The sequence below is a fragment of the Oryzias latipes genome, chromosome 23, assembly GCF_002234675.1.
Source record: "Oryzias latipes chromosome 23, ASM223467v1".
Lineage (NCBI taxonomy): Eukaryota > Metazoa > Chordata > Actinopteri > Beloniformes > Adrianichthyidae > Oryzias > Oryzias latipes.
Genome location: NC_019881.2, coordinates 1,817,667 through 1,920,224, shown reverse-complemented (window position 1 = coordinate 1,920,224; position 102,558 = coordinate 1,817,667). Strand labels below are relative to the sequence as shown.

The 102,558-nt window shown below is 43.1% G+C and overlaps 1 protein-coding gene and 1 long non-coding RNA gene across 3 annotated transcripts; both read left to right on the top strand.

Annotated features, from left to right (window-relative positions):
- The first annotated feature begins 37,777 nt into the window (after positions 1-37,777).
- lrig3 (leucine rich repeats and immunoglobulin like domains 3) lies at positions 37,778-69,213 on the top strand. Its single transcript, XM_004082849.4, has 19 exons — positions 37,778-38,146; positions 43,328-43,399; positions 43,487-43,561; positions 55,301-55,435; positions 55,517-55,660; positions 56,768-56,911; positions 56,985-57,128; positions 59,992-60,135; positions 62,429-62,509; positions 62,597-62,668; positions 63,124-63,195; positions 65,508-65,671; positions 65,903-66,238; positions 66,335-66,616; positions 66,707-67,183; positions 67,419-67,577; positions 68,130-68,270; positions 68,362-68,610; positions 68,679-69,213. The coding sequence occupies exons 1-19, from the start codon at positions 37,950-37,952 to the stop codon at positions 68,879-68,881; spliced, it is 3,291 nt and encodes a 1,096-aa protein (XP_004082897.1). The 5' UTR covers positions 37,778-37,949; the 3' UTR covers positions 68,882-69,213.
- Positions 69,214-73,035: 3,822 nt separating this feature from the next.
- Positions 73,036-82,636, top strand: LOC110017647. 2 transcript variants are annotated; one of them, XR_002872732.1, is made up of 5 exons: positions 73,036-73,196; positions 73,502-73,611; positions 73,695-73,850; positions 76,584-76,818; positions 82,401-82,636. It is a non-coding gene; the product is annotated as an uncharacterized LOC110017647 (long non-coding RNA). The 2 variants fall into 2 exon arrangements; XR_002872731.1 differs by lacking the exon at positions 73,502-73,611 and having other exon boundaries at positions 73,052-73,196.
- Positions 82,637-102,558: the final 19,922 nt, after the last annotated feature.

The window sequence follows — 102,558 nt, the reverse complement described above, 5'->3', positions numbered from 1 at the left end:
GAACTGATTGTGATTTATGAAGGGAAAGATGCGTAGGATGTGCGTGCGCACGGTTTTATAAATCCGAATATTTCTGTGCGTACGCACGTCCTATGTTTCATCCGTACGCCACTTCTGACGCAAATCCTACGCAAAGTTTTATAAATGAGGCCCCTGGTCTCTGACTCGCTGGTGTGCCCGACCCCTGGCCCGGCCTCCATGGACTCTGTTACCCCCTTAATTTGGCCTCCCGGTTCCCCCCTCTGTCGTTGGTTGACTTTTTTGGCGTCCGCATGTTTCACAGCAGAGACAGTCTTGAACAGATTCTATACTATGTCATAGATGTGAACAGACAGGTGCTCGTCTATCTGACTTGTGAACAATAGTTTCTAGTAACTAAAATAACAAACCAGTTACTCTTTCAACCCCCTTGTCTTTTTTAGATCAAAGATGAACAACTGCGGTGTGGGAAGATAAAAGAACAACGCAATAGTCACAGCAAGGAGGCCAGGGGGGGGGGGGGGGGGGGATTACATGAGGAAGGAGAAGAGAAAGTTCTGGGGCAAAAATAAAAAAACACAAATCTTTTTCAAACGGCTTTCTTTTGTCTGGTCAAGATTCACCATGATTTAAATAAATACGCGGAAATTCAATTTTGAGCTTAATTTTCTTTATAAAGGTCCTACATCATCTGAACAAAGACTAGAACATGGTCTTCTTCCTCTTTCGGCTTCTCCCATCAGGGGTCGCCACAGCGTAACGAGTCGCATGGTAAACTTGGCAATGTTTTACGCCGGATGCCCTTCCTGACGCAACCTTCTCAAACCGGGCTTGGAACCGGCACAGGGGTAGACTAAAACATGGTAAACACCAAAAATACATCAAAAACTGTTCCAGATGTCTGAACGCTGCAACACGCTGTACACGGCACAAAATAACGAATAAACAGAAAACCTAGAACACTCAGTAAAAGTACTTCAACTTTACTAAAGTTATAATTCATTAGAAAAAACATTAAAAGAAACGTTTTCAAAGTCTTGTTTCGACTACATTTTTTTTAGGTAGCTCATTGATTAACCCTTAAATATCAGACAGACCGTGACAAAGGTGGTAAGATTTCACAAATCGTTGAAGAAAAAAGGTTCAGCGCACTGTCTAGTGGGTCTAGATGACCCAACTCCCAATGTTAACGTACCTCTAAGGCATATTAGCCTTGGGAGTGGGGTCATCTGGACCCCACTAGACAGTGCGCTGAACCTTTTTTCTATTTTGTTGGAGGAAATTCTCTGCTGTTTTGTCATTTCAGGCCTTAAGAATATCAGTTTCTGGTTGGTTAACCCTTTAGGTGCCACGATTTAACTGTGGCTTTTATTTTGAATGAATATGTTTTTTTGAGTGTTTTGGTTGTAGTATTATTTTCGGCCATTTGTCAGTAACCAGCTGGTGGGTCACATGTTTGTGGGCGGAGACATTAAGGATTTTGACTCACCTGTGGTTTTTTCCCCGTCTAAGATGGAAGGGGGAGGGGAGCTGGGTCACCGCATTTTATGTTGACCGCTTTTGGATTTTTCTAGATTTTTTGCTTTTTCTCTTCTTGATCACGACATCATAAGTGGATTTAATTACTTCAATAAAGTTCATGGTGTCTGTATTAACCATACAGTTACTGTAGTTTATAGATTGTTTTGTTGTCGGCAGGATCTCAAGTATTAAAAGGTTTATGTAATTGTTTATTATCAAGGTACTAAATCATTGGATATATAAAGTTTTTCTATATTTATTAATATTATGTGATAAGAAACTGTCATCACCATAAATCCCTTGTGCTGTCTAGTGGGGTCCAGATGACCCCACTCCCAATGTTAAAGTACTTTGGATAACAAGGGTTAAAATCAGGTTGGGAATGTGTTCCATGAAAAAAAAACATGACAAAACCAGACCACCTCATTTCCAAGGAGGTTGGCGAAAACAACCGTGGATAGTCATTCAAAAAGGTGTTGACTCTAAAAAGATGTCTTTACATTCACCAGAGCCACATGGAAATTCACATCTTTTTGATTATTTTCATAAAACATATGAATACATTCTTTTGTTCACAGCCATAAACACAAACCAGGGATCTCACATTTTGACAGCATGGTTCTCAGAACGTCTAAACAGACAGCGGAGCTGGACTCGTACTGTTAAGGCAGCATGAGTTCAGCGCAGTTCACATGAGAAGTCAGGAGGAATAATAATTTAAAAAAATATTATGACCTTTTCCCACACAATCTGTTGAAACGCAAAATGTTGATCTCAGTGATATAAAAAAAACTACAACTTTTAGGGTAGAAACATTATCTGCTTTGTTACCCAGATACAAATATTAAATGTGGCATTATATTAATTTGTAGTCTCCACACAAATCAATGCACCGTTTTTTAAACTAAAGATCCAAAAAATGTAGGCAAAATGTTAAAAAGTATTACCTGAATTTGTAGCAGCTTTTAGTGATGATAATAGAGTGATGATAATATTAATGTACATGTCTTCACATGTATGTCAGTTTTCCCACTTATACCATGGTCTGGATAAATACTTGATTCTGATTGGCTGCTGGGTGTGCATTACAAAGTGATATACCACAGTGACAACGCCCGCCTAAAAGAGTAGTTAAAACATATGAACTCCAAAACACATTAAAATTTTGGAAATTGTTTCTGTCTAGCAATCACAAGAAAAAAAAACATTAAAATCAAACAAACATTTTATATTATTATATTTTAAAAAAATGCCCCTTTCACCCTTCCAAGGGTGGTTTCTCCTCCAAGCTGGGTCCTCTACCAGAGGCCTGGGAGCTTGAGGGTCCTGCAGTATCTTAGCTGTTCCTTGCACTGCGCTCTTCTGGACTGAGAGGTCTGAGGCCTTTACGGGTATCTCTTGTAGCCACTCCTCCAGCTTGGGGGTCACTGCCCCGAGTGCTCCAATTACCACAGGTAACACTGTCACCTCGCACTGCCACATCCACCACAACGGCTTTCCTCTGTTCTTTTTCCACCACTACAATGTCTGGTTGGTTCTCCATCACCATCCTACCAGTCTGGATCTGGAAGTCCCACAGGATCTTTGCCCTCTCATTTTCTACCACCTTCGGAGGTGTTTCCCATTTTGATTTTGGGGTTTCAAGTCCATATTCTGCACACATGTTCCTGTATATTATATCAGCCACTTGATTGTGGCGCTCCATGTATGCTTTACCTGCCAGCATCTTACACCCTGCAGTTATGTGCTGGATTGTTTCAGACGCCTCTTTGCACAACCTACACCTTGGGTCTTGTCTGGTGTGGTAGATCTACACCTTGGGTCTTGTCTGGTGTGGTAGATCTGAGCCTCTATCGCTCTGGTGCTCAGTGCTGTCCTGTAGGCCAGCCCTTTCTAGCCATTGGTAGGACTTCTTGATATCAGCCACTTCAGTTATAGTCCGGTGGTACATCCCATGCAGGGGTTTGTCCTCCCATGAGGATCTGTCCTCCAGCACTGTATCCTCTGCTCTCCATTGCCTGAGACATTCACTGAGCACACTGTCAGTTGGGGCCTTGAGCTTGATGTACTCATGCATCTTGGATGTTTCATCCTGGACAGTGGCTTCCACGCTCACTAGTCCTCGGCCTCCTTCCTTGCGGCTAGCATACAGTCTCAGGGTGCTGGATTTGGGATGGAACCCTCCATGCATGGTGAGAATCTTTCGTGTTTTAACATCCGTGGTCTGTATCTCTTCCTTTGGCCATCTTATTATTCCTGCAGAGTATCTGATAAATGGCAGTGCATAGCTGTTTATTGCCCGGGTCTTGTTGCCATTGAGCTGGCTTCTCAGGACTTGCCTTACTCGTTGGAGGTATTTAGCTGTTGCAGCTTTCCTTGTTGCCTGCTCCAGGTTGCCATTTGCCTGTGGAATTCCAAGGTACTTGTAACTGTCCTCGATGTCTGTTATTGTTCCTTCTGGGAGTGAGACCCCTCCTGTGTGGACTACCTTGCCTCTCTTTGTCACCATCCGGCTGCATTTCTCGAGCCCGAATGACATCCCAATGTCAGTACTGTAGATCCTGGTGGTGTGGATCAGGGAGTCAATGTCAGGCTCCTGTTCTGTCGTCCAAGAGTTGGTGCTTGACTCTTCTTGAACCTCGCTTCTGGGTTATTTTTATGGAGAGACCAGCCACTGGGCTATTTGCTATTATGTGCTGTCTCTTTCTCCCATATACTTTTCCAGTACTGTCCAGTTTCTAGCCTTGGTGGGTCTGCTTGGCTGTTTTGACCCTGCCACTGAGTGTACACTTTTGCAGGCAGAGTTGCCATCAGCCTGTTCATCTGTCTGGCTTCATTATCTCTTGTGTACCTCTTTAGGCGGCTGCTCAAGGCTAGGGGCCTTTTATTTGGCAGTTTCCAGTGCTTCAGGTATGGGCGTCTGGCTGTGTCTCTTAGGTACTTGCTTTTTCATTGTACATCTTTGAGCTTCTGTCAGCTTACTCACATCCAACCGTTGCTAATGTGTAGTTGTACGGCGTAATTTAGGTGGCTTGAGCGTGGTGGTGAGAGTAAAGCTGCAATTTAACTGACTGTAATAGAAAGCTGTTTGTGTCCCGCACATGTCACAACTCCTAATAGGTTCAGTAAGGCGGGGGGGGGGGGGGGGTCTGCTCACACTTGATTGTTGCATTGCTGTCCACTTGGTTTGAACACACTCAAAAACTGTGACAACATGAGGGCCACTTCTTTTCACAGCTCCATAACTCATGGTGTGGGAATCAACACTTCCCATGATTCTTAGTGGCCATGGGTGGGGCTAAGGCCCGGGTCCCCACAATATTGTTTACAAAATGGCTGAAGCCCTGTTTAACCCTTGTGCTATCTTAGATGACCCCCCCCCCCCTTCCATTTATGTGTTCTCCCTACCATGACAAAGGTGGATAAAGGTGGAAAGATTTCATGTAACCCATGGACACCAGTGAAGATCACAAATCATTGAAGAAAAAAGGTTCAGAGCACTGTCTAGTGGGTCTAGATGACCCAACTTCCAATGGTAAAGTCCCTAGGATAGCCCAAGGGTGAAACTGCAGATATCAGCTTCGTGGATTGATGGATTTTTAGATGCTGTTTTGTGACTGAAAAAATAAAAAAAAAACTTACTCAGATTTGCTCCTGCTGCATTTATGAAACACACACTGAGTGTTTGTGTGTGTGCTTAAGCCGTCTCTTCGCTAGCGTAGGAAGGAGACGCTCCGGCGCGTGAGGAACAAAGAGGGGGGTCAGGCGCTGAGCGCAGGTGAGTCTGTGAGCAAGCTTTCAGTTTATGCTGCCCATTTAGAGAGAACAGTAAAAAAAAAAAAGGTTTCCTCTAAAACACATGTGTCAAACTCAAGGCCCGAGGGCCAAATGTGGCCCTCCATGACATTTCATGGGGCCCGCGAGAGCAAAGTTTTTAATTTCTTAAGATAAAAATTGTTGTGTATTTATTCATATCTAGGGGGAATCGGACTTGAGATATCGAATTGGGCAACTATACATTATGACTTAAACACTGTCCATATTACCTAACCTGACAGAATCAAATTTAAAAGGATTCATGCTAGAGTAACAAGCAAACGTGTGTTCTATGCAACTGTAATTTTCACTTTAAAAAGTTAGAATAAATAATGATTTATTTAACATTAAGGAGTAGTTAGATTTATTTTTCATTACATTTAGTTACATGTATGAGTTATATCTGGCCCTTTGAGGACAGACACTATGCTGATGTGGCCCTCAGTGAAAATGTTTGACACCCCTGATCTAAAAGAACAGAGATTGTTTTTTTTATTAACCCACTCTGGAGGCTCTGAGGGTCCGAACGGTGCATTAACATGCCCGCGCCTTAACACCCGGTGCGCCTTTAGTATGTGTCAAAGACTGAAAAATCCCCCGTAACTGAGACCGCGCCCTATAACCCGGTGCGCCCTATGTTCGTGAAAATGCGGCAGTCTGTTTAGTTTAGTCATTACCTATTGATTTCTATGACTTCATGTTCTTAATGATGTAATGTTTATTATACAATTACTGATATGAAGCCCATTGAGACGACTATGCAGATAACAGCTTCCGACTCATCAGCATGACTTGCAATTTGAATTCACTGAAGCAGCCTGAGATGTTTAGTCACTAAGAAAATGAGAAGTGCTAGCTCTCTGGGACTCTGAGACGGAAAATATCCTCCAGCATATAAAGATTTTATCATCTGTACTCCAGGAAATCTCCTCAGATAAACATCTGCACAAGAGCAGAAACTACACTGCTGTGATCCTCAACCCAAAGGAACACATTCTGAATATGTGGTGGAAATCTATCTGATTGGAAAACAAAAATCATTTTCAGAGGGCAAAAACTTTTATTATTTTATCATTTATGGAAAGAAAAGATCCAAGACAGGTAAAAAATAGCCAACAATCCCAAATATGAATAAAGAAAACAGAAGACCTTTAAATTGCAATCGTAATTCACATACATTTTATACTGAGACAGCATTTATTTGTTCATATTTCTCTAAATTTATTACTGTGTCAATGTCAGGGCAATATGATTTGATAAAATGATTACAAAAATAATGAAATACCTTTTATCCCACCTTAGGACAACAGAGGAAATTTAGCTGCTGTACCAATAACTCGGGCATATTTATGTTGAAGCAGCTTCCATCCATCCATCCATCCATCTATCTATCCATCTATCTATAACGAACATAGGTTCTTTAATCAAAAGAATTGACAATATGCCACATACGTGTAGGCTTTCACATTTGAAACTATCGTGTTCACATGTGTTTTTAAGGCTGTTTTTGGGGCTCTACATACAAAACGCACGGCCAATGAACGCCCGTGGAAAGTGACACCACTTGACCTTTGACCAATCAGATTTGGTAGTGACTTATTGGTGGCGTCCTTTTCAAAACACAAAAGTAAATATTGATCATGAAGTAAAAATGATATTGCAGTTTGTGCTCTGCTTAAATGATATGACACCAAGTCTTTTATTTTTCTAAATGGAGCTGGAAAAGCAAAAGACTGGTGGAAGATTCATCAAAGTTGCACCGCTCCGACAAGCCTCTTCCAGCATGGGCTAGTATCGGCTAGCGTCAGTCCAGTGTGAACACCGTATGCTAAAAGCTCCTTCAAGAACGCCAATTAAACACATTCTTGGACAGCCACACATCCTCTGTGTGTAGCTTTACACGCATGTCGGCTGGAGTCATGGAACTGCAAAACAATTGAAATCAGAAATCTGTTGAGCCGTTTGTTATTTCTAGGTTTTAAATATAGTTGATAAAAGATCCCCAAATTTCCTCAAATAGATATTGATTAATTAAATTATTGTTTCCCAAAGAAGGAAGGATTACATTTCCTTCAATCACGGGGTCGCATTAAGCCTGTTAATATTTTTCCAAATCTCTGCCATACATGTTTTAGCTGCTAATAAGCTAATACTAGTAAATGCACATTCAGTTTTCCATTTTTACAGATTCAAGACTTTTTTTCCCCCCATTTTTACTAAAACCCTTGGAGTTGACTCTGAATCTCAGAAGGATGTTTTTCTCCCAGCCTCTATACATTCCACCAGCAGAGGGAGCTGTTGTAACTTATTTAAAGATTCCTTTGAAGACTGAGGCTGGTTTTGTCAGGTGACATCAATGTTGCATAGAAAAAGAGAAAAACTATAATTTAGTGCTATAATATATACATATAGTATTGTCAAATCTAACATACAAAAATATTTAAAATTTTAAACAAGCGTAAATATTTGAAATTTAAAACTAAAACCAACTTTTATTTTAACGTTTTTATAAATGTGCTGTACTTTTTTTAGAATACTTTTTCTAATAGAAGGAATGCAAAGATATGAATTCTCTCATGGAAAATTTGCTCATAAAAGGAATATTTCTGTTAAAGCTCCACTAATTAGTAAATATGTCCGAAACATTATTGGTTAAACCTGGCTAATAAAACTATTTGGAAGGGTTGTTTATTTGTGATGATTTTATCACAAATATCACACACATTCTTTTTCTATTTTCCTTTAACGTGTGCTTGTTGGTTGGTTTGTTTTAGTTGTTAGTGTTGTTTTATTTGGTCAGTTTGAACCACTTTTTAGTCTCTGGCTATGTCTGTATTCCCGCCCTACGCAATGCATTGTGGTCTATATTCGCCGATCTGGGGAGCATCGATGTACACTGGTTTTTCTGGTAAATTTCTAAGTCACTGGGTCTTGGATTTGTACATTTGGACAGCACTAGAAAATGGCGAACGCACTAAATAGTGAGTAGGGAAGGAATTTGGCCACAACCATTGTGTTTTTTTCCATTCAAGGTGAGGCTAACTTAAGTATCGTTCTGGATTAAATGTTACGTTGTGAATTAGTGACAAATGGCATGAAGCCGTTAAATGATAGTTTGTTTTTGTTTTTTCTTAAAGTAAAAAAGAGGACAAAGTCTTTAGCAGACCCGGTTCAGTTCAGGCTTTTCGGAACTGGTTTGAGACTGGTTTAAAAATGCATGGTCAGTTCACCAGTTAACCACTAGAGGGCTGGTTACTCAAGCAAGTCAGTTCCATTAAACCCAATGAGATGAAATCCAACAGATAAAAACCATGAACTATATGTGCGACTTCTTAAAAGCCTAAAGTCATTTAGTCATACTAAATGTACCATGTATGCTCTATTAAAACCTGTGACTTTCAGTGAAATGAATATAACTCTATTCATTCTGATTGATTTATCTGGTGCACCAAATACTGATTTGTAGTATTTGTATTAGTGGTTGTATGTAGTAAAGTCCTGGAGGAGAAATAATGTTGTCTCCCTTCATCTCTAGAGGTCACCATTCAGCAGAGAGCAGCTCCTGGATGCAGCAGAAGAGGCTCCCGGTCCCTCACATCACCTCTCACATAATCGTTTCTCGTCTTCACCGCGTGCCGTTCGAGCTTGTGGCCTCCTGATTTAAAGCTGCATTTAAGCCACGCCAGCCTGTGGACACGTAGAGACCACCAAGGGAAGAGTGAGCTTCTTTTCTTTCTTCACCTTGATGTTTACTTCTCCTGTCAGCTTCTTTCCACAAAGGCAGTGAGGGCTGTGTGGGTCAGAGGAGCTGCAGCTGCAGGAGGTTTGGATCTCTGGAGTGGAGTTGAAGGAGCCAGGAGACGTCGACCAGCTGTGGACACGCTCCAGCCCCACCTGGATAGCCTCCCCCACCTACGAAACAAAGGTGCCCACGACATTGACACAAAAGAAACTCCGTGAACAGTAATGATATAGATATATATATCTATCAATATATATATAAATAAATAGATAGATAGATAGATAGATAGATAGATAGATAGATAGATAGATAGATAGATAGATAGATAGATAGATAGATAGATAGATAGATAGATAGATAGATAGATAGATAGATAGATAGATAGATAGATAGATAGATAGATAGATAGATAGATAGATAGATAGATAGATAGATAGATAGATAGATAGATAGATAGATAGATAGATAGATAGATAGATAGATAGATAGATAGATAGATAGATAGATAGAATGAACACTAGGCAACCCCGACACCAGCTACAACAGTTAAGTGATGTACCACCTAAAAGTCTCCTGGAAGCTGTGAATGAAGCATTGAGGGCAATTCCTACCACAACAACCTCAGAAACCAATGAACTGGTTTACACCTCAGCCACAGTGATACTTGAGATGCTTGGCTATAAGGGAAACCATGGGAGAAAACAGTACCCACCATAAAGCAACAAGGCCAAAATCAAGGCAACTCGGAAGGATGTAAGTCAGCTGACAGAAGCTCAAAGATGTACAATGAGAAAGCAAGTACCTACAAGATACATCCAGACGCCCATACCTGAAGCACTGGAAATTGCCAAATAAAAGGCCCCTAGCATTGAGCAGCCGACTAAAGAGGGACACAAGAGATAATGAAGCCAGACAGATGAACAGGCTGATGGCAACTCTGCCTGCGAAAGTGGACGCTCAGTGGCAGGGTCAAAACAGCCGAGCAGACCCACCAAGGCTAGAAACTGAACAGTGCTGGAAAAGTATATGGGAGAAAGAGACAGCACATAACAGCAATGCCCAGTGGCTGGTCTCTCTGAGAAAAGAACTTAGCAACCTCACCCTTGAAGCCAATGGCAAGCAACTTGCACAAGTGTCCATCAAATGTGGGATATACTCTGTCCCCACTGCTGTTCTGCATAGGTCTGAACCCCCTCAGCCAAATAATCACCAAGACTGGCTATGGATACCGACTCAGAAAATGGGGCCAACATCAGTCACCTCCTCTACATGGATGACATCAAGCTATATGCTAAGAGCGAGCGTGACATTGACTCCCTGATCCACACCACCAGGATCTACAGTACTGACATTGGGATGTCATTCGGGCTCGAGAAATGCAGCCGATGGTAACAAAGAGAGGCAAGGTAGTCCACACAGGAGGGGTCTCACTCCCAGAAGGAACAATAGCAGACATTGAGGACAGTTACAAGTACCTTGGAATTCCACAGGCAAATGGCAACCTGGAGCAGGCAACAAGGAAAGCTGGAACAGCTAAATACCTCCAACGAGTACGGCAAGTCCTGAGAGCCAGCTCAATGGCAACAAGACCCGGGCAATAAACAGCTACGCACTGCCAGTTATCAGATACCCTGCAGGAATAATAAGATGGCCAAAGGAAGAGATACAGACCACGGATGTTAAAACACGAAAGATTCTCACCATGCATGGAGGGTTCCATCCCAAATCCAGCACCCTGAGACTGTATGCTAGCCGCAAGGAAGGAGGCCGAGGACTAGTGAGCGTAGAAGCCACTATCCAGGATGAGCACCAGAGCGATAGAGGCTCAGATCTACCACACCAGACAAGACCCAAGGTGTAGATCTACCACACCAGACAAGACCCAAGGTGTAGGCTGTGCAAAGAGGCGCCTGAAACAATCCAGCACATAACTACAGGGTGGAAGATGCTGGCGTAAAACACAGGAACATGTGTGCAGAATATGAACTGGAAGCCCCAAGGTCAAAATGGGAAACACCTCCGAAGGTGGTAGAGAATGAGAGGGCAAAGATCCTGTGGGACTTCCAGATCCAGACTGATAGGATGGTAATGGAGAACCAACCAGACATTGTAGTGGTGGATAAAGAACAGAGGAAAGCCGTTGTGGTGGATGTGGCAGTGCCAAGCGATGGGAACATCAGGAAGAAGGAACATGAGAAACTGGAGAAATACCAGGGACTCAGAGAAGAACTGGAGAAAGCCTGGAAAGTGAAGGTGACAGTGGTGCCTGTGGTAATTGGAGCACTCGGGGCAGTATCCCCCAAGCTGGAGGAGTGGCTACAACAGATACCTGGAAAGACCTCAGACCTCTCAGTCCAGAAAAGAACAGGAACAGCTAAGATACTGCAGGACCCTCAAGCTCCCAGGCCTCTGGTAGAGGACCCCAGCTTGGAGGAGAAACCACCTGTGGAAGGGTGAGAGGGGCGTTTGTGTGTGTGTGTGTGTGTGTGTGTGTGTGTGTGTGTGGGTATGTGTATATACAATATACAGTATATATATTATATATATACATTATGTGGTTAATGTGTACTTAACCACAGTCAAACACAGAAGTTGGTAAACAGGGTTCGTACGGTCATGAGAAACCTGGTAACGTTTTTGGATACTGAAAATCCAATTTCTAGGTCCTTGAAAAGTTTGTAAAAAAATCTGCTGTAAAGTTTTGGTAAAGTTATGAAATTTTAATATTTTGCCTGCAAAAGACAAAAAAGTTTAACATGAGATTTGAATCTCAATGGTGGCAGAAGTTCAACGTTGCGCTATGGATTATGGGAGATTATGTTGCTGTGAAGCAGTTTGAGTTGTCGTCAGTTCAGCGGATGGCGCTTTAGCTTGTCATCGTGAAATGCCACAAAATGCCGGGAAATGTAGCTTTAACAACGAGCTGCTTGTCAAGGGGAGGAATCAAATGTGGCTACTGAAAGACCCTGAAACTCATTTTGAAGTAGAAACCTGCAAAATGCAGACTTTGCTCCAGGTCCTTCGATATCAGCAGAATGAGAGCCAAATGAAAAGGAAGAGACAGCGACGGCGCAAAAACGATGGAGACGCCAGTCGGTCAGAGAACTTTTTAAAACACCTAATGATCGCGTGACTATGGATGTGTACTGCATTCAATTCAAGGGAAAAAAAGTAACAGCAGATCTTCATTCTAAATTTTTCGTGTATTTAAAAAAAACACCCATTTGTTCAAATCTTGTCCGATATTTTTAAGAACTACAGAAGTGGAGGAAGCTGGAAAACAAACTACGAAAAGTCCAGAAGACGCAACTGAGTTTCCGTGGAAACAAGGCGAGTTGGAGGACCGGCTGGAGCGATGGATGAACGATCAGAGAACAGCTGGGAGAAGCGTCACTACAGTCACCATTCCACTGAAGGCAGCAACGCCTGCAGAGGAAAGGAAAATTGAACATTTTGTAGGAGGGCCGTCTCGGTGCTTTCATTTTATGAAACTGTGTCATCTTTCCATCCGGGGAACGACTACGGTGGCGCAGCAACTTTCAGCGGATTACAATGAAAAAGCTGTCCATCTTCCGCTCCTACTGCAGAGCAAAGATCACAGACGAACACCTCCAGCCACATCAGCAACACGGACGAGGTGCCGCTCACATCCCAGTTACATCCCAGATTATACAAAACAATTTAATAACATTCAAATATAAAAGGATATAACATAATGGGGGATTTTCAGCTCTTTTAAGACATGTGAACGGGCTAAAACTGACTTGGAGCTAGCGAGAAAGTTAACCGACCAAAAGTCAAGTTACATTTTTGTTTCAGATCATTTCAAAGCCTCCAATTGTCACGTTTATCTCATTACCACATCTTTCTGATTCACAGTCTAAATAGCAATCATGTGTAGTTTAACGTGTTCAAAACTGTAGCAGCAATTTATTTGACTCTTTAAAATAGTCGATTTTCCAATTCCAAAGTTTTGACTTCAAAGTTAAAAATGTGTGATATTTTAGGGACAATGATTTAATGAAGTATCATTCTTCCCTCAAAAGTTCTTTTTTTTCTTTTTTTTCTTTAGGAAGTATTGAATAATTCAATTCAATTCAATTTTATTTGTATAGCCCAAAATCACAACAACAGTCGTCTCGATGGGCTTCGAAGTAAAACATGAAATTAAAAGGATCACGAATACAAAGAGTTCAATAGAAAAATACTAAAATGAACTAACAAACTGACTAAGCTATACTGGCATCCCTGCCCTTAGACCCCCCCTTCGCGGTGAGAACTCCCAAAAAAACGGATTCCGGAAAAAACGAAGAAACCTCAGGGATGCCCACATGAAGGAGGGATCCTCCCCCAGGACGGACAGGCGATTTACCAGAAATCTTAGAGAAGAATTAACTTATCTAAATCTACAACTACATATATAAAGTCCAGCAGACGAGCTTCATCCAGCCGTGGTTGTGGGGACAGTCAAAGGCGCGAGTCGAGCCGGAGACAGGAACCACAGCCAGGTGTAGGAGCAGGAGCAAAGGCGAGGTACTCGGTCAGGAACTGGAGCACGGATGAGCCAACTGGAGTCTGGAAGCACTCCCACTCCCCAGGAGGGGAGAGGAAAAGAGGGACAATACATGAATCACTGCACCAAACAGAGGCATGGAGAACTAAATGATAAATTATGATCAAGAATAGAGAAGAGAGGAAGGGTAGAAGTAAAAACAGGAAAGAGGACAGAACCCCAGTGCACCATAGTTACCCCAGCTTCAACTTCTAGCAGCCTTTTAAAAGAAATAGTTATTATTAAGTTTAATTTAAACAAATTAACATTAAGTTAAATAATCTCTGAATACTAACTAGTCTGACAATAAGCCTGTCCAAAGAGGAATGTTTTCAGTCTAGCTTTGAATGTAGAAACTGAGTCGGCCTCTCTTACATGAGCTGGGAGTTTATTCCATAAGACAGGGGCTTGGTGGCTAAACGCTCTACCTCCAACCGTACTTTTACTAATTCTAGGAACCACAAGCAGTCCTGCATTTAGTGAGTGAAGTGTTCTGATTGGATGGTAAGGGACTATGAGGTCCTTAATATAGGACGGGGCCATTCCATGTAAGGCCTTATAGGTTAACAGGAGGATCTTGAACTTGATTCTGGAATCAACTGGGAGCCAATGGAGCGAAACTAACACAGGAGTGATGTGATCTCTTCTGCTAGTTCCTGCTAACAATCTAGCAGCTGCGTTCTGAACAAGCTGGAGACTTCTTAAGGAACTCTTAGGACACGCTGCTAACAAGGAGTTACAGTAATCCAGCCTCGACGTAACAAATGCATGGATGAGTTTTTCAGCATCACTCTTAGAAAGTAGATTTCTGATCTTAGCAATATTCCGCAGGTGAAAAAAGGCAGTTCTACACGCCTGAGATATGTGAGCCTTAAATGATAAATCCTGGTCAAATAAAACCCCAAAGTTTCTAACTGTGGAATTGGGGGCTATACTTATACCATCCAGGGAGACTATCTGAGCAGACAGAGCATCTCTGAGGTTTTTAGGACCTAGTATAATGACCTCAGTTTTTTCTGGGTTCAAGAGGAGGTAATTAATTGTCATCCAGGTCTTGATGTCACTGATGCAGGCGTTCAGTTTCTCTATCTGGTCATTCTGGTCAGGCTTCATGGATAAATACAACTGCGTATCGCCGGCATAACAATGAAAATTAATGCTGTGTTTCCTGATTATGTTTCCTAGGGGTAGCATATAAAGCGTAAACAGGATCGGTCCCAAGACTGAGCCCTGTGGGACTCCATAGTTGACTCGAGTGCACTGAGAGGAATGTCCATTTACATTAACGAACTGATACCTATCAGACAGATAGGATTTAAACCACTGGAGAGCAGATCCTCTGATCCCTATGTCCTGCTCTAGTCTATGGAGTAAAATACCGTGGTCGATAGTGTCAAAGGCTGCACTGAGGTCCAACAGGACCAGAATAGAAAGTAGTCCCTTTTCTGAGGCCAATAACAAGTCATTAGAGACTCTAACTAGTGCAGTTTCCGTACTGTGGTGAGGTCTAAACCCCGACTGAAAGTCTTCAAAGTGGCTGTTGTCCTGTAGGTGGCAGTAAAGCTGCTTAACTACAACTCTTTCTAGGATTTTAGAAATAAAGGGCAGGTTTGATATCGGTCTATAGTTGGCCAAGATGCTAGGATCCAAACTGGGCTTTTTTAGAAGAGGTTTAACAACTGCATATTTAAAAGACTGTGGCACGTAACCCGTTTCCAGAGAGGCATTTATCATTGTTAATATGGGATCATTAATTAGGGGAAAAGTTTCTTTAAAAAGTCTAGTGGGAATTGGGTCTAACAGACACGTTGAGGATTTGGAGGACGTAATAATTGATGTTATTTCCGCTTGATCCACAGCAGCGAAGCAGTCTAATGTTACAGAGGTTTCTATGGATGCCTCCACTTCTACCGCTTCAGCCTGTTCTGGGCTGATAGTAGGAATAACTTGATTTAACTTATGTCTAATATTTGAGATTTTACTATCGAAAAATGTAAAAAAATCATCAGAGCTTAGAGAAACAGGAACATGTGGTTCTACTGAGCTCTGACTGCGAGTTAATCTAGCAATAGTGCTAAAAAGAAATCTTGGATTGTTTCCATTCTCTGATATTAAGGTTGAATAGTACTGGCTTCTAGCTCTACGTAGAGCTTTTTTATAATTTAATAGGCTATGTTTCCAGATATTCAGAGACTGCTCTGAACCGGAGCGGCGCCATTCTCTTTCCAACTTACGGGTTTCTTGTTTAAGAGAACGAGTTTCAGCGTTAAACCACGGTGCTACTCGGTTTTGTCTGACGAACTTAGGTTTCAAGGGGGCAACAACATGGAGTGTACTCCTGAGGGCTTGTAAGGCATCATTAACAAAGTGGTCATTTATACTAGGACTGATACTATGGGAGCTGGTCTCAGAGTATTTTCTCAGAATATCACTAAGTACTGGCTGAACTGTGTGTTTAAACTCAGACACAGAACGGTCAGTTAAGGTTCTTCTAAGCTGTTTCTTATTCACTGGGGCAGAAGGATGTTCCAGTGTAAACTGGAAGGTAATCATAAAGTGATCAGAAATGATGGGGTTAAGAGGAAGGACACTCAGCTGGCTGATCTCTATCCCATGGGTTAGAACAAGGTCCAGGGTGTGCTTATGACAGTGAGTGGGTTCATTCACACTTTGGGTGAAACCAACATCATCTAATAAAGCTGCAAAAGCCGTTCCTAGGCAGTCACTGGGGTCATCAACATGAATACTAACTCAGTTAAAAATTCTGAATATGGGCCGGGGGGGGCGATAAATAATTATGAGTAAAACAGGTTTTGGAGTTTTCCTGTTTGGGTGACTTATAGACAATATGATGTTTTCAAATGAATTATAAGCATTTTTAACTTTAGGGCTGAGAAGTAAGCTAGACTGTGATATTACTGCCAAACCACCTCCTTTCCCTGAAATCCTGGATTTCTGATAGTTAGCATAAGTGGGGGGGGTTGCTTCATTCAATCTAACATAGTCATCCTGATGGAGCCAAGTTTCTGTTAAGGCTAAAAGACTAAGGTTGTTATCAGTAATTAACTCGTTGACTAAGAGGGACTTGGAGGAAATGGATCGAATGTTTAATAAACCGCATTTAATGACATAATTCTGCTTGTGAGTACTGCTGTCTGTCACTTTAAGGTTTCTAAGACCCGCTCCTTTTATTTGTCTTTCAGCACATAAGCTAAAGCTCGGACCTGCTTGACTTTCCCTGCATGGCTGTTTCATTAAATGCAGATCTGGCATTGTTTAATGGTAAAAAAAAACTTTCTATTTGTTTTCTGTTGATTGATTGGATTGTCCCAACAGCTCAAAAAGCAAAAAAAAAAAACAAAAAGGGCAAGCTGGGCTTGAATGGTTGGATTTCAAGTCAGCAAACAAAAGGTGAGGCTGGAAAAACAGAGGAGGTGACAGGAGGAGGGCATCCATTCAGGAGGTGAGCAGCAGGGGGTTTGCTAGGGAACAAAAGTTGGTTGGGGAGGGTGGGTCGAGATTTTAGAGTCCCCGGGGAGAAGCTGCAATGTCCCCTTCAGTCATTCAACGCAGCTCAGAGTAATAATGCTGGTTTGATAATTATCTATCACAGAAAATGCCTTTAACCGACATGGACGTTCCAGAAGAGACTGACATTCTTTGGGAACGTCCATAAAAGTAAAGCGGTGGGTCGTTCTGAATGGAGGCTTTAATCATCGTCAGACGGTGAAGTCCAAACAATCCCATTGAAACTGAAAACAAGAGTCCCCCTGCAGGCCTTCGCTCATTTATCCCCCATCAGATATGCTGACTTCCTCCACTCTATTCAAAAAAGCTTCACTTATTAACAGAGCGTTGTTTCCCATCCAGGCCATTTAACCCATCAGCGACCCAACAGCCCAAAGGTTTCATTTGACAAATGGTCTTTTAACTGCAAATCCGAAGGCCCTGGCATCAAAAGGAGGCTTTTTGTCCTCCCCAACCAATGATTGTGTGAACTGTTTAGAAAGCTTGCTGACTTTCACTAACAAGTTTTAATTATCTGTTTGACCCTGCGGCTGTTTTTGAACTTTTTTGGTTTGTCTGTCCGGACGCGTGATCACAGCTGAAGCTACAGACCAAAACGCCCTGCTGTTGAATGCAAATGTTTAAACACAAACTAAAAACCCGCCTCATGGGTGTGTGGCAAACATTTCTGCTGGCAACGTGTTTTAGTCTGTTAGTCAAGCTAAAGTCACTTTTCCCCATTTCCGGATCTCCTGCAACAACAACAGTGTCAACGTCAAAGCATCACCTCAACAACTGGCCATACACTGTAAAAAGTCTTCATGTTACACTATTTATTTAAGTACATTCATTACAAAAAGAATTAAAGTCATTCTTGATTAATTAGGATCTTTAAAAGTCATTTTAACTCCAAATTTAGTAACATAAAAAACGATTTCACTGAAATACAGCACAACTTTAATTTTCTAAAACTCATTTCAAAAAAATTCATTCAAACTAAAATGTCAGAACCGCCCACCATGTAACCGACCCGGACTAGTTTGGACCTGTTCTGCAGGTGCTCACAAAGAACCGCTTCTGTGGACTTTGTTGGACATCTTGCCGGAATAAAAGGTATGTAGCTTCATGTTGACTTCACTAACCTATGCCATAAGCCGCCTCATACAAAAAGCATATTTCTTTAGTTCACATTCAGTTTATGGTTTTAAATATTAGCTTCTCCAAACTCGCTCAGTTGACTTTAGCATTACATTATTACTGTGCTTAATCATAGAAACAGTTTTTGTGATGCTTTTAGTCTTCATCATCACTACGGTAGATTTAGCCGTGGGTTAAAATAGCATCTGCTCACAAAAAAGACTATTTTTTTCCTTGTAGGTAGTTTGTTCAAAGCTAATCCAGACACATGACAGTGAAAGAAGAAGAAAATGTAGGTAAAACATTTTATTAGAAACTTCAAACCTAATTGGTGAACTATTGTTGATATAATCATGAGACGCTTGGTCTTTTGGGGAGGATTGTCTCCAACCTGCAGTTTGTTCAGTACTGGAGCAAAGTCAGCAGTTTTTTCACTGAAATTATCTCAGTTAAGTTTCTACTTTTGTAACTTTGCGGTTCTGTAGTTCTGAAAGTGGAGATCGTGTATCTCCGTGGGATGGAGGACGATGTCCAGCTCTAATAAAAACATCATTCTGATTCTGTATTTACATTGGTAAGTTCCAGGATGGTTGATGTCATCACATTTAAATGTTAACTTTCCAAACTAATACCCAAATACTTTGATGTCTTCTAAATAAAAGAAGAGTTTCAAAGATGTACTGCTGCTGACTGAAACCATGATCGAGTTGTTCATCTGGTTTCCTCTTTGGGAGCAGTGACAGAATGTTTCCTGCAGATTCTGTTCACCATCCGTCTGTTTTGACGCGTCACCTGACTTTGAGCAGCTGCTCCGACCGCTAAGTTCATGGTGCAAAGCTAAAAGCTACAAAAAAACCACAATTAAATGTATTTGGAAAGTTTCTTTGGGGAGAAAAGAGTCAGTAAGGAAATAGAATAAAGGTCTGCGACTTCAAAGAAACATAAAGCTGCTGTTTACAGACAAAAGCAGGAGTTTTCCTCCAAATATGGATTTATTGAGACAGTTGTTCTGAAGCTGCTCTGCATAAATATGCAACAGACGACTTTTGAATGTTTCACACACAGATAATGAAGTTACAGACACAGGTGGTTATTACTATATCTATAAAATGCCAGTTTTACGACGGTTGTGACATTTTATTTTGCTTTATTTATCTGTCACACCTTAAAAGTTGGACCCGGCTAAAGTTAGCATCCGGTTGTTAGCATCCACTTTGACGTTAAAGGGAAAATCTTCTTCACAAAGTTTAAGTGTAAACCAGCTGCAAACATTTTACAGAGAATGAAGATTCAATCCAATATAGTAGCTGATTTGTGGAAACTTGAAAAAAATTGCATTTATGAATTTTCCTACAGTAAGGGAGAATTATGCAGGCATCTGTTAAGAAACATGAGAACATGTGAAAATGTTCCTCTGTGTTGAAAAAAATACACAATGAATGAAGATTTATGTAAAAACAAAAGATGTCAAATCTTTTTGCCCTGAAAGATGATCTGAGACTGGGCTGAGTTCTCACTGTTATAATGGTGCTCTATGAGAAAAACTGTAATCTTACTTTTATTGAATTATTTACAAATCAGAAACAACTTCTACAAATCTACAACGTTGTCTCGTTGAATCTCTGTCATCTGTAAAAAAATTTTTTTTTACTGTTTTTAGATATTTTTTAAACAAAATTTCTTATAGTAGCATTTTAATTTGAAAAATTGTTTATTTCGATACCGGGAGCTTAAAAATATTCAACGCAAACTTCTGCCCCGTTTGGACCTGTTGAACATCTTGTCTGACGTTAAACCGGTCTGCAGCCTGAGGTAGCGTGGGTAGAGTCTTCGTGGTGTTCTGGTTGTGCTTCAGGTGAATTATGCTGTTGCTTCGGTTGACCCGCTGTACAATAGCTATGACCAAGTCCAATTGGATGCTTAAAAACAATACATGAACCCCCGTTAGGACATGTGAAGGCAGAAACCATGAAGACTGACATCAAGTTAGGGTGAGTTCAGACTGGAGAAGTCCGTTGGTCCGGACCCGTCCGCTTAATTTGGTCTGAATCAAGTCCTGAGCCTTGTGTTTGGTCTGCATTCAGACTTACGTCAAGGGAAGGTCCCTGTTCTGAACTAAAGCTTGTAAACAAAACCATGTGACTGAAGATATCTTCAGTCATTGGTCAGGAATTACGGGGGCGGGGCAAACCAAGTAGAGACAGAAATTGTGGAGGTCCTGCACTTTTACTTCAGTCAGACTTTATATTTGGCTCAAAAGTTTTGAACGACTGTATCAATGGTGGTCACTGACTAGAAGACAGCAAAGAAAGTTCACTGATAAGTGTCTATGGCATATAGATTGTGGGGAAAACAGTGAGAAGCTATCTGTATCACGTTAAAAGTTGCTTTGATCAGCCTGAATTCATCCGATCACATCCCAGTGAGTTGCTGGGTCTCATCGTTGTGGTTTTATGGCTTTGGTTTAAGAGAATTCTGTTCAGGAACTACATGGTAGCTTTCAGGATGACGTCACAGCAGCGCATGCCGCGTAACCAGACACAGAAAAGCATGTCAGAAGTGTTTTAGTGGTGTTAAAATAAACGTTCTAACAAATAAACAGTTGGACCCTTTTTTCTGTTTGATAACACGACAACCGTTGCTTTATGTTTGTCCGCTGCTCATCTGCTGCTTCATTCCTACTTTGTTTAGGTCTCGTGATCACTGGCTACGGTGGCCATTTTGGTCCAGTTGTAGAACGGATTGTATTCAGACTGAGAACGCTCAGTGAACTGATATTGGACTCAAACTGAGACCACCTCCAAAAGACGGGTCAGAGAGCTGTTTCTGGTCCCGGACCAGGGTCCATTTGGAAATGTGTCCAGTCTAAATACACCATAGATTTATTTTTGAATGTAAAGAAACCCACAATAGGTCCTGACCCCCCAACCCCTACAATTTCCCAAACGGCTGTCAAGTGTTTTAACAGCTGGCCCACTTTGTATCCTAACTCTGGATCCACCGGGTTTTCTCCTGGGGGGACTTTGTGAAGTGGGGGGTCTTGGCAGGAAGGAGATGTAGGATTCCTGGCTTGTCTGACAGCAGATTCCCACTCAGAGTCTTCAGAATTGAAAAGCTAGATAATGGAAACGAAATAGAAACCTCATGTGAGACGGCGTTGAGTTTTCAGTCCTTTTTTCAGACCAACAGAGCCTTCATCAGGGATCATTCTGAGAGGAGCGTTGTCAGTCAGACAAGCAGCATTGGGGCCTCTTTGGTGTGTTTATCTAAGCCACTCACACTTACTGGTTGAGGTGAGCTTTGTGGAGTAGAAGGCAGTGAGGGGAACGTGCAGAGAGGTTGATTTGGGAGTTAAATTGGATATTGAACGGACTTTTCAGCCCCGTGTGTCTGCGTACAGATGGATCCGCTCTAATAAGACTTCACAGATTCAGGACCACCAGCGATTGCATTAGCAACAATTCCAGCTCAGGGATGAAAGATAATTACAATCAATAGCAACCTCGGGCTAACGTCCTATATCCTGTGTCCTTCACTCTAAACTGATGACTTCTGCTCTGGGTGTTTACACATTTTAATAACTAAGATCGCTGCCAGAGCCGATTACCCCGTCAGAGCTGATGCTCCCTTCACACCAGAGTCAAGAGCAAAACAATTACATTACAAACTTGATCGGTGCAGAAGTTGCTTGGTGTTTCCAAGAATGGGGGGCTTGGGTCCGTCTTAAGGCCGTTTCCCTTTCCCCACATTCTCCACCACCCTCCATCATATCATCAATTATAAGAGGCAGGCACACTGCACGCTTGTACACCCGCCGGCACACTCGCACAGCAACCATCTTGTTTGGCGCTGTGAGACAGCGGCCACACAACGCAGACCTTTACTGGCCCACTTTGGAGGCTCTCAGCGAGCCGTCAGCGTCAGCCTCACACAGTGACAACACGCGCTCTGTTCGGACCAGTAAATGCGCCTGTGTCTGGTGGGGGGAACACGGCGCGGCACCTGCAATGAGGCCTTATGCTCCCGGGTCCTGGGGAGGTGAGACGGTGCACGTGTACTTGGGGTAAACATGCCTGTGGGGTTCGTGTTTCGCTGTGAATCCCAGGAATTCCAAGGATACTTGTTTCTCCAGTTTGTGTTGGGAATTGATGGACATGAGCTGAGTGACATCTGGGGAAAAATCACAGTGAGAGTCTCACAGAAAAACCTACAGAAGACTGCCAGTGAAGTTATGTCATGAAACCTGACTTTCTCTGAGATTTACAGTCATCTGGGCACGTTAGCACACTGACATGTTTAATCTGTGCCAAGCATGGGGGCTGCCCCCTGAGCAAAAAGCTTTGCTCCCCTTAAATATGGAACTAATACTGATGTTATTGACAAAGATTTAAAAAAAAAGTCATCAATACAAGCTTATTTAAGCATTATTAATAGCACTTCAGCTAAAAGAACTGCTGCTAAAACCATAACAGAACTGTTTAAATGCATATATTTGGGGGGACTGACTGTGGGGGGGTCGATCCATTTGGGGCTGTGTGTTTTTGGATTGTCCGAGTCCGTGGAGGGTCGTAGAAAGGATCCGCTGCACCTCAAAAGGTAGGGCCGGTGTGTCTGGCAGTTCCTTTGAGACTTCTACAGCCTACCGCCTTAAGGCGCGTCATGAAAATCATGTGACCTGCCGTGCGTGGGGGAAGGGGACTGTTTAAGGATGAGTAAGTTGGACACGTATGATGTACGGGGGCTGCTGTCGTACGGTGTCCTTACGCCTCACTAAAGTCACGCACGTGCACGTGACCCATAGTTTGTGTTTACCAACAAACAGTCCGTATCCGTCCGTGAGGACAGTCGTGTGCTGTGCTTCATGTTTGCTATGTGGAGTTTTTAGTCATTAATGGAAGCAGGTGGTATAAAATATTTGTTTGAGGAAGAAATCTATTTTTTAGATTATTTTCCAAGTTTCCCGAGTGCTGTGTTTAATACCGTGATAAAACAGTAGAGGGCGCAATGCAGTCTGAGTAGCTGTAATCGGCAGAGTTGAGGGCGAACTGAGGGTAGAAGAAGTCGGGTGCAGACTGACGGAGATGAATGCTGAGATTATCGAGAGGAAAAAATAACAATCCTTAGCATTTTAGGGTGTGCAGTTCATAGATAATGGTTTTTTACATTTTGTTAATAAATGTTCGCTATATTCTGTGTTGTTATACTAGGACCATGGATGTGCGTGTAATAGTTACGACGCTCAGGAGTGCTGGAGTGTGTTACACGTGGTGTTGGTAGGAAACATAGTGGTTTGTCCCCTTAGCTATGTAACATGTGTGTACCTGCCAGTTTGTCTTAGTGAGAGCAGCGTGACGTTTTGTGGGAATTGATCGTTTCCTCGACCACCGAATAGAAATGTCCAAAGGCAGGTGATGATTGTGTTTTTATCTGTCCATTCAGGTGCCGTATGATTGTTTTTTGTACTGTTGCATTTCTATTTTTAAAAAAACACATTTCATAAAAAAATAGGACAGTTTTTGAAGTGTTGTGCGTTATTCTATCCCGGCTTCATTAATGTTTATGTTTTCCTATTTTTCTTTTAACTTGTTTATTCTTTTTATTCATGAAGTGATGTTTGAATGTACGCTTGCTGGACATTTGTCCGTTTCTTTGACTTGCAGTTTAATTGAAAATGGCATTAAAAGCTTTGAAAGTCCTAAATGGGATGTCTTTGCACGTCTACACACCTGTTAAGATCTCCATCTGAGATTTGAATTAAATCTTTAAAGATTAATACAAACAGTAAGTCTCTTATAATCAAGTGTGTCGGATTCGCAGGTAGGAGAACTTTCTGGAAACCCGTGAAGAAGCCATACCGTTCTGACCCCTCCCCCTCTACTGTGGATTCTTACTGGCAGAGGTACCTGGAGCTGAGCATGCTGGGTAGCTTTTTCTTCTGAGGACGATGTCTGGCTGTGCGCCAGCGTCTGAGCAGAGTCTGAAAGCTCCGGCACAGATTCTGGCCCAGCAGGTCCAGACCGACCTGAGGCGGCAGAGAAAAGAGGCGGTCCACAGAAACATCTATCGTCCCGGCGCCGCTGCGACCGCTAGAAAATAGGATTTCACCGCGAGAAGAATCTGAAAGCTGATGCAAGGCATGATGGGATAGGTAGATACCGACTGATGAAGAAGATGCTGAAGTAAAGCTTTACATGGAGTGGTTCTGATTTCTTTTCACTGATGAAAATGGGAATAAAGGGGCGGAGAAAGCAAACTTACAGCCACCTGTTCCATCAAACATGTCAGCACGGGGGAGGGAGGGTGGTGGTTGGGGGGGGGGGGTCACAGCAGAAAAGCCCACGAGGAAGCAATCAGTCTGTCGATGAGTGGGCCTGCTGGGACAGTCTGACCCCCCCCCCCTTTGGAGTTCACAGGGGTCCAATCAATCATGACATTCCTGACCCTTCATTCCTGCTAAGTTTGTGCCCCCCACACCCCAGGAGGAGGGAAACAAAAAAAGGCCTTGAAGATGGTGACTAAAGTAAGATATTTTCCTCCAGACTTATTTCTTCAGGCCTGTGGGGTGGTGGAGTGGTTAGCACGCGCAAACGTCCTGGTTTGAGTCCCTGCTGGGTCCTTTCTGTGTGAGGTTTGCATGTTCTCCTCGAACATGTGGGGGTTTTCTTCTCCCACAATCCAACACCATGCTTCATGGGTTCATTGTGATTCTAAATTTTCTTTAGGTTGGAATCTGTGCGGCCTTGAGACAGACGGGTGATAATTTCGGGGTGAACCCCACCTTCACCCAACAGTGGCTGGAACAGGCTGAAGCATCGCTGTGACCCCGAACGGGATTCAGAGAAGGATTTCAGTCATTTAATGTGCAAAGAGACCCACTCTGATCCTCTGATGATCTATTCCCAAAGCGTTCTCCGTGCTCTTCTTAAAATCATTATGTTGTTTTTTGGCCGAAATCCAAAACCCTGTGTCGTTTTCTAGGACATAGTTTCTGCAGAGCGGCAGGAGTTCATTAAAAATTCGTCTCTGAGTTGGAAAGGAGCAAACCCGCCCCCTTTTCTTCTTGCCGTTGCTGAGAGCTCTCTGTCTACACTCTGTTCTGCTGGTTTACAGCCCTCCAACCTAATATTGGCGGTGAAACTTCGTAGCTCTCCATCCGAACAGTTCTGATCCAGATTCCAGCTGGGACCAGGAAAACAGAGGCGTTCATGGATCTGCTGGTCTGCAGGTTGATGATCAGAATGGAGCAGAGCAGGAAGCTTTTGGTCCACAGCGTATTTTCTACTAATTGCATTTTTTCATCTGCTCCTGATTCACAACAATTTGAATAAAGAAATTCTCAGAAATGCAATTTTAAGCTTAATTTTCATCATATATGTGCTCCATCATCAGCAAAATGCCACAAAAAGACGTGAAAAACACCAAAAACACTCATTTCACTGGAGTAAGTAGATCTTTAAGTTAGCAAACCTTGAAGGATACATTTTTCAAACAACAGAAGAGTACAGAAACACGTGTTTGTGAAAATACCAGAGCAGCTTTGTCTTCCAAGGCTTTGAGGACACTTTAACTCAGAACCGTCTTTTGACTCAGATTCTTTAGGTGGGAGGGGCTAAAAAAACTTCACTCCTTCACCTAGTTTGGTTTCTTTTGGGTACAAAAACAAAACCTCCCTCGGCCACGCCTCCTCTTTCATGATTAGTGCTTCGAATGTGAAACACGCTGAATGATGAGCCCATTAATAAGGAGATGGGTAACTTCAAAAACAATAAGAAAATCTGAATAAAGGATAAATCAAAATATATTATAATTATTTACGCCTGGGTGGCGGTCTTGGTCGCCCGGGGGGCGGTTGTTCCCTGCCTGCTGCCGTGTGGCGTTGGGGGATTCCGGCTGCCGCTGCTGCTGCGGCGGGGGTCTGGGTGTGGGGATGGCTGGGCACTCTCCCTCCTTCTTTTCACGTTCCACCATCCATTTTAGAAGAACATAAACACTCACCTGAGCACAGGTGTTAGCTCACCTTTGCACTTATAGTTTGCATGATTGAATGAATGAAAGATTTCACACTAGTTGGTTTAAAGGCATAGGTATGCGTTCGTGAACACTATCTGTTTTGTGTACATGTTGACATGTGAACATTTTTTGCAGCTAGCAGGTGTGTTGATAACATTTGAGTGTGTGTGAACAGGCCCCGCCCTTTTGTACTACATTTGAACCGTAGCGTAATGATTAACAACCAGTAAACTTGTTGCTTTATGCTGCTTCATGGTCTTATCCCCCCCCCTCCTATTATCACCCTCCTACCCCCCCCCCCCCTCTCTCTAACATCCCTCTCTCTTCTTCCCTTCTTTCCTTTTCCGTCCGGTCCAACACCAAAGATTTTCAAACATGATTGAAATTAATAAAGTTTGGCCTCGATTACAAAAGGGGTTTATTCAGACATACCTCTGGTTTGTCTAAAGATTAATAACCCCTCTTGTTAAAATAAAATATGTCCAACACAAGAGGCCCTCAGCTCTCATCTGCCTGCCCAGCTGTTGGACAGGACAAGTTAAAAAAAATAAAAATAAATAGAAAATAAATAAATAATTATTTACACTCTGAAAAAGGAGGTGAGCAGAAATTAAGACATTTTAAATCTATGCAATAATCAGTTCAAAAATCCTTATTATGTTAGAATTTACATGTAAATCTTTTTTATAAACCATAAACACTCAAAAATAAACACATTCAAACTGATCACTTGATTTAGGAACTTTTGAAGACTTTCCAACTATGTTCTAAAACATCAACCAGCGTCAAGTCGATGGACTTTTCAGTGATTTTTATTTTTATTTGGAGGTTTTTTGTTGCAGACTTGAAAGGCCATCACACCTCCAACACCTGCTCCACCTTCATGAAGTATCTGAGGACGTAAACTCGCGTGTGGACCGAACTTCCAGTGTGAACTCGCCTGGAAGCTCGGAGCTGCTGCTTCCAGGATTCTTCTGGAAACTCTTCACAGCGTTGAGGTTCTTGTTTCTGCTCGACAGCGAAAGGAACAGAAAGTTCCATCCTGATGGAGACAGAGGATTCACCTGCTTTCCCCCAAACCAGAACTTTTGTTCTAAAACACAACCGTTTTTAAATCTTTGTGTTAAACAGTAAATTATAAAGTTAAGCTTCATTCCAACTTCAAGAATGTCTTTATGCCAGCTCTCCCCAACTCTGTTTAGGCCACAAACTGACTTTGGGTCAGACAAGATTTTCACAAAGTTAGCGTCTGGATTTCTTACCATATGGTTTTCCCTCAACTGTTCCCTCAAACGTTAAGGGAAAATCTTTTTTTTTTTACATCAATGCTCCTACATGAAATTTAATTCAAAATTAATTAAAATTACAAAAAAATTTAAAAATTAATTGTTTCAATAAAACAAAGTCGTTGATTTTTAAGATTTAATTCAATTCTTTTTTTAATAGAATGCCACTGAGAGCTTAATTCTGATTAAGATTATTTTTCAGGGGAAAAAAATTAATCAGTTTTTTAAGTAATGATGCCATATTGTGCATTTCTCTTAAACACTGTGGAATATGTGTCTTAATTTAGCTTTGATGTAGGACAATTCTTAAATGTCTCCTTTACAAGTTTGTACCAATCAGAAACCAACTTCCACAAATCAGTAACTTTCTTTTATGGAATTATTATCGTTTGTAGAATATCTGCAGTTGGTTTAGACTTTTTTTGTTGCAGGTTGTCAGAAGTCAGAACTATTTCTCCCCCTCTGGTCACCGGCAGGAACCGTCTCCAGAGGACTGAATGCACTACATCTCCCAGCAACCCCAGCGCACAGTTCCTGGATGCCGCACACCTTTGTGTCACTCTCTGAGCTGATCGGCTGATTTCCTGACCCTCTTCTGTTTTTGACTCCGTTTGCCTGCCCCGAACTCTCCCCTGGATCCTGACTACCCCTGTTTCTCTTTTGATGCTCCCGTGCTTGTTGTTGACCTCTGCATGCCTGACCCAGATTTAGCTTTGTGGACTTTTAGCTTAGCTAATAAACCTGCTGCCTTTTTTGTGACAGAGGCCAGGCAATGGCCTTTGCAGGTTCGGATGGTTCAGGGGGGTATTCCAGGAAGCATGTTTAAACTACTCTGACTTTAACCCTGAACTCTGGCTGAAGTCCGCCTGAACTTGCTTACTCGGGGTATGTCGGTTCCAAAAGGCCGGATATGAGTTAATGTAATTACGCTCGACTTGGTAACCCTGGGTTAATGCTCGTGCACGGCAGGTACATAAAGACATTCTCAATGGATGGCCGATTTCCGGAGTCACCATGGAAACGCGTGGAGAAAAAAAGAGAGCGCTATACTTCAGTGAGACGGAGTCTGAGATTTTAATGATGGTGTATGAAGACTACACATCCATCAAAAAGTAACACGGCTGCATCATCAGCAAAAGAAAGAGTTTCTGCTTGGAGAAAAAGAACAAAGTAAACGCACGAGTTTCTGATCTTATTTCCATTTTCCTTGTGACGCATATATATATAACTTATCCAACTTAAATTACTTCAATTGGTAACAAGTAATTGAGTTAAATTTATTCAACCAAATTTCTTACGTCTATCCAACTCAATATTTGTTTTTACAACTCAAATTTAACTAACTAAATCTCATATTACTACAATTTAATTAAAGTTTTTCCATCTTAATATACTTCTTGAACTCTCATATGTATAAATTTGAGCCTGCAGATATACTCATTTTTATAACAATAAAATAAATGAAACAAAGCAGATGTGAATGATATAACCATATACTATATCTTCAAATACTAGGTGTGCTAAATATCCTCATCATCCTCTTCCTCCCTCTCACTCATGGTGCAGAAAGAATGAAATATAACAGGATAAAATAACTCTGCAAAATACAGTAAAACAGCTAAACGACTAAACATATTTGGTCAAAAACCCACACTTGAACCCAAATCTATCCAAACAGAAAAAGGGAATGGTATCCCACAATTCCTTGCGGTGCCGATCTAACAGCAGCACCAAAGTTACACCTACTTAATTGAATTAATTTGAATCAAAGTAAAATAAATGTCTGATAACTATGTGTTATTTTTAAGCTGACTTAACTAAAAAGAATTGATTTATCGTAACTGAAGCAAATAATGAAGTTAGATTAATGTAAAAAAGTTTCTCTTTCCAACATCCATATGTGGTCTTATCACCCCCCTCACGATGGAAAAAGTATCATCTGAGCTTCTTCATCCACTAAATCAGGGGTCGGGAACCTATGGCTCGCGAGCCATATATGGCTCTTTTGATGGTCACATGTGGCTCGCAGACAAATCTTTAATTATAGTTTTTTTTTTTCATTAGACCAGTCCTTCTCGGGCGCGATGCGATGCCAGAGGCGCGCAGTAGTAGCGGTGCTTAGAGAGAGAAATCTGCGCCAGCGCTATCAGTTACTATTATCTATTATTTCACAGAGTTTGTACCAGCTGGAAACCTGTGAATTGACGTGCCTAAAACTACGCGCTCCCGTCTCTGAGAAAGAGCGCGCAGATGCGGGGACGGGATGTGTGAGGGAGAAAGCAGAGGGTGGGGGTGGGGGGGGTATGGGGACCGGCAGCAGGTGAATCGCGCAGGGATTGTAAAAACGTAAAACCCACTGCCCGTCACTCACTGCAGCGTGAGTGTGTGTTTGGCTCCCCATCTACATGTGAGCAGTCTTTGTCACATCTACAGAACATTCAGACAGACGATGACGTTTAAAGTCTCAACGCCTGTATGAAGCAGAAACTCACCACGTATCAACCAGACTAGACCATCAGCAGAACTACCACGAGAAATACTCATCATTTATTAGCAACAGAATAACAATGTTATTAAAAAGAATCCACAGACTTATTGTACTTTAAAAATGTTGAAATTAAATCAAATGCACACATTCATTTGTATATTTAGTTTTAAACAAATTGTCGCGGACTGAGTTGGATGGCTGTTGGACCGCGTTGAAAGTTCTGGAGTTCATTGAACGCATCAAGCAGAGATCTGATTGGCCCTCAGTTCTGTCGCTCAGCCTGTTGTTAGGTAGTTTGGACCAATGGGGTTCAGCTATGGGCCGAATAAGGGAAATGGGAGGGCTGCAGCGGGAGCAGGGGAATATAAAGTTGGGAGAAGCGCTCTCGTGTTGGCGGGAGAGATTCAGGAGTTGCTGAATTAATTGAACGGCGTTTGTTGCGGTCTGCAGTAATCAGAATAAAGAACTTTAAAAGAGGTTAAGTCTCCGTGCCTCAGTGTGGGAAAAGGACACTACATTATTGTATGGCTCTTTCGAAATTACATTTCAAAATATGTGGCATTTATGGCTCTCTTGGCCAAAAAGGTTCCCGACCCCTGCACTAAATCCTCTTCAAATGGACACGCCATGCTGCTTCACCTCTCTGAAAACAAACTAATCTTCAACTAAACCTGCTCCAGACCAGGTTATGTTCAAAGCATGAGTTACTACGGCAACTAAGCATACCCTGAAACATACCTCTGTTTTTGGAACCGAAAGCAGTGGTTGTACACTTCTTTAGCCTCAAACTTACCGTGGGAGCTAGCATCACCTGCTTTCTGGAATACCCCCCTGGACACCAAGGATCTACTGTGCAGTGGGAAAATAAATACATCACAAAAGGTTCTTCATGAGAGTTTAAACCTTTTTCAGACACCACCAGGCCAGAAAGCTCCACTGTCATCCGCTGTCAGCTTTATTTTCCAACAAAGCACCATGTAAACATGTAAAATACGTCATTAGACATATTCTGTGCATGCAAGCAAGCAGTGGCCAGTCAAGGGCGGTCATGTCCACAATCCACAGATGCCTCCACTCCATAAAGAACTGGACTAGAAAAGACAGACAACCTTGTGTGGAGATCAGCACTGGTTCAGTTTACAGCAAGTGAGCACCTGTGTTAGTACCACACACACCATGTTCACGTGAATATGGAACCAGGTAAATGCATTATTAAAAGTATAATCAAAACCTGATCATCTCCACAGATTTCAGTGTTGAACCCATTAAACCTTCCCTTAATTTTGGAAACCAATACAGACGGCAACTTCAGCCTCGCAGGGTGGATAAATTCAACAAAATAAAATGATAAAACCCTCACAGAACTTTATTGGTGTGACAGTAGAGGAGCAGCCGCTTTAAGAAAGTAGCAAATAAACGACTTGAAATGTGTCAAGAGAGTTATAGACGAATGCAGAGAAGAGAATCCAGTACTTTTACAAAATAAAACTTCCTTCAGAATAAGACAATTAATCAAACCAAAATAATGTATGTTATGTAATGACCCATGGATCACAATTGGTCTGCAATACCCCTCCTCTATGCACGCTTTCACTACTTTCCACCCAGACTGTTTGGTCTGGTCTGTTGACCCTTCGTTGGTTTGCTTCATGACTACAGAGAAACAAAGTTTTGGTTCACTTGCAAGTGAACTCTGGTGTGATTCATCTGTACTGTAAAGCAGATGGACTGTTCAGCGAAGCAAAAAAAAATAAAAGGTTTACGGTGTGAAAGGAAAGAATTCCTATATACTAAATTAGAAAATCCTGGTCTGAAAGTGTCTTCTGTCCCGAAGGTCTTTTCAAACCTTTATTGTGAAATCTTTCAGAGCTTCAGTGACGTGACTTAGGGGGTGTTCAGACTCGACATGTTTACTTTTCCCTTAATAACCTGGAACACATTTTATGCTTGAATACACCCAAATGGACCCTGGTCCGGGACCAGAAACAGCTCTCTGACCCGTCTTTTGGAGGTGGTCTCAGTTTGAGTCCAATATCAGTTCACTGAGCGTTCTTAGTCTGAATACAATCCGTTCTACAATTGGACCAAAATGGCCACCGTAGCCAGTGATCACGAGACCTAAACAAAGTAGGAATGAAGCAGCAGATGAGCCGCGGACAAATATAAAGCAACGGTTGTCGTGTTATCAAACAGAAAAAGGGTCCAACTGTTTATTTGTTAGAACGTTTATTTTAACACCACTAAAACATTTCCTACATGCTTTTCTGTGTCTGGTTACGCGGCATGCGCTGCTGTGACGTCATCCTGAAAGCTACCATGTAGTTCCTGAACAGAATTCTCTTAAACCAATGCCATAAAACCACAACGATGAGACCCAGCAACTCACTGGAATGTGATCGGATGAATTCAGGCTCATTACAACAACTTTTAATGTGACGCACATTGCTTCTCACTGTTTTCCCAACAATCTATGGCCATGTCTGAATTCCCACCTTAACCCCTAACTACTACAAAACTAGATAGTGCACCACTATGTAGTGCCCTGGATTTTAAAAGCAATTCAGACACCATGCTCACTACTTTTTTTTTACCGGTGGATATGATGTTATTGATTTCACAAAGTTAAAATCTAATTAATATGAGCATTTTGCAACGATATTTATGATCTTCTGAAGATGTAAACGTTGATGGTTTATTAAAAAAATACATTTAAATACATTTTTTTTTACATTTGTCAAAACTGACAAACTGACAGTTGTCCAACTATCGAGATTCATTAGTTACGGACAAATTAGCGTGTAATGTTTCAAAATCCCATTGATCTCATTCTTAATGTCTAACTATGGTCATGTTCCGTCTTGCATCGCTCTCGTGTCCCTGTGGGTGTCCGTCGCTGCTGTGACATCATCAATGAGTTCAAAACAATGTCACAATGTAAGGGATGCAGCTCGAAACGGCGTCCGTTATCATGAATTAACGCGTCCCCCGTTAAAAAGGGCTGATCCATTCAGCCACTAAACTGAGGGGTATGATACGTCAACATGAAATGAGGTGTTAACAAGAAGTTCCATCCATCCATCTCCATCCATCTTCCTCCGCTTATCCGGGACCGGGTCGCGGGGGCAGGAGTCTAAGTAGAGATGCCCAGACTTCCCTCGCCCCAGCCACTTCCTCCAGCTCCTCTGGGGGAACCCCGAGGCTCTCCCAGGCCAGCCGAGAGACGTAGTCTCTCCAGCGTGTCCTGGGTCTTCCCCGGGGCCTCCGCCCAGTGGGACATGCCTGGAACACCTCTCCAGGGAGGCGTCCAGGAGGCATCCGGACTAGATGCCCGAGCCACCTCAACTGGCTCCTTTCGATGTGGAGGAGAAACGGTTCTACTCCGAGCCCTCCGCGGGTGGCCGAGCTTCTCACCCTATCTCTAAGGGAGCGCCCCGCCACCCTAAGGAGGAAGCTCATTTCAGCCGCTTGTATTTGGGACCTCGTTCTTTCGGTCATAACACATAGCTCATGACCATAGGTGAGTATTGGAATGAAGATCGACCGGTAAATTGAGAGCTTTGCTTTTCGGCTCAGCTCTCTCCTCACCACAACAGACCGATATAGCGACCGCAAAACTACGGACGCCGCTCCGATCCGCCTGTCAATCTCACGCTCCGGTCTTCCCTCACTCGTGAACAAGACCCCCAGATATTTAAACTCCTCCACCTGGGGTAAGGATACTCCACCCACCGAGAGATGGCAAGCTACCTTTCTCCGGTCAAGAACCATGGCCTCGGATTTAGCGGTGCTGGCCCTCATCCCACCCGCTTCACACTCTGCCGCAAACCGCCCCAACGCACGCTGGAGGTCCTGGCTCGATGAAGCCAACAGGACAACATCATCTGAAAAAAGCAGAGAGGAAATCCTGTGGTCCCCAAACCAGATCCCCTCCGGCCCCTGGCTGCGCCTAGAAATTCTGTCCATAAAAACTATGAACAGAACCGGTGATAAAGGGCAGCCCTGCCGGAGTCCAACGTGGACCGGGAACAGGTCTGACTTACTGCCGGCTATGCGAACCAAGCTCCTACTCTGGTCATACCGAGACCGGACAGCCCTTAGTAAGGCTCCCCGGACCCCATACTCCCAGAGCACCCCCCACAGGATACAACGGGGGACGAGGTCGAATGCCTTCTCCAAATCCACAAAACACATATGGACTGGATGAGCAAACTCCCACAATCCCTCCAGCACCCTAGATAGGGTGTAGAGCTGGTCCACTGTTCCACGACCAGGACGGAAACCGCACTGTTGTTCCTGAATCCGAGGTTCGACTATCGGACGGACTCTCCTCTCCAGTACCCTGGCATAGACTTTCCCAGGGAGGCTGAGGAGTGTAATTCCCCTGTAGTTGGAACACACCCTCCGGTCCCCCTTCTTAAAGAGGTGAACTGCCACCCCTGTCTGCCAGTCCAGTGGTACAGTTCCCGACTGCCACGCGATGCTGCAGAGACGTGTCAGCCAAGACACTCCCACAGCATCCACAGACTTGAGGTACTCAGGGTGGACCTCATCCACTCCCGGGGCCCTGCCACCGAGGAGCTCGTTGACTACCTCGGTGACTTCAGCCCGGGTAATAGACAGGCTCACCCCAAAGTCCTCATTCTCTGCTTCTTCAAAAGAAGGCGTGTCAGAGGGATTGACCCTGCCTAGGGTGTCCTGATGCCAGGTGTATTGATGGACACCCTTGTGCTCGAACATGGTGTTCGTTATGGACAAACTGTGACGAGCACAGAAGTCCAAAAACAAAACACCACTCGGGTTCAGATCAGGGGGGGCACTCCTACCAATCACGCCCCTCCAGGTGGCACTGTCATTGCCCATGTGGGCATTGAAGTCCCCCAGGAGGACAATGGAGTCCCCCGTCGGGGCATTTTCCAGTACCCCTTCGAGAGACACCAAGAAGGCCTGGTACTCCAAGCTGCTGTTCGGCCCGTAAGCCGAAACCACAGTTAGAGACCTGTCCCCCACCCGAAGGCGGAGGTACATGACCCTCTCGTCCACCGGGGTGAACTCCAACACTTGGCGGCTAAGCTGGGGGCTCACGAGTAAGCCCACACCAGCCCGCCGCTTCTCTCACCTTGGGCAACTCCAGAGTGGTAGAGAGTCCAACCCCTCTCTAAGGACTGAGTTTCAGAGCCCAGGCTATGTGTGGAGGTTAGCCCGACTATATCTAGACGGTATCTCTCAACCTCTCGCACCAGCTCAGGCTCCTTCCCTCCCAGAGAGGTGACATTCCATGTCCCAAAAGCCAAGTTCCATGACCGGGGTTTGGGCCGCCGAGGCACATGCCCTCGACTGCAGTTTTTTTGTTTTCAGTAATTGTTTGAAATTGACAAAAATATCCCTTGGTGGTGGTGAGAAGTAGAGCTGCGTCCAGATGCCATTCGTGCGACAAATTTGCGTCGACCGCCCCTCTTCAAACAAGCAGCGAATTCTCTGCTCGCCGCCTGTCCATAAATGTGTAAATGGTAAATGGCGTATACTTATATAGCGCCTTTCTTCCTACAAGGACAAAGCGCTTTAGAGTCACAGACCCATTCACCCAGTCACACACACATTCACACACTGGTGGCGGCTCCGCTGCCAAACCCAGGCGCCCGCCTACCACCAGAGGCAAGGTGGGGTTCAGTGTCTTGCCCAAGGACACTTCGACTCATGGGCGGGAATTGCCTTACTAAGGCGGGAATTGAACCTGCAATCTTACGATCATGGATCGACCGCCCTACCGCTGCACCACGGCCGCCCCCATACATAAGCTTGACGCCCCGGCTGCGTGTGGGAGGAGCTTCTGGCGAATGTTTTTATCCTGATGGCTACATGGAGCGGTGTCTGTGTGTATCTCACTTACATGGAAGACGCAGATGATGTCGAGAGATCAGGTTTATTTATTTAAAAAAGCTCTGCAAAAGCATCGGTCATCACGTCTCCACGTCTGGGTTCATGACATCATCATGTTTGGGTTCATGACATCATCAGAGACTCTCCCCGAACGCCGAGCTTCACTCCCGTGTCTGAAAGGCGTAACATTCAGGTATTTCACTGATGAGGAGAGAATAATACCACCGTGAAGGCCCGTACACACCGGGACGAATATTCGCCAGGCGTTATTCGCCAGCGTTTTTCGCCACGTTTTTTGTGTTCACACCCAGGCGATTTTCGCTGACGATGAGTGGAGCGAACATGCAATTTCATTCCCTGACATTAGATGGCGCTTAATGTAAAACAGAAATACTCCTGTACACAAGGTGGCGCTGCGCAACTTTACGCTTCTTAAAGTCGCTTTTCACTCAGAAGAAGAGAGCAAGTATTTACACGCTTGTCAGAATCAAACAACGAAAACATGAATATTTCAAGCACCAGTAGGTCCAACTGGTGCTTGGTTCGGGGATATTTTAGAATGTCCGTCATTATTGCTTCGCGGCTGTGTAGACGCTACTTGGCGTCTATCTTCTTCGCTGGTATGTGTGCTCAGCAAGGCAGTTTTGTGTTTGAGCGCCCCCAAGTTGTGTTTTACTGTAACTTCAGAAGCTCCAGACACGTGAGCAAAAGCGCCATTCTCATTGGTCGAGTAGATTTCGACGCGACGCGTCGAAAAAAAAAAACGAACCCGAGGCGTTTTTTTTTTTTGACGCTTTAACGCGTCGCGTTTTTTCGCGTCGGTGTGCACACTCTCGTTGGTGCCCTTTGTTTAGTCACGAGGCGTTAAACGTCGGCGAAAATCGCCGGCGAAATTCGTCCCGATGTGAACAGGCCTTGATACTGAGATTTTTCCGTTATATGTGTCAGAAACTGGTGGCGTTGGACTCATTATTGCAGACAACCGGGCTTAGAAACAAACTAGAACCAACTGAGACAAAAAGAGTAAGGCAGAGGACCTGATGCTGACACCAAAATGTACCGAGGATCACAAACACAAGACATGATGGATGATTGACAGCCTGAACCTGGTGTGACTGGAAAATGAGAAAATTTAAATCTTAACTCAGATGTTCTATTTTATATAACTTGAAGGACTAGATTTGATATTTAAAAAAAAATGTATATATTTTTTCATGTTAACATTTTTTGAGAGACTTTTCTTTTTTTACTTTAAAGGAAAAGAAAATTCAAAATAAAAACACATGATCTTGTTTCTTGTCATTTAAAAATATAGTTTATGGGATATAACTGAAGAAAACGTATTTCTATTTTTCAATATTACTTTATTATTTTGAAAAACCTTTGATAAAAATGTAAATGTATGTTTTTCTAATATCAACTAAATCAATCAACTGTTCATTACCATGGATTCTTTCTAGATCAATCCAATATTTGCACTCGACATCTGAATTAAAATCAATAGCCTGGGGTGCATTAGGCTGGCTGACACAGGGTTCGATTCCTCCTTTGCTCAGTTTCAGTTGGCCGCTCTGAACGCTCAGACTCTAAATAATATTGTGAATCAGGAGCAGACGAAAACGTGCAGGAAGGGAGCGTACGTTGGTCTGATCGTACGCTACCCTCAGTTGGGGGCGGTTTGAAGCTCTTCCCTCGAGCTTGTCCTTTTCTTTTTTTTTTTTGAGACTCCATTTCCCATGCTCCCCCGCGGCCCCGCCCCCGCATACCTCTGCTGTGTGCTCATGCGCTGCGGGAATCCTGCTCTCCACAAGTTGCCTCCAACTGCAGCCGCGAGGAGCTCCGCGCAACTTTCTCCACAGGAATGGGAGCGTCGGAGAGGAGCCGCCTGCGTTTGATCCCTACGTCTGCGAGGCACGCGGCCGCGAGCACGCGGATGTAGGAGCGGGAGGAGGAAGCTGCTTCTCGGTTCGGTTCTTTTTGGGCTGTCGCACTTCGTTCGGACTGATTGCCAAAGAACGACGACGTTCCGGAACAATGCGGTCCTCCTCGCATCCCCGGACGGTTTCGGGGTTCGCCTCGCTGTTCTTGTTGGTTCTGGTTCTGGAGCGTGGCTCCGGGTCCAGCTCGAGGACGTGCCCGCCTCCCTGCCAGTGTTTTGGGGAACTGGTGGACTGCAGTCGGCTGGAGAAGGGTCGGTTTCCGAAGTGGATCCCGGATTGGACGGTTCGACTGTAAGTAACCAAAACAACATTCACGTTTTTATTAATATCGACTATTTCTATTTATGTTTGAAACTTTTTTTAAAACTTTAAAGTGCCTTTATTTGACTTAAATGACTCAAAACTGATTCGCTCCTGTTTTATTCCTCTAATTTCGTTCGTCCTCTAAAGGCATGATGGGAAAAAATCTATTCCAGTCTCAAAACTCTTTCCAAAAAGCGTTTGAGGCTAAATTTGACAAGAATTTACCAACATGTTGTCATTTTCCCCATCATCATTCCTGTTAAAATGTCTATGTTTTAGTGTAAACAATTGAATTTAAATGTATTATAGTTCCACTACTTATTTACTACAATACTATAATAGCTAATGTATTAATATTTGACAGTGTTGGACCTTTCCACCATGTTCTGGTTTAGTTTTGTTTAGACTTTGAGGCAGTTTAAGCATAAATCAAGATTCATCACTCCAGAACCAGAACATCCATAGCTACAGTGACAGGTTTTAATTTGACCATTAAAGCTGGAGCTCTTCATTTGGACCGCTGGCCCGGTTCTGCTTTGGTTCCTGCTCCAGTTTTTCTCCACCTAGACTGTGCTGCTGTGGAAAGTTGAAGCTGCCAGAGAAAACAGCCCGAGCTTCATAACTGAGGCCTGTTCTTCCAAAGAAAATGAAGGGGGGGGGTGGGGGGCTTAAGAAAATACTAAAAAGATCTCCACACCGGGGAAAATTCTTTTCACTGTGCAAGTGGCTCGCCAGCACTTCTGAAACCCCTCAAAGCGCCCAGCCCTTTCTTTCCAGCACCCCTTAAGTTATTTCTGCTGAATTAGCGATGGCAGCGAGGAGAACGGTTTAGTTTGGGACAGATTCATGGAGGGGGGGGGAACCACAACTGGATGAAATCCTGAGCACTGGAGATTTGAGGAGGCGGGTCAAAAATGGAGGTCTGCCCCAATTAGGTCTCCGCATATTAAAAAAGTAGTCGAGAATGCAAAGTACAACAGTTTTATAGATATTTTTAGATTCATTTAATCTTTTTGCTGTCTGCAATAGTTCCTCAGAAATACTTGAAGTTAGTGCTTTATTGTAAAAAATAAATAAAATAAAAGGTTTATGAACTAACGTCACTTAGCTAACAACTCTGTAGGCCAAATCTATTTTTGCTTGAAAAGCCCAAACGTGGCAAAGAAATTAAGTTAAAACCAGGAATATCAGCCTTTAGCTGTTTAGAATTTAGGGCTGCACGATATGAGGAAAACTCGCAATGTGCGATAATAGTGATCATTATTGTGATGACGATATAGCTTACGATGCATGAACAGATAGCAAAAACATCATTTCCACTTTACTGCAACAGCAGTTTAATTTAAATAAGTCTCAGCATACCTTCAATTACACTCCAAATGACCTTCGTCTATATATGAGGTGAGCAACTAACATCAAACGGCTCCATCCGATTGGTCAACAACGTGAAGGCGTCCATCCGATTGGTCAAATGCATACATGGATTTATTTGTTTGATTAAACACTTCAAGCTGCCATAAGGTTGTTTCAGCACATTTAAGGTAACTGTTTATTGCACTTTTTGCCGACTTTTGCGATACGCGTATTGCACAGCTTGATGTCGCGATGACTATAAATTGGGGGTTTATTGTGCGGGCCTCATAAAAATCAAGCTAATGTTAATTAGCCAGAAAAAAGGGGGATGGAGGAAGAAAAATTGGGAACAACGGGATAAAATCCTGGTTATCAGCTATTTAAAAGGAGAAAATGGCTAAAAAGTTACATTTGGGTGAAAAGGATTCATTAATGAAGAAAACAAAAAATTGTTTTAAATTATCATTACTTATCATTACCTAATCAGTCCATTTTCTCACACAGGCTGTTCTACAATTAAATACCTTTTAAGACATTAGTTTTAAGTGTTTTTAATTTGGCTTTAATTCACTTAATTCCTGTTGATGTAATTCTGTAGAAAACTTGTGTTTAGTGCTTTATTTGGACAAAAAAAGATTAACTAGCTAGCACCACTTTAAATTTTTTTTTAGCTAAAGGTTGTCCTTGCTAGTGCTGTAAGCGAACCAATGTTTGCTTTAAAAGCCCAAATGTGGCAAAGAAATTTTGAATTTGATTCAACTCTTTTTTACACTAGAGATGTCGCCAGCGGCACCTAAAAAAACACACTCTTTGACGCACTGAACCTCTTCACGCGTTACTTCATCAACGTGAATTTGCTGACGTGGAGAAAAGCGGCTTTGCATCGATATGCAACACGTGACCTTTTCCGGATAAAAGTCAAGCTAATGTCAGTTAGCCAAAGGGGAAAAGTCAGGTGTAGAAAGAAGGATACTGGAAAAACAAAACATCCTAGTTATCAGAGATGTTTTGGTAGTGAAATGTAGATTTGTCTTAAAATAATCCCTTGATATCCCTGATATCGCTGTTTTTCCTATTAAGTATTTTTAGCTATGAGTTGTGTGCGACAGTATTTCAATTTTAATTTAACAGAAAAGCAAGATGTTAAGCCATTATTTAAGAAAAATGAACCTTTTCTAGCGTTTTCATTAGCTAACTGTTATGCTCTTGCTAGCGCTATAAGATAATCCATTTTTGCCTGAAAGTCATAAATGTAGGAGAGCAAGGTTGTTTCTGGAAGAGTATTTTGAAGTTGAGACAAAATCAGGAATATTAGCCATTTCCCTTTAAAATAATTAGGCTAATGTCAGTTAGCCACTTGACTGTTTTATTAGCTAGCAGCTGAGGCTAACATTGGTAAGCTAGCATCAAATAGGGAAAAAACTGCCTAACTTCTAAAAATTGATCTTTTATTTAGTTATTGGAAATAAAAAATATGTATAATAGTTTCCGTATTTTTCTGCACCATAGGATCCGCCCACTAAGAAATGTCAATTATATACCATAAATACGCCGTATTGAACTATAAGGCGCGTTTAGCGAAACAAAACAGTCAGAGATAAATCCGTCAGTCAGACTCTAACCGTGTTCAGAGTAACCGTTTGAAACACGCTTCATGTTAGCCATGTTAGCTTATTCACAATACATGTAATACGCTAAATACGCAATAAGCTAACCCCCGACCTTCATAGTAACACATAAAAACACACAGTCCAACACGGCTACACGTTAGCCGCTTTGTGGTATTCGCTAAAACACCCAACCGAACGTTTTGCCAAAGCCTCTCAAAATCACTTCAACATCAGTAAACACAATCAGAATTCATCCGTATATAAGGTGCGTCAGATCATGAGGCTCACTGTTGTTTTTAGAACAAAATGAAGCCTTTTAAGCCTTAAAGTGTCTAAAATATTGTGTTCTTTAGGTTTTTAAAAGCTTTCTGTTTACTAAGTTGGGGTTTTTCTTTTTTGCTGCCTCGGTGTGAACAACAGGCTGTCGGTTCCTTCACTTTCTAGGATCTGATAGGAGAATCTTTGTGCAGGTTTTTAGCAGAGCTGCACCAACAGGCTGCAGCTTGCATGTGGCTCTTTGTGTTATCTCGCTCCTCTGTGAGGGAAATGGATGTGTACGGCTTTATCTATGCAGCTTGGTGCGACACCTTTTCCGTCTGCCTCCCAGGGCCGGAGCTGCAACAACAAACAGCTGCTTGGAGGGAAAAAAGCTGTCATGCTTTAAAAAAAAAGAGGCAAATAAATCTTTGGTTGATTGAAGCACCACCTGAAAGCCAAAACGGGCCCTACAAAATCCTGGAGGGGTGTTTCAGGCGTCCTTTCCATTCTCCCCCAGCACTGTGAATACATTACCGGTTGTTGGTTTCTCCCCCTCCTCCCTGCGGTCCTTAATGGATTCCAGATGAGGGAGGTAAAGACAGAGGAGGGGAGGTGTTAAAAAAAAGTGTCTGGCACCACGGCGTTGATCAGGCGCAGCAGCGCCAATAACTCCACTGCTTTTTATGGAGCGCCGCGCTGTGCACGCCAGACTTCTCCAGCCGACTTTCAGCTGCCCCCCCCCCCTTTTTTTTTAAATGAGCTGCAACCAAAACTGCAAAGACCAAGCTGACTGGTCCGGGGGGGGGGCAGACACAGTCTAAACACAGAAATTGAGTCTGAAGCAGACAATGAACGGCGCACAGGGTTTTAGTTTACAGCCCAAATATACGTCTGAGAAACGGGCAGTGGAGCTCTGGTTCCAACATGCTTAGAAGGGTTTGTAGACTAATAATGGACATCAAACCAGCTGCATTTGGCTTCTAGTATTTGTGATTTAAGCTAGAAAATGAATCAAACTCAGATCTGGACGGAGACCTTGTCCCACTTTGTCAGCTGAAGAAAAACCCCACCAGCCTGTCTCTGTTTTGGCACACAGGAAGAAGGATTTTGGGTATGATTGAGCACGTTTGGCACAGACCTTCTCTGTTGCTGTATAGGAGCTCGGAAAAGCCAAAAGCAGCCTTTTAAGTCATTTGAACAAGACGCTGCATTTGGAAACTTTAGTTGCTCTCAGATGTCTGGCAGCTCCTACCATCAGCTCGCTCTGATATTTGGGCGACGGGGCTTCATGGAGACTCCTACGAACAACGTATCGGTCATTCAGGTCCGTCTCCAATCATCTGTTGATCCATTTCAAAGTGTTCCCAGTTGTCTTTTAATTATAATTATGTTGTTTTTAAACACTTTCATGTGGGAGGAGCTACTGTCACCGTCTGGTCCCATATTAGTCCAAAGAAGCAAAAAGTCAAAATAAGAGTCAAATTATGACTACATTTGTTTGATATAAATACAAAAATCTAAAATTTGTGAAGAGCAAAAACGACAAACAGTCAGCTTCTCCTCCGTGTTGGTTGTGGACTCCAGCTGCCGTCCCCACAATGAACATGTCGCCACCAAAGCTGATATCCTGATTGGTCGACGCGATGCAAAGTTTCACCAAAGTTCAGATATTTCACACCAAGCAGCAAAACTTCTGACGTGTCGCCAAGGCGTGTTGCCATGGCGCCTGAAACCTCTGACGCTAGAACGTCAAGCTGTGCAGACGGTGTTCTGTGTCACGTAGCTTCAGTGAACGTTACAGACCCCTAGTGTTCACTCAGTGAATTACACCTGTCCTACATTACCTTTTCATTTCAGAGTTGCTTCAGTCAGGAAGTCAAATATTTTATATTTTCATGACTCTGCATCAAAATATTGACTAAAAATACTTTTCCTTTTTCTTTGACAGGGATCTAAGTCATAACAAACTGCAGACGATTAACAGAGATTTGTTCTCTAACCTGCAGAATCTGAGTGAAATGTAAGTACGATTGTCCTTCTAGCTTTCATTCCTTCTTTCTCTACGTTTAATCAACGTTTTCTTTCTTTTCTGTCTCAACATATAAAGAAAACTGAACCATAATGACCTGAAGGAAATGCCGGATTTGGGACCCTTTGCGTCAAGAATCACAACCCTTATTTTGTAAGTACACTTCCTGTTTGTTCCCTCGCCGGGTCCAGCCGTGGGCTGAAAGGTGACCCGCCGCCTTCCCTTTTTTCCCCTCTATAAAGTCGATCCAGTTTGATTGAAGCGGCTCCCAGATGAAGCAGTTTGGGACTTTAGCCCCAGTCTGGGTCAAATCCTTGAGGGTTAATTGCTGCAAGGATGGAGTTACGATGCTTAGCGCCTGTTGTTGGTGTATTTTTAACCGCAGCCAGGGACAGGATGATAAAAAAAAACAGGAAATTAGAGTTATTGCTGCTGTAACGTTGCCTTCCCGCCTCAAAGCTCGGCGAACGTTTTTGTGGGGATTCCGATCTGGTTTCAGCAGCAGCTCTTTTCTCAGTGCCTCAGAGTGTCTGCGTTCACTTTCAGATGCATCTTTCCCAAAACTGCCAAAGGGAAAAATTTGCAGCGAAAGAATTTGTCTGATTCTCGGGTTCATGAGGCATTTTCCCCATCAAGCCCTGACATGACCCGACTGGCGGCTGCGGGGAGCTCCGCCCACAGTCAGTCGACGGTTTGTTTGAAGGTTTCCAGCTCTGGATGTGTCTGCTGCAGACGAAAGCTTCAGTCGTTTTTTCTTACTTTGGTTTAGTCTTTTTTCCCCCATTAGTTTATTAAAATACAGTTTTGAATGACCCCTTTCCTTTGATAATTACAAAAAGATTAAACTCATTCTTGTAGGTTAGCAATAAAATAACCGGTTTTTGTGATCACATGTAATAGTTAGCTGACCGTTGGCTTATTGCATTTTTCGGGCCATAAGGCGCCACATCACTAAACAAAGAACAAACGTTCTGTTTTGAAATTTCACACCATGCAGCAAAACTTGAAGCACCAGGCGAAACAAATCAGTCATATAATGTAGTATAACTGCACTACCCAGAATGCTTAGAGGAGCCAAAAGCCAGGCGATTGGTCAGAGGGGTTGATGGGTAGTTCTTCTAGTGAACTGTGCCATTCTCTGTTTGTGTCTGTAATAAGACTAAGAACTCCTGACTACATTACCCATAATCCTCCAACAATCCATCAAGCTGTGCTGGTTCAAGGTTTACCAAAGTTGTACTAAAACAATTGGACAGATTTTTTATCGTCATGTAGCACAGAAGATCGGTTCCAGGTTCCCTACATAACAGTTTTAAAAACAGCCACAACTTTAACTTTATATAAAATTTCTCACATTTTCAGCAAGCTGACTATCAAAATCCAAACTTGATCAGTGTGGTGAAATCACTGTCCTGACATTAACGCTTCAAAAGAAATCTAAAAAACACTTCAAAGCCTTTTCTGGTCTTTTTGGACACCAGTACACGGAAGCCAAAAACGGCCCGCTCTCTCTTTCTTCTGGTGATAACGAGGTCCGCTATCTCGTCACCGTCGTTAGCGCCGCTCTGACACGCCGAGACTTCACCCGTTTAAGTTTCTTTACTCTGTGGCCAACAACAAAGACAGCAGACGAAAACACTCCCTAAAGTTGTTTGTAAGTCTATTCTTTTTACCTATTAGCGGATCTAAGCTCCTCAAAGGCCTGAATTCCCTCTCATGCCCCAGCCCCCTCCCTTGATTTCCCTAAAACCCCCAACAACAGGTTGGATGACTGAACCCGGGACAGATGAGAAGAACTAATTCATTTCTAATTGAGTCATTCCACCGTGTTCAACATTTCCTCCGACAAACTGCTCTGTTTTGCTGCGGATTGTAGAAAAATGACAAAAGTAGATTGTATGGGACAGAGACGAGCTGTTTGGGTATGCCAATGTCCAAAGCTCAGTGAACGCACCGCGGCTTTCAGGAAGACGTTCTGTCTCAAACCACAAAACCTCACTAAGAATCCCTTTCAGAACTCCTTTCTTTCCCTCTGCATCAGACTCCTTAACAGGAGTCCGTACGAAAGCAGCACCTTTGCACAAACTCATTGTTTATTGGTTGAATGTTATAAATCCTTCAACAGACCAGTGTTTTCCTGTTTCTCTTTCTTTATTCTAGTATCGTCCTCCAGGTTTTGCAGCTTAACTCCTCCTACAATGTTTCAGCTATTTTAATCATTCAACTATTCAAATGTTCAGCTCTTTCATCTTTTTACAGCTCTGACTTTTGCTCCTTCAAATCCATGAACTTTTCAAGATATTCCAGGATTTTTGCCACCATTGAAATACACGGGGAAACCTTGAAAACCTTTGCTTCTTTCAAAAATTATAACTTCAATATGCTTTCAGCTAGAGACACGATTAAAACGTTAAAATGCCCACAAGGCTTTGGACTACAACATATTTTAGTCTTGTGACAATACAATGTACAATTCTTTCACAAATTGACTTCAGACTTTGATTACTTTTCAACAATCTATCCCGCTCGCTGTGCCGGTCGACGGAGGAAGAAAACCTTCAACTTTTACAAACAAAGCTTCCTCACATCTAGAATGTCAAATCAATCCCAATAAAAACTATAGAAGCATTTTTGTTGGCTTTTCAAAAATGTATTTTGCGTCGAGATGTTGGTTTTACTTTTCTTTTAAATCGTCCCGGATGCCAGAGAGTCTCTGCAACACTAAATGACCCTTTAAGTTTCATTTCCATTCAGCAGTTTAGCGTTCATACCTGCATTTTCTTCTGGAAATGCAGCTGCTTCTGGTTATTAATTCTCATCCATGTGCATCACAGTGTTTAGCTCACAAAAAACTCTTCTGCAGCTTTTCTCAGCTGAATTTGCACAACAGCTGGTTTGTTTATAGGTTTAGTCATTTACTGGCGCATAGTTATGTTTTATATTTGGTGTGAATGTTTCAGATATCCTCTAAATATCAGCCTCTATATTTTTATTTAACCTTTAACGTTATGGCATTCAGAGCAAACAGCAAAGGTAGCGTCTTGTTGTGCAGGGAAACCCGTTTGCTTACTGCACAGATGAAAACAAACCCTTTCAACCTGAATCTTGAATCAGAGTTGAAGTCTGCTGTCAACTTGTGAAAAAATGGGTGGAAATTGCTTTCCTCCACTATCTTCCCTCAGATCAAGCTGTGCTGCCTTTTCTGGTGTTTTTTTTCCTCCAGTGGAACATTTTTCCAGAATTTCTCTCCCTCCTTCAGTTTCATGAAGCTGGGATGGTTGTAAAAGGGGAAAAAAGGAGCCTCTGGGTATCAAATACCACTTATTCAAACAGACAGTCAGACAGAGCGGCAGCTCTCGCCGACTTCTGTGACCCCATTCGCTCAGAGCAAAAACAAACCTTAAAGCCCTGCAGCTGGTAGCAATTGAGTTGTGATCATCTTAATTAATTGAACAATTTCCTTGGAATTTATGGAGGGGGGTCTGTGGGGAGCAGGGACCACCTCCAAATCCCTCTGCCCGTGTTCAAGGAGGATTCAACAAATGACCGCACAGATTCCAGGTCTGATTACGCCGCGGGGAATCTGTGAGGAGGAGGAGGAGGACTCTCTCTGCTGAAGATGGGAATCACAAACCCAAACAGGAGTGATTCCTGCCGTCCACCCGTGACCTTTGCAGAATAAATCTCTGTGCTGCTAATGAGGGTTTGCATCGTTTGTTTGGTTCCTGATTTACCAGCTGCTCCGAAACGGTTGGACTTCGGCGCGGGAAACGCACAAGTCGTTGGATTTACTGCGGCGTCTGAACGGCAAACGCAGCGCCGGTTTCTGTCAGGCGCCGCAGCAGAGAGAGTAAAGCGCCTGATTCCAGATGAAAACGTTTTCTGAAAGGAAATAGCACAGTGACACACGAAAGCTCACTAGCTCCACGGTCGAGACGTGTCTGGGATGAGTTTCAATTGAAGAATCATCCCTGAAGCAGTGGGGTTGGTGGGCCTTTGCCTACGCTGGAACTGGGCCACCAGGGGTCCCTCCAGGGGTTGGTTCCAGTTCAGTTTCAGTGCTGGTCTCGGGGCGGCTGGTATCTGGTTTTCTGAGGGTTGTTGAGTTGTACGTGAGCTCTTGGTGTGTGGGCAGGAAGCACAGACGCACCTACACACATCTGCCTGTTCACCTCTGCACAAACACAGATGTTTGTATCCGCTCTGAGGTATGACACACGTATGAGTGAGTTAGCTTGTATAATAATAACAACAAAAATAAATTTTATATATATGGCGCCTTTCTGGACACTCAAGGTCACCTCACAGTACAAAAGTATGTAAAAAACATAAATATACAACAATAAAACTCCAAAACACAAAATAAGTTAACAGTTAAAAACATCAATTTAAACATTATGAGCTGAATGCGTGACGAAAAAGGTGAATTTTGAGGTGTTTGGAAAAGTGAGAGAGTGAGTCCATATTTTGTAGATCAGAGGGGAGGGGGTTCCAGAGCTGCTGAATGCTCTACCCCCCCCATTGGAATGAGACGTGGTCATGGAACAGCCAGTCGAAGGGAGGAAGAGGATCTGAGGGAGCGAGTGGGAGGAGCAACAGTCAGGAGCTCAGAGACACGGAGGGGCGAGGGCGAGGTTGTGGAGGGCTTTGAAGGTTAAGATGAGGATTTTGTAGGTGATCCGGTGAGGTACTGGTAACCAATGATGCTGCTGGAAGACTGCTGTGATATGGTGAATGGGAGGGGGGGTTGGTTTAATATTTGAGCAGCTGAGTTTTGAACCAGTTGAAGCTTACGGAGGGGTTTTTGTGGAAGTCCAGAAAGAAGGGATTCACAGTAGTCGATACAGGATGACGAGACTGTGGAGTAGGACCGCTGTGGAGTGGGGAGTGAGTGCGGGACGGAGACGACGAATGTTACAAAGGTGGAAGTAGACAGAGCGGGTGATGTTATTGATGTGGGCAGTGAATGAAAGAGTGCTGTCAAGGACGACACCCAGACTATTAACCTGAGGGGAGGGAAATATGGAGGAATTGTCGAAGGAGAGAGAGAAATTACCAAGTTTGCCAAGAGTGGATTTAGTGCCAACAATTAGAAGTTCAGTCTTATTGCAATTTAATTTGCGGTGTACCAGGATTTGACTTCAAAAAGACAATTGGAGAGGGAAGAAGGGTGGAAAAGTACAGCCAGGTTTGGAGGAGGTGTAGAGCTGGGTGTCGTCGGCATAGTAGTGAAAATGAAAATGAAGGAGATGATGAAGAGAAGGGGCCCCGGGATAGAGCCCTGAGGCACACCTGTGGTGATTGGAGTCACGGGAGAGGTGAATGATTTTAACCGGATGAACTGGGTGCGACCCAGTATAGGTGGCCTGTACAGTTGTCTGTGGATCTGTGCAAATGTGTGATTGTGCAGACGATGGTTGTATGTGTGTTTATCTGTGCTGTGTATATATTTTGTTATTTATTTTTTTTTAATTTTGAGTGTAGTTGCACACCAAGACGCAGTCCTTCTGTAAATGGTTATTTATAACAATGATAACATTAAACCTGAAGCAACTTTAGTATTTTTGTAGGTTCTCTCTCTTTATGGCCAAGGTTTTTCTGTTTCCCCTCTTCAGCCTCTGACTTTGTTTTCTGAACACTTGTGTCCACTTCTCTCTAATGCTACAAATACACCAGGGATGTGATGCACATTTAGCCGGGACACTAAGTGCAAAGAACAGCGAATATGTGACAAAAAGTGCAATAATGGAAAGTTTGGGACACTCCAATATTTTAACACTCTTCTCTGTCGTAAACTTTGTTCCTCATCTTATTTATGAACCTGGTTAGTTTTTGTTGTCCTTCTGTAAATCACCCCGACTGTTTTATATGTACTAACGGCAATAAACTCTTATTCTTAATTTTAATTTATTCCGACATGTGACTGGCTTAGTGACGTCTAATTCCGGCCAGACACAAACTACGATTAATCATTTCTGCTTCATGGTCACATTTCAAACAGCTGGCACTTCAGTGACAAAAAGGACACTACCCAAACGTCACTACCAAATCTCATTCCCTGATTGTTTAAAGTTCAAGCTGGTTTCATTTTCAACGCGCATTTGTACACAAAGTTCAGAAAATTGAACTTTAAAACTTTCAATCAAAAAACACATGAACGTGCGTTTACATGGACTTTTTATTGGAAGAGGTCACTTGAACGGTGTGAATTTGGCAAAACCGTTTTCCTCCCCAATCACTTACAAAATAGTAAAAGTACTCATAGAAGTAAAGTTTGTTTTCAAATGCAGAAGGAGTTTATACAAATATACCCCTGGTTCGCTTAATCAACTGATTTGTTGATGAAGTTGTTTCTCTAAAAGTTGATTAGCAAAATCAACTTTTAGGGTTTTTAAGTGTTTTGTAATGTTAATTCCTCACAGAAATAGGATATGGGCCCTTTAAAGAGTAAAGAACAGAGCATGCTGTAGGGGTGCAACGGGCTTTAGCCACAATCCGAACTCACGGTTCAGATTGTGTTGTGGTTTTAGTCACAGTACAAATCGGATCAGTAACAGGGGAAAAAAACAACGGAAAAAAGCTACAAAATAAGGTCTACAATTATTTTTTTTAAAGCTTCAAAACATTATTTAATGATATATAAAGTACTTCATAACATATTCGCACAGACACAAATGTATGATAACATTAAAATATTTTCTCATTGATGCCTATTTATAAAAACAAAACATTGAGACTTTTGAACTTAAGATACTCCTTTACATAAAAGATACCCATAGAAATCAGCGGGGGGAAAAGTAAGTAAGAGAATCAGGGGGTGTCAGAATCTACCACTTATCCTTCTTTCACAGTGGCCTGCTGCTACAAAGCCCCCCCCCCCCCCCCCCCCCCCGCCCACTGGTACCAGCAGTTTTCTCAGACTGAGAGAGTCTGACTGATTTCTGAAGGATTTCGTAGAAACGTGCACCGCACTGACGCTTTAGTGCACTTCTTCAACGCCGTCCGCGTGCTCCGTGATCAGGTTGAGAAAAGTTTTTGATGGAGGCTCCTCCCAAACGCGGCAGGAGCTGCTGGTAAACCGGCTTTGACGCAGGTTAAAGCAAAAACACTGGTTTTACGCACAAACAGCATTCGGTGTGGACGGAGCTTTGATTTAAATGATGTGCGCACGAATGCTGTTTGTATTGTACCCATCCCAGTGATTGGCTGGAGTCATCCCAGTGCACAGATCCTCTTTGGAAGCCCCTCCGTCTCCCCTGAGCAAAACCAGACAGACCGGTTCCGTCCCACCAGGCGGACCTGGTTCTGTCGGCAGGCGAACATGAAAACTGAGATACAGGTGGTGCGCTGCACTTTTGTCGGGCACCCAAGGGCAGTGGGGCATGGAGAGCCCCCTGCAAATCCTCCAACAAAAGGCCTCCTTGTGCCGTTTTTGTTATTGGGATTCAAGCGAATGCTTTTCACAATGCCCCCCTTGTAGCAGAGTTACGGCCCACTTGAGGATTTTGTTACATTCCTGTCTTTTTGGGGTTTTTTGAGCATTCAGGCCATTTTTTCATATCTAGTAGACTATCTTCTACATCAGCGATGAAGAATAAAAGAAGTGCTACACCATCAAGTATCTAAGGATGCACTTTGGTGAGCAAAGATTCTGTTTGAAGGAATAATTAAATTTGGACCTGATGCATCTGAAAAGCAGCTGTTTTTGACTCTGAAGATGGATCTGATTCTACAGACTCACTGAATGTTCTTCAAAGTAATGTTTCAGTAAAAACATTGAATTAAATTTAAATATGGTAAATGCCAAACCAGGAGTGAATTCCCTGTAAAGTAGTCGTTGATAATCCTTTGGGTCAATAACCTTAAAATGATACTCTAAGTCTTTATGGTTGTGTATTGCTACCAGATGACTGATTGTTTTATATTTTGATTTGATTTCTGGTTAAAAAAAGACATTTATGAAAAAAATTCAATTAACCCTTGTTCTATCCTAGGCACGTTAACGTTGGGAGTTGGGTCATCTAGACCCACTAGACAGTGCTCTGAACCTTTTTTCTTCAATGATTTGTGATCTTCACTGGTGTCCATGGATTACATGAAATCTTTCCACCTTTATCCACCTTTGTCATGGTAGGGAGAACACCTCAATGGAAGGGGGGGGGGGGGGGTCATCTAAGATAGCACAAGGGTTAAAACATTTTACCTTTTAAAGTCTAATTGATAAAATCAGAAATTTGTGCATTAAATTCTAACCAAAAACCAGATTTTACTCTAAAGAAAACTTACAGGAAATAGATTTAAAAAGGAAATTCAAGTTATTGATTATTTAATTTGATCAGGTGATATTGTATTTAGCAGATTTTGATATTGACGATATTTTATTTTTCTAAGTCAAGATCTGTTTAGTTTAGCTTAATCTGCTTTTAAACCCAATGGTGGGTAAAGCCACAAAAAACAAAGAAAACTGGACAATTTGGTCAGACTGTAAAAGGTTCAAGAAGAGAAACTCCACTAAAAGAGCCAACAGCAAAATTCAAAAACGTTGCAACAAAATGTACATTTTAAGTAACAATATTGTCTAGAGTCTGAATCCTTAGTATGTTTTTAAGTCCAAAAACATGCTTCATAGGTTCATTGGTTCCTCTATATCAGGGGGGTGGGGGGAACTGCGGCCCACAGGCTGGATCCGGTCCGCCTCCATGTTTGGTCCGGCCCGCTGAACAATATCAGAGACCCATGTTTGTATTTGTTTTTAACACTGGCCACACGATCAAGACGGGAGATTTTCTTCCCCCTTCTGCAGTCTGAGCTCCAACCTGAAACCCTCTGAAGTCTCTGTCAAACAGAACAGAAGACAGTCTTTCCTTTTACGTCACAGTTCATCTTTCCCGGTTTAGTTCATTCTTTTAGAGCGATCATGCTGTTTTTTTTAAACAGCGCACCCTGTTCTGTGTCCTGATTGGCTGGAGACCCTGTCAATCAATCTCCTCCGTGTGTTCTGTACAGAAACGCGGAGCTCTTTAGATCAGAAATCTATGATCAGATCTTTGTTTTCATTCTAAGATCCTGGAGCTAATGAAGGTTTGAGAATTTAAACAAGAGAAAAGTCTGAAAATGTTCATGCCTGTGTGAGAAAAGAGTATTTAGGCCGTGAGGAGTTTTACTGCCATAAACTTCTGTGATCAGACTCCGTGGATTTCACAGATCACAGGTTATTTTTAGAACGTAACTCCTGCAATAAACGAGGAAGTCTGTTCTGGTGAAAAGATCAGTATAAGCTGAGCTGCAGCAGAAGACACAGAAATTAGCTTTTCATTATTACTGGATGAGAAACAGACGTGCAGAACACAGCAGCTACGCAAAACGTGAGACGTGTGACGAGCTGCAGCCCTCAAAGTCTTTATTAGGATTATCATGACGGGAGAGGATCCACGATTTATCGTTTTTTTAAATGTATCAGTATATTTTTCCTGAATTTTTGTCTTTGAAAATCATAGTGTTATTTGTTTTATTTCATAAATAATGTGATTTATTTTATTAAAAGGATCATGAATGAATGAAACTTTATTCATAAAGCCCTTTACAGCTCCTTGAAGGAACCAAAGGGCTTCACAATAAAAAATGGATCTAAAATGGGAACAAAAGTTTTAAACCAGAAACTCTAGAATATTCGGTTTTAGAATATAATTTTTAGTATAAATGTTTTCATCTACATTCCATGTTATATCATCTCACTCCACGCATCTGCTCCTGGTCCGGTCCTTCTATCGAATTTTAGAACCCAATGTGGCCCCCCAGTTAAAATAATTGCCCACCCCTGCTCTAAATTGTCTCCAGGTGTGAATGTGAGTGTGCATGGGTGTGTGATTGTGGCCCTGCGACAGACTGGCGACCCGTCCAGGGTGGCCCCAGATGTCCCGGGATAGGCTCCAGCAGCCCCGTGACCCCGAAAGGGACAAACTGGTTTAGAAGACGAAAAGCAAAGGAAGGAGCTTGTAGAAAACATTTGGCTCAGGTTTTTTGTTTTTGTCTTTTCTGGTTAACAACCTACATAGAGTTGTATTTGTCCCAGTTCAGACACTTTTGAGACACTTATTATGAGAACAAATGTGTTGGACTACGTTTGTAAAAATGTTTAAACATTTTGAACCTAATAATTGACATAAAAATGAAGACTTCTGCTACTTTGGCCGGCGTAGCGATTGTCTCTGATGTGCTCAACATACTATGTCTGATCCACGATAGAGAGGCGGCCGTGTCTGATAACGGATCAAAGTAATCCCCCGTACCAAACAAGGATTTGGGTTTTAATCATCTAGAATGTTCACTCCAACTTCAATTCATTTAAACCAACTATTTTTGTGAAATGCATTAAGACAAAGTCCATTCCAGCAGAAAACTCGTAAACGTCTTAAATATCTTATGTTATATGTTTGCTATTGTTATTGAAGGAAGCGTCATGACAGCTTTAGTCAACTTTGCAAAAGCAAGTAATTGATTTTCAAGGTCATTCCTAAAACGGATCTATGGGTTCTTCACGATAAAATGAGCCAAGCTAACAGAATAGTTTAGTTTGGGACATTTTCTTTGAGTTTTCCTTTACACGGCACTATCAAGAGCAGACCAGACCTCCTGGAAACTTGGTGGGCAAAGTTGCACAAAACCAACACTTAGCAACCATTACTAAATCAGTTCTTTGACTAACAGAAATATCCTTGATGACGTTGGGTTGAATCCAGCTTATTAAATCGATTTGAGCCAATGGATGTTCAGTTTTGCATGGAGGGAAAACGAGTTGTTTAGTTCGTTTTAATGACAAAGAATCATCTGTTGGTAAGATAGAAAATGGGAGAAACCAGCGAAACCATGGCAACCACTTCAGCCATGAACTCTACTGACGGTCAATTGAGCCTGTGTGAACGCGTCTTAGAGCGTCGATGGCTCAAAATTCTACGCTACGTGAACGGATGTGATTTCCCATATTTGAACACATTAAATGTCTTAGTAAAAATATGATCTCTTTGTTCTTTGGTTATCTCATACTAAATACTAAAATTTACCATTTTCTAAATGTTCAGGCATCTGCCATGAATGTCCAGACGAGTTCATAAAAAGTATTTTTCTATTTACACGACTTTGTTATCAGCTCCCATTGATGGTTCTTGGAAAGTGGAATCAGTTCACAGATTGACGGGTTTTTAAGAATTTTTTTTCTTTACAAAACTTTTCCTTTTGCTGATTCAATCGCTTTGATGAAATGGGACGCAGAGAAAAAAAACCCTATTCAGTTCAATAGTTTCCCGGTTGATGAGCGCCTTCAGCTCGTGCGTTCAGCGCTCTGTGCTCCACCTCCTTCCCCGGCGTGGAGGTGCAGCAGCAGGAGTGTTGGCGGCTGCAGCCTCCTCCCTCCACCCGTGCATCCACTCTCCCTGCCGCCGAAACGTCAAACACAAAGAGCGCCCTGTACCGACTCTGTTTATAACCAAGCAGTCCCCGCACTGCAATTTAGGAGGCGTGTAGCTCAGGAAATTGCTGGCCTCTGCCGAGGCATGCTTTCACTGAGCCAATGGTATTCATCAGCTGAGTAATTGGTGGGTAAGGTTTTTAAATACCTTGTTGGTAATTACCTTATAAACAAAATAACACATCGCCAGGGCTGAAGGTTGTTTGCAGAGACGAGCAGTGACATTAATCGCACACAACAATTTGCTGGCTTCTGGGAAAAATGCAAACGGGGTCAGGGAGTGTGTCAGTTTGTCGTTTTCTTCATTCCACAGCCTAATTTAAGGACTTGGCTGTTTGTCTGTCCGGGAACCTGAAACTCTGGCGCGCCGCTCGTCAAATCCTCGGTATTTTTCCAATTTATTGAAGCAACGGTGTCTGTGTTTTCAGAGCAAACAACAAGATCGCCAGGATCTCCCAGGAGCAGCTCGGGCCCTTCCTCTCCCTGGAAACACTGGACCTCAGCTACAACAACATTGTGGAAATGAAGGCGGGCTCCTTCCCCGCTCTGCCCCTCAGAAACATGTGAGGACTCTGCTTTTTGCCACGCCGTGCGGCGCCCTCCGGGCGTCGAACCCTCACCGTCTTGTCCTCGGCGCGTTTCAGGTTCCTCAACAACAACCGCATCTCCTCGATGGAGACGGGCTGCTTCGCCAACCTGTCCAGCACGCTGCAGGTCCTACGGCTCAACCGCAACCGCCTGTCCGCCATCACGCCCAAGATCTTCCAGCTGCCCAGCCTCCAGCACCTGTAAGCTCAGCTTTCCACGCTTCACCTTTACAATGCAGACGTTTGGGCCACACACAGAGTGCTAAGGAGCCTTCAGGCTTTCCATTGGTCAGCTGTTAGAATTTATTTTAGTGTGGAAACTCCTCCTGGCTGCCCAGAAAGCAACAAAGAGATTTATCTCAGGAGATCAGAAGGAAAACTGAGTTGAGTTATAAGGCCTTTTTAACTAGTGACGTTTAGACCCGCCATGCTGGAAGCAGCCTCCATGGAAGAAGAGCCCAACACTATGGAAGGCTACCGTTTGGATTTTGATCGGTGTAGTGGTACCCTTGACGCGGCTCAGGCGCCTAAATGTGGCGGTCAGGAAAGCAGGTAAGGACCTACCACAGGCTCAGGTGTGACAGAGCCTCGAGGACTAGTTAACAAAAGTCACCACACGTGGTGGGAAAGAGCCATGAAACCAAAACGGCAAGGAAATGAGGCATGAGATGCATTTTTGTGGAGAGTCTGCATCTCTGTTTTCACACACGCTGACATCACGGTGACGTGTTTCACACGTCACTCCCATCCATCGGGTCACTCCTTCCCCCGCTGCATTTTGACGGACGCTCACAACCACCCCCTCCTAAATGAGCCCGCCCACAATCGCTGGATAGATGAGATGATTGGCTAGAATAGAATGCCAGTGATTGACGTGTCTGAAAGGAAGCAGCAAATTTGAATGCGATACCAGTAATACGTCGGTATCGATACCCACATCTGATTGTTTTATCCGAATGTTTGTTTGTTTTAGTCTGTGCAAATTTAGTCATTTGTGTTTGTTTTTTACGTCATTGAAACTTCCACCTAATTTTCAAAAACGTTTCAATCGTTAAAATCGTTTTCATGCCCTTGAAATATTCAGATTTCTCATTTTAACTCCAGTTTGACAAGATTTAGTCACAAATGTTTCCAATCCCTCATAAAGTGCGTAAAACGTCAGCTAACGCTAAAGCTAAGGCTGTGGTTTCAATGATTAACGCGTCGCATCGACACTTTGGAAGACTTTGAGGTTGAAGTATCCACAAAGCAGAAAAATCATGAGCTAGCCTTACGGTTTTTGAATTGGTGTTATTTTTTATGTCTCAGGGATTTGAGCCGCAATCGGATTCGCCACGTGGAGGGCCTGACTTTCTTGGGTCTTCAGTCTCTCCGTTTTCTAAAGATGCAGAGAAACGGCGTCGTCCGCCTGATGGACGGCGCTTTCTGGGGTCTGGAGAACGTTGAAGTCCTGTAAGCAAACCTTAACAAGCTAACGCCACGGTTTTGGCGTGCAGCCCTAAAAACGTGGTTTTGTGGCGCGCAGACAACTGGACAACAACAACCTGACGGTGGTGACGAAGCGCTGGCTGTACGGGCTGCTGACGCTGCAGCAGCTCCACCTCGGACACAACGCCATCGGCGCCATCGAACCCGAGGCCTGGGACTTCTGCCAAAAACTCAGCCAGCTGTGAGTCTCTTGTTTTTCCCTCCTTACTTTCCATTCGCTCTCTGAACTCCCAACACTTCTCCTCCCGGTCCTCTTCCCCCTGTTGCCACAAACGCACACACACACACACACAATGCCATCATATCAACACCCCATCTCTTCACCCTCAGAACTTCCACCTGTCTGCCGTCTTTAATGCTGAATCCCGTTCATAGTTTTCCTCGTTTTGCTTTGAACTTCACACACGAACCTTCACGACTTATCGGGTTCCTGGAAACGCCGCCGCATTCCTTTGTTGTGGTTGCTGTTTACGACTGTGGCCGGCCTGATGTTTGCCCCGTCTAAGCCTTTTCACAAATACTCCCCCCTTTTTCTTTATTTGTTGTTGGCATTTTCCCCAACGTCCTTCCTTCTTTTCCTTGGAAGTTGAAAGCACACGTGTCCGGCCTTCTTATCTTCCTTTCTTGGGTAATGTCGGAACAGTCGCTAAAACGCTTGTTAGGAGGCTTAAGCCGTTTGAATGGAGTAATTGATGAGTTTGAATCTGGGCCTGATGATGTACATTCTTGCAAGAAGAATTTCAAATTGTTATTTTAGTGCTCAGTCAGCTGAGAGGATTTTCAGATCGCATATGGACTCGCTACTCGCACGTTTATTGCAACGCTTTAGCACTCAGGCCTTCATCAGGCATGACGATCGTCTGTGGCTGACTGAAGAACAGCCGTAAAATGATCTAATGTCGCAAAAACATGTAGCCAGACGGCAGTGTGACAAAGACGTCAATAGGAATGAAAACATGTGTTCTGTTGCTTCGTTCAGTAACTGTCAAAGTATTGACTTTAGGGAGGCACGCTATTAGACGAAATGATTTCTCTTTTTTGTCTTTTTTTTGCACTTTGATCGACGCTGATGTCAAATATTTCAACTTACCCTATTTTTGGGAAGGCGCTCTTAAAAGCTTTAACTGTTTTCAAATTAGTGTGTGTTTACTGATGTGAAAGCAATTTTGATAATAAATCACAAATGTATTGTTATCGCGATATCAAGCTGTGCAATACGCATATCGTATTTAACCATTCAAATAAATCAATTTAAGCATTTGACCAATCGGATGGATTCCTTTTATGTTGATGTTGGCCTCCTATGTAGACGAGGGTCATTTGGAGCATAACTTAAGTTATGTTGAGTCTTATTTAACTTAATCTGTTGCAGTAAAAGGGAAATGTTTTTGGTTGCTTTGCTATTTTTTCCCCTGTATCGCAAGTTATATCGTCAATCGCAATATTGATCACTAATATCGCGAGTTTTCGCTTATATCGTGCAGCCCTACTTGAAGCGTACTCGGTTCTCTGTCAGAATGGTATTTGGTGTTATGGTAAATACGCTAATGCGGCTAACGTGTAGCGGTGTCAGACTGCGTGTTTTTACGTGGACTTATCTCTGACTCTTTCGTCCGCCGCATAGCACCTTTTGTGTGACGTATACGTTTGAAAACGTTGACGATGAGCCCTGTAGTGCAGAAAATACGGTTAGTTGGAATTTATTAAAGCTGCTGCGTCACGTCAAACAAATCAAATGTTCCACTAGAAGTTTTGACTAATGAAAACAAAATGCAAACTCTAGTTTCATTTTGACTCATTTTGGGGGGGGGGAAACAAACCGGGAAATTTGGTTCAACGTAGTCCAGTAGAAGTTGTACGGTTCAGGTCCCAAATGATCAGAATATTGTCTTTCTTCACTCTAGTCAGACATGAACGGACCTCACATGGTTTAGGTTTGAGGGTTTTGCTGTTTTTGGTTGGTTTTGTGTTCTTTAAAGCGTCTGTTTTAGCAGGTTTGCTGAGGCATTTGTGATGATCTCAACATGGAATCAAAGCAGAACTATTGCTTTGACTTCATACTTAATTTAACAGGTACAATCTTTCTGGCACGAGAGAGCAGCACTTAAAGACAAAACATTTAAAACCTCACATTTTTCTAGAAATGATAGAAATGTTTGGGAAAGCTAAACTTAGCTAAGAAACAACCTGGAGGAATAAATGATCTTACTGCTGGTATCGATGTGTGATGAAAATCCGGTTTTTGGTGATTTTGTAGCATTTTTCTCATGATGGAAGACATTTTTAAAAACGTAACGGTAACCCTTGTACTATCCTAGCCACTTTAACATTGGGAGTGGGGTCATCTAGACCCACTAGTCAGTGGTCTGAACCTTTTTTCTTCAATGATTTGTGATCTTCACTGGTGTCCATGGATTACATGAAATCTTTCCACCTTTATCCACCTTTGTCATGGTAGGGAGAACACCTCAATGTAGGGGTGGGGTCATTTTGACCCCACAAGATAGAACAAGGGTATTTCCTTGTTCAAATTGTTGTGAATCAGGAGCAGACGAACAAAAGGCCATTTGAAAGACATGGTAATTGTGATGTAGAAAATACTCTGGGCGGGGCCACAAGCTTCCTGCTCCGCCCCTTTCTGATCCTCCACCTGCAGACAAACGGATCCATGAACATCTCTGTTTTCCTGGTCTGAGCTGGAATCTGGATCAGAACTGGACGGATGGACGGATCTGATGTTGCTGCTGTTTTTGTTGCATTTTTGGTTGGGGGTTTGAGGGGCTGTAAGCTAGCGGGAGGGGCATGTAAACACAGGGATAATGGGAAGTTGGGCTGGGCTAACTCTGTTGCTCTGCAGAAACTATGTCCACCAAACGACACGTTTTTATTTTTAGGCCAAAAACGGTTCAATTGGAATTAAAAAACCCTTTTTGAGTGGGACTTTACAGGTTTTGAGTGGATTTGTTAGAAAGTTCCAGGGGTTTCTGGGTAACCTGTTCTTCCCAGCTCATCTGAACTGGACGCTTTTCTGTTTTCGTCTTCAGCGACCTGTCCTCCAATCACCTCACCCGACTGGAGGAGTCCAGCTTTGTGGGCCTCAGCCTGCTGGATGAGCTGCACATCGGAAACAACAGCATCAGCTTCATCGCTGACGGGGCTTTCCGGGGTCTCCCCAGCCTGAAGACGCTGTGAGTGGCGCCCGCTAACGACCGTCTCCTCGTTTTTAGTCTTGTGTGTCAAACACCCAAAGTGGTCCAAGTTCTAACCAAAGCTGGTGTCCCATTTCATAAAAATGGATGCAGGAAAACATCTAAACCTTTTGATTATTGCGACTCTACGCCCCCCCCCCCCCCCCCCCCCCCCCCCCCCCCCCCCAAGCAGTTCCTAGCATGAGTGGACATTTTCTGCCTGATTTGTCTCTGGGATGCCAGATAAATGGCCGTGTTGAGGTGCCTCCATACACATCGGGAAAGAAGAAAAAAACAATGCCCCCCACCCGCCCACAGTTCACCATCCCTTCATGTGTGTGACCCCCCCACCCCGACAGCCAAGCATCTCCTCTTTCCCACATTGTGCTCAGAAACATTTCCCATGGTTGAGAAGTTAACTGGAACCAAATGTGAGCTGCGTCGCTGGGGTCACCGCAGGGCAGGTGTGCATCTAGGTGGACATGGATTGCTTGAGGGCTTCACTCCCTCCCCCCCCCCCCCCCCCCCCCACACACACACACACACATTCCCAATTTCATCAGCCATTTCCAGGCAAGTAGAGGAGGAAAATACCAGTTTGACAGCATTATAATAGCTGAGGGATCAAAGGAAACCTTTTCTTTGAGCCGTTCTTGCTTTCTGTGTTGTTGCCTAATGTTTTACTTCCCTGATGGTCGCAGGATAAATGTCTGCACTCGGTTTTCAGGAGTCAACTCTCTCCTTTCCCATTTCCTTCAGCTGTCATAAATAAAGAGGAACAAATAAATGCTTGGTTTGCTGTGGAAACGTCAAACTTTGCAAATGCTGACAAGTTATTATACAGATTAATCAGAATAAATGTCATCAGGCTGTAAAAACATACATTTGCAACAACATAAACCCGTTTATATTTAGTACTTTAAATCATGTTAAAGTAGTATTTCTGTAATGTCTCATAGACATTTGCTCTAATTGAGACTAATTGGGGCTTCGTTGCTTTTTCAAAGTTCATGCACCATAAAATGTTAAAATGATCATTTCTTTCTTTCTCGTCTGCAGTATTTTAGTTTCACTGATGGTCTTTAGAAGAAGCTGCCTTAACTCTGCACTTCTGCCCATTGAAATGCAACCAAGATATTCACTTTTCGGACTGTTATCTTGATGACCTGCTTAATAATAATGTTAATATAGATAATATTGGTAACATTGTTTAGAACATTACAACGGACTCGATCAGGACAAAAATCTAATGAAAATTCAAACAACTCAGCAAGTTGGAGTCATTGTCTAACCTAGAAAGTGTTGTTTGTCACTGACAGTTGGAGTTCAGTGAAGCTCAAAGAAGATTTTGCAAATCCAAGTCAAGTCTCGAGTCTTTGTTTAAGGTTAAGTCAAGTATGTAAGGTTGAGTCACAAATCCAAGTCAAGTCTCCAGTCTTTGGTCACAAAGCCAAGTACGCAAGTTCAAGTCAAATCTCATGGCCGCCAATGAAATGTCAGGGGAAAAAAAGAAACTTTGTCACCAGACTTGACAGTGATCAGGAGGTAAACGCACAAATAAACAAATGACTATGGTTCACGAGTCCCAAACTAAGTCTTTACGGGTAGATCGATTCAAACTTCTGTCTGAGAGACTTTTGTGTCTCAAGTCCAAGTCTGAAGCCCCAACATTCATCTTTTGTATTAGGCTACCTTAAGATTTAACACATTTTTTTCTCTAAGAAAAAATGCATTTTAGCTAGCATAGCTACCAAGCTATGCTAGCTAAAATGCATTTTAGTAGAGAACACACGTAAATAAAAAAAATGTTTGTCATGAAGGCTACTTGTCAATATTTCTGTAAGCTAGGATGTGTGAAATAATGCTAACTAGCCTGAAAAGAAGAAAACTTGAACAATTACTGTTTCTACCATGAGGGTTTTAATGTGAAGATTCATGGAGAATTCATGGAGAATTTATCAAAAGCTATATAATTTGAGAGGTATGTTGAAAAAAAACAGATGAACTAAAAGGTAAAAGTATTTTAACAAGTATTTGACCTAAAAACGTAGGATATTCATAGATATGTGCTTTCTTGTAGACCTTTTTTGTCCTGGTGCTACACAGGAAGTCCGTCTCACGCCCAGCACTTTATAAAGTGCGGCAAAAGCCATGAAATGACTTCCTGTTAAGAGTCACTTTGAACCTAATCTAAAAGTTTGGTAGATTTTCCACTTTTCACAGGACACAGAGTAAAGTTTTACTGACATTAGAAGCTTTTCTCACAGCGTGGCCGTCTTTCTTTCCTCTGCAGGGATTTAAAAAACAACGAAATATCTTGGACCATCGAGGACATGAACGGACCTTTCTCTGCTCTGCATAACCTGAAAAGACTGTGAGTTTGACCCCATGAAGCAAGTTAAACAAACAAAAGGAGGATGAATAGAAGCCAAATTCCTTCAACGTGATCCGTTTTCCCCAGGTTTCTGCATGGGAACAGGATCCGCTCGGTGACCGCCAAGTCTTTCTCAGGCCTGGACGCGCTGCAGCACCTGTGAGTCGGCGTCGTGTTTCCGTGATCGTGTCCAAACGACGCGGCGAGTGTTTGTTAGAACCAAACACCCAAACGCCACTGCGGTTCCTCCGCTTTGATGTGGAGGGGGTGGGGCTTCAAAACCGGCTGCTCTGAAACTTTGTGCCAGACTAGATCGATCAGCAGGACCAGAGGAGGCGAGCTGGTGTGTGTACGGGTCGAACAGCTGCTTTCGATTGGAATTAGACTTTTTCCCAGCCGTGGTGGAATCTCAGCCTGGAGTTGGGCCCCTCTTGATTAAGGCAGAACACGGCTGCCCAGAGTTTTATTGTTCTGGAGCCCAGACTTTCCTTTGTGACGTTCTTTTTTCTCTTCGGTTTTACAAACCTACTGCTCACAGCTGATGCTGACCAAAAACAAGCTCTTTGTGTAGAACATCACCGCTTGCTAATCCTTCTTTGTCATATTTTCTGCAGAGATCTAAGCCGGAACGCCATCATGGCCATCCAAGTCGACGCCTTCGCTCCACTGAAGAACCTGCAGGAGCTGTGAGTCTGGTCGCCTCTGAGCTTCAGTGTTTCTGTGTTCACACCGAACGGATTCAGGCCTCAGGTTGAGGCAGTGCACGGACTAGGGGTGTTGGGAAAAATGTATTTGGATATATATTGCGATATTTCGTTTTGTGATATTTTATCGATTACAAATGCTGTCGGGACGATATTTATTGACCTAAAAGGAGCTGCATTTCCAGAAGAAAATGTCCTGAGGAGGGAAATGGAAATGAAATTTCAAGGGTCATAATTGGCAAAAATAAAGAAATGATCAAAGTTGACCATAAATAAAGTGAAAACAGCACTATAACAAAAAATGTGTTTGTGAAAAATATCAGAGCCGGGTATCGAACCAGCGAGCTTCTACACCAAGGATTCCCCATTTATTTCAATGGAGGCAAAATTATTGGAATTTCTGGAAAAGTTCAAGGATTTGAAGGAGCAAAAGTCAGAGCTGTAAAAAGATGAAAGAGATGAAGATTTGAATAGTTGAATGGTTGAAAAAGCTGAAACATTGTAGGAGGAGTTAAGCGGCAAAAAATGGAGGAAGAAACTAGAATAAAGAAAGAGAAACAGGAAAACATTGATTGGTTGAAGGATTTATAGCAGTCTGACTCTTGTTTTCCACTTCAACCTCCAACCACTAGTTGGCAGCAGAGAACACTGAGCCTCTTAGAGCAGCTCTATACCACAAAACAACAAGATCTCAGAGAAGCAGCTGGTTCTGTTGTTCTGAGACATGAACTTCTTGGTTTTTACTGGGATGGTACCGAACAGAAACTCTGTTCCATGTTGCTGTCAGTACCATAAAAACCCGGATTGTGGTTCTTTGTAGTTCAGATCAGAACCAGTGAAGCTCTGCAGCTGCACAGCGGCTGATGCACGGAGACAAAATGCTGTCGGCAAAGCGGGTCAAAGTTCTGCAGAACCTCCCAGCAATATATTCTAGTCCTGATGGATCAGAGTGATGTGTCCAACGCTCTGAAGAAAGGCCATCGTCATGGCGATGAGCGGTGAAATCCGTCTTTACTTCCACGTGTGAGAAAGTGGAGCTGCATCTGCAGAGCAGACGGTCATGGAAACAAATTAAAGCCACATTAAAGCTCTTCATCCTGGCATGCTGCCTCATCATCATCACTTTATTGATTAGTTTAGAAGCTCCATTCAGGCTCCTGAAGCATCTAAAAGTTCTAGAGAAGCTACATTCATGTTGAAAAGAAACAGAACTTTACTTACTTGATTAGACCTTTAGAACCTTATTGGTTAAGGAACATTCATTCTGTTTTTTATTCTTATACTGAAACATATTTTGTTGTGGAAATCAGACAATGTTGACTGTTTCTTTTCTATATTTCAAGTTACCAAAATAAAAGCTCTATGACGTTTCCTGGACAAAAGCAACTTGTCTTTGAGATACACTTGCAGTGCTTAACATTGTGATCATTGAATACAATTAATTTGACCATTTTATTACAATTATATTCAAGTACAGTTTTTTCTAAGTCATACTGTTTATAAAAAGTGAAAATGTGTTCCAGTAGCTCATTGCGATTTGTATCGTGGGACGTGTGTCAGAATACCTAAAGTATCGGCAGACTCTTGCCAATACAAGCCACCAGTACAGACGTGATCTGAGTTCCTGCGGCGCGACTCCAACGGCTGGCGCCGCGCATCAGTCTGCCAGCACCGCGGTTTGGGCGTCACTTCATGGTTTGGGCATCGACAGTTCAAAAATCTGAACTTTGCCGAAGAATTCGTGTCACATCAACCAGTCAGGTAGTCAGCTTTAGCTTGTGTTGATGCAATCAACGGGTTAGATGTCCAAAACCACTGTGGAGAAAAAACATTGGAATATTTTTCTTTTCCCATTACTACCAAAAACGAACCAAAGACGTTCGGCGGTAGCTCCTCCCACAAGCAGCTGGAGCGCCATCTTTGGGAAAGTATCGAACAGTGAATTTGACGCTTGTCGAAAGAGTGAAGTCCGCCGTAAATTTAAGGTCACAACAAGAAACGCCTTCAAAGTCAATAGTGTATCGTTATCGCGATATCATGCCTTAAATGCTACTACACACGTGATAAAACAATAGCAGCTGGAAGTATTTCACAAATCAAATGGAATCTTTTACGCTTTTGACCAATCAGATGGAACCTGTCACATCGCTGACAATCACATGGTCCCCTTTGATGTTAGACACCCTCCTCCTATGTTGGGTCATCATTAGATGGCGTATCAGAAGCCATCGTTCCCTCAGTTTGACCCTCATGAGCGAGTGCGCTGGCGTTCCTGATGTCTCCTCCTCCTGCAGGCGTCTGAACACGTCCAGCCTCCTTTGCGACTGCCATCTGAAGTGGCTTCCTGTTTGGGTGACCGAGCAAACCTTCCTGCTTCGCCTGAACGCCAGCTGCGCCCACCCCCAGACGCTCAAGGGCAGGAGTGTGTTCGCCGTGGGCCAGGAGGAGCTGGTGTGTGGTGAGTGACGCCGTCGCCTCAACATCTGTACAGACACATGTAGCGTAGACTCCCTGGAACCGCTAAGTCCAAACTGACCCGGATGGTGGAGTGTTACCCTCGTGTGCTGCTGGACCTGCTTATGGTGGTAAATGGAGACGGGAAAAGCTCCTGTGGAGCCAGCGAACTCCAAAGCTCGCTCCTGAGACGGACTATGACGATGTTAACGCAGCGGTTTCATTTGCTCCTCAGTCGACTTCCCCAAGCCTCAGATCACGGTGCAGCCCGAGACCCAGTCCGCCCTCAAAGGCAACAACGTGACCTTTCTGTGCACGGCGGCGAGCTCCAGCGACTCTCCCATGACCTTCGCGTGGAAGAAAGACAACGAGGTCCTGAACGACGCCGAGATCCACAACCAGGCCCACCTGCGGGTGCAGGGCCGTGTGGGCGGCGAGACCGAGGTGACGGAGTACACCAGCACTCTGCAGCTGCGCACTGTGGACTTTTCCAGCGAGGGGAAGTACCAGTGCGTCATCTCCAACCACTTTGGGTCGTCCTACTCCACCAAGGCCAAGCTCACCGTTCACAGTAAGTTTGAAATGGGAGGAGCCGAACTGCTACCCGCCCGATTAAAAAAACAAAACGTTTTTAATCCAATAAATGTGTGCTTTGCTACGCTTCCAGTGCTCCCTTCCTTCACCAAGATGCCCATGGATCTGAGCGTCCGTGCTGGCGCCACGGCTCGGCTGGAATGCGCTGCTGGTGGTCACCCCTCCCCTCAGATCGCCTGGCAAAAAGACGGAGGGACGGACTTCCCAGCCGCTCGTGAACGCCGCATGCACGTCATGCCGGAGGACGACGTCTTCTTCATCGTGGATGTCAAGACAGAAGACATTGGCGTCTACAGTTGTACGGCGCAGAACACGGCCGGGGCTATTTCTGCGAACGCTACACTAACGGTTCTTGGTGAGAGTCAGAGAAAACTGTTTGGTTGCCTTTGCTTTTGTTGGGTTGCAAGCGCTCACGTCTGTTCTTCCCGCCTTTGTTTTGGTACAGAAACGCCCTCCTTTCTGCGTCCGCTCATTGATCGCACCGTTGCCAAGGGAGAAACTGCGGTTCTTCAGTGCATCGCCGGGGGCAGCCCTGCCCCCAGGCTGAACTGGACCAAAGAGGAAAGCCCTCTGGTGGTGACCGAGCGCCACTTTTTTGCCGCAGCCAACCAGCTCCTGATCATCGTAGACGTCACAGAAGCCGACGCGGGAAAGTACACCTGTGAGATGTCCAACACACTCGGGACAGAGAGAGGCAGCGTGCGCTTGGTGGTCATACCAAACCCCAACTGCGACTCGGGAGGGCAGGGCGGCGTGGGGATCGGCCTTGTGACGGGAGCAGGGTCTGACGAAGACGGGTGGACCACCGTGGGGATTGTTATCATCGCGGTGGTGTGCTGCGTGGTCGGGACGTCCCTGGTGTGGGTGGTCATCATTTACCACACTCGACGACGAAATGAAGACTGCAGCATCACAAACACAGGTAGCATCACCCGTTCTGACAATAATATGTCATGAAGCGTCTGTTTTGGAGCCTTCTGATCTTTGTTCTCCAAAGTTACCGCCCTACTTTCCTAATTATCAGCAATAAGTGTGGCTGAAACAGCTGATTACTAGCAGGATGGTAGTTCTTAAAGAGTGTGGGGGCGGGGGCTATTTGATAGTTGTCCTCTTTGTTTTGGGAAATATTTATGAAATCCATCATCTCTGTGTTCCAGATGAGACCAACTTGCCCGCAGATATCCCCAGCTACCTGTCCTCCCAGGGTACTTTGGCTGACCGGCAGGATGGGTACATCCCATCCGAGAGTGGAAGCAGTCATCCGTGCATGACGTCCTCCATCAGCGGCTACTACCTCCAACCTAAAGACGCCAACGGTAAAACACACCGTCTGCCCTAAAAGTAGCTATCGTATTTCTTTTGGACCATAAGGCGCCACAGATTATACTGGACGAAGTGAAGCAGTCATAAAATGTCGTAGGACTACACTACCCAGAATGCTTAGAGGGGGCAAAAGGGCAGAGCATTGGGGAAAGCTTTCAATAGGAAGTTTTTCTGGTGAACTGTGTTCTTTATGTTTGCCTCACAGAGAGTGGAACACCAACAGATAAGTCCAACTTTATTGACAACAACTCAACATTGTTCAGTTGTAACATAAATTACAAAACGATACGCTCACTATTTCACTTGATTGTGGTTAAGCAGAGTACGTAAGACTGCCAGTCTCAGTAACGCTCCGACAGTCCATCAAGCAGTGCAGCTCAGTAGTTTACCAAATCGTACCAAAACCCTTGGACAGATTTTTGAGGATCAATAGACACAACCCATCGTCATACATAAGAAGCACTGTCAACGTAAAACAGCATTTCATTAAGTGGTCCACATAATGTGCTGTGTCATCTGTCTCACACGCTACCATGACTCTACAGGTCTCTACCAGCTTGATACGGGAAGCGAGACGGACATGGAGGCAGCTATAGATCCTTTGCTCTGCAACTATCAAGGTCCAGTTGCTTCTCTGCTTCGTCGAGATAACATTTACTACAACGAGCCGTCAGACGTTTTCACAGGTTAGTTGGTCTTTATTCAACATGACTAGATTGGAACTCTGGAGTGAAGCATTCTGGTCCACTTTGGTGCTTACGCTCTTCACATCTTCAGGGTGTTCTGTGGACCAGAGACCGGTCTGCGTGGACGCCGGCAGCCTGACCGACTCCAGAGGGAGGGACTATTTCACGGCGGAGCATTTTGACGTGCGCCCTTCTGCTTTCCTGATGTCACTTCCTGTTACCAGTCTGCATCATGGTCCTTTCCCGCAGCAAAGGGACCGGCGGCCGTCCATCGAGGAGGTGGAAGTCGTGGACTGTGGGGGACGTCCCGATCGTCCGCCTCCCTACAACACATTCATGGGTACGTTTTTGCTAACGGCTACTTTTTTTTAGACGTTCTCTACCTTCAAGCTGACGTTTCCCTTCCAGGAACGTTTGGGAAAGCTCCTTGGAGACCTCAACAGGATCCAGGGTTCAGTCACCAACCAGTGACGTCCAACGGGATCACTCTGCACCAAGACCCGTACGCCGCTCCAGATGTGGACCTCAGAGGGAGCGGCGACAGCGAGGAACCGTCCTACGAGCAGCTCTACAGGACTGAAAGCAGCTCTCAGCGCAGAATGAGCACCTAGCGTCTCCTCATGAAGAGGTCAACCAGGAACCAGGAAACCTTTCTACCTCACTGAATGGACGCGTTTGCAATAAGAGACTTCTACGATACGCACGTGAATGTAAAGGACGATTATGTGTCGATAAAATGAAAAGCGGCATTTCAGCTGTTGGATCAAAGTAAACCTTTGGTTTTTTTATAAAGTTTTATTCTATTTTGTAAATTGTATATGAACAGAATTCCTTATTTTGGCTTACATTATGTGTAGGATTGTTTTGCAGCTCATTTATTTCAGCTTTGAATGAAGCAAATTTGCACATATATGTAAACAATAAAACAAAAAATCCACCTTTATGTGCTGCTGCGTTCATCTCGACTCATTTGGTCTCAATGATGTCATCGCTTAAAGTTTTTCTAACTAAAAGCACAAAAACCTGTATGGGGATGGATCTCTGAAGTCTGAAAAAAGACACGGAAATGCAGTTAATCATTTCTTTTCTATATTATAGTTTAATTGAACTTGGAGCTTAAAAAGGTTTTCTTCTTTTTTTATATGAGCACCTTTAGGTTCTCAAGCGATATTATCAACATTAATCTATAATCTAAAATGAACAGGAATGGGTTTGAGGTTTTTTAGGCCAAACAAACATCCAAAAACTTCGTAACCCTTGTTCTATCTTAGGCACTTTAACATTGGGAATTAGTGGGTCATCTAGACCCACTAGACAGTGCTCTGAACCTTTTCTCTTCAATGATTTGTGATCTTCACTGGTGTCCATGGATTACATGAAATCTTTCCACCTTTATCCACCGTTGTCATGGTAGGGAGAACACCTCAATGGAAGGGGGGGGGGGTCATCTAAGATAGCACAAGGGTTACAGTCTGTATGTGAGAACTGGACTGAGCAAGTGTTAGCTTTAGCTTCACAGAGGAAGTGGGCGTGTCTGTGAGCCTGGGGGCGGAGTTGGCATCACAGATTCATTGTGGCTGTTCCTCACTTTGTGATGTCACAATGTGAGGACCCGCTCGTTTTTGAGGATCGGGAGGGGCTGGTCCTCAGAGAGCAGGTTTTTAGAGAAATATTCAGAAATCTGTGAATGGATCAAAATACAGCTTTAGGTTGATTTATATATACATACATTTAAACATAAGACACTAAAAAGCTCAAAAATGTGGATTCTGTGTGGTATATGCCCGTATATATGGATAAGATTCTTCTGTCCACATGCATTTTAGGTCCCATTTAAGCTCCGCTACATCAAATATTCCTGCTATAGTGTTGAAAATAACAAAAAGGGAAAACCTTTAGAGGTAAAGCACTTCTGTCCAGTGCCTGTAACCCTTGTGCTACTTTAGATGACCCCCCCTTCCATTGAGGTGTTCTCCCTACCATGACAAAGGTGGATAAAGGTGGAAAGATTTCATGTAATCCATGGACACCAGTGAAGATCACAAATCATTGAAGAAAAAAGGTTCAGAGCACTGTCTATTGGGTCTAGATGACCCAACTCCCAATGTTATAGTACCTAGGATAGCACAAGGGTTACTCAAAGTGTTTTTCCCAAACCTGTCAATAGTAGTCTATTATAGTTACTACAAGGATACATACTTAAAGGGAGGCTGTTTACATTTCATGCACTATATTCAAAACTTGAAATGTTCTAATTTAGTTGGTATAAGTTTTATGTATTATAAGTATTATGGTATAATAATAAGTATTCACCACACACTACACATGCATGGTCTACTGTGTACTATATACTCAAGTATACATAAGTTCAGGTGTGCTACTTTTTGTTGAGCAGAGTGACAGCAACCACGTTAGTCCTGAGATCAGCATCAGTAATATGCCTATAATAAAGCGATTTGATGTAAATAATGCTAAATCCACTCGGTTTTTGTTGAAACGGTTTAGCTCGATGTGTGTGAGCCTCAAACTAAGCTCTCTGTTTGCAGTGTGACTCAGCCCCCCACCCCACCCCAGCCCTCACTGCCTGGTGGTTTGTTGCTTCAAGCCTCATCACAAAGAGAAAGAGGGGTTCTTGTGCTCGCCGCTGACTGTCCAAACTTGCACTTGGAACCTGTCCTGCAGCTCTGCAGCAGAGACGCCGTTCATGAAACATCAGATTAGTGATGGCGGCTTGCAGGAGCACATACTTTAGAGAAAACAGAAAGACAGAATGCTTGTTGGAATGAGTTATCCCTCGCCCGTCTCTCTGCAGAATAAACGTAGAAGCACACCTGGACCTGGGCTGCACGCTTTGTGAGTCTGCACTCTGGCTTTTGTTGGAAGTCCTGCCAGTTCTTAGAGGGGGCTGCGATTAAAACAAGATGGTGGAGCCACACACATGCAGACACCTGGGAAACAGCTGGCGTTCAAGGTCCCGCTCCATTTTTGTCTCCTAACGCCACAGATTGGGCAAAAGTGACCTCCAACGACGGACGTGTGAGGTTTAGAGGAGATAAATGGTAAACGGAGGGGATTCTGATTACACGGCCTGTCGACAGCTGTGTGCTTTTATTTACAAGACTGGCAAAAGACGCTGTCTGGGAATAAATGTGAAGATCTTTGTGTGCGGTCAGACGTGTATGATGAATCGGTGATGTATGTCAGATGAGCGTAAACAAATGTCAGGCCAGACGTGGGTTGGGAATTGCGGTTGGAGAGTACGAGGAAAATGAAAAAAAAATGAAAAAGAATGTTTGCAGAGCATCAAAGATCACTTTGGTCACTGAGCTGCACAGATAATTGGCAAAACATCTGAGACATGATGTGAGATCTAAACACTGCGAGAGGCAGGGAGACATGAAATGGAATCCAGGAGGTTTTGTTTGAGCTGGAAGCTTCAACAAATGATCAGATTGAGCAAAATCCCTCTAAATATTCCAGCAGAGGCTCTTTTTTTTTGGAAACCTGTGAAGTTTTTCTAAAAACAGAAACTTCTTTTCTTGTAAAGTACAGCACTTTTAGATACCAGTCCTCTGTTTGGGGGCTTTGGAGGGACGCCTTTTTTAAACTATGAAGGTGTTTTTAGCCAGCAGTAGGTTTAGTCTTTTTTAAGTTAATGATACTTGGTTATTTTATTGTTTTTATACTTGAATGTATGAATATTTTCTCTTTTTCCTTAAGTCTTTTATTTGTTTTGTGTTAATTGTGGCAAATGGACATGGAGTCTGCAGCTTCTTCCTCCCAAAAACATATAAACGGTCATTTATTTTCTAATTGTGTTTAAGGTTCGATCAGAGTTTAGGAAGCAGCTTTTACTCCAAACCCCATTCGTAAGACATTCGATACATATATTCTGTGATTCCCAACTCATTAGTTTGATCTTAGATTTCCTTGAAAACCCATCCGAATGAACTTTCGGTCCTGTAGTTCATCATTATTCCACTAGGGGCAGTAGAAAGGATTTTTCTGCTCTTTTCAAAATGGCTGCCTCCAGGAAATTTCAAAAACCATTTTGGCGGGAAAATGTTTAGCTAATTTTTAAAACTTTTTGGTGAGAATAACTCATCTATTGTTATTCCTTTTTTAAATGACTTCTTGATCTCTGTAAAGAATGAAAACAGAAATTCTTTATGATACAGTTACACCATGTTAAAAATGTGAGAATTATTTATTTCCTGAACATTCAAGTCAATATTTTTGCATCTTAAGCTAACATTGTTGTGAGCAAAACCTTACAAAATCACCCGAAGGAGCATAATTGATACTATCTATATCTCATAAAAATGAGAATTTTTGTTGATTTCATAAAAGGGTTTAAAAAATATCTTAATTGTAAAAAAAATGTCAATTCTTCAGTATAGTGGGCAGATTTTTTAATAGGAAATGGGAATCCAGTCAATGTTTGCATTAGCTAGCTAGAGTGCTTTTTACCTCCAGGACTGTTGAATTAATTTGCATTTTTTTGTTTACAATTCATCTAAGCTTTTACCCCATAGACTTATATTTTATGAATTAAACTTCATTGTTTCTTTTTTGACAATAATTAAAATAATGTGAAAGTCATTCATTTTTTTTCTTCACATCTCCATGTAATCCACAGCAAAAGGTTTGCAGATGTTTTAACGGCTGGGATTGGTCTTTTAACCGTCGTGTGACATTTTAAGTCAGAAAGACGTCCATGAAGATCAAAGATGAAGAATTTCCTTTATTTTATGGATGTTTTTTTTTTTTTACACATTTGCTGATTTTTAGGACTGTAGGTGAAAGTCAGTTTTGTTTTTGTTCTGTTGCCATGGCAACACATTTGCATTTTCTCCTAACGTATACCAATTCTAGCAAGTTTTCCTTCACAGTGGGTCGTTTAAAGTCGAGCCCGGTCTGCATAACGTAAGTAAACAATATTCTTTAGAGTTTAAAAATGACAAGAAGAATTAGAGCCAAAGATCTGATCTGAAATGATCAGATGGAGCTTTGTGTTTAGCGAAAAAAACAAGTCATCTCCAAAGGGGAAGTGTTTACGTGTCTTGCTTAAGTCACTTTGCCTCCAATTGTGGGAAAAGACTCCAACCTTCCAGTCCTCCACGAGCATTCCCCTTTTCAAAGTTGAGGTTTTACACTTCACTAAACTATGCATGTGACAATTAAGCTAGTGGGTGCAATTCCCCTTAAAATTGCTCTTTTAACCCATTTAGGAGAGTGTCCAAAAATTGCTGCAACTTAAAAACAATTTGTGGCCTCACAAGTGACTGTGGAGTAAAAGCATTCCAGTTCCCAACAGATCCTGTGGAACCAGAACTTTGAGGTTTGCACTCTTAGCCTGGAGGGAACGAGGAAAAGTTGTGGCCAAATTGCAGAATAATTTCCCCTCTTTGACTCTGCATTCAGAGCAACGGGACAGGAAGTTGACAACCCCTGCAGAACACCTCAGGCTAGCAGGCGGGCCGGACCGAAGGTCCCAGAGCCGTCTGACCGGCGCCCTTCACCCTTGCTGCCAGTAGGAGCCAAACCCCGAGCTGGAGTCAGATGTTGGGTCATCCCTGTGTGAGTCAAACAAACTATGGATGCCAGAGTCTTGTCTCGTAGCCTGACACTCTTGAATTTTGTTTCAATTTGCTTTCATTGCTTCCAGATGTGGCAACTTGCAAACAGATGTTTATTATATCAAACTGCCACAGGGGGCTCAGTGACGGAGTTACTGCTGGCTTATGAAGCTCAGGAAATGTGCTGAAGGGCCACTTTCTGCTTTTAACGAGCGACGTGTTGCAAAATTAGACGTCACAGAAATGTTGAAAAGCAGCAGAGCGTCTTCTCCAGATCAGATCTCGCTTTTCCCCAATGCCGACCGGAGTGGCCTTAAAGAAATCCCACGCTCACGTGCGCCGCCTTTGGCGTGAATACCAGCGTGGACTCCATAAACCCCCCCCAAAACCTTCTCCTTTCAGTCTCCAGTCAGGCAGTGGCGGTTCCATGATTGAAAGCATCAACCAGAGCTTTGCATCTTGCAGATGTTACCATAAATCATCGATTGGTCCTGCCTCTCCAACTGGCTGCTTGACAAATGCTCCACAGTAACTACAACCCCCACCCTTCCTGTAAAAAAAAAGACGGCGGGGGGGGGGCTGGAATTTCGGCTTGTAACTCTTCCAGGACTATTGTAAAACCCCAGCCATGTCAGCACAGGTGGGAACCTGAGGGGTCGTAAAACCAGAGAAGAAAAGAGGCCCCGCCCAATCCAGGCTTTCTCCTTCCCCACCACGTCTGTCCGGACCAGCCCTCCGCTGTGACTAATTCCACACAAATCTAGAGAGCTGAGTCTGTGGACGGCAGTAACCGACACCCCCATCCCTGTAAAACAACTCAACCGTCGTGGTCGGGAGGGGGTCGAAGCTGGGAGAAAGGTGGCGTCAGTTTGCAATGCTCAAGCAATTTCAATTGTTGACGTTTGGGTTGACCATAGGGAAAATAAAAATGACAGGACTTTTGTTCTGGAGTCAAATGTGACACTATTGGTTGTTTTTTCATTGTTGGTGAGCTAATCAATCCTTCAAAAGTCCAACTGAAACTACGTTCAGTCATTTGATTGCGCGTACAAGAACGCTCTAAAAGGGAATTTAGCATATGGTCTTTACACTGGACATGGGAGGGGCTTCTTCTCCTTCTTTTTCGACTGTTTAACATCGCAGCTCCTCCACCTACAGTTCGCTTGGTGCGAAATGTCAAATCTCACGAACGTCGCTCCTTTCACGGCTCTATTCCGATATATGAAAAACTTGGTTTCATATAATTCTGTTTGGAGATAAACCAAAATTTTTCATTTCTTCTCCATGATCAATTTATAAATGGTTGCTATTTCCGTTAATTAAAAAGGATGCCGTCCATGCGTCACTACCAGAACCGAGTCCCTGATTGGTGAAAGTCTGACCTGGTTTCATTTTAATGCATGTTCAATGGCCGCACATTCCTCAAGTAGAGCCCGAAAATGGTCGTAGAAATGAGTGTAGTGATGCGTGAGCGTGCGAGTTTTGGATGCGGAAGCCAAAAAGCGCGTCGACATAGACTTTCCTTTGAAAGTGGCTGCTTGAACGCATGCCGCCAAGGCTGGTGTGCACGGAGCTCCAACATGGTTGTGTGGCTGACCCATTGAGTGTATCTGAGAACTGGACTGAGTGACCCCTCTGGCATTCCAAACATGAAGTGGCTCCATGAAGCCAAAATACCATGGACGTCTATAAAGAAATGAATACCTCTTACTCAGTCCTTCTATTGGTCAGAATAACCGTTGTTGCTCTGATGCCTTTTTAACTTGGTCTTTATAATTTTCCATTTTCCACAATCTTTTTCTGTGGTCATTTAAGTTATTAGCTGACAGATGCCTCAATTAAACTACGTGGTCTCAGGTTGAACGTTTGAAACATTTGATTGACAGATTCTCCTGAACCCGCTTTCAAGTGGCCGGGGGTGTGGACTCCAATGTGTGTTTACAAGTCCAAGTGCTTATTTTATGCCAGATCAAAGTGATGACTGAAGCTGTTGGGAACAATTCTACTCCAAGTCGAGTCAATAAACATCAGTTTAGACCAGATGGATGATCAGTGATGTGGATTCTTCCATTGATCCATTTTCTGAACCTGCTGTGTTCCTGTTTGAGGTGACAGGGTTGCTGGAGCCTATCCCAGCTACTGTTGGGTGAAGGCGGGGTACACCCCAAATGCTTTGCCAGTTCATCACAGGGCCACACAAAGACATTTGCATCTAAGAGGCAACTCAGAATCATCAATGAACCTATGAAGCATGGTTTTGGAGAGTGAGTGCCACCTCATTGTTCAACAAATGAAGCAAAAGCTACACCCAATGGAAATGTCCATATATTCAGTAAAAGTGTACTGTCTGTACACACCTTGAACAGCATTTCAAATAGATGCTAAAATCAGCTACATTTGGATGCATATTTACATCGATGCATCTTTACCCACATTTTAGCCATTTTTTCTGTTGCAATGTTGACTATCCAGGGCAGAAAAGTGTAAAAGCCCACAGTAAAGTCAGAGATTTATGACAAAGATGTAGACAACAAACCGCCGGAGGCTCTGCTGAGTCCCAGCACCTGGGATGGAGGCAGATTTCCACAACGTTTCCTTTTCAGGACTTAACATTTTCAAAAGAAAACCGACAGTTTATCAATACATTTAGTGATCAGAGATGGTGAAACTTTGAGTTCACTGGTGTGGAGTTTTGAATCGTGATCCCCTAAAGATGTTTGTTTTCCCTTTCCAGAAGGTGACTTTGAGACAGTTCAACCTCCAGGTGGATCCTGCCCATCCTGTCATCACTCCCCGACATCCCAGCCACCCGGAATTCCTTCACTGTTTGCAAAGAGAGCTGCGGCTGCAGTTGCAGGCGGTGTGCAATTACCCTTTCAGTGCCGGCGAGCCCATCTGACCCCGCTGACGGAGCACCAGGAAAGCTCTTTCAAACAACGGAGGATCAGAGAGAATTATGGGAACTCCAGGTACACATCGCACTACGGCGGCGTGAAGGTTACAAAGGGAGGGAGTCACATTAACAGCAAACTTGTATCAGGCGGCGCTTTGCTGCAACACGTCTGCTCCATGACTCAAATCTAAATCTTGCTAAATGGTCTCATGTCGACTCTTGCTGGAGCTGCCCTCTTTTCTGCCTGATTCTTATTGGTTCCCGCCTGTTTGTTTAATCGGTGAAAAGCCCGTTTGATCAACGTTTTCCATAAAAGTCCCAGGGAAAAATGACATTTTCCGAATTTGAACTAAACTTTCCTAACGACTGTCAGCCACGAGGAAAGCGATTTTTCCGGAAAGCGGCTGAGCTTCATTTGATTGATCAGAAGTTCACACAAAAGTCACCTCCAGAGGTTCAGCAAACACAGCTGCATCCAAAATGTTGCACAAACTCTATTGACTCTGGTGAGGAAAGGATGACACAGATTGTTTAAAGAAAACTGAAACTTTGGCATTAACGTCACAACTTATCCTATTACTGCACTGGAGGGAAAAAGTATTTGATCACTAGCATTTCCACTAGCATTTCTCTGGGGTTTGTAGCTGACTGAGGAGCTGGAGGTTTTGCTGGAAGAAGTTTCTGATCCTGAAGAGGCAGAAAAGCTTCAGGAGAGTTTTGTGAATCTGCAGGAGATAATCCACCTGAAACTCAATCTGGCTGCTGAGGAAATCCTTAAGGTCTGAAGGAGGAAAACTCCCTCGTATTTGTGCTTTTGTTTGGTTGATGATGTAACTTTTGTCCGCCATCGCAGGCAGCCAATAAAAACATCGACCCCGAAACGGAAAACATGCAAACGGAGATCACGGATGACAACGTAACTCTGTGTCTGTGGGCCAACCTCAGGAAGAGAATGAGGTTTGAGGATCCAGATCCAAATACCACACTGGAGGAAACAAGTATTTGATCCCTGCTGGTTTGTAGGTTTGGCCACTTACACATAAAATGACCGTCTGTCATCCTAATGGTCGGTTCAACAGTGAGATAGAAAATCAAGAAATCCACTTTTATATCAACGTATTTGGATTTCATTGAGGGAAATAAGTATTTGAACCTTCTTGCTGGACAGACTTAGTGCTTTGTGGTAAAACCCCACAGAGGTCAGAGCTTTCTTGTAGTGGATGGTCCACTCTTCTTTGCATCATTCTGATTGGGTGGCCGTTGCTTAGCAACTCTCAGCTTCAGCTCTCTCCATGGGTTTTCTAAAGGACTGAGGTCTGGAGACCGGCTGGACCGCTCCAGGACCAGGATTTGACAGCACCCCCCCCGAAAGCATAATGCTTCCACCTCCATGCCTGACAGTGGGGATGGCGTTTTGGGGTCGTAGGCAGCATTTCTCTTCCTCCACATGGGTTGAGTTGATGCCAAAGAGCTCCATGTTGGTCTGATCTGACCACAACTCCTTCTCCCAGTCCCTCTCTGCATCATGAAGGTCTTCATTGGCAAACTTCAGGCGGATCTGCACATCTGCCTTCTAAAGCAGGGGGAGCACTGAAAGATGTGAAACCATTGCTGCGTAAAGTATTTCTAATGGTTTCCTTGGTGACTGTGGTTCCAGCCGCTTTGAGATCATCGACTAACTCCTGCCGTCTAGTTTTAGACCAGTTTCTCTCTGTTCTCATCATCATGGAAACCCCACCAGGTCAGATCTGGTTTGGAGCCCCAGACCTAAAGGTGGATTGATGGTCATGTTGCACAGTCGTCATGGTAACCTCCAGCTTCTAGCTTTTGGTCCATTCCGGTCTTGTGCAGGTCTGCAATCCTCTCCCTTAAATCCACTGAAAGCTTGTCGGAGACTTTGGAGTCTGACTGAAGGACGGATTCTGTGGACAGGTGTCTTTTCTACAGGTGATCAGTCCAAACAGGCGTCTTCAGTTCAGACAACTGGTTGATCAGCAGAGTCTAACTGGTCTGTGTGAACCAGGACTCTTAATGGTTACTGGGGGATCAAATACTTATTCCCATTAACTGAAATGCAGATAACATGAGTCTTTAACCCTTGTGCTATCCTATGACCCCCCCCCCCCCCCCTTCCATTGACGTGTTCTCCCTACCATGACAAAGGTGGATAAAGGTGGAAAGATTTCATGTAATCCATGGACACCAGTGAAGATCACAAATCATTGAAGAAAAAAGGTTCAGAGCACTGTCTAGTGGGTCTAGATGACCCCACTCCCAATGTTAAAGTGCCTAGGATAGAACAAGGGTGAATAAGTTGCCCATCCTAAATAAAAAGTCCTCTGTCATCAGTTTCTAGCTGACCTTTGCCATTTTGTAGAGTCAACACTTCAAATGCTAAATGTGTGCTTGACCCTGGAATATCGGCCACACACCCTCAGGTAAACACAAACTTCCTCTTTTAATGGGTGCTTCACGTTTAAGCCAAGGTCTTTGTGTTTTATAAACACATTTATGGAGGGTTAAACAAAATAATATATATATTTTTTTAAATAATGCTTAGTCATTGATAAAAAGAAACATTTTTATTTTGCTCAACTTAATGGCTTTGAAAGTCATAAAGTGACCGAATTCGATAAATTACTTAAAAGTATATTTTATTTTTTAAAGAAGGAGCCCATTGTTTGTGCTAAAATTTTTAATTAAAAGCTCTTCATACAGAGCTGTACTAGAAATGTTTCACAATACTAATCATTCATATGAAAACTAAGGATGTTAAGTCTTATTCATTTAGGTTTTAGTTAAACATTTTGTATTTGTTTTTGTCACATTTTAGTAATTTATCAAGTGTAAAGAAATTCAAATTGAAACATTTATGTTGTGTTATTTTCAATGGAAGCCACATTTAAGTTGTAATTCCGTAATTTGTGGATCACATTGTTTAAAAAACAAAAGTATGGAGATCAGTAGCTTCTGCAGCCGTTACCATGACAACGCATCACTCTGCATATTCTGCTACTTTTTAACCCTTGTTCTATCCTAGGCACTTTAATATTTGGAGTTGGGTCATCTAGACCCACTAGACAGAGCTCTGAACCTTTTTTCTTCAATGATTTGTGATCTTCACTGGTGTCCATGGATTACATGAAATCTTTCCACCTTTATCCACCTTTGTCATGGTAGGGAGAACACGTCAATGGAAGGGGGGGGGTCATCTAAGATAGCACAAGGGTTATAAGCAATTTAAACAATAGGAAAAATGAAAACACTCTTACTTGATAGAATATTTATGTAGGTGTTAAGTGACATAAGTGGTATAAGTGGGCTAACTCCCGTTCCTCAGAAATGAATGGACTCAGCAGAAGCAGCCGTCCCTTGAAGGTGTGAGCGATGCTGCCTGGTGAAAAGATGGACAACCGCCTCACGCTGATGATGAGCAAACAAACACTAAGGGGGTTTTAATTTCAGGCTGAGCCTTCTGTTGACAGCTCAAACAAACGAAAGCAAAGAAAGGAGTGGGGAGGGAGACCGACAGGACACAGGGCTAATCGAGCGCCTTCCCAGAAGAAAGGAAGAAATCTCTGTCCCTGTTGGCGGAGCTGAGAGCTCTTTGTAGAGGCCTAATCTGATAACAGGGTGTGAGTGTTTTCACAGCAGAGCTGCTCACTATTGACAAAGACCGAGCGTCGCCAAATGGCGCTTGTGAAAACGGCACTACGGGGAGCAACACCTCCAAACAAAAGTTTTATCGTCTTCTCACATCAAAAACGGGTTGGCGGCGCGTCTGCGGGGCGGCGTGCTCTGACTGCCAGAGTTTATATGTCTGCTGGAATGTCACTGCAACCGAGCAATACTTTGGCCATGTGTGCCAGTCAGTAATGAGAACGGCGTGCGCCGCCTGCGCCGTCACCTCCCCGATACGGGCTGCAGGGATTCCAACTCCAACAAAGAAAGTGGAAACACAAGTTTGTGGACGTTCCCCTGAAAAGCAGCTTTAGATGCATCCAGGGGACGGAGTCGTTTCAAGCCGTCTGCGTTTCAGACGTGGAGTCTTCTGAACACCCAGAGGAATCACGCCCAGAGATCCCCAGCATGTGCATGTCCTGGCAGGCTCTGCTCTGCAGAGCGACTGAGCTGTCAAATATTTATTGTTTGGTTAAGGTTTCAGTGAAAAATGATGACATCAGTTGTTGGCGCGATTCAGTGAGGAGGCTGGAGGGAGGGGGAGGGGGATTTCCAGCTTTTTCCCTCCACTCCGTCTGAGCCGAGACAGAAAATCCAAATCTGTGCCGACAAGAAGGGGATGATGGGAAGCAGCGAGGAAAGTACCAAAGCACATGAACCATAGCTGGAAGCTGCTTCTAGTTACCAGAATAAGAAAAAAACAATGGTCAGAGCTTTTTGTGCAACCGTGTGATGGTTGTGTTTTGTTGCTTGTGTATGCTAACCATTAACAGGCGTCTAAAGCCAGGTCACCCCATTGCCGGCAAAATACTGTCAAGCAACCACTTTCAATGAGAAGTCCACGTAAACGCACGTAAAGGCATGTTTCAGGCTTCAAAGCCCTGGCATTCACGCGTAGCCATGCACGTTTTTCCAACCATTTTTAGGCCATTACATGCACGTTGTCAGTTAAATCAGGTCGAACTTGGACCAATCGGGGAGTCTGATTAGGTTTATTTGGTGAACCCATAGTGATAAGCCTGACGAAGTCTGCGTTCGTTTTAACAAACAAACATAAACCAGAGTCCCTCTCTTGGCGTTGTCGGTAATCCATGTCTGCCATTGGAAGGACGCTAGTGACGAAACGTTTCTATTTCATTCCCAAATCGCAAGATTTGCACCGCTTTGACATTTTGCACTGCAAACACTGCTACAACTACCCTTGGTGCGATAACTTTTAACACTGCTAACGTGGTAAGTGGAATGCTAACACAACGCTAAAACTGCTAAGCTGCTAAAATTACGTTTGGTGGGATGGTTACAAAATGCTAACACTGCTCAGAAGACTAGTGATGCTAACACAATGTTAATGCAATTGGTGGACTACTAGCATACCGCTAGCAATGCTAAATGAACATAAGGTCCTGTTTTCCTTCTTAATTTGCTTTCAGAATAAAAAGAAAATCTTATTGAAATTACCTTTGGAGATTTACAATTTTACCTCAACATAATAATTTACCCCAAAAATAATAAGTGTAGCTAATATGAAGTTGTAACTAATGTCCTGATTTTGCTGAAACAGCAGTTCTGTTTCTACTTTGGTCATTGCTGCACCAAAAGGAGCCTGGGGGCCTAAAGTCGGTTTATACACCCACACTTGTTGAATTCTGCAATTCATTATCCACTTAAATCTGGTTCTGAAGAACTGCTTAAGTCGTGGCACAAAATCAGTGGAAGATCATGCGTGATAATTAATGACTCGTATTTCAGTCACTCTGTAAACTGCTGAGAAACACTAAAATAATCCCTCTCTGGGTTAGGATGTCATGTGGGCCCACCCAGAAGACCGACTACAAGGATTCTGGGGTTTTTTGTTCACATTTGTTCATTATTTGTTGTAAATCTACACACATATACTTCCACACTGGCTTCAGATGGAACAGAGTCCTCTTTCCTTCATGGATGGGCATCTCAGCGCACTTTTCAAATGTTTTCCAGACTGGGTGGCAGCGGTGGCGGTGTAACGGCTCCGTCAGCGTCTGGGATCACACCTTGGCACTGTGGATTTTCTGGAGCATGAATCGGGCCGTGGCAGATGCTGCACGTCTGGTGGCTCCTGCTGGGCCTGCAGCCTGTCATGCACTTTCACAAAACTGTGCATGACATAGGGAACTTTCTTTATTCCCTTCAAGACAGATCAATGAGGCCATAAGCCAATAAAAGCATGAATACAAGCGTTTGTTTGATATGTTTGATTGCAGAGTATGAGGTAACGGAAAAGCTGAAGCAAACAGAATTGGAACCTATAGAAGTAGACAGGTTGACAGTCAATCTTTAGTTGGAAACAGCTAGAAAGACACAAAGTGAAAGAGGGGAGAAGGCCCACAGAGCCGAACATCTATGGAGCCCAGAATTACTATCATTATTATAATGACTGTAATGTTTTCTTTCCTGGGCCAGTAATTGTTACCAAGCCTGCTGTTCAGACGTGCAGGTGGACAAATTGCTGCCGAGCTTGACTTTCCATGATAGCGAGGGGAACTTAATTATTTCCACAATCCCCCCGTCTCAAACTGTCTCCATTGCTCTGAATTCTTGGCCGGTAGCACAAATGATTTGGGGGGGGGGGGAGCCCAAATAGGCTTTTCAATGTCTGCTCTTTCTCTGCGCTAACATGAAAGACCCACCGCAACGAAAATGGTGTTTTTGGTCTTTTTAACATGTTCTTGTGTCGTTTTTGTCATGATGGACGACATCATGAGAAAGACAATTAAGCTAAAAGTTACATTTCTGAATATTTCTTTATTCAAATTAATGGAGCAGACGAAAAAATGTCGTTTAAAATACAGATTCTATTGGTGATAGAGAAGACACACTGGCTGGTAGTGGTGGGAGAATCGACACCACGGTATCCAACATCACCAGTTTTCATGTCGACCAATCTATTGAAGGATCAACTATAGAAGTGCATGTGTCATTTCTAGATATTTGGTTATTAGGTGAGTTACCCCCCCCCTCCCCGCCCACAGGATATTGAACTACTTCATCAGTCACGTGACCAGAGGAACAACAACACAGCACACATAATAGGTGATTTTAGAAAGAGTGGTTGCACATTAAAGTTTTTACCTGGTTAGTTTTTGGTAAATATTTGATTTTAGGATCACAAATGATATGATCGAGGGAAAAAAATCAGTAATTAGTAATGACCAGTAAACGCTGTCGGTAGTTGGTATTGAAGATTTTTTGCAAACCGTAATCGGTATCGTATTGATCAACAGATGCGTGACAGGAAGTGGGGGCGGGCTTATGGTTTACCCTACAACTCCAATGAATTCCCTCAAAAATTGAATATTTCATACTCGTATTGATTCCAAATGCTGTCAGGAAGATATTTATTTCATTATTCCTGAGCGTCCTTCAGCGTCTGACTCTTGTTTTCCACTTCAACCTCCAACCACTAGTTGGCAGCAGAGAACACTGAGCCTCTTAGAGCAGCTCTACAACACAAAACAACAAGATCTCAGAGAAGCAGCTGGTTCTGTTGTTCTGAGACATGAACTTCTTGGTTTTTACTGGGATGGTACCGAACATAAACTCTGTTCCATGTTGCTGTCAGTACCATAAAAACCCGGATTGTGGTTCTTTGTAGTTCAGATCAGAACCAGTGAAGCTCTGCAGCTGCACAGCGGCTGATGCACAGAGACAAAATGCTGTCGTCAAAGCGGGTCAAAGTTCTGCAGAACCTCCCAGCAATAGATTCTAGTTCTGATGGATCAGAGTGATGTGTCCAACGCTCTGAAGAAAGGCCATCGTCGTGGCGATGAGCGGTGAAATCCATCTTTACTTCCCCGTGTGAGAAAGTGGAGCTGCAGCTGCAGAGCAGACGGTCATGGAAACAAATTAAAGCCACATTAAAGCTCTTCATCCTGGCATGCTGCCTCATCATCATCACTTTATTGATTAGTCTTCTTCCCCACTTTAGTTTAGAAGCACCATTCAGGCTCCTGAAGTGTCTAAAAGTTCCGGAGAAGCTACATTCATGTTGAAAAGAAACAGAACTTTACTAACTTAATTTGACTTTTAGAACCTTATTGGTTAAGGAACATTCATTCTGGTTTTTATTCTTATACTGAAACATATTTTTTTGTAAAAACCAGACAATGTTGACTGTTTCTTTTACAGTATAATCTTTGTCAGTCTGTGTTTGTCTTCACCTGGATTTTTAAGAATAAACGCAGTTGGTAGGAATGCAGATCGGTGCTGCTAACCGTCCATGTTCCCCAGCTCTCCACATGAGCCAGTTTTGTTGGATCTGCGAGGTTTGACCCTTTTAAACCTCCACGGTCCATATAACCCACATGAACCTCCACCCACCACCTGCAGCAAACCGTCCATGACTCTTAAAATCAGCCAGATGTTGCTCCAAGTCTGGGATTCCTGAGGAGTGTCCAAACAAAAGACCTGGCTAACCATCTGAGATCTGCAACTGCACGTGTTCGCTCAATTCCCCAGTAAATATCATATCTTTGTGATTGTAAACCAGACTCATTAGGAAAACCTATTGTCTTCAGCGTGCCTTTTTCAGCGCGCTCCTCTGGGAACATGTGTGGACTTGTTCCTCTCAGATTTAAGAAGGTGGGAGAAGGAATGAAGGTTGCTTAATTCAAGGCAAATGGGTCATATTTCTGTAAAGAAAACACACAAATGAAGTCGGTTTGCCTGACTAACGGACATTTTTAAGTATTTTTGGGTCAAAACTGATTTTTTATAAAAAAGAAACATCTTTAATGTGTGTTTTTTTTCTTTTGAGGATTTCTTCTCTCACATTTAGAACATAAATCTGAGGTTCTCCACCGGAGAAAGGTAGTTTGCCATCTCTTGATGGGTGGAGTGTCTCTCCCCCAGGTAGAGGAGTTCAAATATTTTGGGGTCTTGTTCACAAGTGAGGGGAGACCGGAGCGTGAGATTGACAGGCTGTACCGGCCCGTTGTGAAGAGAGAGCTGGTTGATCTTCGTTCCAATACTCACCTATGGTCGTGAGCTATGGGTCATGACCCAAAGAACCAGGTCCCGAATACAAGCGTCTGAAATGAGCTTCCTCCGTAGGGTGGCGGGACGCTCCCTTAGAGATAGGGGGAGGAGCGCGGTCACCCGTGGAGAGCCCGGAGTAGAACCACATCTCCTCCACATTGAAAGGAGCCAGTAAAGTGGCTTGGGCAAGTAATCTGGTTGCCCCGGGGACGTCTCCCTGGAGAGGGTTTCCGGGCATGTCCCACTGGGTGGAGGCCCTGGGGAAGACCCAGGACACGCTGGAGAGACTACTTCCATTCATCCATCCATCCATCCAATCCATCCGTGCATCCATTCATGCATCCATCTGGCTTGGGACAGGCACAAGCCAGACACTGCTTTGTGCTCTCTTGAGAGGACATTTGTCTTTTTTGGTTCTTTTCAGGTCTGTCTATTTGTCCATCTGTCCTTCCTTCCTTCCTGATTTCTGTTTTGTGTTTTTTTATTTTATTTATTTCTTTAGTCAATTGTGGATTTTTTAAGACCATCACGGGGGGGGGGGGGGGGGGCAGTGACACTATTTGAAGACGCATTGCCCCCCCCCTATATTCCATGCCTACATTACATCTGCCTTGGCTGAAGATCAAATGGATAAACCAGGGGTCGGCAACCCATGGCTCCGGAGCCACATTTGGCTCTTTCATCCTTCTGTTGTGGCTCCCTGTGACTTTGGAAAATAATGAGTATTTTATAATAATTAAATTTTATTTTAGTTTGTTCATTTTTCATGGCATTTCAAAGGCGCTGATGGCTCCGCACGAAGCGTGAGCCACGTAAAAAACATCTTCGTAATGAGCTGGTATTTATCGGGCGAGACCTGCAGAGCTGATAACAGGGAGAGGCACGCGGGGCGGCTTCAATAAACACTCCGATCTTCTGCCGGGAACTTGACGTGCCGCGGGGCAGAGACCAACTCGCTGATGACAGAGAGTTTGCGCCAGTGTTGCCAGATAGAGTCACAGTTTTCTAGCCCAAAAGTCATCTGAAAACCGCCAGACCCAGCCAAAAACCGCCCAACACAGCTTTTGTTGATGTTGTTTTTCGTACTGGACTGATAAAATAAAAGATTTTTCTAAATAAAAGAAAGTTCAGACTAATAATAAAATGTGTACAGTATTGAATATTTCTTCAGCAGGCCGCCTTCTTCCATTCATTTGCTTAACCCGCTCTATCCCCGCTATAACCTGCGTCCTACTCTTTCATCCTTGTGCGGCGCTGGAGCTCCCTGACTACCGTATTTAGCGTTCTCTGTGTAGGACACACTGAGGAGCGCGGGGGAAACAAATCCCAGCTGCAGAGGATGTGAACAGGTGAACAGGTACAGAGGAAAAGTAGGTAAAGAGGCGGAGGAGGGGCTTTGGCTTCAAACTCTGTCAGAGATGCAAACACGGGCGTCAGATTGAGACGCAGCTTTCACTGCAGGAGTTGAAGCAAAGACTTTCTCTGGGATGATTTTATGAACTCAGACATGGAAACATGATTACCAAGTAGAACTCTTCAAAACAATAAACCTGATCTCTCCACATTCTCAGTGTCTACCATGCATTGACAAACACATCGCTCCATGCAGCGATCAGACCAGAACCAGTAGCTCCTCCCAACGCGGCCGCGGTATCATCCTTTAAAGAACATAATGTGCATTTGCAGCGACGTATGCTTCAGACGATGTCCGATTGGCCAATCTACATGTCAATCAAGTCCCGTACTTCTCAGTGAGGACTTTGGTGGATTTTAAAGAAGTACCGGTACTTCTTTTTTTTTTTCTGGCCCGCGATCTACACTCATGTCATTGAAGATCGACCGGTCGATCGCGATCGACGTAATGAGCACCTTTGAATAATATATACATGCATAATATACATAATGATGTCAAAACGGGTTGTGGCTCCGGGTGCTTTCTTTTTTATTAGGGGCGGTCCCAAATGGCTCTTTGAGTAAAAAAGGTTGCCGACCCCTGGGATAAACCATCAGCTTCAAAGGAAATCCAACATGCAGTTTTGCAAACATGCTGTTTTCAGACATTAGCGTGGTGCTAGCGTGTTTCCCAGCAGCCCCCGTTGGTCTCTCACAGCCTCCTTAGCATGGTGCTAGCGTGTTTCCCAGCAGCCCCCGTTGGTCTCTCACAGCCTCCTTAGCATGGTGCTAGCGTGTTTCCCAGCAGCCCCCGTTGGTCTCTCACAGCCTCCTTAGCGTGGTGCTAGCGTGTTTCCCAGCAGCCCCCATTGGTCTCTCACAGCCTCCTTAGCGTGGTGCTAGCATGTTTCCCAGCAGCCCCCGTTGGTCTCTCACAGCCTCCTTAGCGTGGTGCTAGCGTGTTTCCCAGTAGCCCCCGTTGGTCTCTCACAGCCTCCTTAGCGTGGTGCTAGCGTGTTTCCCAGCAGCCCCCATTGGTCTCTCACAGCCTCCTTAGCGTGGTGCTAGCGTGTTTCCCAGTAGCCCCCGTTGGTCTCTCACAGCCTCCTTAGCGTGGTGCTAGCGTGTTTCCCAGCAGCCCCCATTGGTCTCTCACAGCCTCCTTAGCGTGGTGCTAGCGTGTTTCCCAGCAGCCCCCATTGGTCTCTCACAGCCTCCTTAGCGTGGTGCTAGCGTGTTTCCCAGCAGCCCCCATTGGTCTCTCTTTCCAGCAGCCCAAACGCACTTCAAAAGGCTAAGTCCAGGTCTTTTGTAAGTGCTGTAATTGTGGACGCAACACATGTGGGACGCTGTGCATCAATCACCCAGCAACACCTGATTTTGATCCCCCCTACCGTGTCCACAGTAACCCCCCCCCCTGACACCCGCAAAATAGCTGCGCTCCGCCAGCGTGAGAGAGCGAATGAGAGAGGCTGAAGCCCGACAGCCACCAGCTGCCACTCATTTGGCGGAATGAGAAACACTCTCAACATTCATAAATTTTTGTGAAAAACGCTGCTGCCCTGACAGCAGAAACATATTTCATCTCCACTCAACAAAAAAATGTTCTCACTCCATTTGGAGGACTCCAGTGGAACTTTGGTTAGGCGTCTGCCTTTCTCGCCACATTTGCAGGGTTTTCTGTGAGTTTTCGGCGGGTTTCCTCCAGCCGTCGTCCCCCCAGCCATGATTGGATTTTGGGGGGAGGATCCTAATGTTTAAGGCTACATTCACAGCACAAGGGTCCTCTTCCAAAGTGTATGTAAACGTGCGTAAATGTAGGTTTCAGGGTTCCGCGTTCAAAACCCTCATGTTCAGACTTACTTACACAAGTTTCTACGATCATTTTTGGGTTCTACATATAAAATTTGCAGCCACTGAACACAAAGTTTGCTAAACTTTGACCAATCAGGGACTAGGAATTGGTAGTGATGTATGGACGACGTCCCTTTTAATTCACGGAAGTACCAAACGTTTTAAAATTGATCATGGAAGAGAAATTAATGATTGTGATTTCTCGGAATAGAGCTGTGAAAGAAAAAGCCTGGAGAAAGATTCAGCAGATTTTCACTGCTTTGACATTTCACACATCTTCTAATGTAAAGTGGCCGACATGCGCTAGGAAACAGTAGCATAAGAAAAGAAGAAGAAGCCCCTCCCTGCTTGTCCAGAGTGAACGCCATGAGCTAAACGGACATTCTTGGAGCAGCATTTAGCGAGTTTTAGAATGCGTGTCACACACCTGGTGTGAACGTAAAGAATGAGTCAGAGTGTAGTGTGTGTGTGTGCATCTTTAGGACCTTCATGGATCACCTGCACACCCTGTGCGTGACGCATTTGTTAGTAGGGAACCAGTACGCACAACTTACCGACGACTACAGTGTGGCGTGAGGACATAATACATCATAAATGCGAATGACTTACATTAGCCCTTCAAATGCCTCACAATACACTAACCACACATGACAGTGGTACGTTCCAGTTTTTATTATGTCCCACACCTGTGCTTCCTTTAAGATGACCCTCCATAGACCTGGACAACCCAAAAATGGGTCAACCCCCTGTATCGGTGCATTTAGTACAACCTTGGACGCCCCCAAGTGGGGTCAGGTTATGCCCCATAGCCCCTCCCCCATTTCTGTGGGAGTTTGTGTAAATGAACGGGCAGATTTTAAATGGTAATTGGTGTTTGCTTATAGAACGCCTTCCTACCTTCTTAGAGGCCTAAAGCGCTTTGCAGTCACTCTCCAGTTCACACGTTCAGACACACACACACACATATTCACACACACACACACACTCACGCACATTCACACACATTCACAAACACTGGCACCACCTATAAGTACCAGCAGCATCGTGGGGTTTAGTGTCTTGCCCAAAGACACTTTGCCACACGGGCAAGGTGGGAATCAAACTTGCGATATTTCAATCAGAGGTGGACCGCTCTACTTCTGAGGTAAAAAAAACAGTGTCTGAACATTACAAAACTCTCCTAGCTACTGAATATACTTTCTCATGTTTTAAAACCCTTGAGTTTTACCTGCAGACAGGCCGTATTCACCCACAAAGGAAGTTGTGTGTCACTATTTTTGCTGTAATTAAAGCTTTTAAAAACTTTAAAAATCCCTAAATTACGTTTTTGAGAGAAAAAACGTGCAATACAATCATTTTTTGTCTTCTTCAAAACATTTTCAGAGATTCTTGTAGTGTTCACATGGATCTGATGAGTTTCCCCGCCCGTTCCCAGCATGCTCCTCTTCAGCTCCTGGTGGATTGTCTTTGGCCGTCTCCAGCTTGACAGTAACTCAGTGAACCGCACCGAGCTGGATGGAGGAGAATCGGTTCTGGTTTGGGACTCACGCAGCCTGTTGAACCATGTGAAACCTCGTGTCAGTCTGCCAGAAGCCCTACAGCGCTGTCGGAGCGTGCCTCGCAGGACGTTTCCACGCTCTCTCTGCAAACGGCTGCATTTTCCATCAGACGCGGTTTCACAGACTTTTTTCCACCGCCTTCCTGAAGGGGGAGAGGGGGAATGGAGGGATGCTGTGGGGCAGGGCTGCAGGACTAAGACGTGCCTCATACTCGATGGTACAGTCCGTGAAGACGCTTATAAACCTCCTGAATTGGTCGGACTTAGATTTACAGCACGAGGAGACTACTTCAAGGGGGTCACCAGAGCCTGTGGGGCAAAACCAATCAGCAGATTTTCTTAACAAATCAACTGCGAGATGAGTCACTTAAAGTCGCATTAAATGGAGGACCCTTCGGAAAAAGAGGTGGCGACTTTTTCTGCTTTCAGGTTGGGGCTTGTGTGCAGTCTGTTAACCTAATGCAGGGATTTCAAAAGAAAACAAATGATTTGAGCGGCGAGGGCATCAATCAATGTGCTGCCACACATCTCCTGACGTGGGAGGGTACAGCGTGAAAACAAAAACCCAGGATGGAGGGTGAACGTGGGAAGCTGACGCCAGTATTTGAGGTGAATGCTCGGGTTAATGACTCGGATTAAGGTCATTGTTAAGTGGAGAAGACTCCACTGTGAACCTAGAAGCTATATCAGAGTGACCCCTAGTGGTTCCAGGCTGAACTGGAGGGAACCAGAGAAGGAACATTTTTCCATTAGGCATTAAGAAAGGTACATTTACAACACTAAAGTATGTTTCTGTTGCAACTAAAATACTAGTAGTACTTCAGATGAAGGGGAAAAAACACAAATCTTCAAGGGGAAAGCTCATGACTGGCGAGTCTCTGGGGAAATCAAACCTCTGTTTTCCTCATCAGCCTTACCCTTGAGCAAGTGGCTGTTAAATTCTTAGGTATGGCTACTGCTATTGGTGTGTGTGGAGGGTCCGCTCCACTTTACCACCTTAGTAATCCAGCCTTAATTTCACCCCAGCGACTCACGTTAATGATTTCACAGCGTTTGAAGTTTTAACGGGAGACCATTAAAACATGACCGGTGTCGTACAAAATTCTAAAATCGAAAGCTTTTTTTTTTCTTTTTTAAATCTGAGGAGCAACATGCTTTTTCTCTGGACTCGAGCTAAAAATGAAAACAACCAGTTGGCGCATCGACTGCAGATGAAAACTGGTTCGAGTGAGTCTGGCGTCACACGTGGAAAATGGTTAACGTCCGACTCCAATTACATGACGTCGATTCAGCCGCCATTTTTGTGTTGCAGCCAAACGATGTCAGAAAGCAGGGATTGATCCGAGTCAGTGTTTCTATGGCAACCGCTCTCACCAATCAGGAGGAGCTTGTTGGAAGTCCACACCCCCCGCTGTTCGATGTGAGAACATATACTTTTAGTGAAACCTGTGATTGGTTGCTTGATAACTTGAAAAACCTTCACTAAAGAAAAAGCTAAATAAAAAGGATCAGGAACACATTTAAAAAAAAGTTGCAGTGACTGATGTTGCTTTCACACCAAATTTGTTTGGGACGCACACAAATTAAATTTGCTGCTTGACACTTGTCCAAAATGATGTTCACAAACTTGGCGCTCCAGAAAAATATTATAAAGTTCAGGAGAACTATCATATTCAGACATCACCCTCTGATCACGTCATCAACACGCAGTGGCGGACCGTTACACACCCGGGCCTTCAGTAGTGCTATGTCGGAATCCCTCAAACCCTCATAAACCTGCTAGTAGGCCCTGCTGACACCAACTCACAATCTGATTGGTTGAAGGAGATGACATTGATTTGGCATCACAGGACCTTCGGAACAGAGAGTGAATACCCTGACCCTGCCTGGCAACAAAGGACAGCTGAAATGTGATTGGTTAAATGCTGCAATGTGAAAATATGTCTGTCTGGAAGCAGCATAACCGTCATAAACACAATAAAAGGGAATGGACCGACCATGTGGAATGATTTAATGAGTATGCATGGACAAAATATAATTAACACATGATTCAGATTTTTTAGGCTTTCAGAGAAGGCCTTGGAGGCCCTAACAGCCCACCACTATCAACATGTCACGGGCCAAAGCTGAGCTCCCGATTGGTTGACGCCACGCATCTACTTTGTCAAAGTTTTGATATTTGAACTCGCACCACGATGCCCAAAACGCGCTGCTGCCAGACTGACGCGCTGCAGGACCTCTGATTGCATCTGTACGTTGACTTAACATTGAAACACGGGAATAGTGTTTGTCGTGAAAGCAGCTTCAGGAACAGCTGTTTATTTCTCAATAGAAGTCTATGGAATTTTGGCTCCTTGGAACCACTTCCTGTTCGGAACAGGAGGGGGAGGAGTCACCAAATCCAAGTATCATGTACAGTCAATGGTTGTGTCCAAATTCCTTCCCTATGCACTATACAGGGCGTTCGCCATTTCTTGGTTCTGTCCAAATCTACTATTCCAAAATCCAGAGCCCTAGAAATTTCCCAGAAGTCTCTGTGAAAAACCAGCGTACATCGATGCTCACTAGATTGGCGAATATAGACCACAATGCATTGCAGCGGAACAATCTTTGCTAAAATATTTAAATGTATTTTTTAATACAAATGATGATTTAAAAAACAAAGTTTTTATCTTCAAAAGATAGTGGACTCATAAATAATCGTTTGTGAACTCGATGACATCATATCCGCCATTTAAAAAAATAGTAGTGAGCGTGGTGTCTGAATTGCTTTTAAAATCCAGGGCTTCACATAGTACTGCACTATCTAGTTTTTTAGTAGTTAGGGGTTAGGGTGGGAATTCAGACACAGCACATGAAGATAACTGGACTGAGTGACCCCTCCCCCTCAAGTTCCAAATAGGCTCAGAAAAGCCAAAGAAAAAGTACTATAACTACTGCTTACTGACAACGTCTGGTTTCAACATGGTGGTGTCCATATCGTAAAAAAATGGCGTCTGAATTGACTTTGATTTGTTGGAGCCGGAAGGAAGTCCTTTCGATAGGTTACATGACACTCACTCAGTGGGTTAACGTCATCATAAGTGATGATGAACCATGTTGGGTTCAATCTGGTACAGTTTTTTCTGCGCATTTGTGGCTAAAATGACTTTGTGTTACCAGATGCTGCTACAGCCACCTAAGCAAAGGGGAAAGCTGCACGTTAGCATCTGACCTTCCAGATGCTGCACTCGTCATTTGCCACAAGCTCAATGGAGGAAGTATCAGGAAAAAAGGGCATTAATCCTCCCCTCACACCGGTCCTAATCTCTCCAGGTGTGGACGTTCAGGTTCAGCTGCTCCGCCCGCAGCCACCGCAGCTCAACCACACGACTGTGACAAAGCTTCCAGATTGGGAGACAGTTATCGCGACCTGCAACACAGAAGACGAGAGGTCAAAGTAAATTGGCTCACCGGGGAGTGGATTCCACCCTTCAGGCCATCTCTTACTCTTCCCTTCAATGGATCGGAGCTCCCACTGCTCCGCCTGCTTAGCTCGGAGCAGGCGGCCACATTTCACAAATGGGGCGAAAAGGAGAAACACGGCGATCCTCCGCCGTCCTTGGCGTTTCACCTGACAGACTACTCAAAGGCAACTAAGCTTGTAGCTTCAACCGCGCACAGTCTGGCAGCAGATTTGTTGAACAAGAAGGAAAAGAAAAAGTCCAAAACAGAGTCTGTAATGTAACGTCTTTAATGACGCTGCTGTTATGGACTATTTTGTTTGGAGCGTTTAGACGTCAAACGCGTCTCTCCAAGCTGTCTGACCTGATATTTTTATTTCAATTCATAAGGAAACTCCTTTTAGTAAAAACTGACCATTATCCGGTCTACTGTTACACAACCAAGCACCTTTTTTTGCTCAGCCTGCAGAGTTTATGAAATTACTTTACAAAAGAAGTATTTTCAAGGTTAGTAGAGATGGGTTTATTAATGAGGCAGAGCCTTTCGGGAGAGTTAATAAAAAGCAAAGCAGCGCTGTTTTTGCACCCTGGGACATTGTCCGGCGGTTGTTATGTTAATCACTTAGGCCTAATTAATATCATGCATATTATTAGCAAAATGAAGATTTAAATGCCACAGTGTGTTAATTACAGTTGTAGAAGTCATTTAGTCTCCATTTGGTGCATGAATGTTAACAGTCTGCCAGTGCTAATTTACCTCAACCCTTTTCATCTTCACCCCAAAACGGAAAAATTGTGCTTTTCAAATCATCAGACAGCACTTACTGCAACAAAACTCTGTTGTTTTTTTAAAATAAACTTCATTTGTTCATATCGTGTGTTTAAAGTTGAGCGTTTTCTCTCTTCTGCAGGGTATTTTTAGGTATCAAAGAGAAGTACAGCGAGACCATGTGTGTAATTCAGGGGGATTTCCTGATATAATCTCCAGTCCTTTCATTCCTAATGATCCTCATTTTGTGAGTCTCAAATCCCACAACTTATTAGCCTACCGCCATTAAAACAACATGGGAAAAGGAGAGAATCACTGAGCATAACTAGCTTCCCAACTCGATTACAAAGAAGGATTTTTGAAAATATTTTTCCAATAGTGTTTTTTAATACCTGTTAGATATCGTAACCCTTGTGCTATCTTAGGCACTTTAACATTGGGAGTGGGGTCATCTAGACCCACTAGACAGTGCTCTGAACCTTTTTTCTTCAATGATTTGTGATCTTCACTGGTGTCCATGGATTACATGAAATCTTTCCACCTTTATCCACCTTTGTCATGGTAGGGAGAACACCTCAATGGAAGGGGGGGGGGGGGGGCATTTAAGATAGCACAAGGGTTAAATATATCCATCCATCTTCCAACGCATACCAGGGACCGGGTCGCGGGGCAGTGGTCTAATCAAAGACGCCCACTGTCCCACGACCAGGACGGAGATCGCACTGTTGTTCCTGGATCTGAGGTCCAACTATCAGACGGACTCTCCTCTCCAGAACCCTGGCATAGACTTACCCAGGGAGGCTGAGGAGTGTGATTCCCCGGTAGTTGGAACACACCCTCCGGCCCCCCTTCTTGAAGAGGGGAACCGCCACCCCTGTGTGCCGGTCCAGTGGTACAGTTCCCAACTGGGCAAAAACTGAGACCACGGTGAGAATCAGAGACTACAGACTATGGCAGGAAATACACACTATGGTAAAAAAAAAAAAGTGTTTTCCTTATTAGTATGCAATCAAGTTATTTAAGTTTAAAGTGGCCCAACTTTTGCAGAGTAAGGCCAAACAGATGAGCTCCAATAGTAATTAGAAGATGGTCTTTGCCAACTTTCAACAGCTTCTTAATTAATCTTTAACTTGCACACATAATTAATTGATTTACATGCCCCACCACAGTCCCACCACCCCCCTGCGGTCTCAGCCAGCGCTTCCCTGCTGAGGGAGTTAATTGTCAGGTTAGACGTTGTGCCTCCAGAGAATTAGTGCTCTGAATAATAATGATTGAAACTTTTTCTGCCAGTGTCAGTGGTGGCTGTTAGCAACTTCACAGATATAAAGATATTCACTATATGCGTTGGATTCTAGCAGTTAACTGTGCTCAGTATGTGACAGCTAGCAACTTTTGACAATAGTAAGCAGCAGGCGGTAGCTGTAAAGTAGCACTAGCAAAGTTTAATCAGAGAATACAGGGAATTAGATGTTGCTGCTTTTCCCATTAAAAAGTTAAAAACTATTACTGTTTTTGAAAAATCCTCAAACAACAATTCCAAGACTTATGCAATGTTTAAATAATTATGGTAATATTTCAGGATATAAGATCAACCAAAATAAATCGGAAGCAATGATGACATCTGGATTGTGGCCCACCCAACTTGATGAGGAGGTAACTTTCCATTGGTCAAAACAGGGTTTCAGATATTTGGGAGTTATTTTAACACCCCAACCCACACAACTCTACGACGCTAATTATAAAAACCTGCTAAAACAAATAAAGAATGACCTGATCCGCTGGGAAATTTTACCTCTATCCCTACTGGGTAGAGTAGAAGCAGTGAGGATGAATGTGCTTCCTCGTCTTTTGTTTTTGTTTCAATCTCTTCCGGTAAACATTCCGGTGTCAACTTTCAACGTGTTAAACAAAATGATTACTCAATTTATATGGCAGCGAAAAAGACCCAGAATTAGATTAAAAACATTATTTCTGCCAAAAAATAAGGGAGGTTTGGCTCTACCAAACCTAAAATTTTACTATTGGGCAGCTCAGTTGACGGCAATCGTGGCCTGGATTAGAGAGGATGAGGAAGTAAAATGGTTTAAAGTGGAACAAGGTGAAACTAAAGGGGTGCGGCTGTCTACTCTTCCATTTACTGATTTAAAATCTGTCAACAAAATCAAAATTGGAAACAATTGGATCAAGCATACTTTAAAGATATGGACGGTAGTAAAAAAAATGCTACTTGACACAGGGTCAATTTCCAGAGCAATGCCTATTGTCGGTAATATAGACTTTCCGCCTTCAATGTGGGATCCCACCTTTAAGACATGGGCCACTAAAGGCCTTATAACTCTTAACCAGTTGTTCGATGGAACAGAACTTAAGTCCTTTTCACAGCTTCAAAGACAATTTGGTCTTCTGCCGAATGATTTTTATAAATATCTACAAATCAGGCATTACATCATGAAGCACAAAGAGCGAGACGGAATCAATAAAACCCCAAACTGCATAGAACAATATTTTACTACAATCGCAGAAAAAAACTTTCCAACGCATAAACATGTTTCCAACTTGTATAAGAGACTCTCAACTGCCACCGGACAGAATACATATAATATCAGAGAAAAATGGGAATTGGAATCTAACTGCATAATAGAAGATGAACAATGGGATAAACTGTGTGAGGACAGCCATGTAGGAATTAATAGCCAACTATGGAAAGAGTTTGACTGGAAAATCAAGATGCGTTTTTTTCACACACCCCTGTTGATTTCTAATTTTGCCAAAGGCTCCTGCACAGCCGTATGTTGGAGGAAGTGGAAAAATTGGTGATCATACACATATTTTCTTTGATTGCCCAGCTATCTGTGAATTTTGGAAAGATATTAAGAGGGAGATTGAAACTATTGTAAATCATGACATTCCTTTAAGTACTCTGTCGTATCTGCTTGGTGTATTTCCAAAAGACTTTGATGCTGATCAAAAATATATAATGCGCATTTTATTACTGGTCGCAAATAAAACCATAACAGGTAATTGGAAAAATGTAACATCACCTTCTGTAACTGAATGGAAACAAAGAATCAAACACGTTTATTTGATGGAAAAAGTGACAGCATTGCTAAACTAAAATCAGATATCTTTGAACGTCGATGGCACGCGGTTAAAATCTATTTGGGGTTGTGACTGTTCCTTGTACCTTTGATTGTGGTTGTATGAATATATGTTTAACTGAACTGCTTGTCCCATCTTGCATCAGTGTTTTTTTTTTATTGTAATTTTTGTTTTACCTGCTTTACACTATACTGAATGTGGACTTAAGGTCAAACTTGTTTCAGGGAGTTGTTATGTTTGTTTTGTGTTGTGATGATAAAACAAAAATAAAGAGTTCAAAAAAAAAAAAAGTTAAGTTAAAAGATTTAAAAAAAAAAAAAAAAAAAAAAAGTTAAAAACAACCTGATTTTGGTGTAAATAATTGCATGAATTAATAAATTTGCTCCTAAGCTATGTAACTATCTCCATCAATCCAGCTATGCTTTACTATGACACAACATAGAAAAAGTCAACTAGGGCTGTGTCAAGGTTGTCTCCTTAAATACTAAGAAACTATGTAGAAACTGTAGTGTCCTGGATTTTAAAAGTACTTCATGCTCAATACTTTTTTTGTGAGGGGGAATACAATGTCATCCTGAAGTAAAACCCAAATAAATAAGAACTTTTTACGAAGACTATTTATAAATCCAGTGTGTTCTGATGATGAAAACTGGGATGATTCATAAGAATAAATTCTCACATGAAAATGCAATGCATTGTGGTCTACATGGGCCAAGCTAGTGAACATTGATGCACACTGGGTTTTTGCAGAGACTTGTGGGAATTTTCTAGAACACTGCATTTTGGAAATTAGATTCTGACGATTCAAACGTACAAAATAACGCACAAAGCAGAGAGTAGTGAAGGAATTGGGGTAATTCAATTCAATTTTATTTCTGTAGCCCAATGTTACAACAATTGTCGTCTCAATGGGCTTCAAAGTTGTGTAATAAACGTGGATCAACAGGAACATGAAGTCATCTCCACATGTTTACTCCATTTTTTATGCAATTTTTTGCACAATGAAGGCAGAAGGTCCTTTTACCAGACATTTTTTAAACAATAAATGTTTAGGCTAATATTCCTAAATCAAGTTGTATATTTGGACGTTGTTTTTGTTGCTGCATAAACTGCCTCCAGAACTCTACAACAAAGTAAAAAAAAACTATTTGAGTGGAAAAAACTCAATTTCGTTAATCCATCCATATTCTTAGTTACAATACAGGCCTAAAAAGTCTATTATTTTCTTTCCTCCACGTCTAAATAAACACCCGATGGAGAAACAAAGCATGGATGCTTTCCATGTGGAAAAGTGATGGAAAAACAGATTAAGTGGGAAAAAGAAAAATCCCTGTAAGGCTGCTCTCTCACTTCACACCGTCCTGGTTCAACTCCCAGCTGGGTCCTTTCTGTGTGGAGTTTCCAGAGTCCCAGAATATTCACAATAGGTTCATGCTGCTAGGTGGGAATGTGAGTGTTTGGACCACAGGCAGACTGGCAACCTGTTCAGGGTGTACTCCACCTTTGCCTAGCTGGGATAGGCTCCAGCAATCGTATGACCCCCCAAAAATTCAGGTGTATAGGACGGATGGATCCATCCATCCCTCCATCCCTCCATCCATCCATCCATCCATCGATGATGATTCTATCTATATTATTTTAAAAAATTGCCTTCTCCTAGATATTTTGATGGACAGAGATCAGTTTTACTGCAGATTTGTCTTTTGTAGAAGCAGGATTTATCATTTTTTCTTCTTTATCTGCATTTTCTCTCTCTGCTCTGTTGTGAGCAGATAAAAGCTTCCGGATGGCCGTCTTTAAATTGCACCCTTGTCCTCAATCAGCTAAATATGATTTGTTCTCCTCGGGCTAAAGAACAGGCAGCTGGGCCAGATATTTTGTCTTTGTTCAAGCATTTCCCCAGAGAGCTGGATGTGGAACAGAAAAATTACCAGCCCCGTGAAAGGAAGCTGTGTCGAGGAGCAGCTTCCCCCCTTTTCTTCATGTCAAAGTCATTCCAAAACTACAGAATAACAGAACCTGTCAATTATCATCACTCTTTTTTAAGAGAATGGATTGTGCAAAACTAAATTTGAAAGCTTATCTCTCTGAAAGCCGTGGCTAAATAATTGAACGTTCTCTCAAGCCCTTTCAAAGGCGTGGAGGTGTCCCCCTGCTTCTCCGTTCCTTCCCTGCTGCAGCTAAATCTGGCTTTCTTCTTATTAATGGGATGAGTTCATTACTGCTCTTGAGGTTAATGTGTTGTCCTACAGCAGATTACTGAGGGGATTTTAGGGTAGCGGGAGCATCCTAATTAGATCACAGTAGGTGCTGTCTTCTTGAATAGATGGAATAATGAAAGTCGTCACTCTTCTCAGCGGAAACTTGATTACTGCGCTGCTATCTGTGCTCATAAAAGACTCCACACTCACCTGGAACAAGGAGCAACACGGTTAATTCAATTAGAAGGCATCCATAAAGCTGTAACAGACATTTCTTTCAAATGGAGCTGGATGCTTTTTTGTGGCTTTTAAGTGGGTCAAAGGTGACATCTAGAGGACTCAGGTGGTACTGCAACCTCTCGGTAATGAAAGACAATTTTAGTTTGTGAGGTTTTGTGTTTTTAGAATTATATTTCCATCAAGATCTTTTCTAATTTAACTTAATTTAGGTCAGAAAACACCTATGGCAGTAGTTTAGGCTTTTAGCTAAACTTAACATTTCTATATTTATTTATTTGAAAAATAAGACAAGCTATGTTTATTGTTAGATATCAGATAGACAAAAATTACAGGAAAACAGTATTTTCTTTTTCCAAAATCATAATCTTTCATAGTGTTTATTGATCTGAAATATTCTTTAATTTGATCTGGCGTATTTCTAGAAATCAAAAATGGATTTAGAAAAAAACCTGAAGAACACAAAGAAACAAGCAAAGAAATATGTTAAATATAAATAGAAATATTAAACCTAGCTGGGATATGATTGGGGGGAAAAGCTGAGGAAGATTAAAATGCATATTTATTTTATTTTATTTACCCCCTTAAAACAGAACAAACTACATTTAATCCTTTTTAACTGTCAAATCATAAACGGGAACACAACAAATTGGCACATTTTGCTGTAATCCCTTATTGATTTAATTTTTCAGGAAAAAATAAGGAAAACTTGTTTTCCGATTTATTTATTTTTTGTCTTTAAAAAAAGTTTACTAGTTTTTCAAAGAACCTAACAATTTATTTGTGAAGATTGTGACTGAATTTAAATTCCTTCCCAACCCCCCTTCTCTAATTGTCGGGGTATTTGGAGCTGTAGTGGTGTCTGAAAGTGTTGGGATGGCCATCCCTCCACCGGTAGGGCGATCCGCGTTGAGTTGTGCCTCAGAAGAGAAACACATTTCTTCGTGGGTGTGCTCTGAAGCACACAAAAACATGACTTTTTTGTTTTTGCATGACTTTTTAAAGTTAGAAAAACGTTGAAGTTTAAATTAGATTTTCTCGTTTTCATTGTTCTGTTGTTCTAACATTAAAAGTATGACATTAGTGTAGCACTTTATGAGGTACGGGATTGAAGTAAAGAGAAACTTGTGGCGTAATTGCTTGAATCTTTTCACTCTATTGAGATTTTCTTTCCACTTTCTGCTCATTTTCAGCTTTTTAAAAAGAAATGTTGAATAAATTACTGCAGGTTTTTGGATAAAATGCCGAAGCAGAAAAAAACATAAATAGAGAATAAACAGATAACAGATCAGGATTTACCATCATAAACACGACGACTAAAAACAAAAAGCAATAAAACAAAGTTTCATCAAACGAGAACAATTTAAGAAAAAAATAACTTAAAAAAGTTTTTTTTTTAATGTAAACAAGCCTTTTTTTATTAAAAGCATGAAGACGTTGCTGTTTGTTGCTCTCACTAATTGCTCTGGGCAGTTTTTACAATATAATGTCTCAACCTGGGTGGGCTGTCACAGTGAAGCCCCCACCATCTCTGCTCTGCAGGACATGTTGGTTAAAAAATAAAGAATGGCTTAAACTGGACAGGAAAAGTGACAGAGAGCCGCTGCAGGGATTAAAGACCTCATTTCTGTCGTCAGCAGGTGAGCAGCAGCGCTCCACGCCTCCTGCAGACGCTCCAGTAATGTTTAAAGCTACTCAAAAAGTCCCATAAAAACTAAGTAACTCCTGTAATGAATCTCCCAGTTTCACTGTAAACTGACAAAGGTTTGTCTGAGCAAAAGCTTTGAAAAGGGTGCAATCGTCTAAATAAATAAACCTGTTGCTCTTGCTGTTGTTGAACTGCTGAGCTCATTTGTTGTGCATGTCGGCTTCATTAGAGGTTCTACAAATCCTCAGTCTGATGTTCTATGTCTGATTATTTCCAGAGTTCTTTGTTGGCCTTCATCGGTAATGCTATTGTGATTTCTGATTCTCCATGTTGAGTGTACAAATCCAAACGTGGTTTCTCTCTTTTGTTTTCATGCATGAATCCCTTTCTAGCTTTAAAATTGACCTTAAGATCCAACCCGTCCTACACGACCACGCTCCTCCTCCGCTTTGGCGGGATTTTCTATGCAGATGATGACGTGACGCAGACAAACTTTGCTGTGCAGAATGTGGCGTCTCTGAGATAAGCAGAAGAAGCATATTTCTTTCCTAAATGGAGGATTATGAGGCTCATCTTTTAACCCTCATTAACTCGCTAAATGCTAATGCTCGACAAAGATGTAAGCCATTTAAATATACAGGTATGTGAACAACTGGGTTGTTGAAGGACAACTTTTCACGATGAAACTCATCGGTTAGAGGATGTTTTTCTGTGAGAACGTAGCTTCTGTTTAGATACTTTAAGGTTATTTTAAAAAATACACTGAACAAAAATATCAACGCCACGTTTTGGTTTACTGCTCTGATTTTGTCCTCAGATGAACACAAAGATCTGAAACATTTTCTGCAAACACTAAATAACCATTTCTCTCAAAAAATGTTCACAACTCTTGTCTAAATCTGTGATAGAGCTGAGAAA

Excerpts from the sequence above, each read along its gene's own strand:
- lrig3 (XM_004082849.4), top strand. The coding sequence starts at position 37,950 with ATGCGGTCCTCCTCGCATCCCCGGACGGTTTCGGGGTTCGCCTCGCTG. Across the intron at positions 38,147-43,327 it reads CCGGATTGGACGGTTCGACT|GGATCTAAGTCATAACAAAC; the intron begins GTAAGTAACCAA and ends TTTCTTTGACAG. Across the intron at positions 67,184-67,418 it reads CTGCAGCATCACAAACACAG|ATGAGACCAACTTGCCCGCA; the intron begins GTAGCATCACCC and ends TCTGTGTTCCAG.